Below are 144179 nucleotides of genomic sequence, written 5' to 3'. Positions count from 1 at the left end.
GCAGGAGAGGCATTGCATACCCTGCGTGCGCCCGGAAAGTGGAACTCTATAGGTTACTGGCTGCCGAGTCAGGTGCTGGCTCTGGCCAGGACCCGGAGCCGGTGGCTCCAGAGCCCGCTTCTGGGAGTCAGATGCAGGACATGATGTCGTCTGTCATGAATACCATGGCGGTCTTTCAGGCTAGGCTCGACGCCATGGACAGAAGCAACGCCCAGGCCGCACAAGCTGCCAGCACTCCTGTCATGGAGTCGGCTGGTCAGCCTCTCCCGGGGCCTAGTGCTGCTTTGATGCCAGTTGCATCCTCATTTCTGACACCCGCTGCAGGTACGCAGAAGGAACCTCCCAGGGTAGCTCCTTCCCATTTCATCACGGCCAGCATCCGCAAGGATATTCTGGAGGGCAGGGATGTCAATCTGGCATCTCTCCTCATATCCACCCATGACATCACGGAGGCTAAAACGGTGTCTTATGGGGAGCTGTCGGTAACCTTCAGGAGTAAGGATGCCAGGCTGAACCGGAAGTTGGCCATACCTGAGTTTGTGATTGCCTTTAGCCTTTTCCGTGATGTTATCTGTTCCGCCAGCCCGGACAGGAGGGAGGAGTTAGATATGTACCTCCTTGACGTGACGGATCTAGGTTACAGATATGCCGGATCATCTTTTTATGACTACCACAAGTCATTCGCAGCTAAGGCTGCGGCCGCTTTTGCCCAGTATTGATACGTCACTGATTGGTCCAGGGTCGATACTGACCTCTTCTGTAGGCATTTCGCGGGCTTGAGGGCTCCTGCCTGTACCCTGTGTCAGTCCATCTCTCATACGGCTGCGTGGTGTTCCCTGGCGCAAGAGGACAGCCAGGTGGGCAGAGGCTCTGGCGCATTGGCTGGCGGGGGTCAGAAAGGCGCGGCCAATGTCGACAAGTTGGTGAGACCGGTCAGGTATCTGGGGCGCAACCAGATTTGTAGTAATTTTAATATATCAACATGCAACTACAATCAATGTAGGCTTCTTCACGTTTGCTTTAATTGTTTTCGGGCTCATCCTCGGTCTGTATGCCCTGTCAAAGCTTCTCAGGCATGACTAGGCGGGGTTGAGGTGATGGCACTGGACAGGGTCTTGCGAGATCACCTTGACCGAGGATGGGTTAATTGGCTGCTCACCGGGTTCCGGCAAGGTTTCCATACCGGCTTGGTGGCATTGCCTCAATCCACACATGAGTGTGAAAACCTCAGGTCCGCCATGGCGGATCCTCTGGCAGTGACGGAACTGTTACAGGCGGAGGTGACTAAGGGTTTTGTCATTGGCCCCTTTTGTGTTCCACCATTTATCTCCTGGAGGGTCAGCCCGATTGGAGTAGTGGTGGGTAAGTTTAATAATAAAAAACGTATGATTTATGACTTGTCCGCACCTCATTCATCCTTAATCCCCAGTTTGAATTCCCTAATTCCTTCAGAGGAATTCGGCATGAAATATGCATCCATCGATCAAGCCATTCAAATGATCTTGCAGCTAGGCCCAGGGGCGTTTTTGTCTAAAATTGACATCACCGATGCTTTTAAATTGTTGCCCGTCAGGCAGGACCTCTGGCAGTGGTACGGCATTAAATGGCAGCAGCTATACTACTTTGCGGTTAAGCTAACGTTTGGCTCAAAGAGCAGCCATGCAGAACGTTGTTGGGTGCAGGAATGTACTCCATTATTTGGATGACTTCCTCATCATTGAGCCTTCAGGGGTAATTCCTTTCCAATTACAGGAGTGTCTAGCACTCTTCGAGCACTTAGGGGTGCCCGTGTCCCCAAAAAAGGTGGAAGGTCCGGTGAGCGCGCTGACCTTTTTGGGGGTCGTATTGGATGCAGTAAAGATGGAGGCTAGGCTACCTTCAGACAAACTGGACAGGATCTGTTCCGTGATTGGTAGGTTCATGAGGTCCCAGGTAGCCACCAGAGTAGAGCTCCAGAGCTTGCTTGGTATGTTGGCTTTCGCTATGAGGATCATACCACAGGGTCGCTCCTTTGTGTCAGGTCTCTTGGAACTATTGCCGCTAGCCCCTAGTCAGGAGGTTACGGTCCATCTGGGTCATGAGGCGGTAGCTGATCTGCTCATGTGGCAGGAGTTCTTACAGAACTGGAATGGGGTGTCCTTTTTTGTGCCCAGTGTCTCATTAGACTCTCCCAGGGTTTTTTCCGATGCCTCTTCATCTATAGGTTTCGCAGCAATTTTTGACAGCCATTGGGTGGCCGACACGTGGCCAGAGCAGGTTAGAGGTATTCAAGGTTTTTCAATGTGTTCTGCACTTTTTGAAATCTTCCCTGTAGTAGTAGCAGCCCAGCTGTGGGGTAGGCTCTGGTCCAGGAAAGTGGTCACCTTTGTCTGCGATAACGCAGCCACGGTGGAAATACTCAACAAAGGCAGATCAAAGTCCTCTCAAATCATGCGCTTTCTCAGGAGGCTTGTGTATTTATCATTATTGCATAATTTCCAATTCACCGCACAGTTCATAGAAGGGGTTAACAATGTTGCTGCAGACTCCCTGTCTAGAGCTAAATTTCATCTCTTCTTTCAGACAATGCCCGGGGCAGACGCAGTGGGCTCTCCGGTCCCCCCTTTTCAGTCCCTGATAATGGGTTGAGCTCCTACAGCCACATTGCCAACGGCCTCATCATTGGTTCACTGTCAGCAAACACCAGGAGGGCCTATCGGGTGGCATGGGAGGCTTATCAGAATTTTCTAGCCACTAACCCTCAAGACACGGAGGACTATATCTCTTCCCTACTTTGTTTTGTGGCTTTTTGCCATTCTACTTTGCATCTGTCACATAGCACCATCAAAAACTACTTGGCAGGTATCCAGCACCACATGGCCCTCAGACATCCTAATAGGCCGTCCTTGTTTGCCACCCATCCAATCAGAGCTATTTTAAGGGGTATTCTCAAGTTATCAGTACGCAAGGCCCCTAGTCGAGTCCCCATTTCCGGTGTACTGTTCCGAGGTGTGTCTGATGCTCTGGACACCCTTCCCTTTGGGTTTTTGGACAGTTTAGTCATCAAGGCGGCCATTTACTTAGGGTTCTATGGTTTCCTACGATCAGGTGAGTTTACTGTTTCCTCCACTAAGTGTTTGGGGCTGTCGAAGGGCCAGTTAGTTTTCCAGGACCCATATTTTACCCTCACCCTGAAACATACTAAAACTTCCCTCACACCAGTACAGGTCAGGTTCTTCCCCTCTGGGCATAAATGGTGCCCGGTTCTGGTGTTGCGGCAGTTGCTGGTGGCACTATCAGCTCAGGTCCTTACATTTCCATTACTCCCGCACAATAACCTACCAATCACCACCTCTTGGTTCATTAAACATGTTCGTACACTAGTAGCCGCCTTGGGCCACGATCCCAACTCCATATCTGGGCACTTATTTCGTATGGGGGCAGCGTCTGCCGCTTCACGTCACAAAGTGCCCGCTCATTTGATTAAAAGCTTGGGCAGGTGGGATTCTGGTTGTTTTGAACGTTATATCCCTAACCCCCATGCTGAGTTAACCGAGGTATTTACCTTTTTGGCTTTGTAATGTGGTTTCTGAAAATAAACCTTTTCAAACCCTATCTGTGTGTTTTTGCCCTCTATAGGCGTGCCCTCACGTACGGTTTTGGCACACCTCAGACCGTTAGGTGAGGTTGCTAGAACAATGTTCGGTAAGTACGTTGTCCGGTAAGCATTGACCACAAGTGGAAGCCCATCAGGCTTAATTTGTGGGAGGAGCTGGGAGTCCCTACATATACCCTCCCCTTACCTGCAACAGGTGCGTATGTAGCGTTCAATCCCTCCCAGCCCTCCCCTTTTTCTTGTCACCATTACATAGGGCATGCCCTCTATAGGCGTGCCCTCACGTACGATTTTGGCACACCTCAGACCGTTAGGTAAGGTTGCTAGAACAAGGTTCGGTAAGTACGTTGTCCGGTAAGCATTGACCACAAATATGGCAATTGCACATAATTCTTCAAAGAGAATCAGCTGAACCCTTTTTGACAACTAATCGATTATTAAAATAATCATTAGCTGCAGCCCTGCTGTACAGTGAATAGTGTAAACATTTAAAGAAAAGTCCAAAATTGCTGCATTTTGGTCACATCACATTCCAAAAATGTGAAAAAGTAACATGTATGCAAAAAGTGGTAGAAAAAAAAAACCTACAGATCACGCCAAAAAAAAAAACACTTATACAGAAAAATGTGAAAGTTATAGGTGGTCAAAATAGGGCAATTTTAAACAGAATTATTTTGTGAAAAAAGTTTATTTTTATTTTTTTAAAGCAATATAAAACAAAAAAAAGGATGTAAACATGGATATTATTTTAACCTCTTCAGGATGCAGGGCGTATGCATACGCGCTGCATCCTGAGTCCTTAAGGACATAGGGCGTATGGGTAAGCCCGTATGAAACCCAGTCCCTGCCACTAGCCAGCAGGCATCCCGGCACATCGCTGAGGGGGGTCCTGAGACCCCCCCCCCATGTCGGCAATTCAGACCGGCAATTTTGGCGATTCCGGTTCCCACCGCTTGCTGGGCGGGGACCGGACCAGGATGCCTGCTAAAATTATTCAGTAGGCCTCCAGGCTCATCGCCGGAGAGGGTCCTGATACCCCCTCATATCGACGATCGCAGCAGTTCACCGGTAAATACTCACCGGCGGTTTAAGGCGCCATGACCCTGATAAGAATGATGATCGGTGGTGTAACACACACCAGCAATGATGATTCGTACAGTACTGGAAGGTGGCAGTGTTGCCACCCCCCAGTACAGCTGTGATTGGGTGGCCGTAGTGACCGCACCAATCACAGCAGTAAGGGGAGGGGGAGGTGGGTGTAGGAGCATGTTGCTCCATTCTGCCCACCATTTCTGAGAGATCTGGTGTGCAGGAAGAACTCCCTTGCTGCCATCTCCCTCATCAGTTTAAAAAAATATTTAAAAAAGTGCCCCCTTGCTGTGGCCCCTTGGCACAGTAAGCAGTCAGGGAAAGCATTAGATTAGGTAGGGACAGATAGCAGTTAAAAAAAAAGATAGATATTTTTTTCAGCGTACCATCCATAGGTGTCCTCGGGTCTGTAGCACCTTTAGCTGTGTGACCCCGGCCCTACTGGGTCGCTGCTGTCTGCCGCCAGCGTTTTCTTTTTGGTGCAGACCTTTTTTCTTTTTGCTAAACGTGTGGCCAGGGCCCACTTAGCTATAAAAGAGCAGTCTGCCACTGTTAGCTAAAGCCCAGCCGCTGCTGATCAGTCCCGTTGTACTGATCAGCGTTTTTTCTTTTTTGTGGTGCAGGCACTTTTTCGGGTTATAGCGGCTTTTTTATTTTTCTATACTTATAGGCGGTCCATGCCAACAGTAACAGGCCTGTGCTGTGTTGACGGACTGTACTTCTGTGTGCGGCCTGCCCCACTGCTGTCAGTGATTTATCACTGAACAACTGTTTTTTTTTGTGTTCAGGCGGGTGTATTTTTTCGGGGTTAAGCATTTTATTATTTTATTTTACTGGTATTTTGTGGGGGGTCTGTGTACGTGCCACCAGCCACTGTTCTGGGCTGAGTGGCCGGACCCCCACTGACTTCTGTGCCCCCTGTCGCCACCAAGCACTAATCAGTGCGCACAACACTGATTAGGTACATGGTTTTTTTTGGCGCAGGTTTTTTTGGGCTCTAGAAGTCAATTTAAAAAAAAAAGTTTTTTCCCTCTTTTTAGTTTATATTTTTTTCTGTTAGGGTGGGGTTAGTTAGTTAGGTTAGGGTGGGTTAGGGAGGTAGTATCGCTCCATATCACACACAGCACAAATAAAGTTTCCCCCCCCCCCCACATATATACACTTCACCCCCCATTAGAGTAGGGAAATGGCCCGCAGGGAGTTTTCAGCAGAGGAGACATATGCCATACTTGCCTCCGACACTGAAAGCGCCTCAGAGGACGAGGAAGACCCCAGCTTCCTTATTTCCTCATCCTCCTCATCATCTAGTTCTGATGATGAGCCACCAAGGTGGCGCCATGCAGGACCACAAATCTCCTCTGCTCCTGACCTTGTGCCCCATGCTAGTATGAGTCCCCCTGGCGCTCATACTAGTCAAGCACCCAAGCCAAGTTCACTGGTGCCCTGTACCGGAGAACTAGTCTGGACTGAGTCAGCGGACCACAAGCCCATGATTCCTGAGTTTGTTGGCGACTCAGGAATCAAGATTGACATCTTCGGGTTCACTGAAATGGACTATTTCAGTTTTCTTTTCAGTGACGACTTTGTCAATCTGATGGTTGACCAGATGAACCTGTACGCCCAATAGTTAGTTGCTGCAAACCCGGGCTCACTTTTGGCTAGGCCCAATGGCTGGTTACCAGTCGATGCAGCCGAAATTAGGACATTTTTGGGCCTCGTGCTGCATATGGGATGGTCATCAATCACTTCCTCAAACTCCTGGAAGGGAGGTCGCTATTGATGAGTCTCTCATCAGCTTTAAGGGGAGACTCAGCTTTCGGCAATACATCCCAACCAAACGAGCGTGGTATGGCGTGAAGATGTATAAACTTTGCAAGAGTATCTCAGGGTACACTTGCAAGTTTATGGTGTATTAGGGACGAGATTCCTGTATTGAACCCCCAGAATGTCCCCCCACTCTGGGTGTTAGCGGGAAAATCGTTTGGAGCCTTTTGCACCCATTGTTAGATAAAGGTTACCACCTTTAACCTGTTAAGGACCAAGGGTACACAGGTACGCCTTTGCTCCCTGGTACTTAATTCCCGTGGGAATTTCGGTCCCGTACCAGGGTGACTGCTGATATCTATCAGCAGGCACCCCGGGCAAATGCCCAGGGGGTCATGAATTCACACCAGCGCCGATTCCTGGTCATACGGATCTATGGTGACCCATAAAATAAGGGGTGACCTGGAAGCCAGTGAGTTGTCTAGCAACATCTGGAGGGCTACAGTTTTAGACCACTATACAGTGGTCTCTAAACTGTAGCCCTCTAGATGTTGCAAAACTAGAACTCCCAGCATGCCCAGACAGCTGTTTGCTGTCTGGGCATGCTGGGATTTGTAGTTTTGCAACATCTGGAGGGCCACAGTTTGGAGATCACTGTGCAGTGGTCTTTAAACTGTAGCCCTCCAGATGTTGCAAAACTGCAAATCCCAGCATGCCCAAACAGCAAACAGCTGTCTCGGTATGCTGGGAGTTGTAGTTGCATACCTCCAGCTGTTGCATAACTACATCTCCCAGCATGCCTTTCAGCGATCAGTACATGCTGGGAGTTGTAGTTTTGCAATAGCTGGAGGCACACTGGTTGGAAAATACTGAGTTAGGTAACAGAACCTAACTGAAGGTTTTCCAATCAGTGTGCCTCCAGCTGTTGCAAAAGTACAACTCCCAGCATGCACAGTCTGTCATGCATGCTGGAAGTTTTAGTTTTGAAACAGCTGGAGGTTTGCCCCTCCATGTGAATGTACAGGGTACATTCACATGGGCGGGTTTACAGTAAGTTTCCCGCTTCAAGTATGAGCTGCGGTAAATTTTTCGCAGCAGCACAAACTACTAGCAGGAAACTCACTGTAAACCTCCGCCTGTATGAATGAACCCTAAAAACACTACACTACACTACCACATAATAAAGGGTAAAACACTACATATACACCCCTTACCCTGTCCCCCCCCTCCCCCCAATAAAAATGAAAAACGTATCGTACGGCAGTGTTTCCAAAACGAACCCTCCAGCTGTTGCAAAACAACAACTCCCAGCAGGGAGTTGCTGAGAGTTTAGCAACAGCTGGAGGCATCCTATTTGGGAATCACTGGCGTAGAATACCCCTATGCAATCCCTAATTTAGTCCTCAAATGCGCATGGTGCTCTCTCACTTCGGAGCCCTGTCGTATTTCAAGGAAACAGTTTAGGGCCACATATGGGGTATTTCCGTAGTCGGGAGAATTTGCACTACAAATTTTGGGGGGCTTTTCTTCTTTTACCCCTTATGAAAAGGAAAAGTTGGGGTGTACACCAGCCTGTTAGTGTAAATAAATAAAAAAAACATTACACTAACATGCTGGTGTTGCCCCATATTTTTATTTTCACAAGAGGTAAAAGGAAAAATAGACCCCCCAAAATTTGTATCGCAATTTCTCCTGAGTACGGAAATACCCCATATGTTGGCGTAAAATGCTCTGCGGACGCACAGCAAGGCTCAGGAGTGAGAGCGCACTATGTACATTTGAGGCCTAAATTGGTGATTTGCACAGGGGTGGCAGATTTTACAGCAGTTCTGACATAAATGCAAAAAAATAAATACCCACATGTGACCCCATTTTGGAAACTACACCCCTCACGGAATGTAAAAAGGGGTATAGTGAGCCTTAACACCCCATAGGTGTTTGACAAATTTTCATTAAAGTCGGATGGGAAAATGAAAAAATAAAAATTTTCACTAAAATGCTGGTGTTAGCCAAAATTTTTCATTTTCACAAGGGAAAATAGGAAAAAAGCCCCCCAAAATTTCTAAAATTTTCTTCTGAGTAAGAACATACTCCATATGTGGATGTAAAGTGCTCTAGGGGTGCACTACAATTCTCAGAAGAGAAGGAGCGCCATTGGGCTTTTGAAGAGAAAATGTGTCCGGAATTGAAGGCCACGTGTGTTTACAAAGCCCCCACAGTGCCAGAACATTGGACCCCCCCCCCCCACATGAGACCCCATTTTGGAAACTACACCCCTCATGTAATGTATTAATGGGTGCAGTGAGCATTTACGCCCTACAGGTGTCTGACAGATTTTTGGAACAGTGGTCCATGAAAATTTAAAATTTAATTTTTCATTAGCTCAGCCCACTGTTCCAAAGATCTGTCAAACGCCAGTGGGGTGTAAATGCTCACTGCACCCTTTATTAAATTCTGTGAGGGGTGTAGTTTCCAAAATGGGATCACATATGGGGGGGGTCCACTGTTCTGCCATCAAGGGGGGCTTTGTAAACGCACATGGCCTCTGACTTCCATTCCAAACAAATTCTCTTTCCAAAAGCTCAATGGCGCTCCTCCTCTTCTGAGCATTGTAGTTCGCCCGCAGAGCACTTGACGTCCACACATGGGGTATTTCCATACTCTGCAGAAATGAGGTTATACATTTTGGGGGTAATTTTCTCCTATTACCCCTTGTAAAAATGTAAAATTTGGGGAAAAACCTGCATTTTAGTGAATTTTTTTAATTTACACATCCAACTTTAACAAAAAGTCGTTAACAACTGTGGGGTGTTAAGGCTCCCTGTACCCCTTGTTACGTTCCTTGAGGGGTGTAGTTTCCAAAATAGTATGCCATGTGTTTTTTTTTGCTGTTCTGGCACCATAGGGGCTTCCTAAATGCGACATGCCTCCCAAAAACCATTTCAGCAAGATTTGCTTTCCAAAAGCTAAATGTGACTCCTTCTCTTCTGAGCATTGTAGTTCGCCCGCAGACCATTTTACGTCCTAAGATGGGGTATTTCCATACTCAGAAGAGATGGGGTTATAAATTTTGGGGGGCATTTTCTCCCATTACCCTTTGTAAAAAATTGCAAATTTGGGAAAAAACTGCACTGTAGTGAAAATTTTTTTTTTTCATTTACACACCCGACTTTAACGAAAATAGGCAGTTATGTAGAAGCTCAAGACCCCTGACTGCACTCCTGCTCTTCCAAGACCGGTGTGCACCCGCAGAGCTGTTTAGGCCCAGATATGAGGTATTTCCTTACTCCAAAGAAAGGTATTTACAAATTTATGGTGACATTTTCTCCTTATACCACTTGTGAAAATAAAAAATTTGGGGTAACCCCAGCATTTTAGTGTAAAAAATAAAATTTTTCCTTTTCACTTCCCACTTTAATGAACATTTATCAAACACCTGTGGGGTGTTAAGGCTCACTGGACCCCTTGTTATGTGCCTTGAGGGGTGTAGTTTCCAAAATGGTATGCCATGTGGGGGGTTTTCTGCTGTTCTAACACCATAGGAGCTTCCTAAATGTGACATTCCCCCCAAAAACAATTTCAGAAAAACTCACTCTTCAAAATCTGCGCCCTCCGAAACACTTGACATACACATATGAGGTATTTCCTTACTCAAGAGAAATTGGGTTACAAATTTGGAGAGGATTTTTCTCCTTTTACCCCTTAAAAATTCAAAAACTGGGTCTACAAGAACATGCGAGTGTAAAAAATGAAGATTTTGAAATTTCTCCTTCACTTTGCTGCTATTCCTGTGCAACACTAAAGGGTTAACACACCTACTGAATGTCATTTTGAATACTTTGAGGGGTACAGTTATTATAATGGGGTCATTTGTGTGGTATTTCAATAAGAAAGCCCTTCAAATCCACTTCAAATCTGAACTGGTTTATGAAAAATTCCGATTTTGAAAATTTTGTGAAAAATTGGAAAATTGCTGCTGAACTTTGAAGCCCTCTGATATCTTTCAAAAGTAAACACATGGCAACTTTATGATGCAAACATAAAGTAGACATATTGTATTTGTGAATCAAAATATAATTTATTTGGAATGTCTATTTTCCTTAAAGGGGTTATCCAGGTAAAAACTTTTTTTTATATATATTTTTTATATATATTGATATATATATTTCATATATATATATATATATATATATATATATATATATATATCTCAACTGGCTCCAGAAACTTAAACAGATTTGTAAATGACTTCTATTAAAAAATCTTAATCCTTTCAGTACTTATGAGCTGCTGAAGTTGAGTCGATCATTTCTATCTAAGTGCTCACGTGTCTCAGGAACCGCCCAGTTTAGAAGCAAATCCCCATAGCAAACCTCTTCTACTCTGTGCAGTTCCCGAGACAAGCAGAGATGTCAGCAGAGAGCACTGTTGCCAGACAGAAAACAACAACTCAACTTCAGCAGCTGATAATTATTGATTAAGGATTAAGATTTTTTAAGAGAAGTAATTAACAAATCTGTTTAACTTTCTGGAGGCAATTGATATAAGAAAAAAAGTTTTTTCCTGGAATACCCCATTAAAAGCAGAGAGCTTCAAAGTAAGAAAAATGCAAAATGCTAAATTTTTTCATAAAATATTGGAATTTTTCACCAAGAAATGATGCAAGTATCGTCAAAATTTTACAACTAACATAAAGTAGAATATGTCACGAAAAAACTATCTCGGAATCAGAATGAAAGGTAAAAACATCCCAGAGTTATTAATGCTTAAAATGACAGTGGTCAGATGTGCAAAAAACGCTCTGGTCCTACAGTGAAAATTGGCCTGGTCCTTAAGGGGTTAAGTGGATAACTTTTATACTAGTATCCCTCTCTTCACATCCCTCGCCGCCAGATCCACGCTCGCTTGTGGGACAGTCCGGAAGAATCAAAGAGGCCTTCCTTCCTATCCCCATTTTTTCTGGGACGATCCCAGAAAAAATGCAGAGTGTGTCGCAAGAGAGGGATTTGGAAGGACACCACCAGTCAGTGCGACAGTTGCCCCCATCATCTGGGCCTCTGCATTAAAAACTGCTTCAGGGTCCGTTCATACGCTATTACTAGCAGTGTGTTTCCCGCTGTGGGAATCCTGCTGCGAGTTATGCTACCATTGATTTAAATGGGTCCACAGACAGTCCGCAATAGTGTCAACTTTGTGGACTGTCTGTGGACCCATTCAAATGAATGGTAGCGTAACTCGCAGCTGGTTTCCAGCAGCAGGAAACCCGCTGCTATTTACTAGCGTGTGAACGCACCCTCAGGGAGTGTCACACTTCCATGGAGTTCTAAATTTTTAATCCCTTCACCTGATTTTCATTTCCAAGAATTCGACTCCAATGTACCATTGCAGAGTATGATGTCTTCCAAATTTAAAACCAAAACACCCCCTCCCCCTAAAAAAACAAAAACAACAAAAAAAAAACTCTTTGCCAATACCCCTGATATCCCCCCCCCCCCAAAAAAAATGGGTCATGGGACACAGAGTCAACAGCATTGGGGGTTTGCAGTTGCCTCAAATGCGCAGCGCTCTCTCCCCCCCTGGGGTGCGCATTTGAGGTAATAGAATAGGGATGGCCACACACATCACATTCCCAGAATGATGATTTAGAGCATAGGGTTTGGGGCGGGCAACATTTTTATTTTCGGCTACTCTGGGTCATCATTCTGGGAATTGGCATATCAGTATTAAAATTGCAATTTTCATTCCCCTCCCCATAGTACACTTCATCCATTCCTGGAAAATAAATTTAAGGACCACCGTCTGTTCCAAATGTCCACTTCACCCCTATACACCTTCTCTAGGGGGTGTACTGTTTGTAATAGGCTCACATGTGGGTGTTCCTTTCTTGTATTTTCCTCTGAATGTATGTAACATCGGCCTCAAATGCGAAGAGTTCTCGCTCATGAGCTCTGTTGTATTTCCAGGTGACAATTCGGTAGTCACATGTTAGTTGTTCCCAGAAAGATGAAGCAGAGCATAGGTTGAAAATCGCAATATCCAAAAGCTACCCTTCAACTATTCCTGGAAAATACATTTAGGAAACACCCATGCGTTCAAAATGTCCTCTTTACCCCTATACCCATTCCTCAGGGTGGGTACTTTCTGTAATGGTGTCACGTGGGTGTTTCATTTTTGTATTTTCCTACTGATATGCCATTGGCCACAAATGCAAACAGACCTCTATGACTTCTGAGCCTTGTTGTGCGCCCGCCCAGCACGTTACCCCATATGTGGATAGTAGTCAGGGGAAAAAGCCCTCCAAAATATGTAACCCAATTTCTCCCATTACCCCTTGTAATGTAAAATATTGTAAATTTAAAAAATTGGGTAACCCCAGCATTTTAGTGTAAAAAAATTAAATGTTTCAATTTATGGCCCAGCGGTGAGGTGCAAGTACTCACTGTACCCATTGTTACCTTCCTTGAGGGGTGTAGTTTCAAAATTGTGGTCACTTGCCGGGGTTTTCTTTTAGATTTTATGTCAGAACCTCAACCATTGCAGTGCAAAGCACCACTTTAGGCCTCAAATCTCATCGTTGCTGTCTCACTCCTAAACCCTGTTTTACACCTGCATAGTGTTTTCCACCATATATGGGGTATTTCCTTATTCTGGAGAAATCAGGCTACAAATTTTGTGGAGCTTTTTTTCTCTTCCATTTTTGGTTAATACCAGAATTTCTGTGTGAAAAATCAATTCTTTCACTTTTATGGCCCACTGTTCAAAAACATGTGAGGTGTAAGTACTCACTATAGCCCTTGTTACGTTCCTTGAGGGGTGTAGTTTCTAATATGGTGTCACATGTGTGGGGTTACTGCTGTTCTTGCATAATGGGGGCTTTGTAAAACGCACATGGCCCCGACTTCAATTCCAACAAACTTTTCACACTTTTCTTTCTCAGGCGAAATTGCACTGCAAATTTTGTGGGCCCTTTACCCTATTACCCCATGTGAAAATAAAAAAATTGGGGTAACATTATCAATATAGTCTGAAAAATCACATTTTTCACTTTTACGGACCACTGTTGAAAAAACCTGTGAGGTGTAAGTACTCACTGTAACCCTTGTTACGTTCCTGGAGGGGTCTATTTTCCAAAATGGTGTCACATGTGGGGGGTTTCTGCTGTTCTGGCATCATGGGAGGTTTGAAAATGCACATGGCCCCTGACTTCAATTTCAGCAAAATTCTCTCTCCACGTGCCATATGGCGCACCTTCTGTTCTGAGACCTGTAGTGCACCAGCAGAGAACATAACGTCCACATATGGGACATTTTCTTAATCGGGAGAAATTGGGCTTCAAATTTTGGGGTCCATTTTCTCCTATTACAACTTGTGAAAAAGAAAAATATGGGGTAACACCATCATTTTAGTGTTAAAAATCGAATTTTCCATTTTCACGTCCAACTTCAATGCAAAGTCGTCAAACACCGGTGAGGTGTTAAGGCTCACTATACCCCTTGTTACTTTACTTGAGGGGTGTAGTTTCAAAAATAGTATGCCAAGTTTTTTATTTATTTTTGCTGTTCTGGCACCATGGGGGGTTCCTTAATGCAACATGCCCCCCAAAACCCATTTCAGCAAAACTCTCTTTCAAAAAGCCAAATTTTGCTCTTTGTCTTCTGAGCATTGTAGTGCGCTAGCAGATAACTTAACGTCCATATATGGGTGTTTTCTTAATCGGGAGTAATTGGGCTTTACATTTAGGGGTCCATTTTCTCCTATTACCCCTAGTAAAAAAGAAAAACTTTAGGGTAACACCATAATTTTAGTGTTAAAAATCAAAATTTCTACATAAAGTAGACATATTTTATTTGTGAATCAATATATAATTCATTTGGAATATCCATTTTGCTTACAAGATGAGAGTTTCAAAGTTAGAAAAATGCTAAATTTTCTACATTTTCATGAAATTTTGGGATTTTTCACCAAGAAAGGATGCAAGTAACGACAAAAAATTACCACTATGTTAAAGTAGAATATGTAACGAAAAAACTATCTCGGAATCAGAATGAAAGGTAAAAGCATCCCAGAGTTATTAATGCTTAAAGTGACAGTGGTCAGATTAGCAAAAAAGGGCTGCATCCTTAAGGTGAAAATTAGCTGCGTCCTTAAGGGGTTAATCGTAGTGACCCACAGAATAAAGAAAACATGTCCGTTACCATTGTATGGTAAAATTAGTGATGCAATTACAAAGTACAATTGGTCACGCAAATAACAAGCCCTCACATGGGTCTGTGGATGGAAATATAAAATAGTTATGGCGAGGAGGTAAAAACGAAAACGCTAAAATAAAATTGGCTGTGTCCTTAAGGCCAAAATGATCTGTGTCCTTAAGGGGTTAATGCACATGGTACAAGTAAAGCCTGCAATGGAGGTTACCAAAGATACACAGGTACAAGAAAAACAACTTTCCCCAAATGTACATTGGTAAGGTGCTAAACCTGTTACATACCAAAGGGCTCTTCCACACCTAAGGTTAACCCCTTAAAGGACAACTGTAGGGGTCGTCTTTTATGTCCCCCTGTGCCTGAGCTGCAAAAATTAACAAAATAAACGTGAACTCACCTTCCTACATTCCCCCTTTGGACCGATACCAGGCTCGCGGTCCAGCGCAGACATCCTCTTGTTACTTCCTGCGGAAGGGGAAGCCACAGTGCCGTCAGCGTTTCCCCGCCCCTGCCAGTGATAGGATGAGCGCACTGTCATGTAAGAAGCCGGCCAGAGCTCCTTACATGACAGTGCGCTCAGTCTATCACCGGCTGGGGTGGGCTATTGCTGCGGCCGACGGCACTGTAGTGTCCCCGTCCCCAGGAAGTAACAAGAGGATGTCAGCGCTGGACCAGGAGGCCGGTACCGGTCCAAGGGGGGAACGTAGGCAGGTGAGTTCAAGTTAATTTTATTTTTGCAGCCCGGGCAAAGGGGGAGATAAAAGTCGACCCCTACAGTTGCCCTTCAACCCCTTAATGACCAAGGACGAATATTTACATCCTTGGCGGGCTCCCGCGATATAACGCGGCGTCACGCGGTGACCCCGTGTCATATCGGGTCGGTCCCGGCATGTAACTGAAGCCAGGACCCGGGGCTAATAGCGGTGCCGCGCGCTATTAACCCTTTAGACGCGGCGTTCAAAGTAGAACGCCGCGTCTAAAACGAAAATGAAAGCTTCCTTGCTGCTCAGTGGGCTGATCGGGACCACCGCAGTGAAAATGCGGTGTCCCGATCAGCTGGAACACGAGAGGAGGTCCTCTTACCTTCCTCCGGTGTGTCCCTTCGGCGATTGATTGCTCCAAGCCTGAGGTGCAGGCTTGAGCAATCGACCGCCGATAACACTGATCAATGCAAAGCTATGACTTTGCAGTGAACAGTGTATAAGATCAGTGTGTGCAGTGTTATAGCCCCCTATGGGAGCCATAACACTGCAAAAAAAAAAGAGTAAAAAAAAAAAGTTAATAAATGTCATTTAATCCTTTCCCTAATAAAAGTCCAAATCCCCCCCTTTATAAAAAATAAAATGTAAATAAAAATAAATATAAACATATGTGGTATCGCCGCGTGTGTAAATGTCCGAACTATAAAAATATATAATTGATTAAACTGCACGGTCAATGGCGTACGCGCAAAAAAATTCCAAAGTCCAAAATAACGTATTTTTGGTCACTTTTTATATCATGAAAAAAATGAATAAAAAGCGATCAAAACGTCCGATCAATACAAAAATGGTACCGCTAAAAACTTCAGATCACGGCACAAAAAAATGTGCCCTCATACCACCCCATACGCAGTAAAATAAAAAAGTTATAGGGGTCAGAAGATGCCAATTTTAAACGTATACATTTTTCTGCATGTAGTTATGATTTTTACAGAACTACGACAAAATCAAACCTATATAAGTAGGGTATCATATTAATTGTATGGACCTATAGAATAAAGATAAGGTGTCATTTTTACCGAAAAATTTACTGAGTAAAAACGGAAGCCCCGAAAGTTAGAAAATGGCGTTTTTTCTTCATTTTCGTCGCACAATGATTTTTTTTTCTGTTCCGCTGTAGATTTTTGGGTAAAATGACTGATGTCTGTAAAAAGTTGAATTGGTGGCACAAAAAATAAGCCGTCATATGGATTTTTAGGTGCAAAATTGAAAGGGTTATGATTTTTAAAAGGTGGGGAGCAAAAAACTAAAGTGCAAAAACAGAAAAATCCGTGGTCCTTAAGGGGTTAAGGACCAGGGTCTTTTCTGTTTTTGCACTTTCATTTTTTTCCTCCTTACCTTTAAAAAATCATAACTCTTTCAATTTTGCATTAAAAATACATATGATTGCTTATTTTTTGCGCCACCAATTTTACTTTGTAATGACATCAGTCATTTTACCCCAAAATCTACGACGAAACGGAAAAAAAAATCATTGTGCGACAAAATTGAAGAAAAAACACCATTTTGAAATTTGGGGGGGGCTTCCGTTTCTAAGCAGTAAATTTCTCTTTATTCTGTAGGTCCATACAATTAAAATGATACCCTACTTATGTAGGTTTGATTTTGTCGTACTTCTGTAAAAAATCATAACTACATGCAGGAAAATGTATACGTTAAAAATTTTCATCTTCTGACCCCTATGACTTTTCATTTTTCCGCGTATGGGGCAGTATGAGGGCTAATTTTTTAGCGCCGTGATCTGAAGTTTTTAGCGATACCATTTTTGTATTGTTCAAACTTTTTGATCGCTTTTAGTACAAAAATACACTATTTTGGACTTTGGAATTTTTTTGCGCGTACACCATTGACCATGTGGTTTAATTAACTATATATTTTTATAATTCGGACATTTCCGCACACGGCGATACCTCATATGTTTATTTTTATTTACACTTTTTTTTAAAATAGGAAAAGGGGGGTGATTCAAACTTTTATTAGGGAACTAATTTTTTTCCCCACTTTTTTTGCAGTGTTATAGCTCCCATAGGGGGTTATAATACTGCACACATTGATCTTTTACACTGATCAATGGTTTCTCATAGGAAACCATTGATCAATGATTCTGTCACTTGACTGCTCATGCCTGGATCTCAGGCACTGAGCAGTCATTCGGCGATCGGACATGAGGAGGCAAGGTAAGGGACCCTCCTGCTGTGTCACAGCTGTTCGGGATGCTGCAATTTCACCGCGGCCATCCCAAACAGCCCCCTGAGCTAACCGGCATTGTTTTACTTTCACTTCAGTAGCGGCGTTCAACTTTAGAGTGCGGCGGTGTGGTAGGTGCAGCATCTACAGACCTGAGCTGTAGTACAGGCAGGGACAGTCAGTGGGCTCTGCAGCAGCACTGCTCTGTGGGTCTAGGTGAACCATCAGTGCATTTTGCTGCTGCAGCCTGCCCCTATGTATGTGTATATATATATATATATATATATATATTTATATATATAAACAGGGGCGGACACAGACAACAGAGGGCCCCTGTGCAAAGAATATGCCTGCCCCCCCCCTCACCCAGGTAATATGTTTGCTAGGTAAGCAGGTAGTACGTTTGCAAGTAGTAAATTAGGTAAGTAGAACATTCTCTAAGTAGGTAGGCAAGTAGTAAGTTTGCAAGTTATTTAGGCAGGTAGTAAGTTCAGTTGGTATGAAGGCAAGTAAAAGAATTGCCGCTAGGTAGGTAGGTTACCGTATATACTCGAGTATAAGCCGACCCGAATATAAGCCGAGGCCCCTAATTTCACCCCAAAATCCCAGGAAAAATTATTGACTCGAGTATAAGCCTAGGGTGGGAAATACATCATCCCCCCCTGTCATCATCCAGACCCCCGTCATTAACACCCTCATCATCATCACCCTGTCATCATCACCCTGTCATCATCCCCCCTTCATCATCACCGCCTGTCATCATCCCCCCTTCATCATCCCACACCCCCCTTCATCATCCCCTTGTCATCATCCCCTTGTCATCATCCCACACACCCCCTTCATCATCCCCTTGTCATCATCCCCACCCCCCTTCATCATCCCCTTGTCATCATCCCACACACCCCCTTCATCATCCCCTTGTCATCATCCCCACCCCCCTTCATCATCCCCTTGTCATCATCACCACATGTCATCATCATCACCGCTTGTCAATGTCTGATACAGTGGTCTTCAACCTGCGGACTTCCAGATGTTTCAAAACTACAACTCCCAGCAAGCTTCGGGCCCGGAATAGAGGCGTTGCCTTGACGATGATGCAGAGGGACGTTGGTAATGAACGTACCTCTGCATCGTCGTCAAGGCAACGTGACTATTCCGGGCCCGAAGCGCGGAGAAGAGGCCCCCCCGATGAAGATGGCAGCCCGGAACCACTATCCCACTGGACGACCTACCCACCGGACAGTCCTGCAGCACCGGATCAGCGCCGAGCGGAGATGAGTACAGAACTAAAGGGGTTGAGAGGGGTTGGATGATGTCGAAGGCCGCAGTGGTCTTCAACCTGCGGACCTCCAGAGGTTTCAAAACTACAACTCCCAGCAAGCCCGGACAGCCGGTGGCTGCCCGGGCTTGCTGGGAGTTGTAGTTTTGAAACCTCTGGAGGTCCGCAGGTTGAAGACCACTGAGGGCGGAGAGTTCACTCGAGTATAAGCCGAGGGGGGTGTTTTCAGCACAGAAAATCGTGCTGAAAAACTTGGCTTATACTCGAGTATATACGGTATACGTTTGTTAGGTAGGCAGGAAAAGCATTTGCTAGGTAGGTAATATGTTTGGTTGGTAGGTGGGTGGCCACGTTACATTTGGTAGGTAGGCCTTTAGTCCAGTGTTTTCCAAACATGCGTTGGCTGTTTGGGCATGCTGGGAGTTGTAGTTTTGCAACAGCTGGAGGCACTCAGGTTGGGAAACACTGGACTAAGGGCCCAACTACCCACCAAAATGCCACCTTCTGCTGCAAAACTCTAACTTCCAGCTTAAGACTGTCCGAGCATGCTGGGAGTTGTAGTTTTGCAACAGATGGAGAGACAATGTTTCGAAAACACTGCCGTAGTTAGTGTTTCCCAACCTGGGGGCCTCCAGCTGTTGCAAAACTACAACTCCCAGCATGCCCGGACAGTCTTAAGCTGGGAGTTCGAGTTTTTCAACAGCTGGAGGCACCCTGGTTGGAAAACAATGGACTAAGGACCTACCTACCAAACCTGAGTGTCTCCAGCTGTTGCAGAACTATAACTCCCAGCATGCCTGGACAGCTAAAGACTGTCAGGGGAATGCTGGGAGTTGTAGTTTTGCAACAGCTGGAAGTCCCCAGGTTGGAAAATACTGACTAAGGCAGTGTTTTCAAAACAGTGTCTCTCCAGGTGGTCCAAAACTACAACTCCCAGCATTCCCGGACAGTCTCTAGCTGTCAAGGCATGCTGGAAGTTATAGTTTTGCAACAGCTGGAGGCACACTTATTTGTAAACACTGGTGGCACACTGATTTGTAAAACTGGTGCTGAAACAATGATGACACTGAGCGCACGGTGATTCACTGACCTGCAGGAAAAGCAGAAGGCGGCGAACAGAGAACGGGACACCAATATTGGAGCAACGGGGGAGCATAGACAGTTGAGTTAGTTTCTTTTGGAATAATTTTCATCTCTGGCACAGTGGATAAAACTAAAATAAAATACTAAAAAAGCCAGCAAGTAGAAGTAAAACGTCCGTCTTTATTCAGGGTTCTTCCTTAAAAGCCTTCACGGTGGCAGACAAACCGTGAACATATCAAAAATATTAAATATTGCACAAACAGAGGGGGGTCCCAAGCATGGCTGACGCGTTTCTGATCTATCGATCCTTACTCATAGCCTGTAGATCCTCAAATGAGGCACCCTTATATACTCCAGGGCTTATTCCCCATTCCCACAGGAAGGGGAGGGACAGGTCCACATCACATGTGCGCGTGATTAAAACAAAAACATGGGACCAAACACAGATAAATTATTCGGAGACATATCAGTAATGTAATATTAAATCTGTTTTGCTATTTAGACCATGGGGTTGAATGAAATTCAAAAGATAAATCCACATGATTTCCCTATTGTGGAGGGATCGAATATGGTCACCTCCCCTTTTATTTAGCTTCACCTTCTCAATGCATGAGAACCTGAGGGAAGTGGTGTCTGAATTATGACATATTAGAAAATGTTTAGATACGTTAGAAATGTTCGAGCTTAAAGGGCCAGCAGCATGTCTAATGTGCTCTTGCATGCGTTTTTTAAGGGACCTTTTGGTGGAACCCACATATGTTAAGTGACATTGTGTGCACATGATTTTATATACAACAAAAGTGCTATCACAGTTTATAAAGTTGTGAATGACATGGCATTTGCCATCCACCGTACATTCTATTTTCTGGCATTTTTTCGGCAAAGGGACATACCACACACCGCACTTGTGGAAGCCCTTGGTGCTAATCCACTGGGTGGTAACACTAGCCGTGTCCACCATACTGGGAACAAGGAGATTGGATAGAGTAGGTGCCCGCCTCGCTGCAAATCTCACACCTGACTTTATAATCTCCCCTACCGTGGGATCTGTTGATAGCAAAGGTAAGTTTTTAATTACAATGTGTTTGATGTCATTAAATTCTGGACTGTACGTGGTGACAAATGTAGGACAATCTTGTGATTCAGTTGGTTGCTTACTTGTAAAAAGGGATTTTCGATCCATAGGATCTACTCTCGACCAAGCTTTTTTCAAGAGCCATCCAGGGTAACCTCGAGCCGCCAGGCGTGTGCATGCTGCATCAGCTTCCCTGCGGTACACCTCGGCGGAAGAACTGTTCCGCTTAATTCGTATAAGTTCACCTACTGGTATGGCTCTTACTGTTTGTTTGGAATGGCATGAATTCGCCCTTAGGATGGTATTGTCTCATATCTTTTTTCTGTAAAGATCAACCTCAATTTTATTTGTATTAGGTTTGCCACGTAATATGACATCCAAAAAGGGGGTTTCACTTTTACACCATGTGTGGGTAAACGTAAGATTGAACCGATTATTATTGATATATGTCATGAATGCATCAACGGTCAGATGGTCAGACGACCAAATGATGACCACATCATCTACATAGCTCCCATACCATGCGAGGCATGTGGAAAATGGATTGGTGTCAGAAAAACTGCTCCTCCCACCAAAAAACAAAAAGCTTAGCCCGAGCTGGTGATGACTTTGCTCCCATTGAAGCACCCGTGCGCTGAAAATAAAAATTGTTACCAAACATAAAATAATTGTGTTTTAACACAAAATCTACCACCTCAATAATGTAATGTCTCAAATCCACAGAATATTTAGAAAATCTCATCAGTATATCTGAGATAGCTGATAATGCCAGGTTTTTCGGAATACTGGAATAGAGCGATTCAATGTCGCAAGTAAGCCACGACAGAGAATCGCTCCATGTGAATTGCGCCATGATTTTTAGCAAGTGCTTAGTGTCCTTGATATAACTTGGGCATTGCATAACCAGAGGTTGCTGTACTGAGTCCAACCACTCGCATAGGTGCTCGTTATGGGATCCGATCCCCGCCACGATCGGACGCATCGGCGGCGGGAATCGGTCCTTATGCAGCTTGGGTAGCGAGTGGAAGATAGGAATAATTGGAGCAGGCACGAAAATATAATCCACTACTTTTTGGGTCAAAATAGATCTGGCTTTCCCCTCTTGCAACAAGTCAACAGTTCTTTTTTAAAAGGTTCAGTGGGATCCCCACAAAGTTTAAGGTAAGTTTTATCATCAGATAGTAGATTTTCATTTAAATTGATATACAGTCCCGTGTCCATACATACTACCGAGCCGCCTTTATCGGCGGATCGGATCGTCAAATTTTAGTTTTTCTTTAATTTCTTTATGGCAGCAGCCTCCTTTTTATTCAAATTAGGACATTACTTTTGATTGTAGATTAACCAAATCTTTCATGAAAAGGTCCTGGAACCAATTAAAAATTGCTGGTCTGGTCTGTATGGGGTAAAAATTTTGGTTTTTAGTGGAGAAGGTATGTGCAGTATTCACTTCATCACAAATTGATATCCCACTATTTTCAAGGAGACAGAGATCTCTAAAAGCAATTTGTTCTGCTAACGTATGCATTAGTGGTAAATCAGGGTTTATAGAAAGTTGAGGTGGGTCCGATGGTTCATCAGCATTTTCCACAAAAAAATGTTTCTTAACTGTTAAAGTTCTCACAAATTTATTTATATCCAAAATTGTCCGATAAACATCAAAATGATGTGTAGGAGAGAAACCCAGTCCTTTCCACAGGACCGAGGTTTCTTCATCTGTAATGATTTGTGCAGAAATGTTAATGACTTGAAAATCCTCTTTTATTACTTTTTCCGTTTGTCCTTGTTACGCTCCGAAGCTCTTCTTCCTATGTTTTCTGCCACCGCGCCTTCCTCGTTTTTTTGACTGTCTTCTCGTATTGCGATTCTTGTGAGTGTTCACATATTGCGGTTCTGAGTCCCCGCTAGTGTCCGTGGTATCTGAACAATCTGAATTTTCAGTAAACTCCTGGTCAGAAGAACTAAATTCACATGGAGCGATTCTCTGTCGTGGCTTACTTGCGACATTGAATCGCTCTATTCCAGTATTCCGCAAAACCTGGCATTATCAGCTATCTCGGATATACTGATGAGATTTTCTAAATATTCTGTGGATTTGAGACATTACATTATTGAGGTGGTAGATTTTGTGTTAAAACACAATTATTTTATGTTTGGTAACAATTTTTATTTGTAGCGCACGGGTGCTTCAATGGGAGCAAAGTCATCACCAGCTCGTACTAACCTTTTTGTTTTTTGGTGGGAGGAGCAGTTTATTTTTTCTGACACCAATCCATTTTCCACATGCCTCGCATGGTATGGGAGGTATGTAGACGATGTGGTCATCATTTGGTCGTCCGACCATCTGACCGTTGATGCATTCATGACATATATCAATAATAATCGGTTCAATCTTAAAGGGGTATTCCAGGCAAAAACTTTTTTATATATATCAACTGGCTCCAGAAAGTTAAACAGATTTGTAAATTACTTCTATTAACAAATCTTAACCCTTTCAGTACTTATGAGCTTCTGAAGTTAAGGTTGTTATTTTCTGTCTAAGTGCTCTCTGATGACACCTGTCTCGAGAAACGCCCAGTTTAGAAGAGGTTTGCTATGGGGATTTGCTTCTAAACTGGGCGTTGCCCGAGACAGGTGTTATCAGAGAGGACTTAGACAGAAAAAAACAACCTTAACTTCAGAAGCTCATAAGTACTGAAAGGATTAAGATTTTTTAATAGAAGTAATTTACAAATCTGTTTAACTTTCTGGAGCCAGTTGATATATAAAAAAAAGTTTTGGCCTGGAATACCCCTTTAAGTACCAGGATGCCCTTGGTCCTAGTGGGGTTAAAAGGTCAAAAGATTAAAATATATAAACTAAGAAGACACTGTGAAGTACGGGGATATACTCGGCAGGCCTGGAGAAATATTTTTCTAAAAGATGTTTTTATGTACTTGATGTATTTCTAGGTGTATATTAATATATATATATATATATATATATATATATATATATATATATATGTCAAAGAAGAAAGCAGCACTCCTAAAGCGTGAGTAGGTGCCTCCAGCTAGGATCCGGGTCCAGGATCCTGCATACCTAGTTCCAAGGAAAATGCTGTGGCACTCAAGGTATGGTGAAAAATGAAAACTATTTATTCATCCCAAATGTGCAAAGAGCAACATTTCAATGGTCTCACACCATCATTATCAAGTGGCTTGATAATGATGGTGTGAGGCCATTGAAACGTTGCTCTTTGCACATTTGGGATGAATAAATAGTTTTCATTTTTTCACCATACCTTGAGTGCCACAGCATTTTCCTTGGAACTACGTATGCAGAATCCTGGACACGGACCCTAGCTGGAGGCACCTACTCACGCTTGGAACTATATATATATATATATATATATATATATACACACACACAAATCAAAAAATATGTTGCAGTCTCTTGTAATACCTTTTTTATTGGACTAACAGAATTTTGTAGAGACAAGCTTTCAGGATTCCTCCCTTTATCAAGTCCAATAGACAAGGACTAATGATCAAAGGACTTTATAAATTATCAGGGAGGAATCCAAAAAGTTTGTCTCTACAAAATTCTGTTAGTCCAATAAAAAAAGGTATTACAATCTGCATCACTGGACTAATACGGCCACTCACATTTACTATACAGATATTCACATACCTGAAGATGGTTTAGAACCCTGTGATGTCACACATGCTTGTGATGATGTCACCGTAAGCTGTACAAGGAGGTGCGCGCCGGCTGCAGTCTCTTCAGTGTGTTTTGCATTCACAACCTGTGGTGCAAAGTGTTTGTTAGAGAGTTTCTATTTGCGATAGAGAATTCAAGATTTTGACCGTTCCTTGTCTGAAGAGAGAACCACAAGGTAAGTCTCAGCCTCTTCTATTCATACATACACAGGGCTTTTTGTTTGACAGTTTTTTTTATTACTGTTGCTTTTTTTTTTTTAGCAAAAAAAAAAACAAGAAATTAATTTCCAAAAGAAATAACAAAAGTTATATTTCTCATAGCATTGTGACAATACTTGGCTTAGGCATTAAACATAATAAAACGCACAGATAGTATCATGACCAGAGCTTTTTCTTGCAAAACTGCTAAAATGCAATTATGCCCAAAAAAGCCCCAAAGAAAAAGAGTCCTAATTCATGAAGTTCTAAAAGATATAAGTCTATGAGAAAGATTTGGTGGTGTAGTAAAAGAATAACAGAAAGATTAGGGCAGAAATATAATATTATATAATAGAATTCTGTGTGTACTAACAATAGAAATACTCCGGGTACTCCGAAAGGGAAAATTTTCAAATCAACTAGTGGCAGAAAGTCATATTGGGGACGGATAGATCCCAATGAGGTGGGGTAGGTTCAGTATTAGTAAATGTATATAGCAGGATAGCCCAATTGTATCTACAGTATGAAGTTCACATGGCCCAGTGACCATACAGCCAAGCCCTTATAATCCACCATTACTGGGACAGATTCAGGGTTATCAGATATTACTATGACCGGAGAGGTTCAGGTTTATCAGATATTACTAGGACCGGACAGGTTCAGGGTTATCAGATATTACTAGGACCGGACAGGTTCAGGGTTATCAGATATTACTAGGACAGGACAGGTTCAGGGATATCAGATATTACTAGGACCGGACAGGTTCAGGGTTATCAGATATTACTAGGACCGGACAGGTTCAGGGTTATCAGATATTACTAGGACTGGAGAGGTTCAGGGTTATCAGATATTACTAGGACCGGACAGGTTCAGGGTTATCAGATATTACTAGGACCGGACAGAATCAGGGTTATCAGATATTACTAGGACCGGACAGGTTCAGGGTTATCAGATATTATTAGGACCAGACAGGTTCAGGGTTATCAGATATTACTAGGACCGGACAGGTTCAGGGTTATCAGATATTACTAGGACCGGACAGGTTCAGGGTTATCAGATATTACTAGGACCGGACAGGTTCAGGGTTATCAGATATTACTAGGACCGGACAGGTTCAGGGTTATCAGATATTACTAGGACTGGAGAGGTTCAGGGTTATCAGATATTACTAGGACCGGACAGGTTCAGGGTTATCAGATATTACTAGGACCGGACAGAATCAGGGTTATCAGATATTACTAGGACCGGACAGGTTCAGGGTTATCAGATATTATTAGGACCGGACAGGTTCAGGGTTATCAGATATTACTAGGACCGGACAGGTTCAGGGTTATCAGATATTACTAGGACCAGACAGGTTCAGGGTTATCAGATATTACTAGGACTGGAAAGGTTCAGGGTTATCAGATATTACTAGGACCGGACAGGTTTAGGGTTATCAGATATTACTAGGACCGGACAGGTTCAGGGTTATCAGATATTACTAGGACCGGACAGGTTTAGGGTTATCAGATATTACTAGGACCGGACAGGTTCAGGGTTATCGGATATTACTAGGACCGGACAGGTTTAGGGTTATCAGATATTACTAGGACCGGACAGGTTCAGGGTTATCAGACATTGGTAACCTCAGGGAAGATGTCTCCATATAAAACACTTATAGAGAAGCGTCTTCTTCTGAGGCTGCGATGGTCTTAGTGTTATCTTGTGGTTCTGTGCTGGACATTTCTGCTCTGTATGAAGGATCTATTGTATAATGACAGGAATGACGACATGTTGTCTAATGTGTTCACTTATATCTCTCTCTCTAGTGTTTTCAGGCTCTGACCTGTGACCATGGCTTCTCCACAAGACCCATTGCTGAAGGAGGAGGAAGAAGCAATGGAGGACCATAGTGATATGGATGTAGAAAAGGGCGATATCCCTGAGAGGCAGAACCTGCCATCTCTAAGCGTGATGTCCACCGCACGTTCCATCATCACCGTAGTGATCCTCGCCTTTGTTAATTTGCTCATCTATGCAAATCGCTCCAGCGTGGCGGGGGTGCTGCCTTATATACAGAAAGCATATGACACCAATGCTAGTCTGTCCGGCTTATTGAATACATTGTTCATTGGAAGCTACGTGCTGGTCGCACCAATTGCCGGATATTTGGGCGACCACTGTAATAAGAAATATACTGTTTGCGCAGGAGTCATCGTTTGGCTGAGCATGACACTTACCCTGTCATTCATCCCTGATGGGTACTTCCTGCTCTTCCTGCTGACGAGTGGACTGGTTGGAGCCGGAGAGGCGACTTTCTGCACCATCGCCCCCTCCATCATTGCAGACCTTTTTACAAGTGACCAGCGGACCCGCATGCTGAACGTGTTTTACTCCGTCATACCTGTAGGCTGCGGACTAGGATACATCATCGGGCCCAAAGTGACTGATGCAGCAAGGGGCGATTGGCACTGGGCATTTCGGGTCACCCCTGGCCTGGGCCTCATAGCTGTGGCTTTGATGATTTTGGTCACAAAGGAGCTTCCAAGAACGACTACAAACGGGAAGAAGAACAACAAATCCCAGAAGTTTGCCAAATGGGCGACAGATCTGAAAAAACTATTTAAAAATCGAAGCTTCATGTTAACCACCATGGGATCGACGGCTGTATCCTTCATAGTGGGAGCCATAGGTGTATGGGGTCCGTCATACCTGACCCACGCACGAACACTCCTACAAGAGAAGGACCCTTGCCGTGCTGAACCGTGTGACTATCACGACATCCTAATATTTGGTGTGGTTACAGTCGTTTCCGGCATTCTGGGAGTTGTAGCAGGGACGGAGATAAGTAAAAGATATCGCAAATCCAATCCACGGGCGGACCCGCTTGTGTGTGGATGCGCGATGATGCTCTCCGCCCCTTTTCTTCTGTTGGCATTGACTTTTGGCAACATCAGCCTCGTTGCCACCAACATCTTCATCTTCATCGGAGAGACGCTTCTGTCAGTAAATTTCACCCTCATATCTGACATTATACTAAAAGTAGTAACTCCATGGAGGAGATCTTCAGCCCTGGCCATGCAGATGACAATCTATCACCTCCTAGGTGACGCCGGCAGCCCGTACCTCATCGGCCTGATATCTGACACCTACGAACGAGGATATGCCAAATCCCCTCTTCTGAAATACCGCAGCCTGGAGTATGCCCTCATGACCTGCACCATAATGGCAGTCATCGGAGGGGCCTTCTTCATGGCCACGGCCCTATATATAGAGAGGGACGAAAAAGAAGCAGAGATGGAATCAGAACCTCCGTCATCCTCCTCCTCCTCACTGCTTCCTGACGATGAGGACCGCGCTTCAGACTGAGGAAAAGTCATTGCTTACCTTTATCTCGTTTACTTCATTAAAAAAAAAATTAAGAAAAAAATAACTGCATTTGTTCTATGTTCCACTTTACCCCTTATTCTCTACCCAGGGGCGGACACAGACAGCAGAGGGCCCTTGTGCAAAGAATGTGCCTGTGCCCCCCCCCCCCAACATCAATTGTTCAGCACCCCCCCTCCATGTGTCACTTACTCAGGTGGACCCCCATATGTCACTTGCTGTATAAGTTTCTAACTATTTATTAAGGCCTCCCATATGCCGCAGCTCATTCAAGCCCCCCACATTAGGTAGCATAGATTCCCAACATTAGGTAGTATAGATTCCCCACATTAGGTAGCATAGTTTCCTCACATTAGGTAGCATAGTTTCCCCACATTAGGTAGCATAGATTCCCTACATTAGGTAGCGGTTTCCCCACATTAGGTAGCATAGTTTGCCCACATTAGGTAGAATACTTTCCCCACATTAGGTAACATAGTTTCCCCACATTAGGTAGCATAGTTTCCCCACATTAGGTAGCACAGATTCCCCACATTAGGTAACATAGTTTCCCCACATTAGGTAGCATAGTTTCCCCACATTAGGTAGCACAGATTCCCCACATTAGGTAACATATTTTCCCCACATTAGGTAGCATAGCTTCCCCACATTAGGTAGCATACTTTCCCCACATTAGGTAGCATAGTTTCCCCACATTAGGTAGCACAGATTCCCCACATTAGGTAACATAGTTTCCCAACATTAGGTAGTATAGATTCCCCACATTAGGTAGCATAGTTTCCTCACATTAGGTAGCATAGTTTCCCCACATTAGGTAGCATAGATTCCCTACATTAGGTAGCAGTTTCCCCACATTAGGTAGCATAGTTTTCCCACATTAGGTAGAATAGTTTCCCCACATTAGGTAACATAGTTTCCCCACATTAGGTAGCATAGTTTCCCCACATTAGGTAGCACAGATTCCCCACATTAGGTAACATAGTTTCCCCACATTAGGTAGCATAGTTTCCCCACATTAGGTAGCACAGATTCCCCACATTAGGTAACATAGTTTCCCCCATATTAGGTAGCATAGCTTCCCCACATTAGGTAGCATACTTTCCCCACATTAGGTAGCATAGTTTCCCCACATTAGGTAGCACAGATTCCCCACATTAGGTAACATAGTTTCCCAACATTAGGTAGCATAGATTCCTCACATTAGGTAGTCATAGCCCCCCCAAACACACAGACAGACACAGACACACACAGAGACACACTTACCTGCCCTGCACAGCACTTCTCCTCTCCGGCAGCGGCCTGACGAGTGACGTCACTGACGTCCTCCTGAGCGGGTCTGCAGAAGTACGTCACTTGTGCGACGTCCCTCGTCAGACCCCGGTCGGCCTGAGGCAGACTCACTGTCTAAAGTGCCCGCTGCGCTATTATACCCTGCAGCTGCTTTAGAACAGTGAGCAGCGGCGGCGCCAACCCTACCATGAACCTACTAGGCACAAAAAAAAATGGGGCAGCAAAATGCCGCCCCTGAAAAGTGCCACCTGGCACTTATGGTCCCACCGGGTCCCATGGTAGGGCCGACCAGAGGCGGCTCTAGACTTTGTGAGGCCTTAGGCGAAACTTGAACATGAGGCCCTGCTTTATTTTCTGCTGAAATTACATGGTGGTCCGGCTGTGAGATGGTTATACTGTGACATCACTGTGTATTATCCCTGTACTGTGACATCACTGTGTATTATCTCTGTACTGTGCCATCACTCTGTGTAATATCCCTGTAATGTGACATCACTGTGTATTAACTCTGTACTGTGCCATCACTGTGTATTATCCCTGTACTGTGATGTCACTGTGTATTATCTCTGTACTGTGCCATCACTGTGTATTATCCCTGTACTGTGACATCACTGTGTGTATTATCCCTGTACTGTGACATCACTGTGTATTATCCCTGTACTGTGACATCACTGTGTGTATTATCCCTGTACTGTGACATCACTGTGTATTATCTCTGTACTGTGCCATCACTCTGTGTATTATCCCTGTAATGTGACATCACTTTGTATTAACTCTGTACTGTGCCGTCACTGTGTATTATCCCTGTACTGTGACATCACTGTGTATTATCTCTGTACTGTGCTATCACTGTGTATTATCCCTGTACTGTGACATCACTGTGTATATTATCCCTGTACTGAGACATCACTGTGTATATTATCCCTGTACTGTGACATCACTCTGTGTATTATCCCTGTACTGTGACATCACTCTGTGTATTATCCCTGTATTGTGACATCCCTGTGTGTATTATCCCTGTACTGTGACATCACTGTGTGTATTATCCCTGTACTGTGACATCACTGTGTGTATTATCCCTGTACTGTGACCTCACTGTGTGTATTATCCCTGTACTGTGACATCACTGTGTGTATTATCTCTGTACTGTGACATCACTGTGTGTATTATCCATGTACTGTGACATCACTCTGTATATTATCCCTGTACTGTGACATCACTCTGTATATTATCCCTGTACTGTGACATCACTGTGTATTATTCCTGTACTGTGACATCACTGTGTATTATTCCTGTACTGTGACATCACTGTGTGTATTATCTCTGTACTGTCACATCACTGTGTATTATCCCTGTACTGTGACATCACTGTGTATTATCCCTGTACTGTGACGTCACTGTGTATTATCCCTGTACTATGACATCACTGTGTATATTATCCCTCCCTGTACTGTGACATCACTGTGTGTATTATCCCTGTACTGTGACATCACTGTGTATTATCCCTGTACTGTGACATCACTGTGTATTATCCCTGTACTGTGACATCACTGTGTATATTATCCCTGTACTGTGACATCACTGTGTATATTATCCCTGTACTGTGACATCACTGTGTGTATTATCCCTGTACTGTGACATCACTGTGTATATTATCCCTGTACTGTGACATCACTGTGTATATTATCTCTGAACTATAACATCACTGTGTGTTATCTCTATACTGCAACATCACTGTTGATACTTACACTGCACTGTGACATCACTGCATATATTAAGCCTGTATACCCTAATGCCACTGTACATATTTACCTTGCACTGCGAGTGACAATACAGGGTAAATATGCACAGTGACATCACAGTTCAGAGTTAATATAAACAGTAATTCTCTGTACAGGGACAATAAACAGTTTTTCCACTACAGGGTTAATAAACGCAGTGTTGACACAGTAGAGGGTAACTATACAGTGATGTCATTGAACCGGGAAAATATACACAGTGAAGTCAGCATTCAAGAATAATAAACTGTGATGTCACTACAGGGTTGTTATACACAGTGACATCAAATTACAGGATGAAGCACAGTGATGTCACAGTTTATTATGAAGCACAGTGATGTCACAGTTTATTATGAAGCACAGTGATGTCAGTTTATTATGAAGCACAGTGATGTCACAGTTTATTATGAAGCACAGTGATGTCACAGTTTATTATGAAGCACAGTGATGTCAGTTTATTATGAAGCACAGTGATGTCACAGTTTATTATGAAGCACAGTGATGTCACAGTTTATTATGAAGCACAGTGATGTCACAGTTTATTATGAAGCACAGTAATGTCACAGTTTATTATGAAGCACAGTGATGTCACAGTTCATTATGAAGCACAGTGATGTCACAGTTTATTATGAAGCACAGTGATGTCACAGTTTATTATGAAGCACAGTGATGTCACAGTTTATTATGAAGCACAGTGATGTCACAGTTTATTATGAAGCACAGTGATGTCACAGTTTAGTATGAAGCACAGTGATGTCACAGTTGATTATGAAGCACAGTGATGTCACAGTTTATTATGAAGCACAGTGATGTCACAGTTTATTATGAAGCACAGTGATGTCACAGTTTATTATGAAGCACAGTGATGTCACAGTTTATTATGAAGCACAGTGATGTCACAGTTTATTATGAAGCACAGTGATGTCACAGTTTATTATGAAGCACAGTGATGTCACAGTTTATTATGAAGCACAGTGATGTCACAGAGACTACAGAATGTACAACTCTATGTATGATGAAGATGGCGGGATGCTATAGAAACGTCACACATACATGGGGGAATAGAACACTTTGTTTTTGCACCTTATCTGGGAGTGCCGCTGGATCTTTAGTTTTGTAGATAGATATATAGATAGATATATAGATAATAGATATGAGATAGATAGATAGATTTGAGATAGATAGATCAGTGTATCCCAACCAGGGGGCCTCTAGCTATTCCAAAACGACAACTCCCAGCATGTCTTTGGCTTTATGAGCATACTGGGAGTTGTAGTTTTGCAACAGCTGGAGGCCCCCTGGTTGGGAAACACTGAACTACCTCCCACTGTCTCCTACAACTTTCCCCCTCTCCCCCAAGCAAGTTACTTACTTTAAAAGGGCAGCATCAGCAGTGGGCACTGGGCAGGTAAGTCTTCCATACTGGTGGTGTCCGGGCCTGTATACACACAGCGGGCCCGCTCCACAAGGTCCAGCATACATGGGAGTGACAGAGGGGGAGGAGCTTCCTGTCTGCTCTTCCCAGTCTGCATAGCGCGGCCCCTGCGTGGTGACAGGGCTGCAGGCTGAAGATTTATTTAAAAAAAGGATGCCGGAGTAGATGGCTCCGGGGGGGCGTCGGGTGCAGCGGGGGCTCGGGCCCCTTACTGGTGGCCATGAGAGCTGCTAGTGACCTACTGCTGCTAGGGGGGGCACATTAATCATGATGTAGGGGGGGGCCCCCTCTGGCCGCCCTAACCCCGCCCCGCCCCCCCCCCCCCAACCAGGGGTGGTTTAACGCAGCGTCCATCCGGGTGCTGTCAAACTTGCTGTGGTCGGGGAGTATGCGGTGGTATGTGGCCTAATGCTCGCCTCTGGGGCCGGACCTGGAGAGGGCAGCGGGCCCCCTCTCACGCTGGGCCCCTGTGCAGCTGAACCGGCTGCACAGGCGATATGTCCGCACCTGTATATAAACAACAATAAAGACGTGGTCTAATATGGCTGGAGGTGCTCAACCCCAAATGCAGTTGTGCATTTGTACTGGGGGAGCAGATCCTGCCCTTGTGGTCCATTGCTAGGGGCGATCCCCAGCATAAAAATGCATTCAATGGGGGATGCATGCAGCAGACTACAAGTGCCACAATAGCATCCTACACCAGATAAACGGTGTGGATGTGTAACAATTAGAATAGTACAGGAATTTAGGTGCACTACTGTGGTAGATGTATACAATGACATTGGCTATCCCTCAACACTGATGTTAAAATTTAGACATTTGCCAGTATATCCTTATATGAAGGACATACCTGAGCCTGCACATCAACGCCAAGGTTTCTCAAGTGGCTAGCCAATGTTAGCCAATGTCATTGTTTGCATCTACCACAGTAGTGCACCTAAATTCCTGTATGATATATATATATATATATATATATATATATATATATCTATACATACATATATCTATACATACATATATATAATGTTTTTTGTTTTTTTTGAACAACAAAAAAATTTGGTTTCAAATGGCAGGAAATGCTCAACCCCAAATGCGGTTGTGCATTTATGCTGAGGGAGCAGATCCTGCCCTTGTGGTCTGTTGCTAAGGGCAATCCCCAGCATAAAATGCAAATGATGGGGGATGCCTGCAGCAGACCACAAGTGCCACAATGTCATCCTACACCCGATGAAAAGTGTGGATGTGTAACATATAGAATACATAAATTTAGGTGCACTACTGTGGTAGATGTAAACAGTAACATGACTAACCCTCAAAATGATGTTAACATTGAGACATTATCCAGTAAATCTTTATATGAAGGACATACCTGAGTCTGCACACGAATGCCAATGTTTCTCAAGTGGCACGGGACCTAACACTAAACCTATCTGTGCTGTCTGGGCAATATCAAGGGCCAGTGGGCAATAACAGCGGCATTAGGTCCGACTCACAGACTGTTCCCAGTTCACTCCAGTGTGACCAAGCACACATACAGTGGGAGGAGGGAGGAAGGCTATGAGCCCCACCCAAGTAGGATGATACGGTGTACTACAATTCTGGCCATAATAGTGATTAAGGCGCATTAGATTTGGAGTTTATACACCTCCATTTTTTTGTGAAGGTTTTTTTTAATGTACTTTTCTCCCCCAGTTTTATGTTCTTTTTTGTTCATTTCGGAGAGGGTGTTTGCGGTCAGTGCCATCAGTCGCTATTCTGTCTTTGCAGTGTTGCAAAGTCACTACACTATACTATACCTACACTTCTCTCAAATAAATTACGTAAAAACACTACATTTTCACACACACACACACTTACAACCTTGTCCCTAACCCCCCCCCCCCCCCCCCAAAAAAATGAAAATGGCCAGTAGGGTTTTTTTGGCAGAGGAGGCATACACCATGCTTGCCTCCGATGCCGAATCAGTCAGTGATGGGGAAGAGGAAGATCCCAGCTTCCTCTTTTCTTCCTCTTCCTCATTACCCACTGATGATGAGCCCCCTAGAAGGCGGCAGCGCGTGCGCCACAGGGCAATGCCGATACAGGCCCCACAAACTAGTAGTTCTGTCCCCCAAACTAGTAGCCCTGTCCCTCACAGTGTTCCCTGTCCACCGCACAAGTCACCCTATATAGGTGACCCCGTCTGGACCCCAGTTCCGGATGATTATGCGCCACTGATTCCTGGGTTTGTTGGTCACCCAGGAATCCAAATTGATACCACAGGCCTCACTGAAATTGACTTTTTTACATTTTTTTCCAGTGAGGTCAATTTGATGGTGGCCCAACAAACTTGTATACCGAACAGTTTGTGACCCAGCACCCCAATTCTTTTTTGGCTAGGCCCTATAGATGGGCTCCCATCACTGCAGCCGAGATGAGGACATTTTGGGGCCTCATGCTGCATATGGGCTTAGTCAAAAAGCCGACCATTAGGCAATACTGGAGTGGGGATGTTCTGTCTAACACCCCACTCTACCATATGGCCATGCCACGGGCACGCTTTGAGGCTGTCCTCAAATGTTTGCATTATGTTGATAATGCAACGTGCCCATCCCGAAATGATCCTGCATATGACCGCCTATTCAAAATCAGGCCGGTGTCATGTACCCAGCACACATCTTTTCAAACCCTAAACTCTCATGTACCCAGCTTTTCCAAGAAACACATCTTTTCAAACCATAAACTATCATGTACCCAGCTTTTCCAAGACACACATCTTTTCAAACCCTAAACTCTCATGTACCCAGCTTTTCAAGACACACATCTTTTCAAACCCTAAACTCTCATTTACCCAGCTTTTCCAAGACACACATCTTTTCAAACCCTAAACTCTCATGTACCCAGCTTTTCCAAGACACACATCTTTTCCAACCCTATTCTCTCATGTACTCAGCTTTTCCAGATTCCTGCAAATCCTACGTTCTCATGTACTCAGCTTTTTTCGATCTCTTAGCTCTCTCTGGCTGCTGTCTGGGGAACATTTCTTTTTAGCATCTTCTTGCACCAAAATGTACAGTGGAAAATCCACATGATTTAGCATTTCTGCGATGTGTGGCCATACCCTTAGGGTAGTGGTCTCTAAATGGTTGACCTCCAGCTGTTGCAGAACTACAACTCCCAGCATGTCCAGACAGGAAACGGCTGTCTGGGCATGCTGGGAGTTGTAGTTTTGCAAGATGTGGATGGCCACATATTAAAGAGCTATGCACATTGATCTGAAAACTGTGGATCTCCAAATGTTGCAAAACTACAACTCCCAGCATGCCCAGACAGCCGTTTCCTGTCTGGACATGCTGGGAGTTGTAGTTTTGCAACAGCTGGAGGTCAACCATTTAGAGACCACTACCCTAAGGATATGGCCACACATCGCAGAAATGCTAAATCATGTGGATTTTCCACTGTACATTTTGGTGCAAGAAGATGCTAAAAAGAAATGTTCCCCAGACAGCAGCCAGAGCGAGCAAAGGGATCGGGAAATCTGAGTACATGAGAGTGTAGGATTTGCATGAATCTGGAAAAGCTCAGTACATAAGAGTAAGGTTTGCATGAAACTTGAAAAGCTGAGTACATAAGTGTAGGTTTTGCAGGAATCTTGGAAAGCTGAGTACATGAAAGCTTGGATTTGCAGGAATCTTGAAAAGCTGAGTACATGAGAGTGTAGGTTTTAAAGGAATCTGGAAAAGCTAAGTACATGAGAGCGTAGGATTTGCAGGAATCTGGAAAAGCTCAGTACATAAGAGTAAGGTTTGCATGAATCTTGAAAAGCTGAGTACATAAGTGTAGGTTTTGCAGGAATCTTGGAAAGCTGAGTACATGAAAGCGTAGGATTTGCAGGAATCTTGAAAAGCTGAGTACATGAAAGTGTAGGTTTTAAAGGAATCTGGAAAAGCTGAGTACATGAGAGCGTAGGTTTTGCAGGAATATGGAAAAGCTGGGTACATGAGAGATTAGGGTTTGAAAAGATGTGTCTTGCAAAAGCTGAGTACATGAGAGTTTAGGGTTTGAAAAGATGTGTGCTGGGTACATGAGAGATTAGGGTTTGAAAAGATGTGTGTCTTAAAAAAGCTGGGAACATGAGAGTTTAGGGCTTGAAAAGATGTGTGTCTTGGAAAAGCTGGGTACATGAGAGTTTAGGGTTTGAAAAGATGTGTGTCTTGGAAAGCTGGGTACATCTGAGTTACGGTTTGAAAATATGTATGTGTGCTGGGTACATGAGAGATTAGGGTTTGAAAAGATGTGTGTCTTGGAAAAGCTGGGTACATGAGAGATTAGGGTTTGAAAAGATGTGTGTCTAGTCTGAATACATAAGGTGTTTAGGGTTTGCAAAATTCTGTGTCCCTGCTTGTCTAGGCTTGTCTAGAGGCAACAGTGTGATCTGTGTAGTGAGCAGACACACCCTCCCATCAACCAATCACAGTGCAATCACAGTGTCTGTGCTGGCAGCTCTGCTGACTCAGCACTTTCATCAGCTGATCGGGACACAGAACTTGTCAAGACACAGAATTTCTCTTTACACCAGTCATAGATCATTTCGCTAATAAATTTGCAGAGGCCTACATCCCCCATAAGGAGGTCGCCATTGACGAGTCCCTTATTAGTTTCAAAGGTAGACTCCATTTCCGCCAGTACATTCCCAGTAAAAGGGCAAGGTATGGCGTGAAAGTATACAAATTCTGTGAGAGTACCTCAGGGTACACTGTCAGGTTTAGGGTGTGAGAAGGGAAGGATTCCTGCACTGAATCTCCTGAATGCCCCCCATCCTGGGAGTTAGCAGGAAAATTGTGTGGGAACTGATGTATCCACTGCTGGATAAAGGTTACCACTTGTACGTGGATAACTTTTATACCAGCATCCCTCTTTTCAAGACTCTCTCTGCCAGAACCACTGCAGGTATATGGGGGGAGTTGATCTTTCTGACCACACTGGAAAGAAGGGAGGATCCCAGAAAAGATGCAAAGTCTGTCTTAAAAAAGGGATAAGAAAGGACCCCATTTTCCAGTGTGACCCCTGTCCTGAAAATCCAGGCCTCTGCATCAAAGAATGCTTCAAGGCGTATCATATGTCTATGGAGTATTACATTTACAATTTACCCAATTTTTATCCTTCCCCAAATTAACTGCGCTTTGTACACGAGCCATGCGGCATTGTACAATGCTTTTGTTCTTTTCCAATGTGTTGGTGATGTTGTACATGAACTTGGGACCACGGCTATGTACAGCGCTTTTCCGATGCAGTCTGATTGCCATATTTGGAGTCGGGAAGGAATTTTTCCCCCTGGTATGGAGCAAATTGGCATCCGCCTCATAAGGTTTTTTTTTCCTTCCTCTGGATCAACACAGTAGGGCAGTGTTTCCCAACCAGGCTGCCTCCAACTGTTGCAAAACTACAACTCCCAGCATGCTGGGAGTCACAGTTTTGCAACAGCTGGAGGAACCCAGATTGGGAAACACTGGAATAGGGGGAGATTTACTAACTGTAGTGTTTTGGTACACAGCATGTAAGTAAAGTTCTGCAACTGTCAGCCGCCCCTGTGCAAATCACTAATCTAGGCCTCAAATATGCATGGCGCTCTCTCACTCCTAAGCCCTGTCGCATTTGCCGGGCAACAGTTTAGGGCCACATATGGGGTATTTCTGTCCTCGGGAGAAATTGCTTTACAATTTAGGGGGGGGGGGGGGGGCTTTTTCCCTTACGCTAGGGACGGGAATGTCGGACAGCCGTCAGCCTATCACCGGCCGCAGCGATGTTCCGCCTCAGCCGCTGATAGGCTGAGCCCACTGTCATGTAAGAAGCTCTGGGCGCCTTCTTACATGACAGTGGGCTCAGCCTATCAGCGGCCGAGGCGGAACATCGCTGCGGCCAGTGATAGGCTGACGGCTGTACGACGTTCCATTCACTAGGAAGCAGATGAGGCCGGTACCGGACCAATGGGAGGTGAGTTAAAGTTTATTTTGTTTATTTTTTGCAGCCCGGCATAGGGATACCACACAATATAGAGCAGTGGTCTTCAACCTGCCGACCTCCAGATGTTGCAAAACTACAACTCCCAGCATGCCTGGACAGCCAACGGCTGTCCGGGCATGCTGAGAGTTGTAGTTTTGCAACATCTGGAGGTCGGCAGGTTGAAGACCACTGGTATAGAGTGTCAGAGCCGGCGGCTGCAACAAACATGAGGATGAGGAGGGCAGCGCATGCGGGTGACATATCAGTATTTACCCCGATGGGAACAGGGCTGGGCTGATAATTAATTGGGGGGCAGAACAGCACTTGCGGGTGACTTGTGATTAGTTCCCCGATGTGGGGACAGGGCAGCGCTGGGCTCATTCATTCATTCATTCATTCATTCCCGAGGGGGAGGGGCCCAACCGGTATTGCGGTATGGGTTAAAATTCATATTGTGCAGCACAAAAATGTTGGTATTCGGTATGAACAGGTATACCGCCCAGCCCTACTGCAATGGCTGCTAGTTGTACAGGTTCAGACATGAAAACTGAAATAAAATAACCGATAAGTGACCCCATTTTGAAAACTGCACCCCTCAAGAAATGTAAAAAGGGGTGCAGTGAGCATTCGGACCCTACAGGTGTCTGACAGATTTTTGGAACAATGAGCTGTGAAAAAAAAAATGTCATTTTTTACACTAACCTGTTGGTGTAGCCCTACACTTTTTATTTTCACAAGGGATAAATGGGGAAAAGGGCTCCCAAAAATTGCAACACAACTTTTCACGAGTATGGAAATACCCCATATGTGGACATAAAGTGATGTGCGGGCCCACTGCAGAGCTCATAAGGAAGTGAGCGCCATCATCCTTTTTGGAGAGTGGATTTGGCTGGAATGGAAGTCGGGAGCATGGTGTGTTTGCAAAGCCCCCATTGTGCCAGGACAGTGGAAACCCCCCCACATGTAACCACATTTTGGAAACTACACCCCTCAAGGAATGTAAGAAGGGGTACAGTGAGCATTTAGACCCCAATGGTGATTCCAAGATTTTTGCAACAGTAGGCTCTGAAAATAAAAAAATATTTTTCAGCGCACTGTTCAAAAGATCTTAGAATCACTGTTTGGGGATAAATGATCAGTGCACCCCTTGTTACGTTCCTTGAGGGGTGTGGGGGGGGTTTCTGCTGTTCTGGCACCATGGGGGCAGAGCATTTTACATCCACACATAAGGTATTTCCATACTCAGAAGAAATGTGGTTACAGATTTTGGGGGGTATTTTCTCCTATTACCCTTTGTAAAAATGAAAAATCGGGAAAAAACAACATTTTAGTGAAAAAAAAAAACATTTCATTTACACATCCCATTTTAACAAAATGTCGTCAAACACCTGTTGGGTGTTAAGGCTCGCTGTACCCCTTGTTACGTTCCTTGAGGGGTGTAGTTTCCAAAATAGTATGTCATGTGTTTTTTTTTTTTGCTTTTCTGGCACCATAGGGGCTTCCTAAATGCAACATGCCCCCCAAAACCTTCCAAAAGCCAAATGTGGCTCCTTCTCTTCTGAGCATTGTAGTGCACTCGCAGAGCACTTTACATCCACATATGGGGTATTTCCATACTCAGAAGAAATGGGGTTATACATTTTGGGGGTCATTTTCTCCTATTACCCCTTGTAAAAATGAAAAAATTTGGGGGAAAAAATGCATTTTACTGAAAAAAATAAATTTCATTTACACATCCCACTTTAACGAAAAGTCGTCAAACACCTGTGGGGTGTTAAGGCTCACTGTACCCCTTGTTACGTTCCTTGAGGAGTGTTTTTTGCAGTTCTGGTACCATGGGGGCTTCCTAAATGCAACATTCCCCCCCAAAACCATTTCAGCAACATTCACTCTCCAAAATCCCATTGTCTCTCCTTCCCTTCTGAGCCCTCTACTGTGCCTGACGAACACTTGACATCCACATATGAGCCATTTTCTTACTTGAGAGAAATTGTGTTACAAATTTTGGGGGTCTTTTTCTCCTTTTATACCTTGTAAAAATTCAAAAACTGGGTCTACAAGAACATGCGAGTGTAAAAAATTAAGATTTAGAATTTTCGCCTTCATTTTGCTGCTATTCCTGTGAAACACCTAAAGGGTTAACACACTTACTGAATGTCATTTTGAATACTTGCCTGCAAATGGAAAAAAGAAAAAAAGACCGACAAGGGCGCCTTGTGCGTTACCACAATAAAAGGATGGCAAATTAGAACAAGGTAACCGTAAATGGGCGAGGCTTTCCCCTAGGTAGTGGCCGCTCACCTTGAGCGAATAAAATATTCGCATATAACCCACACCGTGGGTAGCAGAGAGACAGGAACAGTTGCTGGGCCTGGGTCCCAGGGAAGGGAATAATCCAATCCTGATAGAAGTGAAGGCAAAGAAGAAAAACTTGACCCTTGCAAAGGCGCTGCTGGTTCCAAAATAATGTGGATGCCAAACCAGAGGTATAAGTCGAAACACCAGAGTGGTTTATTTAAACATAAAAAACAATAAAGTACAGGGATGACGCGTTTCGGGGGAGCCACCCCCTTCCTCAGATCAGTGTACATGATACAAATACAGATAGGGTTTATATACACTAAAGAATGGCGCCAAAATACCAAAAGGGGCAGGGCCAAACAGTGACATCACATCAGATGTACAAAAACAATATGTTACATAACAGCAGTATAATAAACATAGATATACAGACACATTCCTAGAAATTACACTGTACATGTGGATAAAGGACTCATAGAAAGTATAAACAGTATCAAAAGTATTAATGTAATGGAGCCACGATGTGTCCGTTGACATCCAGTCTCCAGATGTCAACATCCTGCCGCTGTACAGCGAAGGGTGCTGACAGCAAAGGAGTCGGCATCAGGGACGCATTGCTAAGGGGCGTGAGTATGTGGTAGTGGCCAACCAATAGCAGCCAGGGAGGCGGATGTTGACATTGAAGGTTTACAGCACTGACAGGGCGAGCGCTGGATGCACATATGTGAGTGTGCGATCGTGCGCCGGCACTGTCAGTGCATATGGGGATGCACGAATATAAGTGCCGACATTAAGCGGCTACACAGCTTATGACAAGTAGTGGGCGCAGTGATGGTGTACGAGGGCCGGTGTCAAAGAACACATAATGACACCGGAGCTCACGGCATTAGCAAAACAGCGCCGGATACACATAATGTAAATGTGCATCCGTGCGCCGGCAAGGTCAGCACAATGAACTTATGGATGCTGACATGATTAGCGCTAGTACAATAATTCAGTATATATGTGGTGGAAAAAAGCCATTATCACTGTAGTGATGTCCTAGGGACCAGTAAGAAGTAGAGGGCAGAAGGTATATATGTATAACAAAAGCCCTGGATCTGGAAGAAATGTATATAAAATAAATAAATACATACATACAAAGATAGAAAACTATAATTCTAAAAGGGAAATCCATAGTGAAGATGGATGCATATGTCTAAAAATGAGAAGAGGCACACAGGGTGTATAGCAAGTCATCCGTATAGGAGCAGCACATAGAAAACATGGGGGGGGGGGGGGGTGGAATGAATATATATAAAAAAATAAAAACTTATATATATGTATATATATATATATATATATATATATATATATATATATACACATACATATGTATACAATAAAAATATGTATATATGATTAAAGAAAAGCCATAAATATAAACAACTATAAAGATATTTAAAAACATGTATAAACACAATAGAATACACTGAAATATTAATGTATGGAGATTAAAAATGACATTCAATCATCTCATTAAGACCATGCGGGGAGAGAGTGTTAATTTATTTATTTATTTTATTTATTTATATAGCAACTACAGATTCTGCAGCGCTTACAATTATGGGGTACAAACAAACACAAGTATCAGACATAATATTACACAATAACTATTCAAACAAGAGGTGTGGGGATATGTTGAGGCCAATTAAAGAATGTTATAGGCTTGTCTTAAGAGATGTGTTTTTAGGTCACGTTTGAAACTATGGATGTTGTTGTTGAGTCTGAGGGATTGAGGGATAGCATTTCAGAGAATCGGTGCAGCACGAATGAAGTCTTGGAGACGGGAGTGAGAAGTTCGGATGATAGAAGATGTTAGTGTGAGATCATTAGCAGATCGGAGAGAACGTGTAGGATGGTAGACAGAGATGAGAGAGGAGATGTAGGGAGGTGCAGCATTGTGGAGAGCTTTGTGTGTGAGACTGAGGATTTTGTACTGAATTCTGGACTGAATTGGTAACCAGTGTAGTGACTGGCACAGGGAGGAGGCGTCGGTGTAGCGGCTGGAGAGGAAGATGAGTCTGGCTGCGGCATTAAGGATGGACTGGAGAGGAGAGAGTTTGGAGAAAGGAAGGCCTATTAGTAAAGAGTTACAGTAGTCAAGGCGGGAGTGAATCAAAGCAATAATGAGAGTTTTAGCAGTTTCAGTAGTGAGAAATGGGCGGATTCTGGAAATGTTTTTGAGATGCAGGTGACAAGAACGTGAAAGGGACTGAATATGGGGAGTGAAAGACAGATCAGTCAAGTATAACTCCAAGACAGCGAGCCTGCTGCCCGGGAGTTATGGTAGTACCACATACCGAGATGGAAATGTCAGGGTTAGGTACAGTATCAGTTAATGGAGAAAAAACAAGAAGTTCTGTTTTAGAAAGATTTAGTTTCAGATATAAAGAGGACATGATGTCTGAGACGGCAGAGAGACAGTCACTGGTATTCTGTAGGAGTGCAGGGGTGATGTTGGAGGAAGAGGTATAGAGTTGGGTGTCATCAGCATAGAGATGGTACTGGAATGGGGGATGTGTAGAGTGAAAAGAGTAGAGGACCCAGGACCGATGCCTGGGGAACCCCGACAGCAAGTGGAAGAGGAGAAGAAGTAGAGCCAGAAAACGAGACGCTAAAGGAGCTGCCAGAGAGATAGGAGGAAAACCAGGTGAGAGCAGAGTCCTTGAGACTGATGGAGCGGAGACTACTGAGGAGGAGTTGGTGATCCACAGTGTCAAAAGCCACAGACAGGTCCAAGAGAATCAGTAAAGAGAAATTGCCATTTGATTTGGCCGTTAGAAGATCGTTAGTGACTTTTGTTAGGGCCGTTTCTGTGGAGTGAAGGGAGCGGAAACCAGACTGTAAGGGGTCAAGGAGAGAGTTCTCAGAGAGATAGCGGATAAGGCAGGAGTAGAACAAGCGTTCCAGGAGTTTGGAGATAAAGGGGAGATTTGAGACGGGTCGATAGTTGACTGCACAGGACGGGTCCAGAGATGTTTTTTTCAATAGTGGGATTATGATAGAGTGTTTGAAGGAGGAGGGAAAGACCCCAGAAGAGAGGGAGAGGTTAAAGATTTTAGTTAGGTGACAGCTGATAGCAGGAGAGAGACTGGAAGAGGTGTGAAGGCATGGGGTCACTAGAGCAGGAAGTGGGGCGCGCGGAGGAGAGGAGCCTGGAAACCTCATCCTCCGTAACAGGCTCAAAAACTGAGAGTGATGAAGAGGAGACGTGGCTGGGAATTGGATCAGAACTTTTAGGGGACTGGGAGAGGATTTCATCACAAATGTCATCGATTTTAGTTTTGAAGTATTTGGCCCGGTGTTCAGCACAGAGATCAGTGATTGGAGTCTGTACTTTAGGCCAAAGGAGAGAGTTGAACGTGTCAAAAAGGCGTTTTGGGTTGTTAGACAGAGAGGAGATGAGGGAGGTAAAATATGTTTGTTTGGCGAGATGAAGAGCGGAGTAATAGGATTTAAGCATGAATTTATAGTGCAGATAGTCTGAAGAAGTCTTAGTTTTCCTCCACAGACGTTCAGCACACCTAGAGCATCGCCTGAGAAAGCGGGTTGTTAGCGTGTGCCAGGGTTACTGCCGTCTGTGTCGGGAGGTTCGTGTTTTAGAGGGTGCCATTTGATCCAGGGTGGACTTTAGGGTGTCATGGTAATGTTTGGCTGCTAGATTAGGGCAGGAGAGAGAAGAGATTGGTGATAGTGAAGATTGAAGATGTAGAATGTCTATCAATTGACTGGTGTTTATGGCACACAGGTGTCTGTAAGTGTACAAGGTTGGAGTGTCTGAAAGAGGATAGGAGTTACTGATAGAGAAAGAGAGAAGGTTGTGGTCAGAGAGCTCAAAAGGAGAATTAGTGAATTTAGAGACAGAGCAAAGTCTAGAGAAGATCAAGTCCAGTGTATTCCCATCCTTGTGTGTGGGAGAGTCAGTAAGCTGTGAAAGGGCAAAGGAGGAGGTTAGAGACAGAAGCCAAGAGGCAGAAGAGGAGATTGGGGTATCAATGGGGATATTAAAATCACCCATGATGAGTGTAGGTGTTTCTGAGGAAAGAAAGTGAGGGAGCCAGGGGGCAAAATGATCCAGGAACATTTGGGGAGGACCAGGAGGACGATAGATGACAATGGGCGGAAGAGCCTGAGGGCGAGGACCTTAAAAGAGGGAAATGTGAGTGAGGGTAATGGGGGGATGACTTGAAAAGTGCATTGTGGGGCTAGAAGCACCCCAACTCCTCCACCATGCCTGGTGTCAGATCTGGGGGTATGGGAAAAGTGAAGATCACCATAAGATAAAGCGGCGAGAGAAGCAGTGTCAGAAGGTTGTATCCATGTTTCTGTGAGAGCCAGCAGATTAAGAGAATTAGTGAGAAATAAGTCATGAATCTGGGTGAGCTTATTGCACACAGATCGAGAGTTTAGAAGAGCGCAGTTAAAGTTTATAGTGGTTCCGCAAGAGGCAGGTAGTGTAGAGCAAATATTCGTGAAAGGTGGGCCAGGGTTAGGAGCAATGTCCCCAGCAGCTAAAAGCAGAAGAAAGAAGAGGGAGAGCAGATGGCTGGGTGAAGCGATGGAACGACTTCTGTGCTGTACCATGGAATGAGGTGACTTTGGGTGGTTTATGATGGTGAGCAGTGCATGCGAGCAATACATAGGTGAGGAAAGGAGGCATGAACAGATGTAGCTACATAGTTAGTATGGTTGAAAAAAGACATGTATATAGAGTCCACCGGAGAAATCGGTGGGGGATAGAAGAGAAAATGTATCGCAATGATGTAAGTAATAAGTGAGTGCATGTTTGTTTTTGTTTTTTCTGAAAAAGAGTGACTTACTTTTGTAGTTATAATGTTGAGTTAGTTCCCTTTTGTTCCCTTCTGGTTCAATTCTGGTATAATTCTTGATGTCACACTTAAGAAGCACTTTAGATGGCAGTTTTAGATGGCATATTTGAATGTCTCCAGACCTAAGGTCTAAAAGACCTATAGCCTCTAATATATAGCGCTAGGCTAAGCCAGAAGATTGGCAGAGGAGTTAAGGGTATGTATCCAAAAATTCTCTCGCCTTCTAAGTGTATCGAATCATTGGGAAATGTCTTTGGCTATCTGTTCGATAAAAGTGGCCTGTAGCAAAAAAAAATTGCCAGAATGGTGCTCGTTTATGTGTCGAGACACACTATGTAGAGCAAAATCATGCACTGTATTACTGCGATGCTTATTAAGTCTCTCGTGGAAGCATCGAATAGTCCTCCCTACGTACTGTAGGCCACATGGACACTGGAGTAAATAGATGACATACTGGGATCCACAATCCAGTCGGGTTTTAATAGGAAACACGGTTTTGGTAATATTGGAACTGAAGTCTTTACATCTGTGTGTAATATGGGAGCAGCATTTACACCTCGGAAGACCACACATGTAATTACCTGTGGTGGTCAGAAAGTTAAGTGATGTTTCATTAATATGTTTGGTCTTGAGTTTACTGGGAGCCACCAGACTCCGAAGGGTGGGGCTTCTACGGAAAGTGAGGGGAGGTTTGGGAGGGAGGAGAGCTCTCAGGTAGGGGTCTTTAAGTAAAATAGCCCAATGTTTTGTCAGCACTTTCCTAATGTTTCCATGTTCCCGAGTATAGGTAGTAATAAAATTAGTTGATTGATCCTGGGTGGGGATATTGGTGTCATTTTTTGGGGCCAAGCAGTCTTTTTGTGTGAGGGCTGAAGCTCTCTTATAAGAGGAGTGTATCAGGGGGGCAGGGAAACCCTTTCCCTTGAACCGGGCTTTCAACATGGAGCTCTGGGATTTGTAATTCTCCTCCCTGGTACAATTTCTGCGTATCCTCTTAAATTGGCCATAGGGGATACTTCCAAAATTAAGAAAACTGTTGCTGTCAACCTGTTTGAAGTATGTTTTGGTGTATAGCTTTTTGCCCTCGTCGTGGGAGACAGTAACATCAAGGAATTCCGCATGGTTTTTATAGATGGACTGGGTAAATTGTAGTGACCAGTCATTATTATTGATGTCAGTGAGAAAAGTATTTGTCTTCCTTGTTCCCTTTCCATACAAGGAAGATGTCATCAATGTATCAGTGGTAGTATATGCAGTTGGAGAAGAGCGGATGAGGGTAAATAAATTTAATTTCAAATAGTCCAACAAAGAGGTTCGCAAAACTAGGGGCCACTTTGGACCCCATGGCGGTCCCAGTGTGTTGCAGGTATATCTTGCCCAGGAATTCAAAGTAGTTATGCTGTAATATGTACCGAAGGCCCTTAAGAATAAATTTGATTTGAGCAGATGGTATATTGGAATCATTCTGTAGGAAATGTGCAACGGCCATGATCCCCAGGTCATGTTCTTTGACCGTGTACAGGGAGGTGATAGAACAAATAGACTGCTTGGCCCCAAAAAAATGACACCAATATCCCCACCCAGGATTGCTCAACTAATTTTATTACTATCTATACTCGGGAACATGGAAACATTAGGAAAGTGCTGACAAAACATTGGGCTATTTTACTTAAAGACCCCTACCTGAGAGCTCTCCTCCCTCCCAAACCTCCCCTCACTTTCCGTAGAAGCCGCACCCTTCGGAGTCTGGTGGCTCCCAGTAAACTCAAGACCAAACATATTAATGAAACATCACTTAACTTTCTGACCACCACAGGTAATTATAGGTGTGGTCTTCCGAGGTGTAAATGCTGCTCCCATATTACACACAAATGTAAAGACTTCAGTTCCAATATTACCAAAACCGTGTTTCCTATTAAAACCCGACTGGATTGTGGATCCCAGTATGTCATCTATTTACTCCAGTGTCCATGTGGCCTACAGTACGTAGAGAGGACTATTCGATGCTTCCGCGAGAGACTTAATAAGCATTGCAGTAATACAGTGCATGGTCTCGACACATGAACGAGCACCATTCTGGCAATTTTAATTTGCTACAGGCCACCCTTATCGAGCAGATAGCCAAGGACATTTCCCAAAGATTCGATACACTCAGAAGGCGAGAGAATTTTTGGATACAGACCATTAACACTCTCGCCCCGCATGGTCTTAATGAGATGATTGAATGTAATTTTTAATCTCCATACATTAATATATCAGTGTATTCTATTGTGTTTATACATGTTTTAAAACTTATATATATATATATATATATATATAAGTTTTTATTTTTTTATATATATTCATTCCCCCCCCCCCCCCCCATGTTTTCTATGTGCTGCTCCTATATGGATGGCTAGCTATACACCCTGCGTGCATCTTCTCATTTTTAGAGATATACATCCATCATCACTATGGATTTCCCCTTTAGAATTATAGTTTTCTATCTTTGTATGTATGTATTTATTTATTTATTTTATATACATTTCTCCCAGATGCAGGGCATTTGTTATACATATATACCTTCTGTATATACCTTTATGTGTATCCGGCGCTGTTTTGCTAATGCCGTGAGCTCCGGTGTCATTATGTGTTCTTTGACACCGGTCCTCGTACACCATCACTGCGCCCACTACCTGTCATAAGCTGTGTAGCCGCTTAATGCCGGCACTTATATTCGCGCATCCCCATATGCACTGACACTGCCGGTGTGAGGTGTTTTTTTGCGCCCCCGTAGATCGATGCGTCCGCTCCTCCCCCAGCTCTCCGAACATTTCCGAAGCTAGAGCTGGGGGAGGGCAGAGCAAGGGAAGGGAGGAGGTTCACGCCCCCTCCCTCATCTCCCCTCCCTGAGCTCGGCTGGACGCAGATCTCTACGACACGCCCCCTCCCTAAGGACATAGATCTCCACGGCAGGTCCCCTCCCTCATCTCCCCTCCCTGAGGACGTAAATCTCCACGGCAGGTCCCCTCCCTGAGGACGTAAATCTCCACGGCAGGTCCCCTCCCTCATCTCCCCGAGCTGAGGACGTAGATCAGTGCTCCCAATGAGCTCTATGTGTAAAGGGGGACATACTGTACAGGCTAAAGGGGGACATACTGTATGGGCTAAAGGGGGACATTTAGCCTGTACAGTATGTCCCCCTTTAGCCCGTGCAGTATGTCCCCCTTTAGCCCGTACAGTATGTCCCCCTTTACACATATGGCTCATTGGGAGCACTGCGCCGGTGTGAGGTGGTTTTTTGCGCCCCTGTAGATCCATGCGTCCGCTCCTCCCCCAGCTCTCCGAACATTTCCGAAGCTAGAACTGGGGGAGGGCAGAGCAAGGGGAGAGAGAAGTTCACGCCCCCTCCCTCATCTCCCCTCCCTGAGCTCGGCTGGACGCAGATCTCTACGGCACGCCCCCTCCCTGAGGACATAGATCTCCCCTCCCTGAGGACGTAAATCTCCACGGCAGGTCCCCTCCCTCATCTCCCCGAGCTGAGGACGTAAATCTCCACGGCAGGTCCCCTCCCTCATCTCCCCGAGCTGAGGACGTAGAGCAGTGCTCCCAATGAACCATATGTGTAAAGGGGGACATACTGTACGGGCTAAATGGGGACATACTGCACGGGCTAAAGGGGGACATACTGTACAGGCTAAATGTCCCCCTTTAGCCCATACAGTATGTCCCCCTTTAGCCTGTACAGTATGTCCCCCTTTACACATAGAGCTCATTGAGAGCACTGCTCTACGTCCTCAGCTCGGGGAGATGAGGGAGGGGACCTGCCGTGGAGATTTACGTCCTCAGCTCGGGGAGATGAGGGAGGGGACCTGCCGTGGAGATTTACGTCCTCAGGGAGGGGAGATCTATGTCCTCAGGGAGGGGGCGTGCCGTAGAGATCTGTGTCCAGCCGAGCTCAGGGAGGGGAGATGAGGGAGGGGGCGTGAACTTCTCTCTCCCCTTGCTCTGCCCTCCCCCAGTTCTAGCTTCGGAAATGTTCGGAGAGCTGGGGGAGGAGCGGATGCATGGATCTACAGGGGCGCAAAAAACCACCTCACACCGGCGCACGATCGCACACTCAAATATGTGCATCCAGCGCTCACCCTGTCAGTGCTATAAACCTCTCAGGCTGCTATTGGTTGGCCACTACCACATACTCACGCCCCTTAGCAACGTGTCCCTGACGCAGACTCCTTTGCTGTCAGCACCCTCCGCTGTACAGCGGCAGTATGTTGACATCTGGAGACCGGATGTCAACGGACACATCGCGGCTCCATTACATTAATACTTTTGATACTGTTTATACTTTCTATGAGTCCCTTATCCACATGTACAGTGTAATTTCTAGGAATGTGTCTGTATATCTATGTTTATTATACTGCTGTTATGTAACATATTGTTTTTGTACATCTGATGTGATGTCACTGTTTGGCCCCGCCCTTTTAGTATTTTGGTGCCATTCTTTAGTGTATATAAACCCTAACTGTATTTGTATCATGTACACTGATCTGAGGAAGGGGGTGGCTCCCCCGAAACGCGTCATCCCTGTACTTTATTGTCTTTATGTTCAAATAAACCACTCCGGTGTTTCTACTTATACCTCTGGTTTGGCATCCACATTATTTTGGAACCAGCAGTGTCTTTGCAAGGGTTAAGTTTTTCTTCTTTGCCTTCATTTTGAATACTTTGAGGGGTGCAGTTTTAATATTGGGTTAATTTATGGGGTATTTCTAAACTTAAGGCCCCTCAAATCCACTTCAAAACTGAACTGGTCACTGAAAAATTCCGATTTGGAAAATTTGGTGAGAAATTGGAAAATTGCTGCTGAATTTTGAAGCCCTCTGATGTCTTCCAAAAGAAAAAAAAATTCAACTTTTATGATGTTAACATAAAGTAGACATATTGTATATGTGAATCAATATATCATTTATTTGGGATGTCTATTTTCCTTATCAGCAGAGAGCTTCAAAATTTGAAAAATGCTAAATTTTCACATTTTGCATGACATTGTTGAAATATTCACCATTAAATAAAGCAAGTATCGACGAAAATTTACCACTATGTTAAAGTCGAAGTTGTCACAAAAAAGCAATCTCAGAATCAAATTCATAAATAAAAGTACCCCAGAGTTATTAATGTTTAACGTGACAGTGGTCAGATGTGCACAAAATGCTCTGGTCCTTAACCCCTTAAGGACCGGGGGTTTTTCCGTTTTTGAATTTTCGTTTTTTGCTCCTTGCCTTTAAAAAATCATAACTCTTTCAATTTTGCACCTAAAAATCCATATGATGGCTTATTTTTTGCGCCACCAATTCTACTTTGTAATGACGTGAGTCATTTTGCCCAAAAATCTACGGTGAAATGGAAAAAAAAATCATTGTGCGACAAAATTGGAAAAAAAAAACGCTGTTTTGTAACTTTTGGGGGCTTCCGTTTCTACGTAGTACATTATTCGGTAAAAATGACACCTTATCTTTATTCTGTAGGTCCATATGGTTAAAATGATACCCTACTTATATAGGTTTGATTTTGTCGGACTTCTGGAAAAAATCATAACTACATGCAGGAAAATTTATACGTTTAAAATTGTCATCTTCTGACCCCTATAACTTTTTTATTTTCCGTGTATGGGGCGGTATGAGGGCTCATTTTTTGCGCCGTGATCTGAAGTTTTTATCAGTACCATTTTTGCATTGATAGGACTTATTGATCGCTTTTTATTCATTTTTAAATGATATAAAAAGTGACCAAAAATGCACTATTTTGGACTTTGGAATTTTTTTGCGCGCACGCCATTGATCGAGCGGTTTAATTAATTATATATTTTTATAATTCGGACATTTCTGCACGCGGTGATACCATATATGTTTATTTTTATTTACACTGTGTTTTTTTTTTATTGGAAAAGGGGGGTGAATTAAACTTTTAATAGGGGAGGAGTTAAATAATCTTTATTCACTTTTTTTTTCACTTTTTTTTTGCAGTGTTATAGGTCCCATAGGGACCTATAACACTGCACACACTGATCTTCATCATTGATCACTGGTTTCTCATAAGAAACCAGTGATCAACGATTCTGCCTCATGACTGCTCATGAGCAGTCATTCGGCGATCGGACAGCGATGAGGCAGATAGGGGCCCTCCCACTGTCCTGTCAGCTGTTCGGGATGCCGCGATTAGCCGCGGCTATCCCGAACAGCCCAACTGAGCTAGCTGGCAACTTTCACTTTCGCTTTTTGCCGATCGGCGCTGCGCGTTATTAGAGGCGGGTCTCGGCTTCACTATGACGCGGGGCCCGCCGTGATATGACGCGGGGTTACTGTGTAACCCCGCGTTATATCAGGAGAGCAGGACCAAGGACGTACCGGTACGTCCTTGGTCCTTAAGGGGTTGGAGAGCACCAGGACGCACCTTGATGACAAAGGGGAAGGAGGTTTATAAATACCCCCTCCGCCACTTTGGCCGCTGCCATTGCCACCATTGCCTCTTGAAAAAGCCGCGGAGACGGCGAAACATGTAGAGGCGGCAATAGTGTTTTGTCTTTTAAGCGATACCAGTTTGTTACCTTTCATATGACTGGCTAGTGCAGGGCTAATTTCATGGAGAAATAGTGGACACTATTCTCTTTATTCTGACATTGTTAATACTAGGTACACCTGGCATCAGTTTTAACATTTAGCAGTTTTGGGAATTTTTATCTATATTGAATAAAAGTTAATTTTTAGGGGTAAGCAATAGGGGTTTTTTCCCCCCGGGCTTTGGCCTTGGGGTTTAGTGTTTTTTCTGGTCATTGACCCCTTACTACCCCAAGGGTAGTTTTGCTTAATTTTTAAGGTCATAATGGGCTTGGTTTTTAAAGGGGTTGTGTGCTGCCCTGCCTTTCGGAGCTCCGCACGCAGCGTCCGGAAGTTCATTACTCCGGATGCTGTGTGCGGGCTTCCGTGTTCGCGGCCACCAGGCATGAAGTCACGCCCGGCCCCCTCGTGACGTCACACCCGCCCCCTCTACCAAAATCTATGGGAAGGGGGCTTGACAGCGGTCGCGCCCCCTTCCCATAGACTTTCGCTGAGGGGGCGGGTGTGACGTCACAAGGAGGCCGGGCGTGACGTCACGCCCGGCGGCCGCGAACACGGAAGCCCGCACACAGCGTTCGGAGTAATGAACTTCCGGACGCTGCGTGCGGAGCTCCGAAAGGCAGGGCAGCGCACAACCCCTTTAAAGGGTTAAGGGTGCATTCACATCAGGATTTTGCTATAAAGTTCACATATACTGTTTTGAATAGGAAAACCGTATACAACCATATGGAAAACCATATACATAGACGTCCCATGGAAAAACTTACACAACAAGATGCATCCCGTTGTGTAAGTTTTTGGTAGTGTACGGTTTTGGGTGTTTTTTTTACCGTATACAAAACTGCAGTCTACTACAGTTTTGTGTCCTGTTTAAAAACTTTTTTTTACATTGAAGTCAATGAAGAACAGATGTGTCTAGAGTGCCATACGGCTTTTGGGATATGTTTCTTTCTTGTACATTGCAAACCACACCTACTTCCTTGGAATTTCAATAAAACAATTGGAACTTTATTGCAGCTTCTTATTTACTTTACTGACAGTGACTCCAGTCGGCTCATTTTTGCCCTGTATCCGATTTTGTGACCGGACCTAAAACCATAGTATGTTATGGTTTTAGGTCCGGTTACAAAACCGGATAGGGGGCAAAAATGAGCCGACCGGAGTCACTATCTGACTCGAGTCGGCTCATTAAAGTGAATGGGTGTCGGCGCCGGTCTGGCTGGGATTATGGAGCTCCAGGTATTGAAATTTCCCAGTCTAAACGTGATGTGAATGCAGTCTAACAGTACCTCTAAATTCAAACCGCATACACTTTAAAACCATAGGCAGTTTCATTTCAGAGTACACATTGGGATACAGTTTTGGCAGTTATTAGGGCATACGTTCTACAAAAAAAAAAAAAACTGATGCAAAACAGTATGGCAAAATCGTGATGTGAAAGTAGCCCAAGTCCTGCACAAGTGTCCAGGATATTAACCAAACTTCATACTGTACTATAAATTTAAGATACCCAACTCAATGGGCCTGTCAGCATCATGACATTTGACAGGTCACTGAGGTAACATGTCTGACTATAGGGCAATGTACCACGTCTCATCTGCCAGGTGCACTCCTACAGGAATAGTGGTTACCTTTTATACAGAAATGGTCTGGGGTAGCTTCAACTGAAACATCAGTTCTTCCCTCGACTTTATCATAAACTTCCAACAAATCCTATAGCGCTTCCACTATGCATTTTGCGCCAGCAGATGGCAGTGTGGTACACCATGCGAGCTCTCGCCGTGCAGGAAATGTCGTGTGACGCCCGCCCCTTCCTTGCCAGTAGAGTTTATGAGGGAATGGGTTGATTAGGATTATACCTGCAGTAAGAGAATCCTGTTAGTATACCGTGTAGACCTGGGTGTCGCGATGCTCCCAGCGCTGCAGGCATGTCCCCGGCATCTGCTGGTATGTGAGAAGTCCAGCTTCTTGCGAGAGAAGTCCCTGCACAGCTCACACGTGGAGACGCATTACTACAACTACTGTGTGAGTACTGTGTGCATGTGTGTGAGTACTGTGTGCATGTGTGTGAGTACTGTGTGCATGTGTGTGAGTACTGTGTGCATGTGTGTGAGTACTGTGTGAGTACTGTGTGCGAGTACTGTGTGCATGTGTGTGAGTACTGTGTGTGAGTACTGTGTGCGAGTACTGTGTGCGAGTACTGTGTGCATGTGTGTGAGTACTGTGTGCATGTGTGTGAGTACTGTGTGCATGTGTGTGAGTACTGTGTGTGAGTACTGTGTGCGAGTACTGTGTGCATGTGTGTGAGTACTGTGTGCATGTGTGTGAGTACTGTGTGCATGTGTGTGAGTACTGTGTGCATGTGTGTGAGTACTGTGTGCGAGTACTGTGCATGTGTGTGAGTACTGTGTGTGAGTACTGTGTGAGTACTGTGTGCATGTGTGTGAGTACTGTGTGCATGTGTGTGAGTACTGTGTGCATGTGTGTGAGTACTGTGTGCATGTGTGTGAGTACTGTGTGCGAGTACTGTGTGCATGTGTGTGAGTACTGTGTGCATGTGTGTGAGTACTGTGTGCATGTGTGTGAGTACTGTGTGCATGTGTGTGAGTACTGTGTGCGAGTACTGTGTGCATGTGTGTGAGTACTGTGTGCATGTGTGTGAGTACTGTGTGCATGTGTGTGAGTACTGTGTGCATGTGTGTGAGTACTGTGTGTGAGTACTGTGTGCTTGTGTGTGAGTACTGTGTGCATGTGTGTGAGTACTGTGTGAGTACTGTGTGTGTGAGTACTGTGTGAGTACTGTGTGCATGTGTGTGAGTACTGTGTGCATGTGTGTGAGTACTGTGTGCATGTGTGTGAGTACTGTGTGCATGTGTGTGAGTACTGTGTGCATGTGTGTGAGTACTGTGTGCATGTGTGTGAGTACTGTGCATGTGTGCGAGTACTGTGTGTGAGTACTGTGTGCATGTGTGTGAGTACTGTGTGCATGTGTGTCAGTACTGCGTGAGTACTGTGTGCATGTGTGTGAGGAGTCCGCTGCGGTTACTGCCCGACAGTGGCTGGAAACTAGATGGCCCTAGGAGGCACTGGGATACCTCACGGCACCGCTAAATAATTGTATGTGATGTCACGTGACTTAGTGCGCCTCACAGTAACCACTGACTACTACACGTAAGTGACACTGTTCACCACAGCAGCCCATAACTACACGTAAGTGACACTGTTCACCATCAGCAGCCCATAACTACACGTAAGTGACACTGTGCACCATCAGCAGCCCATAACTACACGTGACACTGTGCACCACAGCAGCCCATAACTACACTTAAGTGACACTGTGCACCACAGCAGCCCATAACTACACGTAAGTGACACTGTTCCCCATCAGCAGCCCATAACTACATGTGACACTGTTCACCATCAGCAGCCCATAACTACACGTGACACTGTGCACCACAGCAGCCCATAACTACACGTAAGTGACACTGTTCACCATCAGCAGCCCATAACTACACGTAAGTGACACTGTGCACCATCAGCAGCCCATAACTACACGTGACACTGTGCACCACAGCAGCCCATAACTACACTTAAGTGACACTGTGCACCACAGCAGCCCATAACTACACGTAAGTGACACTGTTCCCCATCAGCAGCCCATAACTACATGTGACACTGTTCACCATCAGCAGCCCATAACTACACGTGACACTGTGCACCACAGCAGCCCATAACTACACGTAAGTGACACTGTTCACCACAGCAGCCCATAACTACACGTAAGTGACACTGTTCACAATCAGCCCGTGTTTGTTTATTCAATGCAGTTTAGGCTAAGTTCACATGGCCGTCCTCTCCCGTACTGCTATGCTCCCCTCGTTCTTGTTAAACGGAGCATACTAAGGGTGCATTCACACTAGTGCTGGGCGGTATACCGGTGAATACCGAAATTTTTGTGCTGCACGATATGAATTTTTTCCCATACCGCAATACCGGTTGGGCCCCTCCTCCCTTGGGAATGAATGAATTATCAACCCAGCGCTGAGCTGTCCCCACATCGGGGAACTAATCATATGTGACCCGCTAGCGTTGTTCTGCCCCCCCCCCCCCAAATTAATTAAAAGCCAAGCACTGCGCTTTCTCCATCAGGGAACTACTCGCATATAACCCGCAAGCGCTGCCCTCCTGGTCCTCCTGTTTGTTGCGGGCCGCCGGAGCTGACACTCTATACTGTACACTGTATCCCTATGCCCGGGCTGCAAAAGATAAACAAAATAAATTTTAAAGGGGCTATCCAGGAAAAAACTTTTTTTTATATATATATCAACTGGCTCCAGAAAGTTAAACAGATTTGTAAATTCTATTAAAACATCTTAATCCTTTCAATGAGCTGCTGAAGTTGAGTTGTTGTTTTCTGTCTAAGTGCTCTCTGATGACACGTGTCTCAGGAGCTGTCCAGAGTAGAAGCAAATCCCCATAGCAAACCTCTTCTACTCTGTGCAGTTCCCGAGACAAGCAAGAGAGCACTGTTTCCGGACAGATCAGAACAACTCAACTTCAGTAGCTGATAATTATTGGAAGGATTAAGATTTTTTAATAGAAGTAATTTACAAACCTGTTTAACTTTCTGGAGCCAGTTGATCTAAAAAAATAAAGTTTTTACCTGGAATACCCCTTTAACTCACCTTAACACCCCCCGCCCGGACCTGCTACTTGGGGAAGGGAACGTCGGAGAGCAATCAACCTATCATCGGCCGCAGCGATGTTCCGCCTCGGCCAGTGATAGGTTGAGCGCACTGTCATGTAAGAAGCCGTCCGTCATGTAAGAAGCCTCCCACTGAGCTAACCGGCATGCTTTCAGTTTCACTTTAGACGCGGCGTTCAACTTTGAACGCCACGTCTAAAGGGTTAATAGCGCGCGGCACAGCGATCAATGCCGCGCGCTAGTAGCCACGGGTCCCGGCCGTTGTTAGAGGCCGGGCCCGACCGCACACATGACGTTCCAGTACGTCATGTGTCCTTAAGGGGTTAATTCCCAATCCCTTTATTGTGAAAACTATACAGGAGGGTTACCTAGTAGAATTGACCTCCCCTCCTTTTCAAAAGTTTGTATTGACTCTAACCTCAAATCAGTCTTCACATATTCTTCAGGGTGTTCAGGATTTATTGACGTTGGGCGCGGTTGTTGAGATTCCCTCATGTCAACTCAAACAGTGACATTACTCTCGCCTGTTCTTATTAAAAAAGCCCAATGGAAAATTCAGAACTATAATAAACCTGAAACCCCTGAACACATTTGTGAAGTACAGAAAATTCAAAATGGAAACTGTGAAATGAGCGGTAGCTCTAATAAAGGAAAATTCAGTAATGGCGACTATAGATTTTGAAAGACTCCTAATACAATCTTCCAATTCACAGGGAATCTCAGCAGTTCCTGAGGTTTGCCGTTTCCTGGAGAGGCAAAATCCGTCACTACCAGTTTATCTATCAGCCCTTTAGGCTCTCTTCTGTCCCCTGCATCCCTTTTTATATATTTTTTTTTCTCCCATATTTGTTATTAATTCAGATTAACAAAACAAGAATTTAACCCCCCCCCCCCTTGCTGCAGTATAGAGTGAAGAAAATAAGAATTTTTTTTTCATGAAATGTAAAATGCTAAACCTCTCCTATCTTTCCCTCCCAGTCCTTTTCATTTGCATATTTTTCAAAATACGTGGATATTTCTGACCAAGCTCTAACATCCGGGGGCCTAGGAGATATCCACCTTCTTGCTATCAGCAATCTAGCATAAAAGATATCTGGTTACCTTTTTTATAAAAAATTTTTTTTTTTTACACTAACAGGCTGGTGTAGCCCCCAACTCTTCCTGTTCATAAGGGGTAAAAGGAGAAAAAGCCCCCCAAAATTTGTAGTGCAATTTCTCCCGAGTAAGGAAATACCCCATACGTGGCCCTAAACTATTTCCTTGAAATACGATAGGGCTCTGAAGTGAGAGAGTGCCATGCGCATTTGAGGACTACATTAGGGATTACATAGGGGTATTCTACGCCAGTGATCCCCAAACCTTGTGCCTCCAGCTGTTGCTAAACTTCCAGCATGCCTGGACAGTCAGTGGCTGTCCGTAAATGCTGGGAGTTGTTGTTTTGCAACAGCTGGAGGCTCAGTTTTGGAATTTTTAGGGTACATAAACACTGGCAGCGGTTTATGGGGAGTTTCCCGCTAGGAGTTTGCGCTGCGGGGAAAAATTAGCTGCAGCTCAAACTTCAAGAAACTTACTGTAAACCTGCCCGTGTGAATGTACCCTGTACATTCACATGGGGGGAGGGGGGGGGCAAACCTCCAGCTGTTTCAAAACTACAATTCCCAGCATGTACTGGCAGACCGTGCATGCTGGGAGTTGTACTTTGCAACAGCTGGAGGCACACTGGTTCAGTTAGATTCTGTTACGTAACTCAGTATTTTCCGACCAGTGTGCCTCCAGCTGTTGCAACACTACAACTCCCAGCATGTACTGATCGCCGAAGGGCGTGCTGGAAGATGTAGTTTCCAACAGCTGGAGGTACGCAACTACAACTCCCAGCATGCCGAGACAGCTGTTTGCTGTCTGGGCATGCTGGTATTTGCAGTATTGCAACATCTGGAGGGCAACAGTTTGAGATGACTATACAGTGATCTCCAAACTGTGACCTTCCAGCTGTTGCAAAACTACAAATCCCAACATGCCCAAACAGCTGTCTGAAGCAGTTGTAGAAGCTGTATAGTGGGCTTAAACTGTAGCCCTCCAGATATTGCTAAGAAAACCCACCGGCTTCCGTAGGATCCTGGGAGCCAGCCTCATGCCATCTCCGCCCGCTGATCTCCACCGTCGATCGACGCCTCCGCCGCCATGGATGGGTAAGTCACCAGTCCTCTGTCGTTTCCCCCTTCTGCCCCGCCTATTGTGGGTGGGCAGAACGGGGAAACCGAAAGTTAAAGGACAACTGCAGTGGTAAACATTTATATATGCCCGGGCCTCAAATATAAACAAAATAAACTCGTACATACCTTTCTACGAACCCCCGTTGGTCCGGCACAGGCCTCACGGTCCGGCAGTGCTGACGTCATTCCACTTCCTGGGGACGGGGACGCCGCAGAGCCGTAGGCGTATCACCGGTCGTAGTGTTGTCCCGCTCCGGCCTGTGATAGGCTGAGCCCACTGTCATGTAAGGAGCTCTGGCCGGCTTCTTACATGACAGTGGGCTCAGCCTATCACCGACTGGGGCGGGACATCGCTACGACCGGTGATACGCCGACGGCTCTGCGGCGTCCCAGTCCCCAGGAAGTGGAATGACCTCAGCACTGCCCGACCGTGAGGCCTGTGCCGGACCAACGGGGGCTCGTAGGAAGGTATGTATGAGTTTATTTTGTTTATATTTGAGGCCCGGGCATACTCACTACTATCCTTTCAGGGGGATCGTAGGTGTCTTAGACAACCCTGATCCCCCTGATTTACCGGGTCACCATAGACCCGTATGACCTGGATTTGCCACGATCGCCAACATGGGGGGTCTGATGACCCCCCCCCTCCCCCCTGGGCGTTTGCACGGTATGCCTGCTGAATGATTTCAGCAGGCATTACGGTCCGATCCCCGTGCGGCGGGGACCGGAATTCTCCAATTCTCGTATGCGTACGTCATGGGTCCTTAAGTACCAGGGTGTCATGACGTACGCGTACGTCAATGGTCCTTAAGAGGTTAACCCCCTTAAGGACTTAGGGTTTTTCCGTTTTTGCACTTTCGTTTTTTCCTCATCTTTTAAAAATCATAACCCTTTCAATTTTCCACCTAAAAATCCATATTATGGCTTATTTTTTGCGTCGCCAATTCTACTTTGCAGTGACATTAGTCATTTTACCCAAAAATGCACGGCGAAACGGAAAAAAAATCATTGTGCGACAAAATCGAAAAAAATACGCCATTTTGTAAATTTTGGGGGCTTCCGTTTCTACGCAGTGCATATTTCGGTAAAAATGACACCTTATCATTATTCTGTAGGTCCATACGGTTAAAATGATACCCTACTTATATAGGTTTGATTTTGTCGCACTTTTGGAAAAAATCATAACTACATGCAGGAAAATTTATACGTTTAAAAATGTCATCTTCTGACCCCTATAACTTTTTTTATTTTTCCACGTACAGGGCGGTATGAGGACTCATTTTTTTGCGCCGTGATCTGAAGTTTTTATCGGTATGATTTTTGTTTTGATCGGACTTTTTGATCACTTTTTATTCATTTTTTTTAATGGTATAAAAAGTGACCAAAATACGCTTTTTTTGGACTTTGGAATTTTTTTGCGCGTACGCCATTGACCGTGTGGTTTAATTAATTATATATTTTTATAGTTCGGACATTTACGCACGCGGTGATACCACATATGTTTTTTTTTTTTTTTTACACTGTTTTATTTTTTTTATGGGAAAAGGGGGGTGATTCAAACTTTTATTAGGGAAGGGGTTAAATGACCTTAACCCTTTTTTTTTTTTTTTTTTACTTTTTTTTTGCAGTGTTATAGGTCCCATAGGGACCTATAACACTGCACACACTGATCTCCTATGCTGATCACTGGCGTGTATTAACACGCCTGTGATCAGCATTATCGGCACTTGACTGCTCCTGCCTGGATCTCAGGCACAGAGCAGTCATTTGTCGATCGGACACCGAGGAGGCAGGTAAGGGCCCTCCCGGTGTCCGGTCAGCTGTTCGGGACGCCGCGATTTCACCGCGGCGGTCCCGAACAGCCCGACTGAGCAGCCGGGTCACTCTCAGTTTCACTTTAGAAGCGGCGGTCAGCTTTGACCGCCGCTTCCAAAGGGTTAATACCGCACATCGCCGGGATCGGCGATGTGTGGTATTAGCCGCGGGTCCTGGCCGTTGATGAGCGCCGGGACCAACACGATATGATGCAGGATTGCGGCGCGATCCCGCTTCATATCGCGGGAGCCGGCGCAGGACGTAAATATACGTCCTGCGTCGTTAAGGGGTTAAGGACACAGACCATTTTGCCTTGGGACACAGGAAAATTCCAATTTAGCATTTTCGTCTTTTTTCGTACTTTGTAATGGCACCTTCATTTTACCATAAAATGTATGGCGAAACCAAAAAAATAAGTGTGATTTGTGTGGGAAATTTAAAGCGAAAACCGCAATTTTGCTACTTTTGGGGGGGTCGGGGGTTGTTTTTACACACTGCAATTCTGCAGGTTCGGGGGCTCGACGGTCGCTGTTGTTGATGGACCGCATCCTCGAACCGGACGAAGGTGCGCGCAATGAGTGACATCATCGCACGTGCCTATGCCGGGTTGCTGTTGTCCTTCGCGGCTCGCTATAGGCTGAAGCAGGGCTATATGCCTAAAGAATTCACCTTCCCGGCGCCTGGAACTTCATGTCCTGGACATCGGGTGATACAATTTCCACATCCCTGTAGGTCTCTTTATTCCAGGGCTGTGGAGTCGGTAGATAAATGTTCCGACTCCGGAGTTTTCTGTACTTCCGACTCCCCGACTCCTCCTGTATTAAAGGGGTTGTGCACTGCCCTGCAGTTCGGAGCTCCGCTCACAGTGTCCGGAAGTTCATTACTCCAAACGCTGTGTGCGGGCTTCCGTGTTCGCGGGCGTAACGTCACGCCCCGGCCCCTTCGTGACGTCTCGTCCGCCCCCTCAACGAAAGTCTATGGGAAGGGGGCACGACCGCTGTTACTGTCCCCTCATCTCTTCCCTGTGTAAGTTATCACAGTCATTAATATCCCCTCATCTCCCTATCTCTCCTCTCCCCGCGTCAATCATAAGTGTCCTCTAATCTTTAAAAAAAAAAACTTACCTCCACCTCCGTCCCCATGTTGATCCCCTGTTTTGCTTCTAGTGAACAGCAGCAGATGTATTTAGTCAGTGCTCTATTGTTACGTGGCTGCAGTCACCTGATGTCCGCCATACCTATAACACTGGAGCACCGATTGAAGGCAGAATGAGGATAAGCGCAGGAATGTAGGCAGAGGTAAGTAAAACAGGTTTGGACACTCATTGAAAAGAGCTGACAAAAATCTGAGTTCCGCCATGCATTTCTTAGTCGCCATGGCAACCCTGCGCTCCGTTGTTTGTCAAGTCCTGCCTGAAAGCCAAACTGTCTGATTTTGCCCATAACAACCAATGATCAGTAAAATTAAAAGTTGTGGGATGGTTGTTTTGGGCATAACCAGACAGTTTTTGCTTCAGGTATATTGATAAATCTGGGCTGCTGTGTGTTAAAATATTAACTTTTTCATCAATGTTTGATCACAGTAGGTTTGGCATAAAACACTTCCTGTTGGAGGTCCAGTCCCTTACAAATCCCTGGATAATTTTATTATGTGTTTGACGAAAATTGTCTACGTTTTTGTGCAGAAAGAGCAAAATGACAATGAAAACTTCTTAAATTTCTCTTTTTGCCTCCTGTTTAAGAACTCCCATTCATAAAAACTTATCCCCTATCCTAAGAATAGGGGATAAGTGTCAGATCACGGGGGATCCACACTGCCTCCCCCCAGCGATCTTCCACACTGCGACCTTGCTCACTGCATAAAAAGAGCGGTGGCTGGCACATCCCCACCCCATGCAGTTCCAGAGATTGTCGGGTGCATCGCTTTAGCTCTCTCAAAGAGCTGCATGGAGGGGGCGTGTCGACCACAGATTTGTGCTATGGTCGACGTGCCCCATTTAGGAGGAGAGATGGGGCACCTTTCATGAGAATGCAGGGGGTCCCAGAGGTCAGACCCCACACAATTTAACACTTACCCTATCCTTATCCATAGGGAATAAGTTGTTATAAATAGTTCTTTTACATGAAGCGGCAATGAATTTTGTATGGAATGTAGCAGATTCGGTGCAGAAAAACAATAAGGTCTCATTGACTTCAGTGGGATGTTTACTTTGTGGATTCTGCCTTTATAAATAACATGTCAGTTCTTCCAGCAAAATTCAGGTTTTAAGGGGGGAAATGAACATATGCAAATCCCATTGTAAACATTTGAAGTAAGATACTAGATGGTATCCACACTGAATTTGTTGTGGAATATACTTCAAATTGAGCATAGATTCTACCTGTAAGTACTCTGCATGTACCCTAAGTATTTGGGTGTTCTGAATGTCCCCAGAGGTCAGGGATGATCAAGCCTTTTTAGTTTATAATGTAACTTTGTTCCTTTGGAAAATAAGCCAATACCAGAGGTGTGTGGCAGCAACTTACATCTCCTGTGTATGTATATATATGTGTGTGTGTGTGTGTATATATATATATATATATGTATATATATATTAGTAGAACAAGGCAGCACATCCAGGCATATAGTTGGTGCAGGCAGGTCTAAGGGGCCTCGGTCCCAGGGTCCAAGTTTAGCTATTCAAAATGAAGGCGACCGCAGCACACAGGCATATTCAGATACAAAAGGTGATTTATTCCATGAACAAGCACTTTGTTCATGGAATAAATCAACTTTTTTTTTTTTTTTTTTTTATCTGAATATGCCTGTGTGCTGCGGTCGCCTTCATTTTGGATATATATATTATGTTAAATACTTAGGCTAAGTTTATATTGCCATCGGGTGCTGCTATATGGAGCATATAGTCAGCAATTTCATAAAAACAGTCAGCAATTTCATAAAAACAATGGGAGTTTAAAGGGGTTATCCAGGAAAAAAACTTTTTTTTTTTTTTATATATCAACTGGTTCCAGAAAGTTAAACAGATTTGTTAATTACTTCTATTAAAAAATCGTAATCCTTTCAGTACTTATGAGCTTCTGAAGTTAAGGTTGTTCTTTTCTGTCTAAGTCCTCTCTGATGACACGTGTCTCGGGAAACACCCAGTTTAGAAGCAAATTCCCATAGCAAACATCTTCTAAACTGGGTGGTCCCGAGACACATGTCATCAGAGATTACTTAGACAGAAAAGAACAACCTAAACTTCAGAAGTACTGAAAGGATTAAGATTTTTTTAATAGAAGTAATTTACAAATCTGTTTTTAACTTTCTGGAGCCAGTTGATATATAAAAAAAAAAATTTTTTCCTGGATAACCCCTTTTAAATAGTGCATTCACATTTTTTGGCTCCGGTACATTACCAGAATCCCCGAAGGACTCCATTCAAGTCATTGGGATCCGTCGGGACCTGGTGGTAACCCAGTGGGGTCAGTTGCGCTCAAACCTGTTTTGGTGGTTCTGTCCAAAAAATCAAAATAAAAAAAAAGAGCCAGACGGACCCAGAACGGGACTGAGCACAATGGCAATGTAAACTTAGTCATAGATACAGTTGGGTTGAAACAGAAATGTTTGTTATAATGTGTATGTGGTATTTTTAATGATGTCTCATACAGTGCTGCTGATTCACTTTTTATATCAGTATATTTTACTTCAGACTATGTGATAGTTACTGACATGGGATAAATTGCTTCTCTTAGTAGTCGGTCTCATTTTAAAGTGTAAATTTTTTACATTACTCAGGAATAGATGTATTGATATCGGCTGTGCTGCATATGACTTGCTAGTCAGTACCTTGGACAGGGTATCTTGAGCCATACCAGCATATCAAACAGCATCAGTATAAGCAAGTCATTGTTAGTTTTACAAGCCTTATGGGAACATACATGGTTTGTTTATTGTTTTATATGGTTTTGATGTGGCATTGATGTTATTTACAGAGGTAAATGACAATGAAAACTTTTTGTACTGAATGACCAGAACATCCTGACCAAACCTTTTTATTAACTTATTTTTATATTAAAAGAAAATATATTATTATATTAAATATATTATTAATACTCTGCTGTCACTTTATACAGGTATCAATTTTGCTTCCTGAATGTGGACTTCTCCCAGAAAAACTAAAGCAAGTAATTGATGGTATGGGCAGCTATTATTTGGTAAAGAACTTGCCCTTGCATGAATTTCTAACACAGGAATTTAATGATGTATTTATAAAGAAAGGTAAGAAAAAGTCACACTTTTGTTATATTTTAATTTTTTGTTTGGATTTCCAGTGCTTCTAAACTGGTCTCCCGTATAACTTATTATGTTTGGTTACGGATCCTCACAGTGGGGCTCTGCTAGTTTTCACTGCTAATGGAAAGCAACTTTTATTTGACCTGAATAAGATTTACGACATTTGACAGTATTTGATAACATTTCTGTACTTTTGTATTTTATTTTCTAGGTTTGTTTTACGCGCTTACATATAACACAAGAATTGACCAAGATAACGTTGCTGCAGTGCTGCCAACAGGTATCTCTTTATTTTCCCCAAACTTTAAGAATGAATTGTGGGGGAAAAACTCAACATCTGTATTGGTGTAGTGTAATAATATGAGAAAGTTAACTAGAATGCTACAAGAATAAATAACTGAAGTAGCTTGTTGTTCCTTCAGTCCAGTGAGCCTGTTTAGGCAATCGTTTTGTGTACGTGACCTAGAGAAGTGGCATAAAAAATAAAAGTACTCAAAATAGCATAGTGAGTATATTTCTAGCATTTTGTTTAGGCACAGTATTGACCCCTTAAGGACCTAGGGCGTATGAATACGCCCTGGCTTCCTGGGACTTAAGGACCAGGGACGTATCCATACGCCCTTGGGAATTTCGGTCCCCACCGGGCGGGAACCGGACCGGGTGACTGCTGATATCTATCATCAGGCAACTCACTGTAACCCACCAGTGCGAATGTACCCTAAAAACACTACACTACACTGACACAAAATAAAGGGTAAAACACAACATATACACCCCTTACACTGTCTACCCCCCCCCCCCAATAAAAATGAAAAATGTATTGTATGGCAGAGTTTCCAAAACGGAGCCTCCAGCTGTTGCAAAACAACTCCTCACATCATTTCCGGACAGCCACTGACTGTCCAGGCATGCTGGAAGTTTAGCAACAGCTGTAGGCACCCTGTTTGGGAATCGCTGGCATAGAACACCTATGTCCACCCCTATGCAATGCCTAATGTAGTCCTCAAATGCGCATGGCGCTCTCTCACTTCAGAGCCCTGTCGTATTTCATGGAAACACTTTAGGGCCACATATCGGGTATTTCCGTACTCGGGAGAAATTGCACTACAAATTTTGGGGGGGCTTTTTCTAATTTTACCCCTTATGAAAGGGAAAAGTGGGGGGCTACATAAGCCTGTTAGTGTAAAAATTTTAATTTTTTTTTTTTTTTTTTTACACTAACATGCTGGTGTTGCCCCATACTTTTTATTTTCACAAGAGGTAAAAGCAAAAAAAAGCCCCCAAAATTTGTAACGCAATTTCTCCTGAGTACAGAAATACCCCATATGTGGGCGTAAAATGCTCTGTGGGTGCACAACAAGGCTCAGGAGTGAGAGTGCACCATGTACATTTGAGGCCTAAATTTGTGATTTGTACTGGGGTGGCTGATTTTACAGCGGTTCTGACATAAACGCAAAAAAAATAAATACCCACATGTGACACAATTGAAACTACACCCCTCACGGAACGTAACAAGGGGTATAGTGAGCCTTACCACCCCACAGGTGCTTGAAGAATTTTCATTAACTCCTTGGGGACGGAGGGCGTATGCATACGCCCTTGCATCCCGTCACTTAAGGAGGGAGGGCGTATCCATGCGCCCCCCGTATTTCCGATCACCGCCGGGCGGTGATCGGACTGGGATGACTGCTGATATCTATCAGCAGGCATCCCATCGTAATGTCGAGGGGGTCCTGAGACCCCTCCATGTCGGCGATCGCCTGCGATTTGTGGCGATCCGGGCCAATCTGGTGTCAGAGACCGCTCTGACCATCATAAAGGATGGGGGGGGGGGGGGGGACACGGGCAGCGAGGTGGGGAACATGGCCCAGCTTACCGGACCGACTAAGGCGGCGGAGGCGGCATCCTGGACCAGCGGCGGCGGCAGCAGCAGGAGGAGGAGGCAGGCCGGAAAGTGCGGCATGGAGAAGGCTTCAGCGAAGATCGCCAAAGGCTGTTTGGGCAAGCTGGGAGTTGTAGTTTTGCAACATCTGAAGTGGCACACCACTATACAGTCGTCTCCAAACTGTAGCCCTCCCGATGTTGCAAAGCTACAATTCCCAGCATGGCCAGACAGTCAGGGATGGTGGGCGTGTAATTCTGCAATATCTGGCCCTTCAGATGTTGCAGAACTACAACTCCCAGCATGCCTGGAAAGTCTGGGCATGCTTGGAGTTGTAGTTTTGCGACATCTGGAGGGCTACAGTTTGGAGACCACTACTTAGCGGTCTCCAAACTGTTCTTCCCCAGTTGTTGCATAACTACAACTCCTAGAATGCCCAGACTGTCCAGGCATGCTAGGAGTTGTAGTTCTGCAACCTCTCAAGGGCCAGATATTGCAGAACTACACGCCCAGCACCCCTGACTGTCTGGCCATGCTGGGAATTGTAGTTTTGCAACAGCTGTAGGCACACTGGTTGGGAAACACTGAGCTAGAGTCTGTTTCCTAACTCAGTGATTCCAACCTGTGTGCCTCCAGCTGTTGCAAAACTACAACTCCCAGAATGCACTGACAGACCGTACATGCTTAGTTATAGTTTTGCAACAGCTGGAGGCACACGACTCAGAATCGCTGAGCTAGAGTCAGTTTTCTAACTCGGTGGTTCCCCACCAGTGTGCCTACAGCTGTTGTAAAAATACAACTCCCAGCATGTACGTGCTGTCAGTGCATTCTGGGAGTTGTCATTTTGCCACAGCTGAAGGTTTGGGGTGCCCCTATGTGAAAGTGTACCTTCAGCTGTTGTATAACTACAACTCCCAGCTTGCACAATCAGCTAAAGTGCATGCTGGGAGTTGTAGTGGTGCATCTGCTGGTTGCATAGCTACAACTCCCAGCATGCCCGTTGGCTGTCGGTGACTGCTGAGAGTTGTAGTTTTGCAACAGCTGAAGGCACACTGAGTTAAGTAGCAAACCAGTGTGTCTCCAGCTGTTGCATAACTACAATCCCCAGCATCCCCAGCCAAAGTAGTATGCCTCCGGCCGTTTCATAACTACAAGACCAGCATGCCCTTCCGCTGTCCGTACATGCTGGGGATTGTAGGTTTTGCAACAGCTGAAGGCACACTGGTTGCAAAACACTGAGTTTGTTACCAAACTCGGTGTTTCACAACCTGTGTGCCTCCAGCTGTTGCAAAACTACAACTCCCAGCATGCACTGATAGACCGTACATGCTGGGAGTTGTAGTTTTACAACAGCTGGATGTTCCCCCCCCCCCCCCCCCCCCCCCAATGTGAACGTACAGGGTACACTCACATGGGCGGAGGATTACAGTAAGTATCTGGCTGCAAGTTTGAGCTGCGGCAAATTTCTGCCGCTGCTCAAACTGCCAGCGAGAAACTACTGTGAACCCCCGCCCGTGCGACTGTACCCTAAAAACACTACACTACACTAACACAAAATAAAAAGTAAAAAACACTACATATACACATACCCCTACACAGCCCCCCTCCCCTCCCAAATAAAAATGAAAAACGTCTGGTACGCCACTGTTTCCAGAACGGAGCCTCCAGCTATTGCAAAACAACTACTCCCAGTATTGCCAGATAGCCACTGACTGTCTAGGCATGCTGGGAGTTTTACCCTGTTTGGGAATCACTGGCGTAGAATACCCCTTTGTCCACCCCTATGCAAGTCCCTAATTTAGGCCTCAAATGCGCATGGCGCTCTCACTTTGGAGCCCTGTCGTATTTCAAGGCAACAGTTTAGGGTCATATATGGGGTATTGCCGTACTCAGGAGAAATTGTGTTACAAATTTTGGGGGTATTTTCTGCTATTACCCTTTTTAAAAATGTAAAAATTTTGGGAAACCAAGCATATTAGGTAAAAATTATAATTTTTTTTTTTTTTTTTTTTTTACATATGCAAAAGTCGTGAAACGCCTGTAGGGTATTAAGGTTCACATTACGCCTTGTTACTTTCCCCAAGGGGTCTAGTCTCCAAAATGGTATGCCATGTGTTTTTTTTTTTTTTTTTTTTTTTTTTTTTTGCTGTCCTGGCACCATAGGGGCTTCCTAAATGCGGCATGCCCCCAGAGCAAAATTTGCTTTCAAAAAGCCAAATGTGACTCCTTCTCTTCTGAGACCTGTAGTGCGCCAGCAGAGCAATTTTCACCTCCATATGGGGTGTTTTCTGAATCGGGAGAAATTGGGTTTCAAATACAAGTAAAAATTTTCTCCTTTTTACCCCTTGCAAAAAATTCAAAAATTGGGTCTACAAGAACATGCGAGTGTAAAAAATGAAGATTTTGAATTTTCTCCTTCACTTTGCTGCTATTCCTGTGAAACACCTAAAAGGTTAATACACTTACTGAATGTCATTTTGAATACTTTGGGGGTGTAGTTTTTATAATTGGGTCTTTTATGGGGTATTTCTAATATGAAGACCCTTCAAATCCACTTCAAAACTGAACTGGTCCCTGAAAAATAGTGAGTTTGAAAATTTTGTGAAAAATTTAAAAATTGCTGCTGAACTTTGAAGCCCTCTGGTGTCTTCCAAAAGTAAAAACTCATAAATTTTATGATGCAAACATAAAGTGGACTTATTGTATATGTGAACCCCAAAAAAATTTATTTTGAATATCCATTTTCCTTACAAGCAGAGAGCTTCAAAGTTAGAAAAATGCAAAATTTTCTTTTTTTTTCATCAAATTTGGGGATTTTTCACCAAGAAAGGATGCAAGTTACCATAAAATTTTACCACTAAGTTAAAGTAGAATATGTCATGAAAAAAACACTCGGAATCAGAATAACTAAAAGCATTCCAGAGTTATTAATGTTTAAAGTGACAGTGTTCAGATGTGCAAAAACGCTCTGGTCCTTAAGGTGTAAAATGGCCTGGTCCTTAACCCCTTAACGACGCAGGACGTATATTTACGTCCTGCGCCGGCTCCCGCGATATGAAGCGGGATCGCGCCGCGATCCCGTATCATATCGCGTGGGTCCCGGCGCTAATCAACGGCCGGGACCCGCGGCTAATACCACACATCGCCGATCGCGGCGATGTGCGGTATTAACCCTTTAGAAGCGGCGGTCAAAGCTGACCGCCGCTTCTAAAGTGAAACTGAAAGTATCCCGGCTGTTTGGGACCGCCGCGGTGAAATCGCGGCGTCCTGAACAGCTGATCGGACACCGGGAGGGCTCTTACCTGCCTCCTCGGTTGTCCGATCGACGAATGACTGCTCCGTGCCTGAGATCCAGGCAGGAGCAGTCAAGCGCCGATAATGCTGATCACAGGCGTGTTAATACACGCCTGTGATCAGGATAAGAGATCAGTGTGTGCAGTGTTATAGGTCCCTATGGGACCTATAACACTGCAAAAAAAAAGTAAAAAAAAAGTGTTAATAAAGGTCATTTAACCCCTTCCCTAATAAAAGTTTGAATCACCCCCCTTTTCCCATAAAAAAAATAAAACCGTGTAAAAAAAATAAAAAAAATAAACCTATGTGGTATCGCCGCGTGCGTAAATGTCCGAACTATAAAAATATATCATTAATTAAGCCGTACGGTCAATGGCGTACGCGCAAAAAAATTCCAAAGTCCAAAAAAGCGTATTTTGGTAACTTTTTATAACATTGAAAAATGAATAAAAAGTGATCAAAAAGTCAGATCAAAACAAAAATCATACCAATAAAAACTTCAGATCACGGCGCAAAAAATGAGTCCTCATACCGCCCTGTACGTGGAAAAATAAAAAAAGTTATAGGGGTCAGAAGATGACATTTTTAAACGTATAAATTTTCCTGCATGTAGTTATGATTTTTTCCAGAAGTGCGACAAAATCAAACCTATATAAGTAGGGTATCATTTTAACCGTATGGACCTACAGAATAATGATAAGGTGTCATTTTTACCGAAATATGCACTGCGTAGAAACGGAAGCCCCCAAAAGTTACAAAATGGCGTTTTTTTTTCGATTTTGTCGCACAATGATTTTTTTTTCCGTTTCGCCGTGCATTTTTGGGTAAAATGACTAATGTCACTGCAAAGTAGAATTGGCGACGCAAAAAATAAGCCATAATAATGGATTTTTAGGTGGAAAATTGAAAGGGTTATGATTTTTAAAAGATGAGGAAAAAACGAAAGTGCAAAAACGGAAAAACCCTGAGTCCTTAAGGGGTTAAGGGGTTAAAACCGGAACTGGTCCCTGAAAAATTCAGATTTTTGAAAATTTTGTGAAAAATTGGAAAATTGCTGCTGAACTTTGAAGCCCTCTGATGTCTTAAAGTAAAAACATGTCGACGTTATGATGAAAATATAGAGTAGACATATTGTATATGGGAATCAATATATATTTTATTTGGAATGTCTGTTTTCCTTACAAGCAGAGAGCTTCAAAGTTAGAAAAAAGCTAAATTTTCAATTTTCTTCAAATTTTGAAATTTTTCACCAAGAATTGATGCAAGTATCGACAAAAATTTACCACCAACATGAAGTAGAATATGTCACGAAAAAAACCATCTTGGAATGAAAAGTAAAAGCATCCCAGAGTTATTAATACTTAAAGTGACAGTGGTCAGATGTGCAAAAAATCGCGGGGTCCTTAAGGTGAAAATGGGCTGGGTCCTTAAGGGGTTAAAGGGGTTATCCACCATAAGGTGACATAAGTACGTACCTGGCAGACAGTAATGGACATGCTTAGGAAGGATCTGCGCTTGTCTTGGGGCTAAATGGCTATATCATGAGATTACTACAACACTTTGGCTAGATTTTTCTTGACTTTTTTTTTTTACTACAAATCCAAAAATTCAATTTTCCTCCCTCCCACACATCAGCCACCCCACCCATTGAAACATAAATGAGCTGCATCCATCAAAAGACCTGTGGTTTTCAATCAGGGTGCCTACAGGTGTTGCATTAGTTGCAGATTGAGCTCTCTCCCACCAAGCGATCCCTCCACCCACTGAAGCAGACAGGCTCCCTGTCATCAGCTGACTAGTGAGTCAGGTCTCGGCCGCATTGCAAGCTGGGAAAAATCAGAGACAACAGTCATTTTGTATGCTGGTAAAAATAAATATTGGGGTGAAAACCAAATAAGAATTGTGAGAAAACTGTCGCACACAGGTACAGATACTATATTGTGAAGTACACTAACTTTACAGCCCGTGTAGCATAGTCAAATAAAAAAAAATCCTGGAATTCCCCTTTATCCCCTTAAGTACCAAGCCAATTTTGACTTTAACCCCTTAAGGACATGATCCGTAAATGTACGGTGCTGCATAGCGTCACTTCTCGCACAGCGTCGTACATTTACCCCTCCCCCAATAGTTTAAAATCACCCCCTTTTCCCTATATTAATACAAAAAAGTGTTTAAAATAAACCTATTTGGTATTGTCATGTGCGTAAATGTCCGAACTATAAAAATATGTCAATGATCACCGCTACAGCGAACGGGGTAGGAAAAAAAAAAGTCAAAAATTTCAGCTTTTCCCCCTTCCGTCTCCATGATAGCACACCTGAGATTAACTCCTTTTCCTGATTGGGACAGGAAAAAACACTGAGAGGTTAAATTCTCCACCCTTCCTGTCCACACCAGTGTTTGTTTTTTCCTGTCCTTGTCAGGGAAGAAGTACTGAGAGGTGCGGGGGACTAGGTCTCCTGCGGAAAAAAAAGAGGCCTTACCAGGGCCTTGTGGACTCAGGGTACTAGTAAAATACCTCTTGTCATTGTTCTCCCATCGGTCCGGTCCGCTGCAGTAGTACTGGGTGCTGGCTGATGCTTGCGGTCGGTCCCGGCTTCCTCCAGTGCTGCCTATTTTCCAATCTCGCACGAGCACTTCAGAATGATGTAACTTCCGGCGGGGAGGGATTGAAGCATTTCTCCTTCCAGGCGGAACCATAGGGGCTTCCCTTTCAAAAACGGCTCCCTGTCTGTCTCCAGGTTTGGTGTGGTTCTTTAACTCTGTTCCATTGAAGGGAATTAGCCAAGTAGTAATACCACACACAACCTGGGGACAGACATGGAGCTGTTTTTGAAAGAAATAATCAAAATTATGAAAATTCAGCCCTCTAGATGTAGACAGGTAATAAATGTATAAATATTATCGGTATATAAAAGGTGTTAGGGGAAAAATGAGGATGTAGCCTATTTTCTGTCAATTCACGTGGTGTTTTTTTTATTTTTTTTTTATTATGAACATAAAATAAATGCACTTAAAAATATTTATAAAAGGCTAGAATCCGAGCAGGGCCCTTGCTACAGATTTAAAATGATATGTATATGGTATCACAATAAAAATTAAAAATGCAATGCAAAATGACAAGCGCTGTCTATTGTCTAGTTTTGGACCATCTTCCACGATGCTCTTTCAGCCAAAATGCTGCCAAAGCATCATGGGAGATGTAGTCCAAAACATCTGCAGTGCTGAAGGTTGCCTATGCCTGCTTTACAGCATGATTTGGGAGGTGTAGAGTGAGTACCTGTATTTTAACTAAAGAATGTTTTAAGGAATGTTTTAAAGGAAGTTTTATCTTCCGTGCATGCTCTTGCATGAGTAGTGATCAGTTCTATTGTGATTTTTCTCTTCAGCATTACTGGCCAACACTGGAAAACAAAAGTTTTCAAATCAACTGGTGCCAGTAACGTAAACAGATTTGTAAATGACTTCTATTAAAAAATCTTAATCCTTCCAGTACTTATCAGCTGCTGTTATGATCCATAGGAAATTATTTTCTTTTTTAATTTCCTTTCTGCTCTCTGCTGACAGCTCTGTACATTTTAGGAACTGTCCAGAACAGGATGGGTTTTTTATGGGGATTTGCTCCTACTCTGGACAGTTCCTAAAATGGACAGAGGTGTCAGCAGAGAGCACTGTGGTCAGGCAGAAAGGAAATTCAAAAAGAAAAGAATTTCCTATGGATCATAACAGCAGCTGATAAGTACTGGAAGAATTAAGATGTTTTAATAGAAGTCATTTACAAATCGGTTTAACTTTCTGGCACCAGTTGATTTGAAAAAATAAAATAAATGTTCCAGTGGAGTACCCCTTTAACGTCCGTTATTGTAACAGAGTCTAATGGAAAGTCATAACGGGCAAAGAGGACCCCATTCACTTGAATGGGATTCCTCTAACCTCCGTTATTTCTCCTATTATTGTGGCTGACGATAGCGGGAGAAAAAGATGGCGCATGCACAAATTTTTCTCCCGCTGTCTTCCTAACAGACCTCACCTACCGGGCACAAACAGTAGTGTGAAAGGAGCCTTAACTGCTTCATGAGGAAGCTTTGGACCAGGTTTGCCAGCGCCACTTCTGCTACTCTATCTCCGCCACCCTGAGCTCTCGATACCCACTTACAGCTACAATCTCTGTTTTACTCATTCAGAGCCAGGATCTTTGCTTCGGGACCACAGGTAACCTACACCCATAGGCCGGGAGAAGCCCGTACCAACCTGTGGGGATAGCAACTACAGACAAGCAGCTTGTCTCAACAATTGCCCTTTCCAACCGGATCTATTGTGTTTTTAATTGCATATAAAGCATTATTAACAAACTGTTACAACTCTGAACTTGGTACTATCTGAGATAGTACTACGTTTAAAGACTCCCACAAAATGTAACAGATATAATATTTGCACCAGTCTTTATGCAGCCTATGATATGGCTATAGTATCAGCTGTATTTTGGACCTAGTCCAGTAAGGCGGCAAACTGTACTTTCTAAACAGCATTTCTATTGCATTTTTAACTTTTTTTGTTTTATTGTGATACCATATACATATCATATTGAATCTGTAGCAAGGGCCCTGCTCAGATTCTAGCCTTTTTATAAATATTTTTTAGTGTATTTATTTTATTTTACGTTTATTCACAATAAACAAGTGAATTGACAGAAAACCAGCTACCGTACATCCTAATTTTTCTCCTACATCTTTTTTAATACCGATAATATTTATATATTTATTACCTGTCTACATCTAGAGGGCTGAATTTTCATAATTTTTGATTATTTCCGTTTCCTCAGCACTCCTGGGTAAAGTGTAACTCAGTACCTCGGTTTTTTAAAAGAAACTGTTTTTCTATTCCTGGATAAATAGGCATGTCCATACCAGTTATTAGACATAGATGAGACAAAACATATTAAAGGGGTACATTGGGAAACTGAACTTATCAGGCACGTATCCCCTTATTTTGTGAATTGGGGATAAGTGTCTGATCATGGGAAGGCATATTCTACTTTAACATAGTGGTACATTTTTGTGGTAACTTGCATCCTTTCTTGGTGAAAAATCCCCAAATTTGATGGAAAAAAATGAAAATTTTGCATTTTTCTAACTTTGAAGCTCTCTGCTTGTAAAGAAAATGGATATTCAAAATAAAAAAAATTTGGGGTTCACATATACAATATGTCTACTTTATGTTTGCATCATAAAATTTGAGTTTTTACTTTTGGAAGACATCTGAGGGCTTCAAAGTTCAGCAGCAATTTTCCCATTTTTCAAAAAAAATCAAATTCATGATTTTTTTGTGACCAGTTCAGTTTTGAAGTGGATTTTAAGGGTCTTCATATTAGTAATACCCCACAAATGACCCCATTATAAAAACTGCACCCCTCAAAGTATTCAAAATGACATTCAGTAAGTGTTTTAACCGTTTAGGTGTTTCACAGGAATAGCAGGAAAGTGAAGGAGAAAATTCAAAATCTTCATTTTTTTACACTCTCATTTTCTTGTAGACCCAATTTTTTAGAATTTTTGCAAGGGGTAAAAAGGAGAAATTTTTTTTACTTGTATTTGAAACCCAATTTCTCTCGAGTAAGCACATACCTCATATGTCTGTGTTAATTGTTTGGCGGGCACAGTAGAGGGCTCAGAAGGGAAGGAGCGACAAATGGTTTTTGGGGGACATGTCACCTTTAGGAAGCCTCTATGGTGCCAGAACAGCAAAAAAAAAAAACACATGGCATACCATTTTGGAAACTAGACCCCTCGGGGAACATAACAAGGGGTAAAGTGAACCTTAATACCCCACAGGTGATTCACAATTTTTGCATATGTAAAAAAAAATTTTTTACCTAAAATGCTTGGTTTCCCAAAAATTTTACATTTTCAAAAGGGTAATAGCAGAAAATAACTCCCAAAATTTGAAGCCCAATTTCTCCCGATTCAGAAAACACCCCACATGGGGGTGAAAAGTGCTCTACTGGCACACTACAGGTCTCAGAAGAGAAGGAGTCACATTTGGCTTTTTTTAAAGCAAATTTTGCTCTGGGGGCATGCCGCATTTAGGAAGCCCCCATGATGTCAGGACAGAAAAAAAAGACCCACATGGCATACTACTTTGGAAACTAGACCCCTCGGAACATAACAAGGGGTAATGTTAACCTTAATACCCCACAGGTGTTGCACGACTTTTGCATATGTAAAAGAAATTTTTTTATTTTATTTTTTTTTATTTATTTTTTTATCTAAAATGCTTGGTTTCCCAAAATGTTACATTTTTAAAAAGGATAATAGCCGAAAATACCCCCAAAAATTTGTAACACAATTTCTCCCGAGTACGGCAGTAACCCATATGTGACCCTAAACTGTTGCCTTGAAATACGACAGGGCTCCAAAGCGAAAGAGCGCCATGCGCATTTGAGGCCTAAATTAGGGACTTGCATAGGGGTGGACATAGGGGTATTCTACGCCAGTGATTCCCAAACAGGGTGCCTCCAGCTGTTGTAAAACTCCCAGCATGCCTGGACAGTCTGTGGCTGTCTGGCAATACTGGGAGTAGTTGTTTTGCAACAGCTGGAGGCTCCGTTTTGGAAACAGTGGCGTACCAGACGTTTTTCATTTTTATTGGGGAGGGGGGCTGTGTAGGGGTATGTGTAGTGTTTTTTTACTTTTTCTTTTATTGTGTGGTAGTGTAGTGTTTTTAGGGTACAGTCACACGGGCAGGGGTTCACAGTAGTTTCTCGCTCAAACTTGCAGCCGGATACTTACTGTAAACCTCCGCCCATGTGAGTGTACCCTGTACATTCACATTGGGGGGGGGGGGGGGGGGAGAGAGAAACATCCAGCTGTTGCAAAACTACAACTCCCAGCATGTACGGTCTATCAGTGCATGCTGGGAGTTGTAGTTTTGCAACAGCTGGAGGCACACTACTTTGGCTTGGGATGCGGGGGATTGTAGTTATGCAACAGCTGGAGACACACTGGTTTGCTACTTAACTCAGCGTTTCACAACCAGCGTGCCTTCAGCTGTTGCAAAACTACAACTCTCAGCAGTCACAGACAGCCAACAGGCATGCCGGTAAACCGGCCGACGAATCAAGGTGATCGTGAGGTGGCACCAGTGCCACCTCACCCCTGCTGGCTATGGCTGTTCGAGGCCGTCAGAGATGGCCCCGATCAGTCAGTAATTCGGGGTCACTTGAGACCCGATTGACCCGGAATCCGCCGCAGATCGCTGGGCTGAATTGTACAGCGATCTGCGGCCATCGGGTCATCATGAACCCCCCCCCCCCCCCCGGGCGATATGCCGCGATGCCTGCTGAACGATTTCAGCAGGCATCGGGCACCGGCTCCGCTCCAGCTGGCTGCGGGGGGCCGGGAAAGCTGATGAAGTACTCGTACGTCATGAGTCCTTAAGGACTCTGAAAAGGAGACGTATGAGTACGTCCTCAGCCCTTAAATGGACCGCTTGTCCAGCATGGTGGAGGCCAGGGCGTGCTGACGACTGGTAAGTAGCCAGAGCCCCATACAGGAGATCTTGGGGAGTCCCAATGGCCGGACCTCCGTAATCAAACACATATCCCCTATCTGGAGTGTATGATAAATTCAGTTCGCCGGAGTACCCCTTTTAAATGATGATTTTTTGTTTTTAAGCAGACAACCCCTGCATTTTACATATTTACAGCTGTTTTAAATTTTTAGGTAAACTGATTATATCTGTAAATAAAGACACCTATGAAGAAATGGGTCTGCAGGGCAAGCCTTCGGTATATTCAGGGAAAAATGTCATGCGATATAGTAAGTTACATGGTGGTCGTCTTCTTCTTTTTTTCATATTTTTATTTTATTTTTTTTTGTTAATTTGTGACCAATTCGGTGAATTCTGTACTCTATTTTGCAGTTGTTAAAATTGATCTGACAGACAGTGCCATGTCCCCTGATGGCAAAATGTTCCAGCGTGTAAGATGGGCTTTAACAGAGAAAAAAATTCTGGCTTTTGATTTCCTACTTGCCTGCGATAATTCAGGTAGAGAACACCTCTATTGCTATGACTGTTCATATATTAAACAACATTGAATTTTTTTTGTCAGGCCAAAAATTTTTTATTTTATTTTTTTCCTTGTCTTTTGTGACTTTAACAGCCGTTCTCGTGACAGGGAGCAACGGGTCCCAGCAGCTCCCCTTTACTATTAGGCTATGTTAACATGTACTGTATATGTTGCATATATTGTTGCAAATTTGATGCTGGTAAGTCAATGATACAATCTGCAGCATGAAATCCATAGCAAATATAATAGGTGTGAAAATACCATTTTAAGGGACTGTCTAGTGAGACAGTAAATTTTGAAGTTTGCAAGATCCAGGCCCAGTTGTTGGGACTAATATCACTGGGAAAAGCATCTGATGGCATGCTTTGTTGCCCAGCTGGCTGTGATTTCCCTTCATTTGTACTAGAAGCACTGTCTTAAAAGGGTACTCCGCCCCTAGACATCTTATCTCCTATCCAAAGGATAGGGGATAAGATCTCAGATCGCCGCGGTCCTGCTGCTGCTGCGGCACCCCACTATCATTACAGCACAGAGCGAGTTCGCTCTGTGCGTAATGACGGGTGACACGGGGGACGGAGCAGCATGACGTCATGGCTCCGCCCCTCGTGACATCACGGCCCGTACCCTTAATGCAAGTCTATAGAAGGGGGCGTGACGACCGCCACGCCCCCTCCCATAGACTTGTATTGAAAGGGGCGGGCCGTGACATCACGAGGGGCGGAGCCGTGACGTAACGATGCTCCGGCCCCTGTACTGCCCGTCATTACGTGCAGAGCGAACTCTCTCTGTGCTGTAATGAGAGCGGGGTGGTGCAGGGGGGATCCTAGGGCTCCCCAGCAGCGGCACCGCGGCGATCTGACATCTTATCCCCTATCCTTTGGATAGGGGATAAGATGTCTAGGGGCGGAGTACCCCTTTAAGGGTGAAACATTTTTCTAAATAACAGGTATGCTTTAATAGAACGAGGTGTACCAAGATGGCCTTCATTAAGCCCTCAGCTGCCATAACAGCCCAATAAAGGGAACGCATATTTCATGTATTATTAGTACTAGGCATATCTATTTTTATTATTAAATCTATTGCTATACCATTATCATTTATGCACACGTGGTCATAAGCACCGCATATTAGACATTTTAGACATCAGTTCATAACAAGTCTGTAATTTTGATTCAGTTATCCATCATGGTATACCTAGTAGGACTTTTAAATGTTTTTTTTATTTTTTTTTTTATAAATAAAAACTTTGATGTCAAGAGGTTGAGGAAATATTCACTCTTGCTTTGTTTAATTCCTATCATGTTTTTTGTTTCATTTTGAAGATTAAAGAAGCACATGATGCTTCTTTCTTTTTGGTAAAGAAAAAATTAAAATCCTAATGGATCCACATTTGATCCATCGTGTAATGTGTAAAATCAGAACTGTAATGCCTGTGTGAACTAGGAGACTAAGGCTTTGCTCAAGTCTCTCAGATTTGATCAGAAGAGTAACAGGAAACAATAATCAGTCCTGCACTATAGTTAGAAAGAGAGATTTATTTACAGTTTTGTGATCAATTTTTTCTTTTTCTTTTTTTTAAATTTTTTTTACAGAACAATCAATACAATCTTATTTTTCAAAATATACTGTTAAGGAGTGTAAATTTAAGATGAGTTGTAGTGTTCCAAGGAATCTACCCTGTCCTGTGTTAAAGAGTGAAGAACTGCATGGTAAAGAAGGAGAGTTCTGCAGTGCTGTGGAGTTGTTTGAATGGCTCGGTGCCATTAGCAATAATATTGACTGGTAGGTAAATTATATGCAATTTAGTTTACCTGAATTACAACACTCTTGACTCATTTCATAGACCTTTAGGACATTACTACAATACAGAAAGGCACAGTGCATTGAAATGACATTTTTTTTTTTTTTTTTTTTTCTAATCTTCCCATTCCGTCAAATAATTTTAAAAAAAACTCTACTTACCTCCTGTGGTGCCTCCGATATTGCTGCTCCCTGCAATCCTCTTCCTGCTTCTGAAACCTAATGCATCACGCTGCAGCTCAGCAAATTGCTGGACAATCCTTCCTCAGCTAGCAATGGGCTAACTGGCAATGTGAGGTATTGAGCTCTGTCACCAGAAAGAAGTCTCGGGCCCAGGGCTCATTGTCACATTGCTGAGGTGGGACACCACTGCGGTCCGCGATTTGTTTAGCTGCAGCGTGATGTATTGGGCCCCTAAAGGAGTAAGGGGCACACTGGGAACTGAAGCAGCGATACCAGAGGCACCGTAGAAACACACGAGGTGATTCGAGGTTTATTTTAAGTGTTTTTTTTATTTATTTTTTTGTATCTGAAAGAAAGGGAGTGTGTGTGTGTGTGTGTGTATGTATGTGTATATATATATATATATATATATATATATATATATATATATATATATATATACTCACTGCATAGGCACTTTAATATAAATCGTAACACAAAATTAACCCCTTCCCTCAAAATCACTTGCATGATGCGCCACTGTGACAATTCTCAGTTGTTGGCAGTATAATGTTGCCTGGCAACTTGGGAAACCAGCCAGAGACCCAATTGTAGTGGTCCCTGGCTGGTGATCTATCCTATTGGTGTCTATCCTATTGGTTTCAATCGGAGCCGGAGCAGTGTCTCCTCCTACCTCCAATCACTTCACTCAGTAAAGCGGGGGGGGGAGAGGGCCACATTTGTGGAGCCCACTGCTGCTGTCAGGATCGAAGCTGCTATCCAATCCTAACAGTTAACCCTATAGATGCTGCGGTCAATGTGACCACAGGGACTATCGGTGTAACAGGAGGAGGGAGCTCCCTCTGTTCCTGATCGGCGCTGCAAAGTGATAGCGGAGTGCCGATGGCTATTATGGCAACCGGAGGTAGAGTCCAATCTTCTATACTATCCCTGTAACACTGACAGGCATAGACCTAATACAGTGCAGTAGAGATGTGATCCTTAAAAGTTAAAAGTGATGTGTGAACAAAAAATAAAAAATGTGAAAAAAAATATACAAAATTTTGATATGATGTATGTTATATATACATATATAATATTTTACACCCGAAAATAGTCCCCCTAAAATCGTCAGCATGTCCTGCAAAAAAAAATCCCCAAACAATTATGTCGGTGGAAAAAAAGTTACAGAGACTTACGAACTTGATTGTTTTATCAAAAATAGTTTTATGGTATAAATGAAAGGATATATATAAAAAAATATATATAAATTTGGTATCGCCGTAATCGTACCAACCTGCAGAGTGAAGTTACCATGTCATTTATACTGCATGAAAAACTACCTAAAAAAGATTAATAAAAAAACAACCGCAGAATAGATTTTTTTTTTTAAAACTTATGACAACTCTTAAAAATCTTAAAAATTTGCCTTAGTCATTATGGTCAAAACAGGCTGAGGAGTGAAGGGGTTAAAGAGTACCTAAGATTTAACCCCTTGGGGACGGAGCCCATTATAACCCTAAGGACGGGAGCATTTTTTGCAAATCTGACCACTGTCACTTTAAGCATTAATAACTCTGGAATGCTTTTACTTATAAATTTGATTCCGAGATTGTTTGTTTTTTCGTGACATATTCTACTTTATGGTAGTGGTAAATTTTTGTCGATACTTCCATCATTTCTTGGTGAAAAATTCCAACATTTGATGAAAAATTTGAAAATTTTGCATTTTTCTAACTTTGAAGCTCTCTGCTTGTAAGGAAAATAAACCTTCCAAATAAATTAGATATTGCTTCACAAATACAATATGTCTACTTTATGTTTGCATCATAAAGTTGAGATGTTTTTACTTTTGGAAGACATCAGAGGGCTTCAAAGTTCAGCAGCAATTTTTCACAAAATTTTCAAAATCGAAATTTTTCAGGGACCAGTTCAGGTTTGAAGTGTATTTGAAGGGCCTTCCTATTAGAAATACCTCACAAATGACCCAATTATAAAAACTGCACCCCTCAAAGTATCTAAAATGACATTCAGTAAATTTGTTAACCCTTTAGGTGTTTCACAGGAATAGCAGCAAAGTGAAGGAGAAAATTCAAAATCTTCATTTTTTTTTTAGACTCGCATGTTCTTGTAGACCCAGCTTTTGAATTTTTACAAGTGGTAATAGGAGAAAAAGCCTCCAAAAATTTGTAACCCAATTTCTCTCGAGTAAGGAAATACCTCATGTGTATGTCAAGTGTTCGGGGAGCGCAGTAGAGGGCTCAGAAGGGAAGGAGCAACAATGGGATTTTGGAGAGTGAATTTTGCTGAAATGGGTTTTTGGGGGGCATGTCACATTTAGGAATCCCCTATGGTGCCAGAACAGCAGAAAACCCCACATGGCATACAATTTTGGAAACTACACCTTTCAAGGCACGTAACAAGGGGTACAGTGAGCCTTAACACCACGCAGGTGTTTGGCGACTTTTCGTTAAAATCGGATGTGTAAATGAAAAAAAAAAATGTTTTCAATAAAGTGCAGTTTCTTCCCCAAATTTACAAAGGGTTATGGGAGAAAATGACCCCCAAAATATGTAACCCCATCTCTTTTGAGTATGGAAATACCCCATGTTAGGACGTAAAATGCTCTGCGGGCGAAATACAATGCTCAGAAGAGGAGGAGCGCCATTGAGCTTTTGTAAAGAGAATTCGTTTGGAATGGTAGTCAGGGGCCATGTGCGTTTACAAAGCCCCCTGTGGTGCCAGAACAGTGGACCCCCCCCCCACATGTGACCCCATTTTGGAAACTACACCCCTCACAGAATTTAATAAGGGGTGCAGTGAGTATTTACACCCCACTGGCGTTTAACAGATCTTTGGAACAGTGGACTGTGCAAATGAAAAATAAAATTTTTCATTTTCACGGACCACTGTTCCAAAAATCTGTCAGACACCTGTGGGGCGTAAATGCTCACTGTACCCCTTATTACATTACACGAGGGGTGTAGTTTCCAAAATGGGGTCACATGGGGGGGGTCCATTGTTCTGGCACTATGGGGGCTGTGTAAACTCATGTGGCCTTCAATTCCGGACACATTTTCTCTTCAAAATCCCAATGGCGCTCCTTCTCTTCTGAGCATTGTAGTGCGCCCGCCAAGCACTTTACATCCACATATGGGGTATGTTCTTAGAGGAAATGGGGTTACAAATTTTGGGGGGCATTTTTCCTATTTTGCCTTGTGAAAATGAAAAATTTAGGGTAACACCAGCAGTTTAGTGAAAACATTTTATTTTATTTTTTTCATTTTCTCATCCAACTTTAATGAGAATTTGTCAAACACCTGTGGGGTGTAAATGCTCACTATACCCCTTGTTACGTTCCGTGGGGGGGTGTAGTTTCCAAAATGGGGTCACATGTGGGTATTTATGTTTTTGAGTTTGTCGGAACCACTGTAAAATCAGCCACCCCTGTGCAAATCACAAATTTAGGCCTCAAATATACATGGTGCACACTCACTCCTGAGCCTTGTTGTGCGCCCACAGAGCGTTTTACGCCCACATATGGGGTAATTCCGTACTCAGGAGAAATTGCGTTACTAATTTTGGGGGGCTTTTTTTTCCTTTTACTGCTTGTGAAAATAAAAAGTATGGGGCAACACCAGCAGGTTAGTGTAAAAAAATATTTTTTTTTTTTTTACACTAACAGGCTGGTGTAACCCCAAACTTTTCCTTTTCATAAGGGGTAAAAGGAGAAAAAGCCCCCCCCCAAAAAATTTGTAGTGCAATTTCTCCCGATTACGGAAATACCCCATATGTGGCCCTAAACTGTTTCCTTGAAATACGACAGGGCTCTGAAGTGAGAGAGCACCATGCGCATTTGAGGACTAAATTAGGAATTGCATAGGGGTGGACATAGGGGTATTCTATGCCAGTGATTCCCAAACAGGGTGCGTCCAGCTGTTGCTTAACTCCTAGAATGCCTGGACAGTCAGTGGCTGTCCAGAAATGCTGGGAGTTGTTGTTTTGCAACAGCTGGAGGCTCCGTTTTGGAAACCCTGCCTTACAATACGTTTTTCACTTTTATTGGGGGGGGGGGACAGTGTAAGGGGGTGTATATGTAGTGTTTTACTCTTTATTATGTGGTAGTGTAGTGTTTTTAGGGTACATTCGCACTGGCGTGTTACGGTGAGTTTCCCGCTGGGAGTTTGCGCTGCGGCAAAAAATTTGCCGCAGACCAAATTTGAAGCAGGAAACTTACTGTAAACCTGCCCGTGGGAATGAACCCTGTACATTCAAATGGGGGGGGGGGGGGGATGGAACCTCCAGCTGTTTCAAAACCTCCAACTCCCAGCATGCACTTACTGCTTGCTGGGAGTTGTACTTTTGCAACAGCTGGTGGCACACTGGTTTGAAAACCTTCAGTTAGGTTCTGTTACCTAACAGTATTTTCCAACCAGTGTGCCTCCAGCTGTTGCAAAATTACAACTCCCAGCATGTACTGATCGCCGAAGGGCATGCTGGGAGATGTAGTTATGCAACAGCTGGAGGTTACGCAACTACAACTCCCAGCATGCCGAGACAGCTGTTTGCTGTTTCAGCATGCTGGGATTTGCAGTTTTGCAACATCTGGAGGGCTACAGTTTATAGACCACTGCCCAGTGATCTCCAAACTGTGACCCTCCAGATGTTGCAAAACTACAAATCCCAGCATGTCCAGACAGAAAAGAGCTGTTTGAGTATGCTAGGAGTTTTAGTTTTGCAAGATCTGGAGGGATACAGTTTAGAGACCACTATATAGTGGTCTCAAACTGCAGCCCTCCAGCTGTTGCAAAACTACATATTCCAGCATGCCCAAAAAGCAAACAGCTGTCTGGGCATGCTGGGAGTTGTAGTTATGCAACATCTGGAGGGCTACAGTAACCCCATTCAGACTATTTTATTGGGGGTCTGGCTGTTTGTATCTCCTTTGAAGTCATGCACTCTGGTGTCATCATATAATCAAAGAGATAAGGGGTCAGGAAGAGAGAAGACCCCCTGGTGGGATCAGAGGGGAGGGGGAAATGGAGTCTCCCTCCCAAGAGAGCAGATATGATATTTAAACAATGCTAGACTAAAAGTTGGTTGTTCAATGCTGTGCAACAAGCTGACGAGAACAGCACTCTCACTGAAGGACTGCTATACCATCATGCTGTAAGAACTTCATCTTTTGTTTTCTGAACTTGTCTTGCAAAACTCTTTTATATATTTTTGTACCTGCATTTAATTTGTTTCTGTATTTTTATATAGTCAGCACTGTGATACCTTTTATCAGATTAAATGTTTAATTAATCAGCTCTGGTCTTTGATCTCAAAATATATGAGCTCACCTTTCTGAAGGAGGCTCTGGTAAAACACGTTTATCTAAGGGTTAATTTGGTGACTTGCTGGGACTTGTAGTGGATACCCAGAGGTCTGGCGGCTTTAACCCTTGCACCATCACACTCTCTCTAGCGTCTTAGCTGGACTGATAGGGTGTGATCGTGACACAGCACTTTCCAGGCGAGGTCCCCGACACTGGAATGAAGGGACGATCCCAGGAAAAATGCAGTGTGTGTCACAGGAGGGGGATACGTAAGGTCTGTCTGTCTGTCTCTGTCTGTCTGTCTGTCTGTCTGTCTGTGTCTGTCTGTCTCTCTCTGTCTCTCTCCCCCCCCCCCCCCAGTTCCAAATGTGTCCAGTTCTACCTTCTTCCCTATACACCTTCCGCAGGGGGTGTACTGTCTGTAATTGGCTCACATATGGGTGTTCCTTTCTTATTTTCCTCTGAATGTGTGTAATCATCAGCTTCTGATAGGTCCATAAGAAACATAAGCCTCAAATGCGAACAGCCTCGTCATATTTCAAGGCAACAATTTGGGGTCACATGTTAATCTTTCCCAGAAAGATGAAGCAGAGCATAGGTGAAAATTTCAATTTTCATTTTTCCCAAACTAAACTTTATTCATTCCTGGAAAAGTTTATTTAGGAAACACCCATGCCTTCAAAATGGTAGTTTTACCCCTATGCCCAATCCTAGGGGGGGGGGGGGAGGGGTAGTCTGTAATGGTGTCACATGCAAACAGACCTCTTTGACTCTTCAGCCCTATTATGTGCCTGCATATTTGAGGGCTTTATACCTTGTGCAAAGGAAAAACTTGGGGTAACACTGGCATTTTTGGGAAAAAATGTTTTTCATTTTTATGGCCCACTGTTCCAAATACCTGTAAGGTGTAAATACTCACCATACACCTTGTTAAGTTCCTTGAGGGGTGTAGTTTCCAAAATGATGGCACTTGAGGAGGGTCCCGCTGTTCTGGCACGGTAGCTCTGTAAAAGCTCAAGGCCCCTGACTACGATTCCAGCTATATTCTCTCTCCAAAAGCCGAATGGCGCTCCTGCTCTTCTTCTGAGACCCGGTGTGCACCCACAGAGCAGTTTACGTCCAAATATGAGGTATGTTATTACTCCGAAGAAATGTATTTACAAATTTTGGGGGGCATTTTCTCCTATTACCACTTGTGAAAATGACAAATTTGGAGTAACCCCAGCATTTTAGTGTAAAAATTCTAATTTTTCCTTTTCACATCCCACTTTAAGAGACATTTTATCAAAAACCTGTGCGGTACTAAGGCTCACTGTACCACTTGTTGCGTTCCTTGAGGAATGTAGTTTCCAAAAAACACCTCATTGAGCAGGTTGAAATGTCTCAGTTTACATTTGGGTGAATAAAACCACTTTTTGTATTGGATCGCTGGAGTGCCGTCTTGTTATTTTGGACTGTGTGTGTGTGTGTGTGTTTTTGCTGTTCTTGCATCATAGAGGCTTCCTAAATGCGACATGCCCCCCAAAAACCACTTCAGCTAAATTTGCTTTCCAAAAACCAAATGTCGCTCCTTCTCTTCTGAGCATTGTAGTGCGCCCGCAGAGCACTTTACATCCACACATGATGTATTCCATACTCCTTTTTTTTTTTTTTTGGGGGGGGGGGCTTTTTCTCCTTTTACCCTTGTAAAAAAAAAATCTAAATATGGGTCTACAAGAACATGCAAGTGTAAAAAAAAAAAAAATTTAAAATTAAGATTAAGAATTTTCTCCTTCACTTTGCTCCTATTCCTGTGAAACACCTAATGGGTTATAAATCTTTCTGAATATCATTTTGAATACTTTGAGGGATGCAGTTTTTATAATGGGGTAATTTATGGGGTATTTCTAATATGAAGGTCCCTCAAATCCACTTCAAACTGAACTGGTCCCTGAACAAATTCAGATTTTGGAATTTTCATGAAAAATTGGAAAATTGCTGCTAAACTTTAAAGCCCCCAAATGTCTTCAAAAAGTAAAAAAAAAATTCAACTTTATAATGAGAACGTAAAGTAGGACATATTGCATATGTGAATCAATATATAATTTATTTGGCATGCCTATTTCCTTACAAGCAGAGAGTTTCAAATTTAGAAAAATGGTGAAAAATTCAAAATTTCATGATTTTTTTTTTGAAAATTTAGCAAGACATGATGCAAGTATCAACGGAAATTTACCACAATCATAAAGTCGTTTTTTGTGACATATTCGATCTCTGGGATATTTTTACTTATGAATTTGATTCAGAGTTATTAATGCTTAAAGTGACAGTGGTCAGTTTTGTAAAAAAATGCTCTGGTCCTTAAGGTCAAAATGGGCGTGGTTTTACGTCCTGCGCCGGCTCCCGTGTTATAATGCGGTGCCCCAGTCAACGTCCGGGAACCCGCGGCTTATACCGGACATCACCAAGCATGGTGATGCCAGTATTAACCCTTCAGACGCAGTGATCAAAGTCTATCATCGCGTCTGAAGTGAAAGTGAAACCTTCCTGGCAGCTCAGTGATGAGGCATTCCAAACAGCTTGCAGGACGTGAGGAGGATCCCTACCTGCCTCCTCGCTGTCTGATCGCTGAATTACTGCTCCGTGCCTGAGATCCAGGCAGGAGTAGTCGAGCGGCGATAACACTGATCACTACCATGCTATTGCATGGCAGTGATCAGTGTAGGAAATCAGTGTGTGCATTATCATAGTCCCCTATGGGGGCTTTGACATTGCAAAAAAAAGTTAATAAAGTGTTAAAAATTAGATTTAACCCCTTCCCTAATAAGAGTGAATCACCCCCATTTTCCCATTTTAAAAAAAACTATGTAAATAAAAAATAAACATGTGATATCGCCGCGTGCGTAAATGTCCAAACTATAAAAATATATCGTTAATTAAACTGCACAGTCAATGGCGTACACATAAAAAAAAATTCCAAAGTCCAAAATAGCGTATTTTTGGTCACTTTTTAAACCATAAAAAAATATATATATAAAGCGATCAAAAAGCCCGATCAAAACAAAAATGGTACTGATAAAAACTTCAGATCACAGCGCAAAAAAATGAGCCCTCATTCATCCCCATATGAGAAAAAATTAAAGTTATAGGGGTCAGAAGAGGACATTTTTAAATGTATTAATTTCCGTGCACGTAGTTATGATTTTTCCAGAAGTAAGACAAAGTCAAACCTATATAAGTAGGGTATCATTTTAATCGTATGGACTTACAGAATAAAGATAAGTTGTCAGTTCTACCGAAAAAATGCATTGCGTAGAAACTTTAACCCCTTAAGGACCGGGGTTTTTTCAGTTTTAGCATTTTCGTTTTTTGCTCCTTGCCTTTAAAAAATCATAACTCTTTCAATTTTGCACCTAAAAATCCATATGATGGCTTATTTTTTGCACCACCATTTCTACTTTGTAATGACTTCAGTCATTTGGCCCAAAAATCTACGGTGAAACGGGAAAAAAAATCATTGTGCGACAAAATTGAAAAAAAAACGCAGTTTTTGTAACTTTTGGGGGCTTCCGTTTCTACGTAGTACATTTTTCGGTAAAAATGACACCTGATATTTATTCTGTAGGTCCATACGATTAAAATGATACCCTACTTATATAGGTTTGATTTTGTCGGACTTCTGGAAAAAATCATAACTACATGCAGGAAAATTAATACGTTTAAAATTGTCATCTTCTGACCCCTATAACTTTTTAATTTTTCCGTGTATGGGGCGGTATGAGGGCTCATTTTTTGTGCCGTGATCTGAAGTTTTTAACAGTACCATTTTTGCATTGATAGGACTTTGTATTCATTTTTAAATGATATAAAAAGTGACCAAAAATGCACTATTTTGGACTTTGGAATTTTTTTTGCGCGCACGCCATTGACCGAGCGGTTTAATTAATGATATATTTTTATAATTCGGACATTTCCGCACACGGTGATTCCATATGTTTATTTTTATTTACACTGTTTTTTTTTTTTTTTTTTTTTTTTTTTTTTTTTTTTTGCAGTGTTATAGCTCCCATAGGGACCTATAACACTGCACACACTGATCTATGCTGATCACTGGTTTCTCATAAGAAACCAGTGATCAACGATTCTGCCGCATGACTGCTCATGCCTGGATCTCAGGCACTGAGCAGTCATTCGGCGATCGGACAGCGAGGAGGCAGGAAGGGGCCCTCCCGCTGTCCTGTCAGCTGTTCGGGATGCCGCAGCTATCCCGAACAGCCCGACTGAGCTAGCCGGGAACTTTCACTTTTTTAGCCGCGCGGCTCAGCTCTGAGCGCGCGGCTAAAGGGTTAATAGCGCGCGGCGCCGCGATCGGCGCTGCGTGCTATTAGAGGCGGGTCCCGGCTTCACTATGACGCCGGGCCCGCCATGATATGACGCGGGGTTACTGTGTAACCCCGCGTTATATCAGAAGAGCAGGACCAAGGACGTACCGGTACGTCCTTGGTCCTTAAGGGGTTAAGCGGGGGGGTTAAAGTTCTTTTCCCCCGCTCTGCCCACTCAAAGTCGGGGGAGAGCGGGGGAACACGGGCGGCGAGGTGGGGAGCATGGCCCGGCTTACCGGACCGATGGAAGCGGCATCCTGGAGCAGCAACGGCAGCAGGAGGATCGGCGGGCAGAAAGTGCGGAGTGAAGAAGGCTGCAGTGAAGATCGCGGTAAGTTACAAATTTTTCATTTTCACAAGCGGTAATAGGAAAAAAGCCCCCAAAATTTGTAACCCCATTTCTTTTGAGTATATAAATACCCCATATGTCGATGTAAAGTGCTCTGCGGGCGATCTACAATGCTCAGAAGAGATGGGGCGCCATTGGGCATTTTGAGAGAGAATTAGGCTGGAGTTGAAGGCTATGTGTGTTTTACAAAGCCCCCATGGTGCCAGAACAATGGGCCCCCTCCACATGTGACCCCGTTTTGGAAACTACACCCCTCACGGAATGTAACAAGGGGTGCAGTGAGCATTTACACCCCACAGGTGTCTGACAGATTTTTTTGAACAGTCGTCCGTAAAAATGAAAAATTTAATTTTTCATTTGCACAGCCCACTGTTCTAAAGATCTGTCAAATGCCAGTGGGGTGTAAATGCTCACTGTACCCCTGTGAGGGGTGTAGTTTCCAAAATAGTATGCCGTGTGTGTTTTTTTTTTTTTTTTTTACTGTTCTGGCATCATGGGGGCTTCCTTATTGCGACATGCTCCCAAAAACCTTTTCAGCAAAATTTGCTCTCCAAAATCCCATTGTTGCTCCTTCCCTTCTGAGCCCTCTACTGCGCCCGCCGAACACTTGACATACACATATGAGGTATTTCCGTACTCAAGAGAAAAAGCCCCCCAAAATTTGTAACCCAATTTCTCTTATTACCAATTGCAAAAATTCAAAAACTGGGTCTACAAGAACATGTCAGTGTAAAAAATGAAGATTGTGAATTTTCTCCTTCACTTTGCTGCTATTCCTGTGAAACATCTAAAGGGTTAACAAACTTTCTGAATGTCATTTTGAATACTTTGAGGGGTGCAGTTTTTACAATGGGTCATTCATGGGGTATTTCTAATATTTAGGCCCTTCAAATCCACTTCAAAACTGAACTGGTCCCTGAAAAATTCCGATTTTGGAAATTTTGTGAAAGCCCTCTGATGTCTTCCAAAAGTAAAAACATGTCATCTTTATGATGCCAACATAAAGTAGAAATATTATATTTGTGAATCAATATATTATTTATTTGAAATGTCTGTTTTCCTTACAAGCAGAGAGCTTCAAAGTTAGAAAAATGCAAAATTTTCAATTTTTTCATAAAATTTTGGAATTTTTCACCAAGAAAGTATCGACAATTTACCACTAACATGAATGTCACGAAAAAACTCTGAATAAGAATGAAAAGTAAAAGCATCCCAGAGTTATTAACCCCTACAGGACACATGACTTAATGTTACGTCACGACACCCTGGGTCTTAACCCGTACAGGACCTAGGGCGTATGGATACGCCTTCTGTACCTGGGTAAAGACCCAGGGCGTACCTGTATGCCCGTGGGAATTTCGGTCCCCGCCGGGCGGGGACCGGGCCGGGGTGACTGCTGATATCGATCAGCAGGCACCCCGTGCAAATGCCCAGGGGGGGTCATCAGACCCCCCCCATGTCGGCGATCGGCGCAAATCGCAAGTGAATTCTCTTTCGATTTGCGCCGATTCCGGGTCATACGGGTCTATGGTGACCCGGAATATAAATGGGATCGCGGTTGTCTAAGACACCCACGATCCCCCTCTAGTGATAGGAGTGAGGTGGCAGAGGTGCAACCCCTCCTATCTCTGCTATTGGTGGTCTAGACGCGACCACCAATAGCAGATCAGGGACGGGGGGGGGGGGGGGGGGTTTACTTTCGTTTTCCCCGCTCTGCCCACCCACAATAGGCGGGGCAGGACGGGGAAACGACGGGGACCGAATGCCGAAGATCCACTTACCCGTCGGTGGAAGCTGCGGGACGGGATCGGCGGCAGTGATCTGCGCGGGCGGCGATGTCGTGCGGCAGAAAGACTGCTCCCTGGATCCGACGGAAGCTGGTAAGTTGCCTAGCAACATCTAGAGGGCTACAGTCTGAGACTGTAGCCCTCCAGATGTTGCAAAACTACAACTCCCAGCATGCCTAGACAGCTGCTGGGCATGGTGGGAGATGTAGTTTTGCAACAGCTGGAGGTCTACAGTTTAGAGACCACTGCACAGTGATCTCTATACTGTAGCACTCTAGATCTTGCAAAACTACAACTCCCAGCATGCCCACATAGCTGTTTGCTGTCTGTGCATGCTGGAATTTGTAGTTTTGCAACATCTGGAGGTCCACAGTTTGGAGATCACAGTGCAGTGGTCTCTATCTGTAGCCCTCCAGATGTTGCAAAACTGCAAATCCCAGCATGCCCAAACAGCTGCGTCGGCATGCTGGGAGTTGTAGTTGCGATCCCTCCAGCTGTTGCATAACTAGATCTCCCAGCATGCCCTTCGGCGATCAGTACATGCTGGGAGTTGTAGTTTTGAAACAGCTGGAGGTTTGCGCCCCCCCCCCCCCCCCCCCCCCAATGTGAACGTACAGGGTACATTCACACGGGCAGGTTTACAGTAAATTTCCTGCTTCAAGTATGAGCTGCGGCAAATTTTTCGCCGCAGCGCAAATTTCTAGCGGGAAGCTCGCTGTAAACCTGCGCCCGTGTGAATGTACCCTAAAAACACTACACTACACTAACGCATAATAAAGGGTAAAACACTACATAAACACCCTCTTACACTGTCTCCTAAATAAAAATGAAAAATTTATTGTACGGCAGTGTTTCCAAAACGGAGCCTCCAGCTGTTGCAAAACAACAACTCCCAGCATTTCCGGACAGACACTGATTGTCCAGGCATGCTGGGAGTTTAGCAACAGCTGGAGAAACCTTGTTTGGGAATTGCTGGCATAGAATACCCCTATGTCCACCCCTATGCAATCCCTAATTTAGTCCTCAAATGCGTATGGCGCTCTCTCATTTCAGAGCCCTGTCGTATTTCAAGGAAACAGTTTAGGGCCACATGTGGGGTATCGCCATAATCTGGAGAAATTGCGTTACAAATTTTGGATGGCTCTTTCTCCTTTTACCCCTTATGAAAAGGAAAAGTTGGGGGCTACACCAGCCTGTCAGTGTAAAAAAAAATTAAAATTTTACACCAACATGCTGGTGTTGTCCTTTTTTACTTTTTTCTTTTCACAAGTGTTAAAAGGAAAAAAAGATCCCCAAAATTTGTAACGCAATTTCTCCTGAGTACGGAAATACCCCATATGTGGGCGTAAAATGCTCTGCGGGCGCATAACAAGGCTCAAGAGTGAGAGCGCACTATGTACATTTGAGGCCTACATTGGTGATTTGCACAGGGGTGGCTGATTTTACAGCGGTTCTGACATAAACGCAAAAAAATAAATACCCACATGTGACCCCATTTTGGAAACTACACCCCTCACGGAAAGTAACAAGGGGTATAGTGAGCCTTAACACCCCACAGGTGTTTGACGGATTTTCATTAAAGTTGGATGGAAAAATGAAGAGAACATTTTTTTTTTCACAAGGAAACCTAGGAAAAAAGCCCCCCAAAATTTGTAACCCCATTTTTTTCTGAGTAAGAAAATACTCCATATGTGGATGTAAAGTGCTCGGCAGGCGAACTACAATGCTCAGAAGAGAAGGAGCACCATTGGGATTTTGAAGATAAAATTTGTCCGGAATTGAAGGCTACGTGTGTTTACAAAGCCCCCATAGAGCCAGAACAATGGACCCCCCCCCACATATGACCCAATTTTGGAAACACCCCTCACGTAATGTAATAAGGGGTACAGTGAGCATTTACGCCCCACAGGTGTCTGACAGATTTTTGGAACAGTGGTCCGTGAAAATTAAAAATGTAATTTTTCATTTGCACAGCCCACTGTTCCAAAGATCTGTCAAACGCCAGTGGGGTGTAAATACTCACTGCACCCCTTATTAAATTCTGTGGGTGGTGTAGTTTCCAAAATGGGGTCACGTGGGGGAGTCCACTGTTCTGGCACCACGGGGGGGGCTTTGTAAACGCACATGGCCCCCGACTATTCCAACCAAATTCTGTCTTCAAAAGCTCAATGGTGCTCCTTCTCTTCTGAGCATTGTAGTGCGCCAGCAGATCACTTGATGTCCACACATTGGATATTTCCATACTCAGAGGAAATGGGGTTACAAATTTTGGGGGTCATTTTCTCCTATTACCCCTTGTAAAAAAATAAAATGTGGGTGAAAACCAACCATTTTATTGAGAATTTTTTTTTTTTTTCATTTACACATCCGACTTTAGCAAAAAGTCATCAAACACCTGTGAGGTTTTAATGTTCACTGTACCCCTTGATGTGTTCCTTGAGGGGTGTAGTTTCTAAAATAGTATGCCATTTTTTTTTTTCTTGCTGTTCTGGCACAATAGGGGCTTCCTAAATGTGACATGCCATGCCCCACAAAAACCATTTCAGAAAAACTCACTCTCCAAAATCCCATTGTCGCTCCTTCCCTTCTGAGCCCTCTACTGCGCCCGCCGTGACCCCCCCCCTCCCCCCATATGTCAGCGATCGCGGCAAATCGCAAGTGAATTCACACTTGCAATTTGCGCGATTACGGGTCTATGGTGACCCGGAATATAAGGGAGATCCTGGTTGTCTAAGACACCTACGATCCCCCTGAAGGGATAGGAATGAGGTGGCAGGGGTGCCACCCCTCCTATCCCTGCTATTGGTGGTCTAGACGCGACCACCAATAGCAGATTGGGGGCGGGGGGATAACTTTCGTTTTCCCTGTCCTGCCCACCCACAATAGACGGTACAGGACGGGGGGAACGGCACTGAAGATTCACTTGCCCATCCGGGCGGGCGACGGGGGCTGCGGGCGACTGAGATCGGCGATGTCGTGCGGCTGGATCGTACGGTAGCCGGTGAGTTGCCTAGCAACATCTGGAGGGTACAGTTTGAGACCACTATACGGTGGTCTCTAACTGTAGCCATCCAGATGTTGCAAAACTACAGCTCCCAGCATGCCCGGACAGCTGTTTGGGCATGCTAGAATATGTAGTTTTGCAACAGCTGGAGGGCTACAGTTTGAGACCACTATATAGTGGTCTCTAAACTGTAGCCCTCCAGATCTTGCAAAACTACAACTCCTAGCATGCCCAAACAGCTGTTTGCTGTCTGGGCATGCTTGGATTTGCAGTTTTGCAACAGCTGGAGGACCACAGTTTGGAGATCACTTTGCATTGTTCTCTAAAACTGTAGCCCTCCAGATGTTGCAAAACTGCAAATCCCAGCATGCCCAAACAGCTGTCTCGGCATGCAGGGAGTTGTAGTTGCGATCCCTCCAGCTAATGCATAACTACATCTCCCAGCATGCCTTTGGCGAGCAGTACATGCTGGGAGTTGTAGTTTTGCAACAGCTGGAGGCACACTGGTTGGAAAATACTGAGTTAGGTAACAGAACCTAACTGAAGGTTTTCCAACCAGTGTGCCTCCAGCTGTTGCAAAAGTACAACTCCCAGCATGCACGGTCTGTCAGTACATGCTGGGAGTTATAGTTTTGAAACAGCTGGAGGTTTGCCTCCCCCCCCCCCCCCCATGTGAACGTACAGGGTACATTCACACAGGCAGGTTTACAGGAAGTTTCCTGCTTCAAGTTTGGGCTGCGGCAAATTTTTCGCCGCAGCGCAAACTCCGAGCGGGAAACTCACTGTAACACGCCAGTGCGAATGTACCCTAAAATCGCTACACTAACACATAATAAAGAGTAAAACACTACATATACACCCCCTTACACTGTCCCCCCCCCCCCCCCCCCCCCAATAAAAATGAAAAAAATATTGTTGAAGTGTTTCCAAAACGGAGCCTCCCTGTTTGGGAATCACTGGCGTAGAATACCCCTACGTCCACCCCTATGCGATCCCTAATTTAGTCCTCAAATGCGCATGGCGCTCTCTCACTTCGGAGCCCTGTCGTATTTCAAGGAAATAGTTTAGGGTCACATATGGGGTATTTCTGTACTCGGGAGAAATTGCACTACAAATTTTGGGGGGCTTTTTCTCCTTTTACCCCTTATGAAAAGGAAAAGTTGGGGGCTACACCAGCTTGTTAGTGTAAAAAAATAAAACTTTTTACACGAACATGCTGGTGTTGCCCCATACTCTTTATATTCACAAGCGTTAAAAGGGAAAAAAGACCCCCAAAATTTGTAACGCAATTCCTCCTGAGTACAGAAATAGCCCATATGTGGGCGTAAAATGCTCTGCGAGTGCACAACAAGGCTCAGGAGGGAGAGTGCACCATGTACATTTGAGGCCTAAATTGGTGATTTGCACAGGGGTGGCTGATTTTACAGCGGTTCTGACATAAACGCAAAAAAAAGAAATACCCACATGTGACCCCATTTTGGAAACTACACCCCTCATGGAACGTTACAAGGGGTATAGTGAGCCTTAACACTCCACAGGTGTTTAATGAAAATTTTTCACATTTGAATGGGAAAATGAAAAAAAAAAATTTTCACTAAAATGCTAGTGTTAGCCTAAATTTTTCATTTTCACAAGGGAAAATAGAAAAAAAGCCCCCAAAATTTGTAACCCCATTTCTTCTGAGTAAGAACATACCCCATATGTGGATGTAAAGTGCTCTGAGGACGAACTACAATGCTCAGAAGAGAAGGAGCGCCATTGGGCTTTTGAAGAGAAAATTTGTCCGGAATTGAAGGCCACGTGTGTTTTACAAAGCCCCCATAGTGCCAAAACAATGGACCCCCCCCGCCCCCACATGTGACCCTATTTTGGAAACTACACCCCTCACGTAATGTAATAAGGGGTACAGTGAGCATTTACACCCCACTGGCGTTTGACACATCTTTGGAACAGTGGTCCGTGAAAAATGTAATTTTTCATTTGCACAGCCCACTGTTCCAAAGATCTGTCAAACGCCAGTGGGGTGTAAATACTCACTGCACCCCTTATTAAATTCTGTGAGGGGTGTAGTTTCCAAAATAGGGTCACATGTGGGGGGGTCCACTGTTCTGACACCACGGGGGGCTTTGTAAACGCACATGGCCCCTGACTTTCATTCCAAACAATTTTTTTTTTTCCCAAAAGCTCAGTGGCTATCCTTCTTCTCTTCTGAGCATTGTAGTGCGCCAGCAGAGCACTTGACGTCCACACATGGGGTATTTCCATACTCAGAAGAGATGGGGTTTCAAATTTTGGGGGGCATTTTGTCCTATTACCCCATATAAAAAATGTAAATTTGAGGGAAAACTAGCATTTTAGTGAAAAAATATATTCATTTACACATCCAACTTTCACAAAAAGTCATCAAACACCTGTGAGGTGTTAAGGCTCACTGGACCCCTTGTTATGTGCCTTTTTTTTTTTTTTTTTTTTTTTTTTTTTTTTTTTTTTTTTTTGCTGTCCTGGAACCAAAAAAAATTTGCTCCCCCCCCCCCCCCCATGTCGGAGATCGGAGAAAATCGCATGTCAATTCAGACATGCAATTTTCTCCAATTCCGGGCTGATCGGGTCTCTGGTGACCCGATCACCCGGAAAATAGGGCTGATCGGAGCTGTCAGCAACAGCCCCGATCAGCCTAAAGGATAGGAGTGAGGTTGCAAAGCTGCGATCTCCTCCTATCCCCTGGCATTAGTCAGAACGGAGTTCTGACCAATGGCAGCGCAGAACAGGCAACCCCCTGTTCTGCCCACCCCTGGATGTCGAGGGGCTCTGGGAAGAATATGGAGGCCCTACCTGCAGGAGAAGATGCCTGGGGACCTGGGATCTTCGCTGGAGCCTGCTGTATCCTGATCAGGTAGGGAATCGACAGTGGGGGTGGGGGGTAGGGGGGGAATTGAAAGTGAAAGTAAATCGATCTTTACTGTGGCAACCACTAGGGGGGCCAAACTGCAACTCCCAGCATGCCCAGAGATCCAAAGGCTGTCTTGGCATGCTGGGAGTTGTAGTTTTACAACATCTGGAGGGTAACAGTTTGGAGACCACTGTTACAGTGGTGCCCAAACAGTAGCCCTCCAGATGTTGCCAAACTACAACTCTCAGCATGCCTCGACTGCCCAGGCATGCTGGGAGTTGTAGTTCTGTAACATCTGTCCCTTCAGATTTAGCAATTTTCATGACATTTTTGAAAATTGCTGCTCTACTTTGAAGCCCTCTAATTTTTTCAAAAGCAAAAGTATGTCCATTTTATGATGCCAACATGTGTTTGTGAAGAAAAATAAAATTTATTTGGAATATCCATTTTTCTTACAATTAGAGAGCTTCAAAGTTAGAAAAATGCAAAATTTTCATGAAATTTTGGGATTTTTCACCAAAAAAGGAAGCAATTAACGCCGAAAATTTACCACCAAAATAAAGTAGAATATGTCACGAAAAAACAATCTCAGAATCAGAATATTTGGTGAAAGCGTTTTCGCGTTATTAATTTGTAAAGTGACGGTGGTCATAAATGTGAAAAAGGGCTCAGTCCTTAAGGTGAAAAAGGGCTGCGTCCTTAAGGGGTTAAAGGGGTACTCTGGTGGAAAACTTTTTTTTTTTTTTAATGAACTGATGCCAGAAAGTTAAACAGATTTGTAAATTACTTCTATTTAAAAATCTTAATCCTTCCATTACTTATTAGCAGCTGTATGCTACAGAGGAAATTATTTTCTTATTGAATTTCTTTTGTCTTTTCCACAATGCTCTCTGCTGACACCTGATGCCTGTATCAGGAACTGTCCAGAGCAGGATAGGTTTGCTATGGGGATTTTCTCCTGCTCTGGTGATCAGGTGTCAGCAGAGAGCACTGTGGACAAGACAAAAAAAAAAGAAATTCAAAAAGAAAAAAAATTTCCTTTGTAGCATACAGCTGCTAATAAGTACTGGAATTACAAATATGTTTAACTTTCTGGCACCAGTTTATTTAAAAAAAAAAAAAAAAAGTTTTCCACCTGCAATTATTACTAAATCATTTGTGCTGTTTGGCAAGATGCACTATTCGGTTGAGAGGCCACTGCCATTCCAGGATACCATTACCATGAAGATTTGTTCTTGGTCTGCAACAATGTAAAGATGGTTGGTGCACATGAATTCCAGAACCTAAGTAAGGTTTCTAGTGGAACATTGCCCAGAGCCTAACCCTGCTTCTGCCTACTTGCCTTCTTCCTAAAGTCCTTCACGATGTCCACTCTTTTCTAGGTATGGAAAGCACATGCACCTAGCCATATTCATGATGTAAAGAGAGCATGATTTATCAGTTCATGCCACCTCCTTTTTTTCTCCATGGCCTAGTGCCTTTGCATTCACGCTTATTGTAAGGACTTAAAGGGGTTATCCGGGAATAGAAAAACAGAGCTAATTTCTTTAAAAAAAAACAGCTCCACGTCTGTCCCCAGGTTGTGTGTGGTAATATAACTTATCCAACCAAAATTTGGTTGGAAAACTGGAGGGGAGGGTACGACAAGTACCAACAGCAATGGTGCCCGATATATCCCGCATATCCCTAAACCCGCATATATCCCTCCACCATAAAACTTAGCTTTTATTCTTAACTAGCTGAGTACCTGGCGTTGCCCGGTTTTCTCTTCCTCATCCTTGTTGGGGAGGAAAATCAACAAAGGAGGAAGCTTTTGACTTCAAATCCCATCCCCATATATTGTTGTCATATCCCAACCTCCTATCCCGTCCTCCTATCCCGTCCTCCTATCCCGTCCTCCTATCCCAACCTCCTATCCCGACCTCCTATCCCGTCCTCCTATCCCGACCTTTTATCTCGACCTCCTATATCGACCTCCTATCCCAATGTCCTATCTCGTCCTCCTATCTCGACCTCCCTGTCCTCCTATCCTGTGGTAGTTAAGGGTTAAATTAACTATCCTATATTTTAAGTGGACATATAAGTAACATGTGACCAAGTATTATCAAAATATCTCCATCCGTTTGGAAGCTATGCAGTAACATTTATTTTCCATAGACTTGTATGGGACTTTAAACATAAACCCCCGACCCTGGCAAATGGGGGTGAGTAAGAGTTAAATCACCTATCCTATGTTTGTTGTTGACATATAAGTAACGTGTGCCAAGTTTCATTTTAATATCTTTAGCCGTTTGTGTGTGTGTGTGTGTGTGTTCCACAAAAACTTCCACACTCTTTCATTTTTCATAGGCCTTCATAAAAATGAAAGAAGCAAGCTGATTGGTTGCTATGGGCAACTGGGCAAGTTTTCCTCTGCACAGGTTTTGATAAATCTCCCCCATTGAGTTTTATATATATAGATTAATTAAATATGTGTATAAGGGGATTTTAAAAGCCCAACCACTATCTACTTTGTAGCTATTATCCATCCAGACCCGGTGCATGTACTGCATTATTATCCTTTTATTTTAAGGATCCAGCACAATTGAACTTTATTTTACAATATTCAGATCAAGGTTAGTATATTTAGTGCTTGTTAGTAGCACTAACTAATGGCGATTGCCAATGAGCAGGTACACCTGCAGCATGCACTATGCTGTTATTTTACTTGTAGATAGTGGTGCAATTTTAAATCTGAATATACTGGTACATCCTACATGCTTCGCCACTAGAGCTTGGTTTTCTCAAGGATTGCAGTAGCAGACTGAGAGCCCATGTGTCAAACGCGGTTTATAAATCGTCTGGTCCTGACATCCCAGACTGTCAGTGTCTCATCCATATGATGTCAAACCAATCGGCACACTTCACTTATACATACTGTGGACTGCGCTCGTAGATGCGCAAGCGCAGTAGGCGTAATCCATACTGCGCTTGCGCATCCACGGCCAATCGCAAGGCGAACGGGGCGCATGTCATCTTAGTAGTCCGGGACTCGGGAGTTGCAATGCGCATGATTTTAGACAGTCTCAGATCGATAGGACAGGGCTCACTGCGCATGACATAGGACTTTGTCTCCATCAGAGCTATCACCAGCATCCTATACAACATCCAGGGAGGGTGCATACAGGCATTTATTGGGCATTACTTTTCTATCTAATGTCCTATTGCATGGGATGAAAGATGTTTTCAGAAGTTGTAAAGTAACCCAATATATTTATTCTATCTATCTATATATATATAATATATATAATTCTCAACGTGTGTGTGTGTTAAGATATTAAAATGAAACTTGGGACACATGTTTCTTATATGTCAACAACAAACATAGGATAGGTGATTTAACCCTTACTCACCCCCATTTGCCAAGGGCGGGGTTTATGTTTAAAGTCCCATACAAGTCAATGGGAAATATGTTACTGCATAACTTCCAAACGACTGAAGACATTTCGATAATACTTGGTCACATGTTACTTATATGTCCACTTAAAATATAGGATAGTTAATTTAACCCTTAATTACTCCCATTTGTGAGTGTCGGGGTTTTTGTTTAAAGTCCCATGCAAATCAATGGGAAATGTTTGTTCTCACTTGTACGGCTGGAGATATTTCAATACCTGGTACACATATTACAGGTCGGGATAGGATGACTGGAATAGGAGGTCGGGAATAGGTGGTCAGGAATAGGAGATCGGGATAGGAGGACAGGATATGGGGGTTGGGATATGACAACAATATGAGGACGGGATATGAAGTCAAAAGCTTCCTCCTTTATTTTCCTACCCAACAAGGATTAGAAAGGAAAAACCGGGCAACGCCGGGTACTCCGCTAGTTATTTTTAAAAAAGAACTTCATTTTAGATGGTTATATAACCCCTACTTATATGATAACCCCCAACTCCTTTAACCATCAGACTGTATATACTCATCACAATTTTTATCCATACACTACCTGTGTTCTTAAACATTTTATTGACAGACCCTCTCATTGGTCTATAATTTAATGTATTGGGGGAATTATTAAATGTATATGTATTAGATCTTTTTAATCTCACTATAAAACACTGACTCTAATTACCCTGCTTGCACTATATATAATTCTAAATATGCATAAATAATCATACATGGAATCCTGTCTTTCCAATCTATATATTATTCAAATCTAATTCAGATAAATGGTGTAAAAGTGAATCCTTCATTTAGTCCCAAAGAAGTCAGGCTCCGAAGTCAAAAGATGCATTTGGACTCTTCTTTCAAAAGTATCTTGTCCAAACTGCCTCCTCTTGGACCCAATTTTATTTGTCTTAATCCGAAAAACTGCAAATGTTTTGGGTTTCCTCCATGTTTACTCCATATGTGTCTAGCCATGGGTGTATCCGCATGGGTGTTAATGCAACTTATATGCTTCAACACTCTGTCTCAGTTCTTGTATGGTTTTGCCTATATATATCTTAGGACTTGAGCATAAGGCGCCATATATATATCTCCTTGGCTTCGACAGTTCACAAAATCGAACAATTTGTATGTTCCACCATCTGCTGGATTTACAAATGCTCTCCGTCTTGCAATGTAATTGCAAAAACTATATACCTACCACATGGGCATGTGCCCATTGTGGATCTTTCAAGCCATGTTGTTCTGATATCAGGGGAGAAATAACTGTGAGCCAATTGGTCCCTCAGATTCTCACCCCTTCTGTATGTTATGCCAGGGTATTCCCTCAGGATACTTTTAAGATCATTGTCCCTTAACAAAATGGGCCACAATCGTTTTAGGACTCCTGTTACTTGGCTTGCCTTATCGTCATATGTTCCAATACATCTTTATTTTTTGTTTCAAGACCATCTGCTTTCTTTTCTTTCCTATGTGGGGTCTCCTTAGCTCTTTTATATCCTTTTTTCACATGTTTCTGTTTCTGTGGGTTCTCTAAGTTTTTTTGCTTTCTTCCTCGAATGTCTTCTCATCTGAGCAGTTCCTTCTCATTCGAAGGTACTGGGCAGTAGGGATTCCTTTCTTTAGAGGGGTAGGATGCCAGCTTGTCCAGTGTAAGAGATTATTCGTGGCGGTCTCTTTTCCATACGTGCAAGTATGTAAATTACCCTCTTCGTCTTTCGAGATGGTTAAATCCAAAAAATGGATCTTATCATAGTGTATTTCTGATGTAAAGTGCATCCCCACCACATTCTTAAATGTCAAAACAAATTTGTGAAAGATTCCCATCACATCCCATAAAAATTAAAACCTCATCAATAAAACTGCCCCAAAAAGAAATGTGCTTAGTGTATTGTTCATTGTCCTCAGTGAAAACTACAGTGTCCTCCACCCAAGAAAAACATTAGCATAAGTAGGTGCACACACCGTGCCCATTGCCAATCCCTTTATCTGGTGAAAGAATTTTCCATTGAAAATATAATAATGTGTGACGACAAACTCATGAAGTGACAAAACAAATTAATTGTGCATGTGAAAATGTGTACCTTTTTAATCTTTAAGAAATGTGCCACCACTTTTAGGCCTAGATCATGTTTTATGTTGCTATATTGGGCCTCCACGTCAAGGCTAGTCAAAAAAGTGTTTTGTAGAGACTGTGATTTTATTTAACTTGCAGACCATGTCCTTCGTGTCTTTTAAAAATTATGGAAGAGGATTCGCAAATGAGATCAGGATTTTGTTTACATACTTGCTACATTCCTGAGTCAAATTGTCATTCCCTGATACAATGGGTCTTCCTGGTATCGGGGACACTTTTATTTATTTATTTATTTATTTATTTATTTATGCACTTTAGGGAGTGCATAGAATGTCGCCACTACTGGATTTGGATTAAACAGAACTCTCCGTTCTTCCTCCGTGATCATTCCATTGGACAAGGCCTCTTGTAACAGCCTATCCAATTCATCCAGGTACTCCCTTGTAGGGTTCCCCGGGAGTGTCTCATATGTCTCTCTGTCTTCGAGTAACCGATTTACCATCGCAACGTAGTCACCCTCATCAAGGACGACCACGTTGCCACCCTTATCAGATGGCTTGATCTCTATTTCTTTATTTGCCTGCAGATCTTTTAAGGCAGTGGTTCTTAACCTGGGTTCGATCGAACCCCAGGGGTTCGCTGAGTCAGTCTGGCAGGTTCGGCGGAGGTCAAGACACACACCCGACTCATTTGATTCGTGAAAACACGGCCCGCTTGTCCATCATTGGCTGCAGGTGATCATGTCCCACCTAACATGTCAGAGTACTGTTTTACTATACTGTAAAGGAAGCCTCCTATCCTTTGTGGCTCCAAGCCTCCACTAGATTGTTCTTAATGATTTTGTTCACCTATGTATAAATATATACCTATGTTTTGAATTTGAAAAAATCATATTTTATTTTTCCAATTAAGAAGGGTTCGGTGAATGTGCATATGAAACTTGTGGGGTTCAGTACCTCCAACAAGGTTAACCCCTTAAGGACCAGGCCATTTTACACCTTAAGGACCGGAGCGTTTTTTGCAATTCTGACCACTGTCACTTTAAACATTAATTACTCTGGAATGCTTTTAGTTATCATTCTGATTCTGAGATTGTTTTTTCGTGACATATTCTACTTTAACTTAGTGGTAAAATTTTATGGTAACTTGCATCCTTTCTTGGTGGAAAAATCCCAAAATTTGATGAAAAAAATGAAAATTTTGCATTTTTCTAACTTGAAGCTCTCTGCTTGTAAGGAAAATGGATATTCAAAATATATATTTTTTGGGTTCACATATACAATATGTCTACTTTATGTTTGCATCATAAAATGTATGAGTTTTTACTTTTGGAAGACACCAGAGGGCTTAAAAGTTCAGCAGCAATTTTGAAATTTTTCTCAAAATTTTCAAACTCACAATTTTTCAGGGACCAGTTCAGTTTTGAAGTGGATTTGAAGGGTCTTCATATTAGAAATACCCCATAAAAGACCCCATTATAAAAACTTCACCCCCCAAAGTATTCAAAATGACATTCAGTAAGTGTATTAACCCTTTAGGTGTTTCACAGGAATAGCAGCAAAGTGAAGGAGAAAATTCAAAATCTTCATTTTTTACACTCGCATGTTCTTGTAGACCCAATTTTTGCATTTTTGCAAGGGGTAAAAAGGAGAATATTTTTACTTGTATTTGAAACCCAATTTCTCTCGAGTAAGCACATACCTCATATGTCTATGTTAATTGTTCGGCGGGCGTAGTAGAGGGATTAGAAGGGAAGGAGCGACAAATGGTTTTTGGGGGGCATGTCACCTTTAGGAAGCCCCTATGGTGCCAGGACAGCAAAAAAAACACATGGCATACCATTTTGGAAACTAGACCCCTGGGGGAACGTAACAAGGGGTAATGTGAACCTTAATACCCCACAGGTGATTCACGACTTTTGCATATGTAAAAAATATATATATATTTTTACCTAAAATGCTTGGTTTCCCAAAAATGTAACATTTTTAAAAAGGGTAATAGCAGAAAATACCCCCCAAAATTTGAAGCCCAATTTCTCCCGATTCAGAAAACACCCCATATGGGGATGAAAAGTGCTCTGCTGGCGCACTACAGGTCTCAGAAGAGAAGGAGTCACATTTGGCTTTTTGAAAGCAAATTTTGCTCTGGGGGCATGCCGCATTTAGGAAGCCCCTATGGTGCCAGAACAGCAAAAAAAAAACACATGGCATACCATTTTGGAAACTAGACCCCTCGGGGAACGTAACAAGGGGTAAAGTGAACCTTAATACCCTACAGGTGTTTCACGACTTTTTCATATGTAAAAAAATATATATATATTTTTTACCTAAAATGCTTGTTTTCCCCAAAATTTTACATTTTTTAAAAGGGTAATAGCAGAAAATACCCCCCCAAAATTTGTAACCCAATTTCTCCCGAGTACGGCGATACCCCATATGTGGCCCTAAACTGTTGCCTTGAAATACGACAGGGCTCCAAAGTGAGAGCGCCATGCGCATTTGAGGCCTAAATTAGGAACTTGCATAGGGGTGGACATAGGGGTATTCTACGCCAGTGATTCCCAAACAGGGTGCCTCCAGCTGTTGTAAAACTCCCAGCATGCCTAGACAGTCAACGGCTATCTGGCAATACTGGGAGTAGTTGTTTTGCAACAGCTGGAGGCTCCGTTTTGGAAACAGTGGCGTACCAGACGTTTTTCATTTTTATTGGGGAGGGGAGGGGGGTTGTATAGGGGTATGTGTATATGTAGTGTTTTTTTTACTTTTTATTTTATTTTGTGGTAGTGTAGTGTTTTTAGGGTACAGTTGCACGGGCGGGGGTTCACAGTAGTTTCTCGCTGGCAGTTTGAGCTGCGGCAGAAAATTTGCCGCACCTCAAACTTGCAGCCGGATACTTACTGTAATCCTCCGCCCATGTGAGTGTACCCTGTACATTCACATTGGGTGGGGGGGGGGGAATCCAGCTGTTGCAAAACTACAACTCCCAGCATGTACGGTCTATCAGTGCATGCTGGGAGTTGTAGTTTTGCAACAGCTGGAGGCACACTGGTTGTGAAGCACCAAGTTTGGTAACAAACTCAGTGTTTTGCAACCAGTGTGCCTTCAGCTGTTGCAAAAGCTACAACCCCCAGCATGTACGGACAGCGGAAGGGCATGCTGGGTCTTGTAGTTATGTAACAGCTGGAGGCATACTACTTTGGCTGGGGATTGTAGTTATGCAACAACTGGAGACACACTGGTTTGCTACTTAACTCAGTGTGCCTTCAGCTGTTGCAAAACTACAACTCTCAGCAGTCGCCGCCAGCCAACGGGCATGCTGGGAGTTGTAGTTATGCAACCACCAGATGCACCACTACAACTCCCAGCATGCACTTTAGCTGATTGTGCAAGCTGGGAGTTGTAGTTATACAACAGGTGAAGGTACACTTTTCCATAGAAAGAATGTGCCTCCAGCTGTTGCATAACTACAGCTCCCAGCATGCCCTTTTTGCATGCTGGGAGCTGTTGCTAAGCAACAGCAGGAGGCTGTCACTCACCTCCAACGATCCAGCCGCATCAGGTCAGTCCCTCGTGGCCGCCGCCGCCGCCGCTGCCGCTGCTCCTGGGGCCCCGATCCCAACATTAACGCCGGGGATCGGGTCCCCAGCACCCGGGGTGCACGTCCCGCACCCGCTCACGTCCTCCGGAAGAGGGGCGGAGCGGGTTGCGGGAGTGACACCCGCAGCAGGCGCCCTGATTGGTAGGCCGGTAATCTGGCCGACGAATCAGGGCGATCGTGAGGTGGCACCAGTGCCACCTCACCCCTGCTGGCTATGGCTGTTCGGGGCCGTCTCTGACGGCCCCGATCAGCCAATAATTCCGGGTCATCGGGTCACTGGAGACCCGATTGACTCGGAATCCGCCGCAGATCTGCGGCCATCGCCGACATGGGGGGGGTCATCATGACCCCCCCCTGGGCGATATGCCCCAATGCCTGCTGAACGATTTCAGCAGGCATCGGGCACCGGCTCCGCTCCAGATGATTGTGGGGGGCCGGAAAACACATGACGTTCTCATACGTCATGTGTCCTTAAGGACTCGGAAATGGAGACGTATGAGAACGTCATGTGTCCTTAAGGGGTTAAGAACAACTGTTTGAAGGCCTTCCATTCACTTCCTGTGACGTTTAAGGTTTTTCTTTGAAGGGATCAAGGACAGTTCTTGTGTTACCAATTGTACAAAGCTCTCAATACAATTATACTGGGAGAACGGAGGGATTTTCCTACTTCTAGTTTTCAAAGAGAAGAATGGGGCTGTAGGACCACTACGTCCACTTTATTTCTCCTCCAGTAAATCCACTTGGGTTTCTAATACCACAGATTCCTGGTATCTACTTGTTTGCTCACTTTTGGAGAGCTTCACATGGTACTTTTTGCAGGGCTAACTTTCTTGTAAACAGGGTTATGTCTTTTACCCATGTGAATAGATCAAAGTGAGGGTTTGGAGCAAAGGAGAGACCTTTTGCCAAGACATTAATATGGAACTGACTTAATTTAAATGTAGACAAGTTCATAATCTGAAGATTGTCTTCTTTGTTTTAATCACTAGGCAAATTTACATTTGCCTTCTCAGGACTTAGGCCTTGTCCAATGGAATGATCACGGAAGAAGAACAGAGAGTTCTGTTTAATCCAAATCCAATAGTCGTGACATTCTATGCACTCCCTAAAGTGCATAAAAAGTGTCCCCGATACCAGGAAGACCCATTGTATGGGGGAATGACATTTTGACTCCGGAATGTAGCAAGTATGTTAACTAAATCCTAATCCCATTTGTGGGTGCTCTTCCATTATTTTTAAAAGACACGAAGGACACGGTCTGAAAGTTAAACGAAATCGAGGTTTCTACAAACACTTTTTTGGCTAGCCTAGATGTGGAGGCCCTGTATAGCAACATAAAACACGATCTAGGCCTGAAAGCAGTGGCACATTTCTTAAAGACTAAAAGGTACACATTTTCACATGCACATTGAATTTTTGTCACTTCATGAGTTTGTCCTCACACATAATTATTTTATTTTCCATGGACATTCTTTCACCAGATAAAGGGATCGGCAATGGGCACGGTGTGTGCACCTACTTATGCTAACCTTTTTCTTGGGTGGTGGGAGGACACGGTAGTTTTTACTGAGGACAATGAACAATACAATTAATTAAATTGCTCTGTTATTTTACTTGTAGATAGTGGTGCAAAGTGCAGGCTGCAGGTGTACCTGCTCACTGGCAATCGCCATTAGTTAGTGCTACTAACAAGCACTAAATATCCTAACCCTGATCGAAATATTGTAAAATAAAGTGCAATTGTGCTGGAACCTTAAAATAAAAGGATAATAATCCAGTACGTGCACTGGAAAATAGGGTCTGGATGGATAATAGCAACAAAGTAGATAGTGGTTGGGTTTTTAAAACCCACTTATGCACATATTTAATTAAGAATAAAAGCTAAGTTTTATGGTGGAGGGATATATGAGGGTTTAGTGCCTATCTGGCACCATTGTTGTTGGTATTATAACTTTGCTACATTCACTTCAATGGAACTTGGCGGCAGAACCACACTTTGGCATTGACATTCTTGTGCTATACAGCAATCTGAATTGTAATGTGTATTATAACAACTTTTTTTTTATCCTAGCCAGCCATTATCAGCAGGTTGTGCTACAGGAGCTGTCATTTATTGGACCTTCATGGAATCAGGTTGCACTTGTGTTGCTGAGTGGTACTGTTTTACTATTCTTTTGAAGCACTGTTTTGGGCAATTTTTAATCTTTACTGTGAAGTGATGTACTATCATTTTGCAGCACTGGACTGTAACAATAAGTAGAGCTACATCTGTCCAGTCAGGTCACCAATAAGCATAGACTCTGTTCAATTGGTAGCAATAGGACCTATTTACACAGCAGAATCCACTGGAAAAATTCAGCTTTGAAATTCTATTTCAGCATGAGTCAAATTGTTTTCAATGGGATTCTGCTTCACATGGCAGAATTTCTGCACTGGAAACATCTGTTGCAGTAATTGAAATTCCATGCTCCACAAAAGAATTGACCTGTCGGTTCTTTCTGCACAATCTGCTTGAAAATGCATTGCCTTCTGTGGAGAGCGCATTTTCAAGTGGTCCTAGCACCTGCTCCCCATGGAACCTCTGTAAAAAGAAAAAAAAATTAGCAAATATGCTACCATGTGAATGGGGCCATACATGCCATAACCCCATTATAAAGCTCTCTTTCCTGAGTGTCAGGACATGTAGTTTTAGTGTGGTTGTTTAGTTGGAAAAGTATTGTGTCCTATGTAGGAGAGAACTGCACCACTACTAACCATAGTGAAAGCTTTGACAAGAAAGCAAATTCAGGGCTTCAAGAAGCCAACAATTTTAACGATGTTCGAGAATGTGTGCACAACTCATTTACAAGAACACGCTCTGGAGCATTTTATTAAAAACATGGCAACACAACATTTTTCCAGGTCTTTCAAAAACAGTCTTGGTATTCATAAACAGCCGAGGACAGAAGAAAGTGTAGTGCTGTGTAATGTTTCATTTTCTATGTGGTGGCCCTTGAATAGAAACTCTAGCTCTCAGGTATGACCACAGTTTGCAGCAGGTCACTGGGGTTTCCAACATTAGGATACCCTATGATTTTCATATCATGGGTTTATTATTCTAATATCAAGGTTTCTAAGATTACAATACCTTTTCAAAAAATTGAAGGTACACTTCAGCACAATTGTCAATGCTTTATTTTCCATTGTCACAGTTTCCTTCTCCACTTTGTTATATTGACTTATGCTCATGAAGAGATTAATGGGGTTATCCAGGAAAAAAAATTTTTTTTAGATATCGACTGGCTCCAGTAAGTTAAACAGATTTGTAAATGACTTCTATTAAAAAATCTTAATCCTTCCAGTACTTATCAGCTGTTGAAGTTGAGTTGTTATTTTCTGTCTGGCAACAGTGCTCTCTGGTGACATCTCTGCTTGTCTCAGGAACTGCAGAGAGTAGAAGAGGTTTGCTATGGGGATTTGCTTCTACTCTGGACAGTTCCCGAGACAGGTGTAATCAGAGAGCACTTAAACAGAAAAGAACAACTCAACTTCAGCAGCTTATAAGTACTGAAAGCATTAAGATTTTTTTTTTATAGAAGTAATTTACAAATCTGTTTAAGTGCTCTCTGATTACACCTGTCTCGGGAACTGTCCAGAGTAGAAGCAAATCCCCATAGCAAACCTCTTCTACTCTCTACAGTTCCTGAGACAAGCAGAGATGTCACCAGAGAGCACTGTTGCCAGACAGAAAATAACAACTCAACTTCAACAGCTAAGTACTGGAAGGATTAAGATTTTTTAATAGACGTCATTTACAAATCTGTTTAACTTTCTGGAGCCAGTTGATATATAAAAAAGGTTTTTCCTCAAGTACCCCTTTATTCCTGATTATCCTTAGCATTTCCATTATTAGTAATTGAGATGTTAGAATACATACTCTTGTAGAAGAGATATGGTCAACCAGGTTAAGCTGTCAAAGTAACCTAATGTTTTTTTTTTTACAGTAATCTTGCCATAATGTTTAAAGATATATTCTTTATTTAAAGAATATTCACATAATTTTGGTGTTCTCTTTTAGTGACAATGAGTCTTCTAGCTTCATATCAAGTTTTTGCTGTCCGGAGCCTAGCATTTTAGTCGAGCAAGCACATTTATGTACAATTACAGGATTCATAACACCATTGAAAATCCATCAGTTGTTGAAGCAGCTACGGTATGACATCACAAACAATCCAAAATATTTTCAGTTCCGAAAGCCTGTTATTTTTGGTAGAGAAAAACACAATCTGTAAATCATGGCATGTACTCCCACACTGAAGTGTTAGACTAGGTTAACACACAGGTTGTGTGTGTGTGTGTGTGTGTGTGTGTGTGTGTGTGTGTGTGTGTGTGTGAATATATAATATATATAATTATATTATTATATTTTATCAGTATTAATGTAAATTTTTTTGCCGCCAAAGTCTTTGAGCCAAAGTCAGAAGTGGATCCAGCAGAAGGGAGAAGTATAAGTCCTTTCTTTTATATTTCCCATTCCTGGGAATACACTTCTGGCTTTCATTAACAAACTGCAGTGGCAGTTCTCCAAACAAAACACCAGAAAATATACCTGTGTGGAAACCTAGCCTTAGGGTTATAGAACCTGACAGCAGTTTTCTGTTTGCTGTCAGGATAGGGGAGATGTTACATAGTTACATAGTTACATAGTTAGTACGGTCGAAAAAAGACATATGTCCATCAAGTTCAACCAGGGAATTAAGGGGTAGGGGTGTGGCGCGATATTGGGGAAGGGATGAGATTTTATATTTCTTCATAAGCATTAATCTTATTTTGTTCCAGGAATGTATCTAATCCTGTTTTAAAGCTGTTAATTGTTCCTGCTGTGACCAGTTCCTGAGGTAGACCGTTCCATAAATTCACAGTCCTCACGGTAAAGAAGGCGTGTCGCCCCTTGAGACTAAACTTTTTTTTCTCCAGACGGAGGGAGTGCCCCCTCGTCCTTTGGGGGGGTTTAACCTGGAACAGTTTTTCTCCATATTTTTTGTATGGGCCATTAATATACTTATATACGTTTATCATATCCCCCCTTAAACGTCTCTTCTCAAGACTAAACAATTGTAACTCCTTTAATCGCTCCTCATAGCTAAGATGTTCCATGCCCCATATTAGTTTAGTCGCGCGTCTCTGCACCCTTTCCAACTCCGCAGTGTCCCTTTTATGGACAGGTGACCAAAACTGAACAGCATATTCCAGGTGAGGCCGTACCAATGCTTTATAAAGGGGGAGTATTATGTCCCTGTCCCTTGAGTCCATGCCTCTTTTGATACATGACAATATCCTGCCGGCTTTGGAAGCAGCAGCCTGACATTGCATGCTATTCTGTAGTCTGTGATCTACAAGTACACCCAGATCCTTCTCTACCAGTGACTCTGCCAGTTTAATCCCCCCTAAGACATACGATGCATGCAGGTTATTAGTACCCAGATGCATAACTTTACATTTATCCACATTGAACCTCATTTGCCAAGTGGATGCCCAGACACTTAGTCTATCCAAGTCATCTTGTAACTTATGCACATCCTCTATAGACTGTACCGTGCTACAAAGCTTGGTGTCATCTGCAAAGATAGAAACAGAGCTGTTAATACCATCCTCTATATCATTGATAAATAAATTAAACAACAGCGGTCCCAGTACTGAACCTTGGGGTACACCACTAATAACCGGGGACCAATCAGAGTACGAATCATTGACCACCACTCTCTGGGTACGATCCATGAGCCAGTGTTCAATCCAGTTACAAACTAAAATTTCCAAACCCAAAGACCTTAACTTACCTGTCAGACGTCTATGAGGGACAGTATCAAATGCTTTAGCAAAATCCAGAAACACTATATCCACAGCCATTCCTCTGTCAAGGCTTCTACTCACCTCTTCATAAAAGCAAATTAGATTGGTTTGACAACTTCTATCCTTAGTAAACCCATGCTGGCTATCACTTATAATACAATTATCCCCTATGTATTCCTGTATGTAATCCCTTATAAGTCCTTCAAACAATTTACCCACAATGCACGTTAAACTTACCGGTCTATAGTTTCCTGGGGAAGACCTAGAGCCCTTCTTGAAGATTGGCACCACATTCGCCTTGCGCCAGTCCCTTGGCACAATACCAGACACCAGAGAATCTCTAAATATCATGAACAGGGGTACAGATATTACTGAACTTACCTCTCTAAGAACTCTTGGGTGTAGTCCATCCGGTCCTGGGGATTTGCTTACATTTATATCACTTAACTTACCTTGTACCATCTCTACATTAAGCCAGTTCAGTACATTACATGATGTGTTACTAGCACTGACCTGGCCAATATCAGCTCCTTCTTCCATAGTGTATACAGAACTAAAGAACCCATTCAGTAGCTCCGCCTTCTCTTGATCGCCTGTGACAACCTCCCCATTATCATTATTAAGGGGTCCTACATGCTCTGTCCTTGGTTTTTTTGCATTTATATATCTAAAAAAATATTTAGGATTAGTTTTGATTTCTTTGGCCACCTGTCTCTCATTTTGATTTTTTGCTGTTTTTATTACATTTTTACAGATTTTATTAAGCTCCTTGTACTGTTTAAATGTTATCGCTGACCCATCAGATTTGTATTTTTTGAAGGCTATTTTTTTGCTGTTTATTGCTCTTTTAACATCATGTGTCAGCCATGTAGGATTTAGTTTCAATCGTTTATATTTGTTCCCCTTTGGTATATATTTAGCTGTATAGTTATTTAGAGTTAATTTAAAGATGTCCCATTTACCTTCTGTATCAGTATTTGAGAACACCTCCCCCCAGTCTATGTCCTGTAGTGCAGCCCTCAGCCCAGGGAAATTTGCCTTTTTAAAGTTATATGTTTTTGCCTTCCCCGCCTGTCTTTGTTTTCTACATTTTAAGTCAAAAGTAACTATATTGTGGTCGCTATTCCCAAGGTTTTCCCGCACAGTTACATTACCAACCAGCTCTGCGTTGTTGGAAATGATCAGATCCAACAAGGCATCACTTCTTGTTGGGTCCTCCACAAACTGGCCCATAAAATTATCCTGCAATAAATTTAGGAATTGTCGCCCCTTTGTAGTTTTAGCCAACCCCGGACCCCAATCTATATCTGGATAGTTAAAATCTCCCATTATTACCACTGTACCTGCCCGGGCGGCCCTCTCTATTTGTTTATGAAGCCGAACTTCTATCTCTTCAGTGATATTAGGGGGTCTGTAGATTACCCCAAATATTATTTTTTCAGTATTTCCCTCCTTTTGTAATTCTACCCACAATGATTCCACATCCTCAGAATCATCACACACTATGGCATCGTTCACACTGACTTTCATACCACTTCTTACATACAGACAGACTCCACCACCTTTTCTGTTCATTCTATCCTTGCGAAACAATGTAAACCCCTGCAGATTGACAGCCCAGTCATGCGAGGAGTCCAGCCATGTCTCAGTGACCCCAACTATATCAATATGTTCCTCCAGTATCAAGGCCTCAAGCTCCCCCATTTTATTTGCTAGGCTTCTGGCATTTGTGAACATACACTTTACATTTCCATCCTTTATGTTATTGGGGTTAATGGGATTCAAGGGTGTAAGTTTTATTTTCCTATGAAGCCTATTCCTATTAACTATTCTAACCCCTCCCTCCGCTCCACCCCCAGGTACATTTATAATTCCCACCTCTCTATCTACACTATCTTCCCCCTCTTTGCTGTAGGTTCCCTCCCCCCAAGTCCCTAGTTTAAACACTCCTCCACCCTTCTAGCCATCTTCTCCCCAAGCAAAGCTGCACCCTCCCCATTGAGGTGCAGCCCGTCCCTACGGTAGAGCCGGTAACCGACAGCGAAGTCAGCCCAGTTCTCCATGAACCCAAACCCTTCCTTCCTACACCAGCTTCTGAGCCACTTGTTTACCTCCCTGATCTCCCGCTGCCTCTCTGGTGTGGCTCGTGGTACTGGTAGTATTTCAGAAAAGACTACCTTGGAGGTCCTTGCCTTAAGCTTGCGGCCTAAGTCCCTGAAATCATTTTTAAGGACACTCCACCTACCTCTTACTTTGTCATTGGTGCCAATATGTACCATGACTGCTGGGTCCTCTCCAGCCCCGCCCAACAACCTGTCAACCCGATCCGCGATGTGCCGAACTCGTGCGCCAGGCAGACAGCACACTGTTCGGCGATCCCGGTCTTTGTGACAGATTGCCCTGTCTGTCCCCCTAATAATTGAGTCCCCCACCACTAGTACCTGTCTGGCCTGCCCTGTACTCCTCCCTCCCTCCTTACTGGAGCAGACACCCCCCTGGCGGTCAGAGGCGGTATCCTGCTGCAGTTCTGCTAGCTCTGTAATGGCATCCCCCTCATCTGCCAAGCGGGCAAACTTGTTGGGGTGTGCCAGTTCAGGACTAGCCTCCCTGACACTTTTTCCCCTACCCCTCTTTCTAACTGTAACCCAGCTAACTGCCTGACTGTCCTGCAACTCCGTCCCACTGTCCTCCCCCACCTCTATTCCCGAGAGTGCCTGCTCAGTGAGCAGGAGACTCCTCTCCATGTTGTTAATGCTTCTCATTGTTGCCAGTCGCCCCTCTAGATGCAGTATCTGGGCTTCCAAACGGACAACTAGCACACATCTCGCACAACAATATGCACCCTCAAACTGTTGTTCAAGGATTGCATACATTGAACAGGATGTACATTGGACTGCATTTTCCAACATGGAGGCCATCTAATTATGGGGATTTCACAAAAAAACAGACAGTCAAAATGACACTTAAAATTTTTTGTAGACCTTGTGGGTTCAAAAATGAAAACTCACAGCGATCTCAACCTCCTGCTTTCAAACTCCAGTTTTTGAAACTCCTCTTTCACGCCCCCTCTTACACAGCAACACTCAGAAAGAGCAAGCTCTCAATAAGAGTTCCAAGCTAAGATTTATACACCTGTGCCCAATCTACTCCTCCTCCCCCTAGAGGTGGAACAGAGAAAAAAAAAAAAAAATGAAAAAGGGTGTTTAAACTCTAACAGTTATCCCACTATGTGCAAAAGAGAAAAACTTACCCAAAATAAGAATGTGGGCTATAGGCAGTCGCACCCACTCCACAGATTCACTCCGCACAACAGATAATCACAGTTTTTGAAACTCCTCTTTCACGCCCCCTCTTACACAGCAACACTCAGAAAGAGCAAGCTCTCAATAAGAGTTCCAAGCTAAGATTTATACACCTGTGCCCAATCTACTCCTCCTCCCCCTAGAGGTGGAACAGAGAAAAAAAAAAAAAATGAAAAAGGGTGTTTAAACTCTAACAGTTATCCCACTATGTGCAAAAGAGAAAAACTTACCCAAAATAAGAATGTGGGCTATAGGCAGTCGCACCCACTCCACAGATTCACTCCGCACAACAGATAATCACAGTTTTTGAAACTCCTCTTTCACGCCCCCTCTTACACAGCAACACTCAAAAAGAGCAAACCTGTATACAGAAAAAGAATTTGCCTATAACAACCAGATTGCTTCTTTCATTTTTAAAAAGGCATATAAAAAAATTAAAGAAGCAATCTGGTTGCAGTGGGCAACTGTACCACTCTTACTCTACACAGGTTTCGATAAATAAAAATAAAAAAAAGTGGGAAATTTATAAAAACCTGTGGGGAAGAAAAGTTGACTAGTTGCCCATACAAACCAATTAGATTGCTTCTTTTATTTTACAGAAGCAATCTGGTTGCTATAGGTAACTGTTCCACTTTTCCTCTGCACAGGTTTTGATAAATTCCCTCCCTGTTCTTACCTTTTTTTTTTAATTTATTTATTTTATTATATCAGCCTCTTGTGTTTTTAAAATGATCTTCTTTTTAATACAAGTCCTGCAAAATTGTCACACTTTTTCCTGTTTTATTGCAGTGACTATTTCAGTGAACCAAAGTTGAGTCAGTGGGTGTCCCTTATGGTACATGGTTTTGCAGACAGTCCTGTGTCTTGGAGAGAAAGTGAACACAACTTTTTTAAAGGTGGTGAAAATTTGTACAGCTTTGTCATCTTCAATAACGAGGACTATTGGCTGCAAATGGCTGTTGGAACACATGATGGCTGCCCTCCCTAATTGGAATCAGATTTATTTATTTGTTTGAACTTTTTTTGGTCTTTTATAGGTTTCAATTTTACAAAGACTTTATTATATTCTGTGGTTCAATTTGCTATGGAAAATGTTGTTCTTTTTTGTAAGTTCCTAGGCCACAAGTTGATGGATCATGCTAAAAATAAAGAACTTTACTTGTCAGTGTTTAATTTTTTTTTTTTTTTTTTTTTTTTTTTTTTTTTTACTTGTGTTTAACCCCTAGAGAACATGCGCACAGCATTGCACAGTGGGTGGTCCGATGTGTTAAGATGGCCGGTGGAGCTCATCTCACCTCTGGCCAGCTTCTCCAGTCTTCTTCTTTGGTCTGCTTTCCAACAGACCAGAGAAGTAGATTGCAGATAACATTGATCAGTGCTATGCATATACATAGTACTGTTCAGTATTTGCAATTCAAAGATTGCAATAAATAGTCCCCTGTGGGATCAAAAGTGTTTTAAAAATAAAAACATTTTTTTTTTTTTATAAAAGTTAATAAGCCCCTTCCCCAATAAAAAAAAAACATTACCCCACTTTTTCCATTTTACCAAACAAAATGTAAAAAATAGTTGAATAAAACAGATTTAGTTTCGACGTGCGCAAATGTCCAAAATGTTAAAGGGGTATTCCAGGATTTTTTTTTATTTGACTATGCTACAGGAGCTGTAAAGTTAGTGTAGTTCATAATATCGTGTCTTTACCTGTGTGTGAAGGTTTTCTCACAATTTTTGTTTTTTTTAAAGTATTTAAGTTTTTAAATTTTCAAGAACAAACTGCGCCAACATGGCATGGTAAACAACACAGACAATAGCATCCCCAGGAGGCCACAATGACCAGCATTATAAGGCTAGGTTCAGACTACGGAATATCCGGGCAGAAAATTTCCCCCCGGAGATTCCGAGTGCGGCCAGCGCTGGCTGAATCAGTTGGCGCTAGGACCGCGCGGACACTGCAGTCTCCAATAGACTGCAATGTGTTCCGCGCGGATTTCCGCCTGAAGAAAGACCACCGCCTTTCTTCAGGTGGAAATTTCCAAGCGGATTGTCCGTTCACAATTTCCGCTTCACAAATTCCGAAATGTGAATTTGTGAACGGAAAACCATTCACTACACTATACATTTTAGCAAGCGGAATTTCCGCCTGCAATTTCAAAGCAAAATTGCAGGCGGAAATTCTGTAGTCTGAACCTAGCCTAACAGTAGCGGGAGGGAAAGGGAGAGTACAGCAAAATGAGCAACCAAGCATTAGAGGGGCAATACGGAGACCCAACCAAGGGAGGCTTAACACAGACAGACAGACAATCAGACGTACAGACACTCGCCCCGACCCTGTAATTGCAGCAACAACCTGCAACCACATACTGAGACCCTCTATCTGGCGGGTCAGCCGAAACATCCAATACCCTATCAAACTTCTTAGGGCATTTGCGACTAAGATATGGAACCTGATACAACGGAACATATTTATTCACCAGAGATATCCACCGGGACAACGGGGGGGATGGAGGTGGAGGTATCCTTCCATGTCATCCCTACCACTTTACGGGCACAGAACAGCAGAAAACGGATCAGCAACCTTCTATGTGTACTAGAGAGCAGATCATTAATAACCCCCAACAGACACACCCCAGGGTCAAGTATAAAAGGAAATTCTAAATGTTCAGCTAGGAACCCCATCACCTCCCTCCAAAAGGCAGCATTGACGGGACACTCCCACACTGCATGCAAGAAGGTACCAACCTCCGAAGAGCATCTAAAGCATAAATCAGAGGGAGAGAGTCCAATACGTTTGAGCCTAGGGGTGTAATATAACCTTAGGACATATCTAGATTGGATCAGCATATCCCTGCCTCTAACCACTGTGGCATAAGAGCCCTCAAGCTCCTTCCATTGACCCTCAGAGAGACCTGGAATATCCTCCACCCATTTAGGAAAGGCCAGAGAGAAAGGGCTAGGTCCCAAGGACTGGAGAAGGGCATAGGACTGAGTAAGAGGTTTGGATAGATCCGTGGTGCCCAGAAGAAGCTCCACCTCCGAGAACACTGGGGTAAATGTCAGGGAGCCAAACTGTGCCTGAACCGCATGCCGGAGCTTAAAATACCTAAACAAGGCACTTCCCGGGATGCCATAATATTCTCTCATGTTCAGAAAGGATAGGAAAACCTGGTTCTCACAAATTTGACACCATGTGAGCCCCAAAAACTGGCCTCCTGTAACCCATGCAGGTGAGGTAAATGTACGTTCCCCCACAAGGGTGCCCTAGGAGATACCAAAGGCTGCGGAACCTTACTCGACACCACGGACCAAACCTTAGCAATAGTCAACAAGCAGAACCAGAGTGATACCTGTAAAGGGAATTCATCAAAGCTTCATAGGACCCCATGATCGCACCAGCCAGGGCCATTGCTGAGTTTGAGAGATCCAGGTCGATCCACCATGCCGCATAAACCAGCTGGGAGGCAATAAAATAGTCATAGATATCAGGGGCAGCCAAGTCACCCTGTCTCTTAGGGGCCTGAAGAAGGGCCCGACTGAGTCTGGGAGGCTTTCCCTGCCAATAGAAGGATCCCAGAGCACCACATAACACAGCAAAATATTTCTTATGGGGCATGACCAGGGCCAGGTGAAAAAGATACAGAAATTTAGGAAGGTAAATCATTTTAAAAATATTAATCCTGCTAGCCAGAGAGAGAGGGAGTGTGGCCCACGCCTTCAGTCGCTCCACGGTGGAGTGCAGTAATGGCTCCAAGTTCAGAGGAATGTAGTCTAACAGGGACAGAGTCACCTCCACCCCCCAAGTACTGAAAGCAAGGAACCACCTGCACCCCTGCCGGAAGAGAGACCCCCAAGGAGAGTGCCATAAGGGAGGATTTAGCCCAATTAACCTGCAGACCCGATACTGCACCAAAGCTATCAAGAAGGTCCATAAGGGACAATAGCGAGCCTTCAGCATCTGCCATATATGCTAGAGTATCGTCAGCATAAAGGGAAACATTCTCAACAATGGACCCCCTTGGAATACCACATATACCCGGGTCACTGCAAATGGCTGCGGCCAGGGGCTCTATCGCCAGCGCAAATAAAAAAGGAGAGAGCGGACACCCCTGCCTAGTTCCACGTCCCAGAGGAAAGGGGGTAGACACATCCAGGTTAGTACGAATGCGGGCCCTAGGATTATCCTATAGCAGATGAACCCATGTGCATAATCGGGGACCAATCCCAAATGTACTCAGCACCACCCAAAGATAGGGTCACAAAGCCGAATCAAAGGCCTTATAAATATCCAGACTAACAACTACACCCGCAGGGAACCACTGCCGCTATGTTGAGTTGCAACCACTTGACATTGACATTGGTGGCTCTACCTGGCATAAACCCCGTTTGATCAGGATGAATAATGGTGCCAATAACCCTGTGCAGACGTGTGGCCAAAACTCTAGCCAAAATCTTAATAGCAGCCTTTAAAAGGGAGATAGGTCTATATGAGCCAGGCAAAAATCGGGTCATTTCCAGGTTTAAAAAGTATGACAATGAGCGCAGAATTAATCATCTGAGGATCCGTTACCACTACCCTATCACTACCCATAATACAGGGAATAGAGGCTGGAGGGCAAGTATCCCTAGCCAAATAAGCCAGTAATTTGCCATTTTTCTCCCCGAATTCAAACAGGGCCGCCTCCCTATCCGCCAACTGCAACTGAACCCTGTCTTTCTGAACAACCAATAGAGATCGCTGAGCCTTAGCCCATGTCCTTTTCTTTCAGGAGAGGGATTCCTGACATACTCAGCCTCTAAGACACTCACCTCGTGCAACAGTTTGCGTTCCATGGCCGACCTAATCCTCTGCTGACCAGCAACCCCCACTATGAAGGCACCTAGCACCTCCCCCACTGCCTCAGCTCGTAGCCATCCAGTATGCATGCGCCAAATACGGGAAGGGGGACTAGTTCTCACAATTCTTATGTGATTTTCACCCCAATATTTATTTTTAACAGCATACAAAATGACTGTTGTCTCAGAATTTTCCCAGGTTGCAATGCGGCCAAGACCTGACCTCACTAGTTAGCTTGGTGGGAGAGGGATCAATCTGCAACTAATGCAACAGCTGTAGGCACCCTTATTGAAAACCACAGGTCTTTGTGAATGGATGCAGCTCATTTATGTTTCAATGGGTGGGGTGGCTGATGTGTGGGAGGGAAAAAAATTGAATTATGGGATTTGTAGTCAAACAGGAAATACCGGTTCACAAAAAGCTAGCCACAGTGTTATGGTAATCTCACAACACAGCCATTTAGCCCCAAGACAAATGCAGATCCTTCCTAAGCATGTCCATTACTGTCAGGTATGTACTAAAATTACCTTATGGTGGATAACCCCTTTAACCCCTTAAGGACGCAGCCCTTTTTCACCTTAAGGACTGAGCCCCTTTTCGCAATTCTGACCATCGTCGCTTTACGAATTAATAACTCGGAAATGCTTTTACCTAATATTGTGATTCTGAGATTGTTTTTTCGTGACATATTCTACTTTATTTTGGTGGTAAATTTTCAGCATTACTTGCATCCTTTTTTGGTGAAAAATCCCAAAATTTCATGAAAATTTTGAAAATGTAGCATTTTTATAACTTTGAAGCTCTCTACTTGTAAGGGAAATGGATATTCCCAATAAATTTTATTTTTATTCACAAATACAATATGTGCACTTTATGTTGGCATCATAAAATGGACATATTTTTGCTTTTTGAGAGTGGGAGTTGCAGTTTGGCCTTCCTAGTGGTTGCCACAGTAAAGATCACTTTACTTTCACTTTCATTTCCCCCCACCATCGTTTCCCTACCTGTGCCTGTCTCCAGCGACGATCGGGGGTCCCCACGCATCTTCTCCTCCAGGTACCGGCCTCCATCTTCTCCCCACGTTTCCCACGACATCCAGGGGTGGGCAGAACGGGGGGTTGCCATGGCAACCCACTGTCCTGCGCTGCCATTGGTCAGAATCAGTTCTGACCAATGGCAGGGGATAGGAGGAGATCGCAGCACTGCGACCTCACTCCTAGCCCTCAGGATGATCGGGGCTGTCACTGACAGCCCCGATCATCCCTATTTTCCGGGTGATCGGGTCACCAGAGACCTGATCAGCTTGGAATAGCAGAAAATCGTATGTCTGAATTGACATGCGATTTTCTGCGATCGCCGACATGGGGGGGCAATGTGCCGGGATGCCTGTGGAATGATTTCAGCAGGCATCCCGGTCCGGTCCCCAACCGGCTAGCGGCGGGGACCGGAATTCCCACAGGCGTATGCATACGCCCCACGTCCTTAGGGACTCAGGATGCAGGGCGAATGCATACGCCCGAGGTCCTGAAGAGGTTAATGGTCCCATATGGTGAACAGCATAAACTGTTTAAAAGCAGCAATTTGACTCTTTTTTTTTTTTGTCACATCTCATAGCAGAATTTTTTTTATAAAAAAGTGATCACCAGTTGATTTAAAAAAAATAAAATTTCCACCGGATTACCCCTTTTTAATATGCTCTTTATTTGTGCCATCAGCGTTCTTATCTCATAAGATGTGAACAAAGCCTAAAGTATATTTGTTTTGTGTTTGTTTTTCCCCTTTCTTCCTAAAAAAAAAAAAATACTCCACTGTATGCAAAAAAAGCTGTTTTTTGACTTTCATATGAAAATTGTTTTTTCCCCCCTCTTTTAACCATGACAGCCCCACTGAGAGAAACGGACCAAGCGGGTCTCAAATAAAAACGCATGGAAGAGTGTGTTGCTGCATTGCCATCCAGCCTGCCGAGGGAATCAGTGTACCTCAGATGGAAGGGAAAAAGCCCAGCACATTGCATGCCTTCTCACTCTCCTGAATATCTGCTAGTGCTGTGGCTTTGTTGCTGGTGGTATTCAGGCAATACCTGTGATGTTCATACCTGACTTGCAGCATGTTAATAGCCTTATGGAGCTGTCAATGCCTTACATCATGTTTCCTGTCACACAGACCAGATGTGTAGCAGTGCATGAATGTCTGATGGGACATGGAGAGTGTCGGTCTGCAGAAGAAGTACTGTCAGAAGCTCTGAACCACTTAGGTTTAACTAGACTAAAGGTGCTCTGTCTAGCTAGAACAGAGGTAGGCATCCTTTTCGTAGTGTTGTGCCCAAATTTTTTTTCAATGTTGCTTGGTGTGCCGGCAATATAGGTGTGGCTTTTCGTGGATGTGGCTTGCTGTGGGTGGGGTTTGTGGCTTGTCACAGGGTGTGTGTTTTTTTCCAGAATTGTCCCTATATATTGTTCTTGCTGTGCTTTTAACTCAGAACTGTATAATACAGACCCCCAGAATCAGTCCCCACCATAATACAGACCCCGGAATCAGACTCCACCATAATACAGACCCCAGAATCGGACCTCCCTACATAATACAGACCCCAGAATCTGACCTCCCTACATAATACAGACCCCAGAATCTGACCTCCCTACATAATATAGACCCCAGAATCGGACCCCACCATAGTACGCATGCACAGAATCAGACCCCAGTCATGCTGTGCATTAATATACATACAGTTACATTAACTGACTCACAATTCACATCTCTTACAGTCAGCATCGTGCTCTTTACTTCTGTTCTCCTTCTGGCTCAGACCACCATGACAACTTCTTCCAGCCAAAACCCATCACTGCAGCATTTGCAGGACAAACATCTTAGTTTTTGCATTTTAATTTTTTTGAGTCTATACCATTCCAAACAGTGTTACAGAGCAGGCTACGTTTCAGAGACCTCTGTAACACTGTTTGGAATGGAATAAACTCCACTTAATTCTGCACTTTATACTTTGGTTTGCTGAGATTTTCCTTGGATTTAGGTAGCTAGCTAGGTAGGGAGGTAAGTAGGTAGGTAAGTAGATATGAAGGTAAGTTCATAGGTAGGTAGCTAAGTAGGTAGCCAGGTAGGTAAGTGGGAAGCTATGTATGTAGGTAGCTAGGTAATTAGCTAACTATGTAGGTAGGTAACTAGCTGTGTAGGTAGTTAGACAGGTGGGTAGGTAGCGGGGAAAGTAATAATTTAGGTTGCCAGGTAGGTAACTAGGTAGGTTTCCAGGTAGGGAAATTGCCAGGCAGGTAGTTGGGTAGGTAGCCAGGTAGGGAAGTAGCCAGTGCTTCTCCACATCCTCACCACACTCCCCCTCTCACCTGCACACACACACACACCCTCTCACCTGAACCTTCTCCCTCTCACTTTCACCATCCCCTCACACCTCCCTACCTCTTACCTGCACCCCCCTCTCTCTCACCTGCACCCCCCTCTCTCTCACCTGCACTTCCCACCCTTCACTTCCCCTCCCCTGCTGATGCCAGGATGATAAAAAAAATTTTTTTTAAACAAACACATTTACTCACCTATTTCCCACACAGGGATCTCCTGGGCAGCACAAGCTGGCTGCATCTCCTGCTACAGTGCAGGCACTGGTGTGGGCAGAGGTCACAGGTCTCTCAGTGAAGCTGCAGGTCCTGTGGCTCACAATGAGAGCAGCTAAAAGCGGCGCTCGCTCGCCTGGGGATCTGGGACAAGTGTCCCTGATCCCCATTAGCAGAGTGAGTGCCTCTGCCAGACAGGGCCCCCTCTCCGCCCGGGGCCCCGCTTGCCACTCAAAAGCACTCCTAATGCCATGAGTGGTACTTGTGCAAGGGGTTGCCGACCCCTGAGCTAGAATATCACAGAAAGTAAAGATATGATTCAACATGGAGCAATACTAGTCACAGAAAAATGTGGTATTATCTTATTTAAAACTTAACATTGAATCCATTTCATATAAAATAAATTTTCCTTAAAACACTTGATTAGTAAGTGCCAAAAAAGAAGAGCAGCGAGCGCAACGTGAGATAACAAGGCCAATAGACCGACCCTTATCTGACTAACCTGGCAAATAAAGAAATTTCTGCAATATGAAACATAATCCTAATGTACTATCACACAAGCCCCCCCTCCCCCCCCCCAGCCCCCCCCCCGCCCCTATTTTTTAGACAGATAAAAGCCATCACAATATGGGATACATCAGGGACAACTTGGCAGGAAAGACAATGCAAAAAGATATGGCTGAAAGTAATATCAACTGCTAAATTAAAATAGATTGGTTGGTCCAGTACGGACCATTGACTAATCATAATATGATGTAAAGAGAGGGGTCCATGATGCTAATTTCTCCTTCTCACCAAGCGACAGCAGCAAAATAATATCCAATGCTGTATAAAAAGAGAGATATTTTTCCACCCCTCCTCTTATTTTCTTTTTTGTAACTAAAATCTTTTCAGGTAGTGAAAGCCAGCAGGTTTTGGGTGTTATACCCTGTTAAAGTATAAACAATAAAATGCATAGTGTCAAGATACAGCTAAATCATAATAAAGGCTTTTTACCAAAGGTAACAGCTGCTCTGGTAGCACCTTGATGATGTACCCCGCTTTTGCATGGGGTGGCATTCTCCCAGTATTCATATACACAGCCAGTCAAATGCTGAATTAAATAAATGCAATCAAATCATCTGAATAAGTGAGAACTCCACTCTCACTTATGAGTCTTACAACGTCTTAAAGGGGTACTCCAGTGGAAAACCATTCATTATTTTTATTTATTTTTTATTTCTAAATCAACTGTGCCAAAAAGTTAAACAGCTTTGTAAATTACTTCTATTTAAAATGTTTCATCTTTCCAGTACTTAACTGCTGTATGCTACAGAGGAAGTTGTAAAGTTCTTTTCTGTCTGACCACAGTGCTCTCCGCTGTCACCTCTGTCCATGTCAGGAACTGTCCAGAGTAGAAGCAAATCCCCATAGCAAAGCTATTCTGTTCTGGACAATTCCTGACATGGACAGAGGTGTCAGCAGAGAGCATTGTGGTCAGACTGGAAAGAACTACACAATTTCCTCTGTAGCATAGTCTATTTTGAAGAAAATCACAGAAAGCCCCTGCATCGTAGACCTACAGTATGTACGATCATGTTCCAACAAAGTAAGACTGGCATCAAGTGGTGAGTGTGGCTTTCTGTGATTTTCTTCAAAATAGACTGTTACTGGTGAACTATTTTTTGCTCTGCACCACACCAGCCAGAGTTATAGGGGAGATTTATCAAAGCCTGTGTAGAGGAAGAGTGGTGCAGTTGCCCCTAGCAACCAATCAGCTCGCTTCTTTCATTTTTCACAGGCCTCTTTAAAAATGAAAGAAGCAATCTGATTGGTTGCTATGGGCAACTGCACCACTCTCCCTCTAGACAGGTTTTGATAAATCTCCCCCATAGTGTCTGTGTCCACTGACGCGTGTATGTTAAAGGGAACCGTGCATCCGTGTGAAGTGCCAGACATCAGTCTCTTTTGTACGTCCTCTGTAGTATTCATCAGCTGATAAGTACTGGAAGGATTAAGGGTTTTAAATAGAAGTAATATACAAATCTGTTTTAATGTTCTACCACCAGTTGATTAGAAACATTTTTGTTTTCCATAGGAGTACTCCTTTAACCGCTTAAAGGGGTACACACCAGGACGTACGTTTACGTCCAAAGATGTTAAGGGGTTAAACACTGTTATACAGTCTGTGCAATCACTACTTTATATGGTAGCAGAGGGTAATTTCTTCAGTGTCACATAAAAAGATTTAAAATATTTACACCCGTGAGCGGTGAACTCACTTATGGTAGATACTATATGTCCTTAAATCATTTCTGTTATATATTAAGGAACTAAATGTTTGCCCATTTTATTTCACTTGGCATCACATTCTCTTTTCAGAATATTATGCATATTTGATATGCAAATGAACTTATATGATTGAATATGGTGTTGTATTGTAATGTAGTTACTAGCAAAGTGACATATTTATGTGTTCGCTAGTGAAACAAGCTTACTAATGTGTCACTGGTATTCTTTATATTTATATCTGACATTGTGGTTGTTATATACTTAAGACAAATGTCATAAAACTATCAGTTTAATCTACAATAATAAAACAATTATAAATGCACAAACCGCAGGGCCCTATGGTTGTGCATACATTTAATTACTCCATTATTCACAAATATCACTTGATATCCCAATAAACACGAGGTATCTCCTGGTTTATCTTGTAGTCACTAGCACATGTGAAGGATAGTGTGATACTGAACTATATCATGCACCAGGTAAAAAATGAATGTCCTGTGATATTTATTACTGGACTTACAGAACAATCATTTTTTACTTGGTTCATGATATAGTTCCATATTGCTATTTATGGGATTTAAAGGGGTACGCCGATGGAAAACTTTTTTTTTTTAAATCAACTGGTGCCAGAAAGTTAAACAGATTTGTAAATTGCTTCTATTAAAAAATCTTAATCCTTCCAGTACTTATTAGCTGCTGAATACTACAGAGGAAATTCTTTTCTTTTTGGAACACAGAGCTCTCTGCTGAATCATGAGCACAGTGCTCTCTGCTGACATCTCAGTCCATTTTAAGAACTGTCCAGAGAAGGAGAAAATCCCCATAGCAAACATATGCTGCTCTGGACAGTTCCTAAAATGGACAGAGATGTCAACAGAGAGCACTGTGCTCGTGACGTCAGCAGAGAGCTCTGCGTTCAAAAAAGAAAAGAATTTCCTCTGTAGTATTCAGCAGCTAATAAGTACTGGAAGTAATGGAGTTATTAAATGTATGCACAACCGTAGGGCCCTGCGGTTTGGGCATTTATAATTGTTTTATATTTCAGATTATACTTATAGTTTTATGACATTTGTCTTAAAAATAATTTTTTCTGAAAAGAAAAGACATCCAAACTACAGCTATTTTGCAATAGGTGGTGGACTGAGGACTGAAAAATCCTTTTTTGACATTTTAACCCTTTCTTTATATCTCTTTGGGTGAGAGCTTTCAGTTAACCTTGCACATTTATCACTGTGAGCTGCACAATCCTCTTTTACATTGTTGTATACTTATTGAAGTTTATTGATCTATGTTATTATTTGTTACATATTTTATTCTCCAAGAACTCAGTATAAAATAGTAACACCGGCACTGCCTCGCATTGACCTTACCTGCATCTGTACGGTTAGATTAAAGAACTTTTCTGCAGAAATAGTGCCATCTGATTTTTCTGTTTCTTATTTACATATCTTATTATATCAGTGTTTTAATATATATCAAAAGTTCTTTCCTAGTACAAAGACCTCAAAGAACTCCTATCTGTTTTTTATTTTTTTATGTTGGCCCAGATAATGGAAAGCATCCCGTTTCCCAAAAATGACATGTGTTCTTTATTCTGAGGGTCAATACGATTAAAATGATACCCATTATTGCATACGTTTATATTATTGTTGCGCTTAAAAAAAATCACAAACTTTTTAACCAAATTAGTACGTTTATAATCCCTTTATTTTGATGACCTCTAACTTTTTTATTTTTCCGTATAAGCGGCGGTATGGGGGCTCATTTTTTGCGCCATGATCTGTACTTTTTTTTGATACCACATTTGCATATAAAAAACTTTTAATACATTTTTTATAATTTTTTTTTAATAAAATGTATTAAAAAAGTAGGAATTTTGGACTTTTTAAAAATTTTTTCGTTCACGCCGTTCACCGTACGGGATCATTAACATTTTATTTTAATAGTTCGGACATTTACGCACGCGGCGATACCAAATATGTCTATAAAAAATGTTTTTTACGATTTTTGGGGGTAAAATAGGAAAAAACGGACGTTTTACTTTTTTATTGGGGGAGGGGATTTTTCACTTTTTTTTTACTTTTACTTTTACATTTTTTTACATTTTTTTTTACACTTGAATAGTCCCCATAGGGGACTATTCATAGCAATACCATGATTGCTAATACTGATCTGTTCTATGTATAGGACATAGAACAGATCAGTATTATCGGTCATCTCCTGCTCTGGTCTGCTCGATCACAGACCAGAGCAGGAGACGCCGGGAGCCGGACGGAGGAAGGAGAGGGGACCTCCGTGCGGCGTTATGAATGATCGGATCCCCGCAGCAGCGCTGCGGGCGATCCAATCGTTCATTTAAATCGCGAACTGCCGCAGATGCCGGGATCTGTATTGATCCCGGCACCTGAGGGGTTAATGGCGGACGCCCGCGAGATCGCCGGCGGGTCCCTGGCTGCGATCAGCAGTCGGGATCAGCCGCGCATGACACGGGCATCGCTCCGATGCCCGCGGTTATGCTTAGGACGTAAATGTACGTCCTGGTGCGTTAAGTACCACCTCACCAGGACGTACATTTACGTCCTGCGTCCTTAAGGGGTTAATAATGATGAAGCCCATTTTGACCTTAAAGGTGTACTTCACTGGAAAACTTTTTAGTTTTTTAAATTATTTTTTTAAATCGACTGGTGCCAGAAAGTTAAACAGATTTTTAAATTACTTCTATTTAACCCCTTAAGGACCATTTTTTTTTTCCGTTTTTGCATTTTCGTTTTTTGCTCCTTGCCTTTAAAAAATCATAACTCTTTCAATTTTGCACCTAAAAATCCATATGATTGCTTATTTTTTGCACCACCAATTCTAATTTGTAATGACGTCAGTCATTTTGCCCAAAAATCTACGGTGAAATGGGAAAAAAAATCATTGTGCGACAAAATTGAAAAAAAAAACGCCGTTTTGTAACTTTTGGGGGCTTCCGTTTCTACGTAGTAAATTTTTCGGTAAAAATGACACCTTATCTTTATTCTGTAGGTCCATATGATTAAAATGATACCCTACTTATATAGGTTTAATTTTGTCGTACTTCTGGAAAAAAATCATAACTACATGCAGGAAAATTAATACCTTTAAAATTGTCATCTTCTGACCCCTATAACTTTTTTATTTTTCCGTGTATGGGGGCGGTATGAGGGCTCATTTTTTGCGCCGTGATCTGAAGTTTTTAACTGTACCATTTTTGCATTGATAGGACTTATTGATCGCTTTTTATTCATTTTTAAATGATATAAAAAGTGACCAAAAATGCACTATTTTGGACTGGAATTTTTTTGCGTGGACGCCATTGACCGAGCGGTTTAATTAATGATATATTTTTATAATTCTGACATTTCCGCACGCGGTGATACCATATATGTTTATTTTTATTTTTATTATTAAATGATAAATGATAAAGGTTAAATGATATTCATTCACTTTTTTTTTTTCACTTTTTTTTTGCAGTGTTATAGCTCCCATAGGGACCTATAACACTGCACACACTGATCTTCATCATTGATCACTGGTTTCTCATAGGAAACCAGTGATCGATGATTCTGCCGCATGACTGCTCATGCCTGGATCTCAGGCACTGAGCAGTCATTCGGCGATCGGACAGCGAGGAGGCAGGTAGGGGCCCTCCGGCTGTCCTGTAAGCTGTTCGGGATGCCACGATTTCGGCGCAGCTATCCCGAACAGCCCACTGAGTTAACCGGCAGCTTTCACTTTTGCTTTTAGCCGCACGGCTCAGCTCTGAGCGCGCGGCTAAAGGGTTAATAGCGCGCGGTGCCGCGATCGGCGCTGCACACTATTAGCGGCGGGTCCCGGCTTCACTATGACGCCGGGCCCGCCGTGATATGATTCGGGGTTACCGTGTAACCCCGCGTTATATCACTGGAGCAGGACCAAAGACGTACCTGTACGTCCATGGTCCTTAAGGGGTTAAAGGGGTGCTCCACTGGAAAACAGATTTGTACATTACTTCTATTTAAAGGGGTGCTCCACTGGAAAACAGATTTGTAAATTGCTTCTATTTAAAAATCTTAATCCTTCCAGTACTTATCAGCTGCTGCATGCTTCACAGGAGGTTCTTTTCTTTTTGAATTTCCTTTCTGTCTGACTACAGTGCTCTGCTGACACCTCCCTCTGTCCATGTCAGGAACTGTCCAGAGTATAAGCAAATCCCCGTAGAAAACCTATCCTGCTCTGGGCAGTTCCTAAAATGGACAAAGGTGTTAGCAGAGAGCACTGTGGTCAGACAGAAAGGAAATTCAAAAAGAAAAGAACTTCCTGTGGAGCATGCGGCAGCTGATAAGTACTGGAAGGATTAAGATTTTTAAATAGAAGTAATTTACAAATCTGTTTTCCAGTGGAGTACCCCTTTAAGGACTAAGCCAATTTTCATTTTTGCGTTTTTGTTTTTTTCCGCCTCTCCTTTTAAAATCCCTAACTCCTTTTTTTATTTTTTTTCTCCCTACAGACCCATATGAAGGCTTGTTTTTGCCAGACCAATTGTACTTTGTAATGACCTTTCATTTTACCATAAAATGTACCATAAAACCAAACAAATTTATATTTGCGGGCGGAAATTTATAAGAAAACTGCAATTGTGCAACTTTTGGGGGTTTGGTTTTTACACAGTGCACTTTTAGGGTTTAAAAAATATAAATTATCTTTATTCTGTAGGTCAATGGGATTAAAACTATACCCAATTTATATAGTTTTTCTATTATTGTACTACTTTAAAAAAAATGCTAACTTTGTTTTTACAAATCCCCTATAAATTTTTATTTTAACGTATACAGGGCTGTATTAGGGCTAATTTTTTGTACCGTGATCTGTAGTTTTTAGCTGTCCCATCACATGCTTTGATATGACTTTTTGATCGCTTTTTATATATTTTTTTGATCGTTTGATATAATTTAAGAAACTTTTTTTTCTTTACACTTTTTCAGTCCCCATAGGGGACTTTGATATACAATCATTAGATTGCATTTACTGTATAATGCTATGCCTATGGCACAGAATTATACAGTGTGATTGGCAATACACTGATTAGCCACGCCAGATCAGTGAATCGGCAATTGGCAGCAGGAGGTAGATTAGGGGACCCTCCTCTGCCGTTTTATCTCACGGAACCCCCACGATCACGTTGGGCACTGGTCATTCAAGCACTTGCTCCTAGTGAGCGCACACGTGACCAGCGCCCATGAATATTCCAGAAAGAAGCGGACCTTCAGAGGGACACCACAATTTTCTACCCATTGACTTCAGTGAGTAGAAAATATGCAGCAGCAAAATACAGCACATGTGGATGTATAAAACAGTAGCCTCATTAGTAACCAAATATGAGCACCATATATTTGTAGGATAACGCTGTGTGCAGTGGCGTACCAAGCGGGGGGTTTGGGGCCGCCCACCCCGGGTGTCACTCACAAGGGGGGTGCCATGACGGAGTCACACACACCCCCAATCCAGTGGCGTAGCGGCTGGGGTGCGGACCGAACCGGGCGACACCAGCCTGATGGGGTGACACCATGCTGCTCAGTGACCGGGGTGCCCCCCTCGTCTTCATCTGCGCTCGCTCCCGTCTGTTAGCACCCCATTACCTCGCTCAGCCGACCCCCATTTGCAGCTGTGCTGGCGGACGGCCCGGGTCTGATGAGGGACGTCGCGCATGTGAGTGTGTCTGTCTATGTGTGTGTGTGTCTGTCTGTCTGTGTGTGGGTGTGCTTTTCGGGGGGGGGCGACGACTATGCTTCCTAATATGGGGAAACTGCGCTTCCCTAATAATGTGGGGAATCTATGCTACCTAATCTGGGGAAACTGTGCTTTCTAATGTGGGGAAACTGTGCTTTCTAATGTGGGGAGTCTATGCTACCTAATGTGGGGAATCTATGCTTCCTAATGTGGAATACTATGCTACCTAATGTGGGGAATCTATGCTTCCTAATGTGGAATACTATGCTACCAAATATGGGGAATCTATGTTTCCATAATGTCGGGAATCTATGCTACCTAATGTGGGGAAACTGCGCTTCATAATGTGGAGAATCTATGCTACCTAATGTGGGGAATCTATGCTACCTAATGTGGAAAACTATGCTACCTAATGTGGGGAATCTAATGTGTAATTAAGGAGGGGGGGTGTAATTGGGGGGAGGGAGCGGGGTGTAATTAAGAGAGGGTGAGGGGGTGGGAGGGGGGGGGGGGGGTGCCAAACAAAGGGTCTGCCCCGGGTGCCAAATTCTCTAGGTACACCCCTGGCTGTGTGTATTTGGATTAATGGTTTAATATGCTAAAAAATAAAGGACAGAAGATGACACTTATGAAGATTCTGGACCGCAATTCTTTTACAAAAACTTTATTTAACATTGAGTTCCTGAACGCTGTGTGAAGGCTTGCGTGTTCACACACGCCCCCTCATGACATCACACTCCGTCATGTGACATCATGTCCCACCCCCTCAATGCAAGTCTATGGGAGGTGGAGTGACGGGCATCGCGTCCCCTTCCCATAGACTTTCATTGAGGGGGCAGGCCATGATGTCACGAGGGGGCGGGCGTGAACACGGAAGCCCGCACACAGCATTAAGGAACTCAATGTTCCTGACGCTGGGGAGCGGAGTAATCCTTTAAACAATAGGTAATGCTTGATGACACATTCCCTTTAAGGGCTCTTCTCTAAAAAGCCAATTATCTCAGGTTCAAGTAGCGTCTTCTTTATCATCAAAGGTGTGAACTGAAAGGTGACACCAGTATATAGATAAGACAGGATCTTGGAATGACCTCTGCACAGGGCATAGAGCGTGCCTAAAAAATGATCCCATTCATGTCAAGAGGGTCTGGGTCAGTCTATTGTGTCTATGTCCATGAAACTACAACTCCCAGCCTGCCCGGACCGGCAAAGTCTGTCCGGGCATGCTGGGAGTTGTAGTTTCACAACAGCTGGAGGCCCCCTGGTTTTTAGTATACAGTACTAGTTTTTATATGCTCTGGTCAGCCCCCGCCTGCAGCCACACACGGGAGCCGGCCCGGGCACATAAAAAGAAGTATTCCTATCCCGGACATCCCTGTGTCCCGAAAAATCTTTTCGGGACATAAGGAAGTCCGCCGGTCACTCACCATTCCCCGGTGTCCTCCTGCGATCCTCCTTCGGTCCTCCGATTCTCCGCCTCTATGGTCGTACACACGGGACGTGCCTAATATTGTTGGGGTGGAGCTGCCTAATATTGTTGGGGGGAGCTGCCTGATATTGTGGGGGGGGGGGGGGGGAGCTGCCTAATATTGTTGGGGGGGAGCTGCCTACAAATGTGGGGGGGAGCTGCCTAATATTGTTGGGGGGAGCTGCCTGATATTGTGGGGGGGAGCTGCCTAATATTATGGGGGAGGAGCTGCCTAATATTGTTGGGGGGGAGCTGCCTAATATTGTTGGGGGGAGCTGCCTAATATTGTTGGGGGGAGCTGCCTGATATTGTGGGGGGGGGGGGAGCTGCCTGATATTGTGGGGGGGGGAGCTGCCTGATATTGTGGGGGGGAGCTGCCTAATATTGTGGGGGGGAGCTGCCTACTATTGTGGGGAACCTGCCTACTATTGTGGGGGAACTGCTGACCTAATGTGGGGGGGGGAGCTGCCTACAAATGTGGGGGGGAGCTGCCTAATATTGTGTGGGAACTGCCTACTATTGTTGGGGGGAGCTGCCTACTATTGTGGGGGAAATGCTGACCTATTGTGGGGAACCTGCCTACTATTGTGGGGGAACTGCTGACCTAATGTGGGGGGGGGAGCTGCCTAAAAATGTGGGGGGAGCTGCCTTATATTGTTGGGGGGAGCTGCCTAATATTGTGTGGGAACTGCCTACTATTGTTGGGGGGAGCTGCCTACTATTGTGGGGAACCTGCCTACTATTGTGGGGGAAATGCTGACCTAATGTGGGGGAGCTGCCTACTATTGTGGGGGAGCTGCCTACTAATGTGGGGGAACTCCCGACCTAATGTGGGGGAGCTGGCAATCTAATGTGGGGGAATCTAATCTAATCTAATGAGCGGAGCGCTGCATTTTACCAGAAGACGGGGAGAAGTCATTTTCGGTTTCGGCCGGCCATTTTTTTTTATTTCGGTTTCGTTACGGTTCTGAAATTTCCATTTCGGTGCACCTCTACTAAATACTGTTAAACACTCAGGCACTATAATCTACTAGTAATGCAGTGAACAGTAGACCTCACTTCTTTCAAATACATAACTTATGAAGCTCAGTTAATGATCCCTCTAATCTTAAACTATGGATGATAACCCAGATTATGTTCAGGCTTCAATTTCTCAATTGTTCAAGTAATTGTGGACCAAAACAATGTACAGTCAACATTTTTCAGACTATATAAAACATAAAATAAAATATATAATAGCCTAATGGTGGTAAAAGTGTAAGAAACAACATGTGTGACAGTGGTGGCTTGTAGTTGGCCTATATATCAGTGGATGTCACAGCAAGAGCGATCCAGTGAATACCCCTTTTTGCTTGTTCTTTTAGATTCTGTCCCACACCAATGATTTGAAACATACACAATTACAGTTATGGAAATTATGGCTTTATATTCCTCTTTAGAGGTCAGTTGCTGGAGATATGTCTGCAAGTGTCTTTGTTCAACATGACTTACAGGTTGCTTAGGGATAGTGAAGAACCCATATCATATGGAGGGTCTAACTAGTGTGCTTCATGTTTTATTAAAGGTGCCTGTGTCTACTGTGCTTTGTGGGAAAGCTTCTGAGGCTTAGGATGCATAGCTGCATTGCTTATCTAAGGGTGTATCCACACCACTATTTTACTATACGGTTTCATTAAAAAAACATATGCAACTGTACAGAAAACCGTGCCCATAGACTTCCCATTCAAAACCGTATGCACCATAATGTATACGGTTGTCTCCGTTTTTCAAACCATACGCTATTTTACTTTTTTTTTTCCGGACAGAAAACCGTGGCCTACCACGGTTTTTGGTCCGGGTGAAAAACTGTATTAAACCGTATAAGTGTTTTTTTTTTTTTTTTTTAACATGGGAGTCAATGGGAACCGTACAGAACTGTATGTGCATACGGTTCCATACGGTTTTCACCATACGGTTTTTGGTTTTTCTCAGTTTTTTTCTTGGAATTTCAATCAAACAACTAAAACTTTATTCATAATGGAGTGAAAAAGTTAAAAACGTATACGTTTTTTTCTTTAAAAACAGATGCAACCGGACATCATTTTTCAAACCGTATACCATTTTCAACCGTATATTGCTAAAAATGTGTACACACGTTTTGATACAGTTTAGTCAGGTTTTGAGGAATCCATTTTTTAAAATCAAAAATCTGATACAAAGCTGTATTGCAAAAACGTGGTGTGAACCCAGCCTAAGTAGGGGTGCCAATTATGTTAGCGTGGTAAGCAGATATAACAATACAGAAGCAGTTAGATTCGATGTCCATTCTCTGCACTCCTTGAACGCAGCTGGGTGAAATACAGATTCAGATATGGAGATAATAAAGGTTAATACTATTTCAGCACGATGTGCAAGAGAAGGTATACTCCAGACAGAGGAGAACCTGCTGACAGGCTGTCTATCCTGTGATCATGACTGTTGACGGAAATTAGGTGGAGGGTTGGCACTTCCATAAATCGTTGGTGGTGGAAGTGGATGAATTAAATCCAGAGAATGATAAACAAGAAAGAATCCCAGCACTCACCATAAGTAGAATGCACATATGATTTATTGCATGTCCTAAGTATAAACTGGACACGATTCGTCTCCCGGCCTTCCTCTGCTGTCTCACAGCAGTCCTGTTTATACTTAGGATATGCAATAAATCACATTTGCATTCTACTTATGGTGAGTGCTGGGATTCTTACTTTTTAAAATTTTTTTATTATGCTCTTAAAGGGGTTATCCAGCCTAAGGTGATTTTAGTACGTACCTGGCAGACAGTAATGGACATGCTTAGGAAGGATCTGCGCTTGTCTTCAGCTAAATGGCTATGTTGTGATATTACTAGAACACTGTGGCTAGCTTTCTGTGAACTTGTATTTCCTGTTTTCAGTTTTCTTGTTTGCCTACAAATCCCATGATACCATTTTCCTCCTTCCCACACATCAGCTACCCCACCCATTGAAACATAAATGAGCTGCTGACCTGTGGTTTTTCAATCAGGGTGCCTACAGCTGTTGCATTAGTTGCAGATTGATCCCTCCACCCATTGAAGCAGACAGGCTCCCGGTCATCAGCTGACTAGTGAGTCAGGTCTCGACCGCATTGCAAGCTGGGAAAATTCCGAGACAGCAGTCATTTTGTATGCTGTTAAAAATAAATATTGGGGTGAAAATCACATAAGAATTGTGAGAAAACCATCACACTCAGGTAAAGACACTATATTATGAGCTACACTTACTTTACAGCCCCTGTAGCATAGTCAAATAAAAAAATTCCTGGAATACCCCTTTAAGTTGAAGTTAGGCTCTAAAAGGGAGCTTGGATAGAGGCTGCTTCTAGGAACAGATTTGTCCCCATTAGGGCTCAAGGCACTGGTGATAGCCTTTTTTTCAGGTGACGGAAAGTTGGAGCACACTGTATCAGCAGTCATACTTGGTGTTATTCTGGACACTTTCCTTCTCTAACTATGATAAATATTTAAGACTGACTTTTCACTGTTACCAATGATCCTTCAGATAAAAACTTAGCTCCTACCTGTTAACATATTCACTGTCAAAGAACCAAATTGCAAAATGATTCATATCAATATATGGCTTAACCACTTAAGGACCCAGGGAGTACCTGTACGCAAGTCGGGGGTCCCTTACCTGTCCATCTGGGCAGGCGGGGGTCCTGTGCATCGATGTGGAGGGTCCCTGGAGAAGGAGTCGGAGGTACCTGGGCAGCGGCAGCAGCATCATCCTCAGTGGCAGGATACAGCAGGTGCTGAGTTGTTAGACTCCTGCTGTTGCTAAGCAACAACTCCTAGCATGCACAGCCAAAGGGCATGCTGGGAGTTGTAGTCTTTCAACAGCTGGTGGGAAAACTACAACTCCCAGCATGCCCTTTGTGCATGCTGGGGCTTGTAGCTATGCAACAGCTGGAGGCACTTGTTTTCTATGAAAAAGTGTGCCTCCAGTTGTTGCATATTTGCAACAACCAGCATGCACAAACAGCCAAAGGGCATTCTGGGCAATGTAGTAGTGTGCCTCCAGCTGTTGTATAACTACAGCCCGCAACATATGTTTCGGCTGTCAATGCATGCTGAGAGTTGTAGTTTTGCAACAGCTGAAGGCACACTGGTTGCAAGACACAGAGTCCGTTACCTAACTTAGTATTTTGCAACAAGTGTGCCTCCAGCTGTTGCAAACTATAGCTCCCAGCATGCACTGACAGACCGTACATGCTGTGAGTTGTATTTTTGCAACAGCTGTAGGCACACTGGTTGTGAAACACTGTGTTAAGTAACAAACAGCGTTTTGCAACCAGTGTGCCTCCAGCTGTTGAATAACTACAACCCCTAGCCAAAGGGAATGCTGAGAGTACTTTTGCAACAGCTGGAGGTTTGACTCCCTTTCCCCTGAAGGGCATGCTATAGGGTAAATTCACATGGTGGGGTTTACAGTGAGTTTCCCGCTGCAAATTTGAGCTGTGGCAAATTTTCTGCCACAGCTCAAACTCCCAGCAGGAAACTCGCTGTAAACCCCCAACCGTGTGAATGTACCCTAAAAACACTACACTACACAAAATGCACACAGTTAACCCCCCCCCCCCCCAAATAGAAAAAAAACTAAAACGTCTCTTACGGCACTGTGGAGCCTCCAGCTCCAAAATGGAGCCTCCAGCTGTTGAAAATCAACAACTCCCAGTATTGCCGGACACTCACTGACCTTGTCAAGGCATGCTGGGAGTTTTGCAGAAGCTGGAGACACCCTGTATGGGAAACACTTCCGTAGGTTATCTTGGTGGTGGATGCAAATTCCCAATTTCATGACAAGACAAGACGCTTCGTATTAGCTTAACAACTTCTTTACTGAAACTCAGCAGCAACTACATATTGGAAGTATTGAAGAAAAAATTTAACATGTAATGTGTATATAAACATATGTATCTAGGTGCAGCCTAGTGTGATGTCCATATCATCAACCAATCAGGAAGCAGCATAGGTGATATCAACAACTGCCGAACAGGTAATCTTCCTTCTTCTTTGCTGCTCAGCAGAGTGCTTAGAGGAGTATTTTTTGCTTCACAAAAAATTCATATAACTTCATTAGCCTTATAATAATTAATTTATACGTTTCATATATATATATATATTATTGACTAATATTCTCTTCATATTGTCCAAAAAATTCATTTCTATTTACATTTATTCATTATATAATTTCCCTTCATTATTTAACTTCATTCCGCTTATTTCTTCTAGTTAATTCCTCATTGTTTTACATATTGACTTTATCATTTATTCCTCTCTTCAATCCTTATTTTCTTCAATCCTTATTCCGTTTATCTTACTGCTCATTCCCCATTCCTTTCATTCTGTGCGTATATATATATATTACTCCCCTTGTATTGCGGACACTCACCCGATCATTTCCTGACTTACCCCGTCTATTTTTCATCTTTTCATTAGTTTATCCATCGGTTACAGTATTCCTGTAATCTCCTTTACTCTTCCTGCGTTCTAGGGCGCCATCTTTGCGTCTCGAGTGTTCCTCAGCTGTTCTCGTGGGATCTGGCAGTGAGGTGATCTCCTGTCAGCTTCCCGGGCTTTGCATTCGCCTCACAGTGTCGGAAGACTGCGGACGAGTTACTCAAGACACGTTGTATCATATCCTTTCAGGCTTCATAAAAATTTGGTCAGACTGTTTATATTTTATCCTGTACTGCCACCCGGTGGCCGTTTAAATTAATTACATCCTTACATTTATTTATTTTTTTTTAAATGTTTCCTATTCTTTCATAATACTTGTTACCTCATAAAAAGTTATTACAGGATTCTCCTATCATTTGGACTCGATTAACTATCACTTAATTGATTGTTTAACTACTTCATTATAATTAATACCTGTATGATATATATATATATATATATATATATATATATATTTTAACATTTTATCACTTCATTAATATTACAATATTTAATTAATTTATTTTATATTTAATTCAAACTTAGTCATATATACATATCTTTATATATACATTTATATATGTGTATATACGTGTTCATATATATTAATTCACTAAAATATTAGAATACATTAGTCTCTGACTAGATATTTCATTTTTTATTTGAAAATAATTATTTCCCTTAACATATCACACAATATATATTTTCTTTTTCCCTGTTTTCTACACAGTTATTCTAACAATGTCTGAAGATAACAGGTCAAACATTAAAGATAATACTCCCCCAGACAACTTACAGGCTATGGTAGATGAATCTGTGACTAGATCAGTCCAATCTGCCATCTCTATTTTACAAGACTCCATTAACAACTCCATTAGTCAGGCTTTATCTCGCCCTACTACTATGGACATTGGGGTATTACCCCCTGTCACCCCATCAGATCAATTTTGGATGCCTGAGGAGTCAGTTTCTAACCTAGCTAAGGGACTTAAAGGTCCGGGCAAGGCAAAATCTAAAAAAACATCACATTTCAGACACCCCACATTACTCAAAATCTACAAAAGATTTTCTGGAGTACGGCAAAAAAAATTGCCAAAACTCTCAGATCAGATCCAAAACAGGATCCCGACTTGGCAAGTGGTTCTCAAACACCACATACCTTACCCTCTGCCCGAGAGGACGCTCAACCCACTAGGGCTCAAAAATCTGCCTTCAGGGCAAAACCTGACTCCTTCAGAATCTCCTCTTCGGATGAATCTCCAGATTCAGATATCGGAGATGTAGAGGACATCACCACTAGATAGGGCATCCCGCAATAAACTAAAAGCGGAATGCCCTCGTCCTACTCTTCCATACTATGCCTGTTACCCCCGAGCTAGACCCTCTCCTTAATAAATTTCTGTTCAAAACAGGTAAAAACCCCAAGAAGGGGGTTGACAGGAGTTTTAAATCCTGTCAGGATAAACTTCTGGACCTACTAGGTCCACTCACTAAGATCCTTGATTTGGCGGAAGAAGCCACTAACTCAAATACTCCTGACTATGACCCTTAAATGATGGGCTCAAAGAGCTATTTGTTTATTAGGCAATGCCAACTCTTCCCTCTCTACAGAAAGGAAGAGGTAAATTTTTATGAAAATTGATCCCTATCTAACCAATTTAGCTACCATTGAACCCCCTAACCCTAACAAAGGGTATGCTTTTTGGTGATGATTTCATAAAATAATTAAACAAATATGTGGGATTATTCTCATCCTTGAGCAAAGCTCAAGTTTCTATGAAAAAGGTATTTTCACAGAAAATTTTTGGGAAGGCCAGAAGACGACGGAGCTGCTTTTCCGGCCGCTCATCACAATCTAGATATCAATCCAGAGGCTCCTTTTCCCAATCCCAAACACAGTTCACAACTCCCTCCTCCGTACCTACTCCCTTTTTCCCATACAGGGGCAGACCTTGGCAAGCACATGGACAGAGAGGATATCCACGTTCCAGACCTTCTACAGGTAAGTCTCACACAGTATTCTTTGCCTCATATTCCACTAGGAGGCAGACTCCAACATTTTTCCAAAAATTGGAACATGATCACTTCACTTCTTGGGTTGTGAACAGCTACCAGATAGAATTTGTTTCCCCTCATCCAATACAATTCTCCCAAATAGACAAAAACTTGATAAATCTAGAGATCAAGGAACTAATTTCAAAACAGGCAATTATCCCTGTTCATGCCCATTCTCCAGGATATCTAAGCAATTTATTCCTGGTAAAAAAAAGGACGGAGGTCACCGTCCGGTGATAAATTTGAAAAATCAAAACAACCTTGTAGTTTATCGCCACTTCAAAATGGAGGGCATACACTTATTGAGAGACATTCTGTTACAACACGACTGGCTAATAAAAATAGATTTAAAAGATGCATATCTAACAATACCAATTCACCCTTCTTCTCAAATTTTCCTTCAATTTCTCTGGAACAGTCCGAAATAGCAGTTCACATGTCTCCCATTTGGCCTTTCCTAGGCCCCTTGGTGTTTTACCAAACTACTAAGACCTGTAGTAGCCTCTCTCAGAAGTCGTGGGGTCCAACTCAATCTATCTTGACGACATTCTTCTTATGGCCCAATAAAAAGAGTTACTTTTGCTCCACATGAATTGGACAGTATCTCTCCTAACTCAATTGGATTTCCTCATCAACTTCAAGAAATCCATCTTGACTCCTTCTCAAGATCTGGAGTTTTTAGGTTTCATGGTCAATACTCAATTGACCATTTTAAGCCTTCCTCCCAGAAAGTTAAAAACCATCCGGAAGGAAATACGTCAAATTCTCCGCAAAGATCTAATCTCTTTAAGGACGATAGCTCGAATAGTGGGTCTACTTTCAGCCTCTATTCAGGCCATTTTCCCGGCACCCCTACACTACAGAGCCCTCCAACGTCTAAAAATTCGTCACCTAAGAGAGGGTCTCGGTTACTCAGATGAAATTCCTCTCTCTGTGGAAGCCAAAGAAGAACTTCTTTGGTGGCTCGATCACATAGAATCTTGGAACGGGAAAGCAATCTTTCACCCGAATCCCGATATAATCATGGAATCGGATGCAAGTCTTTCCGGGTGGGAGCTCATTGCGGCTCCCTTTCCACCGGAGGGAAATGGTCTCCATCGGAGTCTCAACTTCACATAAATTGCCTGGAACTTTTAGCAGGATTTTTTGCTCTAAAGAGCTTTGCAAAAGATTCCTCCCATTGTTGTATTCTTCTTCGTATGGACAACATATCTGCTGTCCAATACATCAATCACTTGGGAGGTACGAATTCAAAAATTCTTGCAGATTTTGCCAAAGAATTTTGGCATTTCTGTTTAGACAGGGATATTACCCTGAAAGCGGAATATCTCCCAGGAATTTCGAATTTGATAGCCGATTGGTATTCTCGTCATCTAACATCCTCCAACTTTCCAATTAATCAATCAACTATGGGGTCCCCTACATCTGGACCTTTTTGCCTCTTGCCTCAACTACCTCTGTTTTTCAGCTGGAGGCCAGACCCAGAAGCCTGGGGCATAGAAGCCTTCCTTCAATCTTGGCCTCAGAAAGTTCTATACGCCTTTCCCCCTTTCAAACTCATTCCGTGGGTTCTATTCCAGACTTCAATACAGAAGTCCACGATAGTTCTCATCACACCACTATGGCCAACTCAACCTTGGTTTCCCCAAATCTTGCACATGCTAATAGACCTACCACGTCTTCTTCCTTCCATTCCGGATCTTCTTCTAGACCCTCAAGGGAACTCTCACCCTCTAATTGTCCAACCAACTTCCTCTGGTAGCTTGGTTACTCTCAGGTTGTCAGTAATTGACTACCAATTTTCTGAATCAACTAGGGACATCGTTTCAGATGCCTGGGCCCCAGATACAAAGTCAGCTTACCGATCGGCCTGGGGACCTTGGGTTCATTAGTGCGATCAACGGGGTTTGGATCCCCTACAAGCACCTATACCTCACATCCTAAATTTTCTTTCAGCCTCTTTTGATGCTGGAAAAGCTTATAGGACCATTAATCTGTATCGGTCCGCTATTTCTTCAAAACATCTCCCTATAGATTCCATTCCTGTAGGTAG

At 43.3% G+C, this 144179-nt stretch overlaps 2 protein-coding genes across 5 annotated transcripts; both read left to right on the top strand.

Moving 5' to 3' along the window:
- The first annotated feature begins 24773 nt into the window (after positions 1-24773).
- LOC130273770 (protein spinster homolog 1-like) lies at positions 24774-28319 on the top strand. Its single transcript, XM_056521077.1, has 2 exons — positions 24774-24914; positions 26748-28319. The coding sequence occupies exon 2, from the start codon at positions 26773-26775 to the stop codon at positions 28285-28287; it is 1515 nt and encodes a 504-aa protein (XP_056377052.1). The 5' UTR covers positions 24774-24914; positions 26748-26772; the 3' UTR covers positions 28288-28319.
- A 25386-nt stretch (positions 28320-53705) lies between these two features.
- RPP40 (ribonuclease P/MRP subunit p40) lies at positions 53706-117882 on the top strand. Of its 4 annotated transcripts, none has more exons than XM_056521079.1 (9): positions 53706-53797; positions 65407-65551; positions 65778-65846; positions 78464-78559; positions 78663-78788; positions 80403-80592; positions 109658-109741; positions 111644-111778; positions 117507-117882. In XM_056521079.1, exons 1-9 carry the CDS (start codon positions 53756-53758, stop codon positions 117703-117705), a joined length of 1086 nt encoding a protein of 361 aa, XP_056377054.1. In that variant the 5' UTR covers positions 53706-53755; the 3' UTR covers positions 117706-117882. The 4 variants fall into 4 exon arrangements, with proteins under 4 accessions (XP_056377054.1, XP_056377056.1, XP_056377053.1 ...); XM_056521078.1 differs by lacking the exon at positions 53706-53797 and adding an exon at positions 54351-54583; XM_056521080.1 differs by lacking the exons at positions 53706-53797; positions 109658-109741 and adding an exon at positions 54353-54583.
- The last annotated feature ends 26297 nt before the right edge of the window (positions 117883-144179 follow it).

Source organism: Hyla sarda, chromosome 5, assembly GCF_029499605.1.
Source record: "Hyla sarda isolate aHylSar1 chromosome 5, aHylSar1.hap1, whole genome shotgun sequence".
Classification (NCBI taxonomy): Eukaryota; Metazoa; Chordata; class Amphibia; order Anura; family Hylidae; genus Hyla; species Hyla sarda.
Note: the sequence above shows the minus strand (reverse complement) of the source record. Positions and strands in the feature narration are given on the sequence as shown.

Excerpts from the sequence above, each read along its gene's own strand:
- LOC130273770 (XM_056521077.1), top strand. The coding sequence starts at position 26,773 with ATGGCTTCTCCACAAGACCCATTGCTGAAGGAGGAGGAAGAAGCAATG.
- RPP40 (XM_056521078.1), top strand. The coding sequence starts at position 54,467 with ATGCTCCCAGCGCTGCAGGCATGTCCCCGGCATCTGCTGGTATGTGAG. Across the intron at positions 54,584-65,406 it reads CGCATTACTACAACTACTGT|GTATCAATTTTGCTTCCTGA; the intron begins GTGAGTACTGTG and ends CACTTTATACAG. Across the intron at positions 78,560-78,662 it reads GAAAAATGTCATGCGATATA|TTGTTAAAATTGATCTGACA; the intron begins GTAAGTTACATG and ends TCTATTTTGCAG.